This window comes from Lampetra fluviatilis, chromosome 31 (assembly GCF_964198595.1).
Source record: "Lampetra fluviatilis chromosome 31, kcLamFluv1.1, whole genome shotgun sequence".
NCBI classification, from domain to species: Eukaryota; Metazoa; Chordata; class Hyperoartia; order Petromyzontiformes; family Petromyzontidae; genus Lampetra; species Lampetra fluviatilis.
The window spans coordinates 9,257,383-9,401,561 of NC_136305.1; the positions used below are offsets into that span (position 1 = coordinate 9,257,383).

The 144,179-nt window shown below is 48.7% G+C and overlaps 2 protein-coding genes across 3 annotated transcripts; both read left to right on the forward strand.

Moving 5' to 3' along the window:
• Nucleotides 1–14,892: 14,892 nt before the first annotated feature.
• LOC144943524 (carboxypeptidase inhibitor SmCI-like) lies at nt 14,893–25,834 on the forward strand. Its single transcript, XM_078871053.1, has 5 exons — nt 14,893–15,048; nt 18,576–18,767; nt 20,155–20,334; nt 22,568–22,741; nt 23,766–25,834. Exons 1-5 carry the CDS (start codon nt 14,970–14,972, stop codon nt 23,873–23,875), a joined length of 735 nt encoding a protein of 244 aa, XP_078727179.1. The 5' UTR covers nt 14,893–14,969; the 3' UTR covers nt 23,876–25,834.
• Nucleotides 25,835–32,910: 7,076 nt separating this feature from the next.
• LOC144943525 (calcitonin gene-related peptide type 1 receptor-like) lies at nt 32,911–83,650 on the forward strand. 2 transcript variants are annotated; one of them, XM_078871054.1, is made up of 13 exons: nt 32,911–33,356; nt 43,741–43,852; nt 50,748–50,910; nt 55,307–55,417; nt 62,425–62,537; nt 67,040–67,131; nt 69,698–69,824; nt 70,172–70,325; nt 72,086–72,146; nt 72,401–72,467; nt 74,343–74,558; nt 76,402–76,443; nt 78,194–83,649. In XM_078871054.1, the coding sequence occupies exons 2-13, from the start codon at nt 43,805–43,807 to the stop codon at nt 78,395–78,397; spliced, it is 1,398 nt and encodes a 465-aa protein (XP_078727180.1). In that variant the 5' UTR covers nt 32,911–33,356; nt 43,741–43,804; the 3' UTR covers nt 78,398–83,649. The 2 variants fall into 2 exon arrangements, with proteins under 2 accessions (XP_078727180.1, XP_078727181.1); XM_078871055.1 differs by lacking the exon at nt 76,402–76,443 and having other exon boundaries at nt 78,194–83,650.
• Nucleotides 83,651–144,179: the final 60,529 nt, after the last annotated feature.

The following is a 144,179-nucleotide window of genomic DNA, read 5'->3' on the forward strand; positions in this document are numbered from 1 at the left end:
ATATTGTGTTGCACTGTAATCAGAGTGGAATTATGAAAGCGCCTAAGTCAAGCGCAGAGGAAATAGGAGTGAGCGGCAGAGAATATTAAATCGGAGAGGTCAGTGGGAGCGAAAATCGCATTCGAGTTTGAAAACAATTCGACAAAATGCTTTGTGGATTGAAGTTGGTTGGAGGAGAGATGTTAGTGGAGGCATCTCAAATTCTTCCAGTCACGAGAATGATCTTTTTCAGACATGGAAGATTAAGAGGCATTCTGCAGTGGATATGCTTCCAGACAAAGGATGCTCGTCTTGCCATATCACAGATCGCTGGAAGACGTTCTCTACCACTCAACCATTGATTTCCTTGCGTTAATTACATTGTCATTACGTGTCATCGATTGTCACTCGTCATCAATATTTTTTGCTTGCTCAATCTTCAGCTTGATAACCAATTAAAGCTTTTACATTTTAGAACAAAAAAATATGTAGTTTGTGTTTTTTATGATCCATGATATCTTCCAACAGCCTCACAGAAAAGTCACAAACCTCACCATGCAGCGTTTCCTCCCAGGTGGTCTTAAGCGACAGCGGTGCAATCAAAAGGCAATTTCTCTCCTGTCTCTTGGTACTTTCCACCCCTGACAAAAGAAAACAACAAGGTATTTCAGAAGCCCGTGCTCACACCTCGAGATAGGAAATGCCTTTACAGACGTTAACAGGCGCTGGTACGGCAGCGACGCTTTAAACGACGGACGTGGCACGAACGGGGGCAGAGGTCACAGCGCAAAGCTAGGCCCTACCCTTCGAGAGCGGCCGAGCCAATGCCCTGGCCCTAACGATAGCCTCTTTGTAGAAGAGCTACTCGAGGCGTACTCGATTTTCAAAACGACAGGTTAAACACAACACGTGTGCTGGGTCGCCCAGAAGATCCTGGAGGCCACGGGCAGGACGACACCCGGGACCCCTGATTCGTTACCGACAAGATCCTCTTGTGTGCGAGAGGAAGATTGTCCCTTTACAATCCCTCAGTCCCCCCTCCCTTCGCTGGGTGGCCGTGCAGACAATCATGGCCACTCACTCATCTGTACAAACCCGTTTATCTCGCACGCCGCGTGCAATGCATTACTTGGAGTGGCATTCAGCTAGCAGCGTAAATTCATATTGTTTGCCTAAACTGATGGAAACGTTTTATATGGGGAGGTTTTTTGTTTAAACATTTTTCACGGTTGCTGAGCAAAAGGCCCTTAAAGGCCAACATTGCCAAGCAGCTAGCAATGAACAGAACTGTTCAGAATGTAATGGACAAAAAAGTTTACATGTTTCTTCAATTAAGCAAGGTTGTGAGAACCTAGGAGAAGCGAATATTGGAAGGGATTCCAAAGTTGAGCAGAACGAGGAAAGACGCAGAGAGGAGGAAAGTTTTGACCGTCATTGCCGTGATTGAACGAAGTTTGAATTTACCTCTTGTAATTGCTGGCATCATTAAGCACTGCACATACGTCAAATTAGCAAGCATTGTTGCAAGATGGTGAGTTAAACCCACAAAGATAAGACGTTGCCTCGTGTAATTCTCATTATTTTTTACTTCAAGCAACTCTACACAAGGTCCTTGTGAAACTTTAATTGCGCTATCTGAATGTTCAAATCAGACGCACGGTTTTTCATTATTTTCACGGTTATTTCTCTCCTGTGCCAGTTTCCTCTTTAACTCGTCGCACGCCATTCCCACGTGAATCGTGGCCAGCAATGTGCACTTGCACCGTGTTCATCCAGGTAACCGCTGAAGAGTTCACAGTTGGTTTATTTAGGATATCTGAGAACGTGCAAAGATTGTGCATTAATCGTGGACAACATCTATGCACTATTGCACTTTTGCACAATAGTACGGCCCCATCAGATATATTAAATGTGAGCACCCACGTAGGTTGAGAACATTTTCTCCTAAATCAGAAATATACCACAACTCCACATGTGTATGTATTAATTCTAGATTTGAAGTTTTCGTGACTGCAATGACCCTTACTCTTTGGTTCTTTCGGTAAAGTCACGTAGGTGAAAATAATAAAATTAAATACAAATGAAAGTGATTTAATTTAGTTGTTTTTATTTTATTATGACTTTACCGAAAGAACCAAAGAGTATATGTATGTATGTGTGTTGAACTTCTTTTGCACCGCACGTAGTCAACTGTGCTAATCCGAGGTGCGTGGAAGGACAACAAACTAAACACAAGTAGTCTGCACGAGACACGAGAATGTGATCTTTTGTTCATCCGTTTTATTGGCAAAAAAAAAAATTCCAGCAGCAATTGTTCAAGCATGCACATTCTAAATGACATCAGCTGTCAGTTCTGTTTAACACTGCCGCTGGGTTTGTTTAACTGACCTGGATGGACTCTCGTATGTTTACAGTTATCCATGAACTTCTATACAACTAAACTAAACTATATTTTTTATTTTACGAAGCTGGGCCCACTGAGCCATACACCTCTTTTTCTGAAGCGACTTGGCCACAAATGATAGCTCAACGACGTGGCTTATCACGTGGAAATTTATAGCAGCAAACTACGATACCAGCAAGTGGCTTTTATAGTAATTATACGACTGCGCACTATAGGCTACTCTCGTAAGCAAGCATTACTCAAAGCTTCACGATTGCCCTTCGTGCACTTGCGTGCACAACACATTACGCTCACGCGTTCTGGGAGCTACAGCCACAGACGGGAGTAGTGCGGGGAAGAGCAACAGCAGCAGAATACCCGAGAAATCGGCTCAATCCCCTGGCCACACCCAGTGCCCCGTAGTCCCTGTGCTCCTACACAGAGTCTGGCTCTATCGGGCTGAGCTATGCACGTTAAGCGACAACGTTAAACTGCAGCACACTCACTTTATTTAAGAATAATAATAATAGTAATTATGAAAAAAGTTACACATTTGTCAGTGCATTGCTGGATGATGGTCTCCCCACGCCATGTCGGTCAGGGGGATCGGTGAAGGTGTGAAGGGAGCAGGAGGCAGGACCCGTTTAGATTTCAACTCGCCCCTGTTGTGAGCCGTGGCCAAGAATCAAACTCAGGTCGGCAATTTTTTTTAGCACGGTGTGCTAAGGCACTGCACCACTTCTTCCCCATTTACTTATTCGGAATAACTAAATACAACAAGAAAAAATGACATTATTTTAAAAACTTAACCCAAAAGTGAGTTTAAATTCATGTGTTAAAAAAGAAAATGAGCGGCCCTCGTCAAATGCACATCTCTTCCTTTGTGCCTTGACGGGCGCTGCCCTGAAACGAAGACCCACGGTCACAGTGCAGGTCCGACTAGGGCTGAGCAGCAGCAGCAAGCGCACAATAAGCACTCGTTCAGCCAACATTCTCGAGCAAATTAATAATGCGCCGCATTCCAGCGGCCCCTCTTCCCCTGGAAATCAAGCAGGGCCTCGTCAATAAATACCGCCCCTGCAAACGATTTAGTGCCGTGAATGAAAATGTCAAACTTTTGAGCAAGCTTTGAAATATAAATGTATCGATTGTAAAAAAAAAAACGTTTAAATCTTTTTATTGTTCTGCGGTGATGGTCGGGATTTTTTTCCCACCATCTAAGCTTTGAAAATGTATATTTTTAAGAAATTGGATTGTCTTACATTTTCCATATTGTTCAAGTGTTTTATTTCTTTTTGGAAAAAAGTGTCCCATAAAACAGAAAGGTTTAACCGTTTCCTAAATTACACATGCAGTAAAAGTGTATACAAAAAGATAAGTTGACATACATTGCGAATAAGGGATAGTTCATCAATTGCAGGATTTGTGGAAAGTGAGATTACAGTATGTTAATATGAGCTTTAAAAAAACAAGCATTTTTTATATTTTGCTCATTAATCGTTGCGTTAAGGCGTGCTTAAGTACAGCCATTAGCAAATGTGCACCGGCTGTAATTATAATGACACGAGATTTGAAGTTATACGGGCAGCCATGCAAGGAATTCCACAGAATAAAGCAGGCCTGTGTTTTAAAAGTAGCGAGTCAGCACCACCTAGTGATGATTATGAGCATTACAGTAAGGGCCCTGATCTCAAGAGCCTTTGTAGAAATTTTCATATTTCTACAGAGCATGAAAAATAAGAATGTTTGACACTTTCTGCCAATAAAATAGGTGTTAAGATGTTCAAACACCAAATAGATAGCTTTTGCAAGGAATCACGTCTGCATTATCCACACGTACTTGTAGTAAAACATGCAAACAGACGTGCTCTGGTAATAGAGCAGTTATGTTCTTTGCACTGAGATGTTGCTATGTTGTTTATGTTAGCTGAACCAGAGCCCAAATCGTGACAGCATCAATCACAGCCACCGGTATTCACCGTGCAATGGGCATGATAAACAAACCAACAAATTAGAAGCCACAACAACGAAGATACAATTAGTGCACAGCCAATGTTTAAATTACTGTATAGCGCTTGATAGAGAAATCAAACGATTAAATAATGATGACGAAACAATTTTGACACCGTAATTAAAATAGCATTGCACAACCAGACGCATCAACAAAAATCTGAAAATGTAAACATGTGCGTCATTTTTTGTTTCATTTAAAGTTTTTGGTTTTTAGTTTATACCTCTGAAACATGAAACTATTAACATTATATTTTCCACCATGCATCCAATTTGTCACACGCTGGTGGCTGTATGCAAATAGCTTCACCTCGTTATCCCAAGCCTTCACGACGAGTCGGCGATTAATCAACCAATTCGAGAATTCAAGTAATTAATTCGGAAAATCTAATTACTCACCCCAGGGGTGACCCAAGTCTATCTCCATAGCAATTCAAATTCTCGCGCTAATGGTCCCAGACTGAATAAACAGTAACACCGATTGCTTTGTTCTACTCCCGAAGCTGTCATTTGCAGAATTCGTGAACCCTAGTCTGTGTCTATTATGAGACTCGCGGCATGACGGTTTAGCACTGGGTTACATGGTTAACAAAAGGTGCTTTATAAGCATAAAATGTGCCCTGAACATGCACTCCCCTTTCTCATTCGCAACAATTCTCCAGCAAAAATGAAATCTGTTCCATAAAATAAAAATAAAATACCTTCACAATAAATGGCAGAATTTCTAATATTCGTTAATTGTGTTTGTATTATTTTCAAACCTTCACAGATAAAATTCCCACCCAAGCAACATTTCTGCAAGGAATTGAAATTCAATTGAAAACAACATTTTCAGAAGGTCATTTGAGCGTTCGTTTCAAATTTTACGCGCAGGTTACCATAAAAATGTGTTTTGTATGCAATATGTTTGAAGGTTGTATCATTATTATTCTCTGTGTGATTAGCTTTACATAAATAACGGCTTAAAATGATATTTGGCTTCAATGTAATTTCCTGCTTTGGTGAGAAGGGATATGCAGGAAATTGTACAGTGTGACTTATGCACCTTGCTATGTATGTATGTTTAACTTATTTGGCAGTGTGTATTGCGGGACATACACTTACATTCAGCCTATACATTAATAAGACATTTATAAATGATTTACAGCCCTTTGTTTTAGCTCTCCTATGTTGCTTTCAGCTTGGTCCCATGTGCTGCTCCCCACGATGGCGACCGTTTCGCTCCACATATTAGCAAGCCAACGAAGCTGTGCACTTTTAAATTTAGACTGAAAACTCGTATTTCTATAGAACTGCTTTTTGTGTGTATTTGTGGTCGTTCACCTGCACCTCCGATTAGCACGGTTGGCTACGTACGGTGTGAAAGAACTTCAACATACATACACATGAATATGAGCTTCTTAGAAACTAAACATAATTCCCGAAGAATCACTTCCTGAAGAAGCTGCCGGCATTCGGAGGGAAACGACGGACATCATTTACACCATTGGAACCTCATTTGCCAGTAAAAAATATGATAATTGTTTTTTTACCCTTCTATCTGGCAACAAAACTGACACCTTTTTTACAAGGAGTCATGTTTGCATAGACCACAATACCTGCAGTCATAATGCAAACAAAAAACATGGTGCGCCTTTTGGCGTCATCTGGTCCAACCCATGTGAGACTAGGCTCTAAGGAAAGCTGTCTCGGGTGTGGACCAATCAACTTCAAGGACAGTGCACATTATCAGAGTTATGTTTTTTGTTTGCATTATGACTGCAGGTATTGTGGTCTATGCAAACATGACTCCTTGTAAAAAAGGTGTCAGTTTTGTTGCCAGATAGGGTAAAAAACCAATTATGACGGACATCGTGTTGCACAACACGCGGTATGGTGAGTGCGTACGAGGGTGGGCACCCAATGGTGGCTCACACCTGTCATTCATGATCCAGCAGGCGAGGATTGGCAGATCATGGAGTATAACTCTCAAACTCACTGGGCTGCAATGTGACGAGGAGGTGGCAGTACAGCAGGTAGATTGAATCCGTATGTGCAGAGTGCTGAGTTAGAGCGCGTCTATATAAATGTGTCGTTAAACCTGCCATCACCCGACACAGCTAATTAGTAAGGTTTGTCACGTAAACAAAACATGCCAATTTGGTACTAGTCCAGCACACCGGTGTGTTGGAGAGTAAACCCACAACATTCACAAGTGTACTCGATTTATACTCGACTATAGAATCAAGATCTCGAGCATCATCTCTTAGATACTCAACTAGAAGGTGAGTCAGATGATGGTGAAAGGAGGCTTCCGCTCTCGTTAAAAATAAAGGCTGGCGAACACGCGGCTTTTCCGCCCCGTTTGCTCATCCGTCTTCGTGCCGTGACGACTCTGAAAGGGAAAACACAAAGCTCGAGTGGGAGCGGAACTTGGAATAAGTTCAAGTTCATTTATTAGGTATATCCCTGTGAGCCATTCGGCTCTTGAATCGGGTGCAACCGCAACAAACACAAAACAAAAACATGAACAAAAAAACATCTTAAAGTGAATATGTGACTAAGTGCAAACAGAAAATCCAAGAAAAGACAGCAAAATATTGCAGAAAAAAACACCGTACACCAACGCTGTGTGCAAAAATCCCAGTGGGATGCAAGTCAAACAACCAACAACAACCACAAGACAACTTAGATTAAGGCCATCAGTCTAAATAACAGAGAACATTGCCAACATGGTGCAAGTGGTAAGGATCCCATCCGTCTTGCAGCGGCGGAGGTGTTACTCTGCAGGCCCTTGAAGTGATTGCAGCAGAGGAAAAGGTGGCATCCAGCGTATGACGCGAGGATGAGGAGGAGGAGGAGGAGGAAAGAGAAGGGAGAAAAAACAAAGGGTAATGAGAGAAGCTGTGGGACAGCGTGGCCTGCAATTGCAACACAATTATGTAAATATGTATTTCCCCCCCCAAAAAAATATGACCCTTGGCAGTCCACGTACGCGTGCAGACATTGTTTTGGATGAACGCTCAGTAAACAAACCCCTTGAAGTCTGCGTGTGACAGCTGTGGTAAGAACACGGGGGTAGAAAACACACACGCCGAAAACATTTCTCTCGTTTAATTCCGGCCAAAGATTCACAGGATTGTATAATTTCCGATATTCGAGGTTGTTGTGCAAACTCAAGCCTCCCGCACGGCTGTCAGTTTTGCGTCTCGCGCACGCACGCACACACTCATTACCCCAACCACAACAAGATCCGCATCCCGATAAGGCATTAATTACGCGTCACAGGCTCCAACGTGGAGGCACGTCATCTCCCAAGCGGTTCATAATCACTGTCCACAGAGTGCTACGACTAATTAATTGCAAATGCTCGACGGAATTCTCAAAGCGAACGAAGAATGCAAATGTCTCTGAAAATACGACTGCCGACTTACAAACACCCCCCCCCCTCACTTTGCGCAAGAGCGCAGAATCGTGGTCACCACATCTACGCCTCTATGTAAGGAACGAAACAGGTGGACTTCTCCACAAATCTGTCTGTCGCCTGATGAAGCTAGTTGTAATCGTACTCAGATTGTAAATGTTGTGGCTTGGCTCTCCAACACACCGGTTAGTGCTGTACTAGTGACGAATTGGCCACGTTCTGTTTACGTGACAACCCTTACTGGTTGGCTGTGTCGGGTGGTGGCGGGTTTTAACGACACATTTATATATTTACGCGATCTAACCCAAAACAAACTCTATTGGTCGCAAAGTCTACCACGTGTTAAACTTATGCACACCCTGCCGCAGCGTATTCCGAATGCCACAGTGCCCCCACGTGTTCACTGCGATGAGTTATGTTTCGCTTTGCATCGAATATTTATTATTAACGTAAAAATAGATAGTGACATAATAATTATATTATAATTAACATTTGTATTTTTTTTTATAATAATTATCAATCATTGTATTAGTATCCATTGTTATAATAATTATTATCCATTAATAATACATATGATATAGTAATTATATTTTGATTTAAAGCTTTCGTGACTGCAGGGATTCATCTTCTTGGTTCTTTCGGTAAAGTCACGTAGAAGGAAAATACTAAAATAATAAAAATAAAACATAATAAAATTGGTTTATTTTTGTTTCATTTTTATTATTTTATTATTTTCCTTCTACGTGACTTTACCGAAAGAACCAAGAAAATTATCATTATCTCATTATATTTTGATTTAAAGCTTTCGTGACTGCAGGGATTCATCTTCTTGGTTCTTTCGGTAAAGTCACGTAGAAGGGAAATAATAAAATGATAAAAATAAAACATAATAAAATAATTCTCACGACGTTTCGGCCACAACGCAAGCAGCCGTCCTCAGGTGAAGAACAGGTCTGTCGGAAAGACAGTGTCTTATTTTATTATGTTTTATTTTTATTATTTTATTATTTCCCTTCTACGTGACTTTACCGAAAGAACTCAGAAGATATCTCATTATAATAACATCAAAAATATCATTTCTAAATATTATATCATTCTAATTATTATTAATTATATTATACTGTAGTTATTATTCGTAATTCGTTTGTCTACCAAGGAAGGCAAAAGGGTCCTGCCAAGTCTTTGCAGCAGGGGGCGACGTCACTCTGTGCAATCCCAATTGAGTCATTTGCAAAATAAAAAATTCTTCCGACGGGATGTTTGGTCAATACCACATTTTTTTTACGGAAGAAAAGCCAGAGAACCCTCCCATGGGGCATGGGAGGGTTACAGTTCTGGAAGCCACTGCTGTTCTGAGTCAATGACATTCCCTTGTTGCGTCTTCAACAAAAAGAGCAAACAAAGACGAACGTTTGCTGCGTAACGCAGAGAGCACGGCTGAGTCGGCAGCACTCATAACCTCGGTTCGAATCCACGTTTCGGTTCGAGGCTGGAGGGGGATTGGTAACCATATTTCTTATAGCTAGTTCAGATACACGTCTGTCCTTCTGAAGGCTGAAATGGGCACACGAAGGATGTCAATCGGCCTGTGAAAAATAGCCATTCCCTAACACGAGGGGCGATGCACCGACCTTGCGATATTTCAGACTGGACAGTACCAACATAGTACAATCTGTAATGAATTGGGGGGAAATATTTTCTTAAAATTAAAAATATATATTTGTTATCCACTTCGAATAAGAGATATGTGGATTGTAGCACTCACTGGTCGTGGAAAAAACGTTCCATCACAGGAGGCACACCACACGGTGTCCCCTACGCTGTAAGAGAAACACGGATAAATGAAATATGTTACCCCATCAGCGCCCTGAAAGATCAAACTGGGGCAGCCACTTCCTCTGTTGACTGCGGGAGTTCATGTAAAGAAAAACAAAACAAATGTTTGACAGCACCTCTGACAATAAGAAAGAGAGAAAATTACATTAACACATCACGCACTCACAAGACACGCACGGCTTTCAAGGGACAGGGGCATTAACGACGGACTGCATGTCTATTCCCAATGGCAATGCCTGCTGGAAGAAGGCTTACCTACAAATATGCGAGTCGTGGGGGTTGTTTGACCATTTTTCACCACGTTGGTCGATGCATGTTGGGGAAGGTGGTATGCATGAACGTTGGAGCAACGTCGAGTCTAACAACGAATCTTTGCTGCACTCTGCTGCCCACAACATAACCCACCAGTAAATTAGTGTAAAGTACGTTGCTAGTTTCCACATCACCGCAGAACATTAATAACCATGACGCCACCGCCTCCGCTCGTCAGAGGCCCTGTATGGTGGGCTACACGCTGCAACTGCCGACGGGCATGCTGGGACACCGACCTCTGGCTGGTGAGTTTGACCTCTGTGGGAGCACGACCTGGCGGTGGAGGCATCAGAAGAGCCCTGGAGGAGTCGCCCAACTCCCCACGCGTGCGTGTGGTGAGCACGCGGCACAGCTCCCTCGACTTTTAATCTCGTGACTTGCCACCGGTGGGAATCTTTGTTCGTGAAATCAGCGGCAAAAATATTCCGCAATGGAGCGCTTTCAAAAATAATCTTAGTCAACAATGACCGCGGGTGCATGAAAATCGCACCTCCGATTAGCACGGTTGGCTATGTACGAATTAGGCGTGCGGTAAGTACAAACGCGAATTTTGCTTGCAAAGCCCTCTATTTCCCACTGCACAGCCACGCAGCCGAAGTCAAAAGCCAACACCAGCCTGCTTTAATGCACGGTGGCCGCCCACGCAAGCCCTGTCCAGGCTCGAACCTGCTTGGACGTCCCAGATCGGATGAGATCGGGCACATGCCGGGTGATTAGGTTTACAGTCGAGATAGATTACGTTACCAAAAGCCATCGTTTTTTGGAACAAGGACGTCGAGTGACGCATTTCCACCATCGCCGGTAAACACGACCAAAGTCTGCTGCTGGGACGGAGACAGAGAAACCGGGGCAGGCGACTATCCAAACAAGGCGGCGCCGGCAGAGAAACACGGCCGTGTCGAGTGCCGTCTGGCAGAAGTGGGCTCCTGACTCTTCGCGCAAGGCTGTCGCTGAGCTTTTTGGGCAGCGAGTGAGTAATTTTTGCGGAAGAGACACTCACGCCTGGGTTTCCTGCCCTCTCACTTTCTCCAACTGTCGACACACACCGCTCGTGCTGCAAGCCCGGGGTTCTGATGAGCCACTGGGGGTCCTTTCTGACTGAAGCGTGACCGGCCTGTGGCTCCCATAGCAACGTCATTTGTTCCGTCTGAGTCAAGCCAAGCTTGCCCCCACTGTGAACGGGGACATTTTGTTACATAAAATTTTCACCGTCTCAATTGAATTGGATTTTGTTATTTCTTTGTTATTTTCTTTGAACCTATCTATGTGATTGTACCGAAAGACCCAAAGAATATGAAATGGATACCGTTGCAGAGAATTACACCACAATAATATTTCCTTTCACACAGCAAAAAAGTCTCACCCAGTCCTAAGGCATTCCCTTCCTACTGCAGACATGATTTAGGCCACACGTCCCTCGTTAACCAGGATTTACAACCCAGGGGAAGGAGGGGCGAGGTTGAATCCTTCTCAACTTGCAACCGCGAGCTGCCGCTGAGTGTGAGACCTGGTGAAGGAGCAGCGTTGCACTGAGATGTAGCATCTGGCTCACACTCACAGCGGTGTCGTGTTCTAACAGCCGCTCTAGCTGGGCTCATTTTCCACATTGTGAGGGCTGATAGCATTACTGGAGTAAAAATCATAATATTTATGCCCTTTCATCCAGAAAAATCTGTCTGAGCCTCAAGATTGTTTTTTTCAGGAGGGTCCTGCATTGATATGTTTCGGCCAATTTCATGAATGCGCGTTTGGTTCAATGTGGGGGCAAGCCGGAGTACACGGAGATAACCCATGATATGAGGTGTAACAACCAAACCTCTGCACAGATAGATTCAAGAATTCATAACTTATTTTGAACTGGTGGGCTCCATGCACACGCTGTATTACACACCCCATGTAAAGTAAAAATACATTCCAGAACTGTGCTGAAAGCGGTGTGTTCCACAGGCAGTCATAATGGGTTTAAAGTGTACGCGTGCACCATACAATCATCGTGAAAAAAATATCACGTTTCAAGAACGTGCAAGTGCATGCTACGATATATTTAAAATGCGCTTTAAAACGATACCTGGATATGTGGCGCAGCGGTAGAACGTGCGGCGAGCAGTACGAGGAAGGCACTTAAGTTACATTTCCGATTAGAGGGTTGACTTTGGCCCATCATCCCTTTGGGACTGGCAAAGTGAGGACCACTCCATGGAGAATTTCAACAGCAACAGTGGTTGTCGTATAGAAACATACTCAGCCCTGTCGGAGGAATGTATCATTGCCACCAACTGGCTCAGGGCTCGAAACGGGAGATGAACGACAGCCCCACCGCAACCTCAATTGAGCGCTGCAACCACTCTTACCGTTTTCAAATTGTTAAATCGCGACCACCGTCGTCGTTGTTAAAGACGATACCCAGAGTGCGTGTTAACAAATCACCCTGAAGAAACGGATGTCCACGGAGTTCGTGGCGTGGGTTAAACATCCAAAGCATGGGAAGATAACACACAGCTTCCCCCGTCTCACTCGTGCCGGATGCCCAGGCCGCCCACACGTCCCGGAGTTTAATTTGACTGTGATTCAGGCAAGCGAATCACCGCCTCCGCTATTTTTCTAAACATTTCTTCACTTTGCTCGCAAAAAAAACCCACAATACATCACAGTTTTTTTAATGCATTTAATGAAGTCTTATCGCCCGGGAACAGAAGGTGCATGTTTGATTTAGACTGTAAAACTCTACAAGTTTGTTTTCTTGGGACGTAAATATGTCTGCAAAATTCATGCCTGACCTGTCGTGTTGACCTCCTCAGTAGTGGCGTGCAGTTTGTTGAAGTTTAATTACACAGTTACTTCCTGCAGGAAACGAAGCGACGTAACATTCCGCGTAAATAAGTTTTCAGATTTTTAATAAACCTGCTGGGTTACGGATGAGTTACTACTCACTCGTCGTAGGAATACAGCAAAAAATGCGAACCTCTTACCCAGTGCAAAATAAACGATGACACCCCCAGATATTAACTCAGGGGGCATAAGACGAACGAAAAAACACGTTTTTTAAAGATTCGGCATCACCTGCACTCACGCTAAGTAAGGTGCACGGGATGAAACTTTCAACAACATATGAAAAATAAGAATAGGTGTTACCCTTTCTGGCAATAAAACAGGTTTAAAGCATTCGTGACTGCAGGGATTCATATTATTGGTTCTTTCGGTAAAGTCACGTAGAAGGGAAAAAATAAAACAATACAAATATAAAACAATACAATTCTCACGACGTTTCGATTGCAACACAAGCAATCATCATCAGGTGTGAAAACCACAGCAAGAAAATTGAAGAAAATTCAAATTTTCTTGCTGTTGTGTTGCAATCGAAATGTCGTGATAATTTTATTGTTTTATATTTTTATTATTGTATTGCTTCCCTTCTACGTGACTTTACCGAAAGAACGAAGAACAATAAAAGAGGTGTTAAGATGTTCAAACACCAGATAGATAGCCTTTTCAAGGAATCAAGTGCTGCATCAACCACACGTACTTGTGGTGAACATACAAACAAACACGCTCTGATAATATATGCATTGTCTTTGAAACTGATATTCCTACACCAACCAGAGACAGCCTTCTCTATGGCCTTATCTCACCAGTGTTAGACCAGATAACCAGAGGTGTGGACTCGAGTCATGTGACTTGGACTCGAGTCAGACTCGAGTCATGAATTTGATGACTTGCGACTCGACTTGGACTTGCATAACAATGACTTTGTCCCACCTATGAGATGTGGACTCGAGTCATGTGACTTGGACTCGAGTCAGACTCGAGTCATGAATTTGATGACTTGCGACTCGACTTGGACTTGCATAACAATGACTTTGTCCCACCTATGAGATGTGGACTCGAGTCATGTGACTTGGACTCGAGTCAGACTCGAGTCATGAATTTGATGACTTGCGACTCGACTTGGACTTGCATAACAATGACTTTGTCCCACCTCTGCAGATAACAACGTCAAAAGGCGAACGGTACAACGACAATGCACGTATCAGAGCATGTGTAGACAGTAGCTCGGGCAGTGCCGGATTAAGCTACTGCGGGGCCTGTAGCATATGTTATAAAGGAGTCCTAAATAAAAAACAATTTACTAAAATAAAAGCACAAATGTTTTACTTGTATAGTAAAGCAATCGAATTCTTTTCATTTGTTATACAGTCAGATAACATGACAAATCGCTAACCTTAAACACCCAGTCGTTCATAAAAGTTGAAGGCGGTATAGTACTAGAGTAATAGAGCAAGTGCAGAAGCACTGAACCGGAATTGATAGCTTGAAAGCATTTAGCGCGGGGCCCTTGAAAGTGCGGGGCCCGTAGCTACTGAGATCATAAGGCACTCAGCTCGGGTAAGAAGCTATATCATGGGACCTTTTTGGCAATAAAATAATTCGCTCCCTGCTTTGCCCCTCGCTACACACAGCTGCGCGACAGACAGGTCGCATATAAACATTTTACTGTGTATGCAAACGCGTCAGTGGCTCTGCTCAGACGAGCACAGAGAAAATGCATATGAAGAAAAAGTCAAAAATATTTCACTGCGTCAGACAGCTCTTTATGAAGATCTGTCTCGGAGATGATATGTTTAATCAACCGCAGAATATTTCACATTCGCCTGCCACCCAAACTCCAAGACATTTGTCCAAACCCATAATGACATACGCCACAAAAGTTGAACTCTCTAAGGCTTCAACAACAACAAAAAGTCGAATCAACGGTTCAACGTTTGAGTCCGATGACTCAAATATACATTTCCCACACACCCCGCATGTCATCGCAACCCCCCCCCAACACCTTCAGAAAGTTATCATCACAAAGTAAATAATGGAAAGGAAAACAGAAGCCCCGTGCCAGGGCCTCTGAGAGCCGCCGTCCGTTCTCCTCCCCTTCCGAGGCCGCGAGGTCGCGGGGTGGGGTGTGGGATATAAGCAGTCGCCACCGCGTCCCCAACCCAACCACGCAGCCCCCGTCATCCCTCGTGAAGACACCCCGCTCGCGACTCGCATCTCGCCATGGCCGCTCCGCTGCTCCGCGCCGCCGTCGCCACCCTCGCCACGCTGATGCTCGCGCGGCCCGGCCTCGGCCAGACAGGTGAACGACGGCCCCCCGCCAGCCTCGCTCTCCCCACGTGAAAGGCTCCTCGATCATTACGGGGCACCCCACCCGCTCTTTGTCACTGCGCTGCACCTTCTTTTTTCTTCTTCCTAGCGCTGTTCCCGCTGTGGCGCAGGGTCCGCTTTTCTGCATTGTCTTCTCCATTTGGCTCGGTCCAAGGCATCTTCAGGGGATGCGTTGACCGTCTTCACGTCTTCCTTTATTCGATCCATCCATCGCTTCTTCGGACGTCCGCGTGGACGGCGGCCCTCTGGCTCAATACGCATGGCAGTCTTGGCCACTGATGACTCTTCACTTCGCATCACATGGCCGTACCACCGAAGCCTTGCCTCTAGCATCTTGTCCGCAATGGGGGCCACACCAAGTCGCTTCCGAAAAGTTTCCAGTCGTGGCAGGGCGCTCGTTTGACCGCGCCTCGCCACTGTCTCTCTTTCTCTCTCTTGGCCGTTGCAATGTTTTGGTCACGGTTGGAGGCATTGAGATGCTGGCAGATGTTGTTTTGTTCGTGGATATTTTTTGGTGAGCAATTGTATATTTGTGTGTGTGTGTGTGCGTACTATTAACAGACACGTAAAAATAAACATTCTGAAGTTGTATCTGTTTGAGGTCTCCGATGGCATAACAAGCCTTTTGAAGCCATCTCTTCGTATACACAGTTGTGACCCTTAGCCTGCCTGTGAACATACAAACACTTTTGTTGATTTATTTTTTTAAATAAGTAATTGTGTATATTTTTTAACATTTGAAATTTAACAAATACATTAAACATGAAAATCTCTGATCATTTTCTGAGGTCTTCTTTAGCTTAAAAGCCCTCTCAACGCTTCTCGTCATACAAACCACATGCTTTTGATACTGCCCTGCAGTTTAGGCGATGAATGCACACAGTGTATCATCGTAATCATAAGTTCATCTTAATTAGGACGTCAGGTGAACTACAGTATCACGTATAAGTTTACACCGATATTCTATTGCAGTATATTTAAAGTATATTTACTGGTGGGTTTCATGGCTGTAAGGGCCCATGAAAAACTGCTGCGATATCGGATGAAACGCCAAATTTGAAGTGTGGTCTTGAAAATGACTTCTGGCAAGACACCTTAGAGACGAAGCGGGTGTTATGACGCTCTCTTTTGGTGTACACACTTCATTATTGGCGTTTCATCCGATATCGTAGCAGTTTTCCTAAGGACCCCTTCCAAATTGCTACTCTCTGGCAGCAGAAAAAAAACATCTATCAACATTGATGCGAATGGTGTATTTGTTTTTGCCCAGTGGAACGGGGCCAAAACTCGCATGTGGTTCAGACTGCGATATTTAAATGTTTATTTAATATCAACAGACAACGTTTTGTAAAATACCTGTTCGTACACACCAGGCGTGCAACGGTCTCAGTCCAAGTTTGAGAAATCCATCAAGAGAACCGCCGAATCCATGGCGATTATCTAAACCCCCTTACAATCCCACACGTGTGAATATAATGCGCTCGGCTGCCCACCACATACACAGAATACCAACTATAGATCATTGAGAGGGTATCGTGAGGGAGGGGGGAGGACTTTAGGAGAGTGACTGGAAATCTGGAATGTATTTTGCATGTCAGAGCTAAATCAACTTCTTCGCAACACAAGTTATATTGTTGCATACTTTTTTAACGTGAATAACAAGAGACAATGTTTGGATACACTATCCCAGCAGCTCCCTGCAAAATTGCACGCATGCATTCTATTCATGCCTACTGATACAAGCATTGCAACAAAATATCTCCTCTGCCACTTTAATTGAACTAGCAGGGCCATTATTCATTCATTTTGCCCGAACATCATTTGTGTTGGGTCTCACTAACTCGCGCAGTCTCACGAAGCCCCTACAGAGCCCCATTCAGTTATTCTACAAAAAGCTACGCTAAGTGTTTCAAATGTGTAATTGGTGAAAAAGCCTTTTGCAAAAGAAAAATATTCCTGTGGGCTGAAAACAAATATATTCAACAACATGCAAAGGGTGCGCAGCATTTCATGTACAAATGCTCTGAGCCTTATCCAACCCACCAGCTCAAAAATACTGAAAGCATGAACATGTTTGTTATTAATGCCACCAACTCAAACGGGAAAGAAAAAGCGGCCATCTCAGCAGGCAGCTGGGATGGCCTCATCTGGGATGACAGCTGGGAGGACACATCCCAGCTGCCTGCTTGGATGGAAGTTCGATACGTAGGCTTTCGCGACCAATATTATTCACAATAAAGGTTTTTTTTTTTTGCCTTTTTTAAAGGAGCGCTGAGTTAGATCGTGTAAATATAAATGTGTTGTTAACCCACCTCCACCCGACAAGTCCATTAGTAAGGTTAATCACGTAAACAAAACGTGCAAATTAGTTACTACTTCAGCACACTGGTGTGTGGGTGAATAGACCCACTACATGTAGACGTTTCGCTGGTGATTACAACCAGCTTCATCAAGAAATGTTCACCTTCGATTAGCACGGTTGGTTTACGTACGGCGCAAAAGAAGTTCCAAATACATACATGTAAAAAACAGTACGTTTGCTTCACTGCTGCCCGTGTGTTGTGGTCTATGCAGCATGAATGGAAGGACAGCTTGGTTTTCCTTCTTAGAAAGACTCAGTTTTTTTTACGACGTCTGCCACGTCTGTTTTGCAACGGCGAGGTCAACTCGCTCAGCGGCGCAGAAGATCCGTAGCACCGTACACGGTGTCCCTACCCCTCCATCAACCCCCTGCCTCGATCGAGCCTTAGTCGTCCTCACCCAACCGGGATTTCTGTGCGAGATTTTACTCGTCACTCTCGCACACTCCCGGCACGCTGTCTGGGAATCGGAAAAAAGCCTTTGGGTTTTTAAGATCGATGTCTTTTGCGTAAATCCATGGACGCTTTAACGGTTTCAATTATATTTTGCCAATTGCGGCCATGCGTCATGTGTTTATTTATTTTTAAATATGTATGATATTTTATGTACTTTTCATGTATATGTTATTTTCGCTGAGGATATTCAACATAAAATAAAAACGATGAACAGTAGGACGCATGTAAAGTATAGAATTGTTCATTGTGGATTAATTGAACTGCATACTTCAGGAAAACTACAGTTCACAAAAAAATGAGTTCCTTGGATAACTCTATTATGCACTAAACATATCAGGGGTGGGAGCGGTGGTGCAGTGGTGAGCACATTGCTCAATGAACATGGCAACCCGAGTTCGATTTCGGGCGATGGCGAACAAAAGTGGTGAGCGATATTTGAACCAGATAAACCAACCTCGCTTCCTAGACAGGCGATATCTGGGTGATGCGACCACGAGCCAAGTCCTGGAGCCCTCTTTCCATACCACCTCTCTCTCTATTCATCAACATTTTGCTCTCACCTCCTTGCCACATTATCCACAACTCCGTCCACACTCCCTCACGCTCACCTTCACACCCCTTCTCCCGTTGCCCCCTCCACCCTCTCCGCTGCACCGTTGGCCTCGCGGGGTGCGGTGTGCAGGGGTGGGTGCAGAGTCTCGCTCGAGCTGCATGATGGATTTGGACCCGGGGCCGTGCCGCGCCTATCTGCCGCGCGTCTTCTACAACCGCTACACGCAGCGCTGCGAGCCCTTCCACTACGGCGGCTGCTTCGGCAATGGCAACAACTTCGAGAGCCTGGCCGAGTGCAACGCCCAGTGCGCCTGGATCCCCGGTGAGAGCCCTCGGCACTGGCGCACCGGCGATCCAGTGGCTCGGCTGGGGCAGAGCGAGCGGCTCGCGAGCGGAAGGTTGCAAGTTCAAGTCCCAATTTTGGGCGTTGAGAGTCAAACTCCATCGTCTGATCAAAATACTGAAAGCGTGGTAATTGTTTTGTGGCGAGATGTTAACTACCTCACCTGGTATACAGGAGGTCGTGGGTTCGATCCCGACCCTCACGTCTCTATATTTGGAGTTTGCATGTTCTCCCCGTGGTCGCGTGGATTTTTCTCCAATTTTTCCCTCCACATTTATAATGACACAATTAGAGTATTTGGCTGCTATAAATTCCCATATGATAAACCACTTAATTAGGCTAGCATTTGTGATGGCCAGGCCGCTTCTGAAAAAGAGCTACATAGCTCAGTTGGGCCTTACCTGGCAAAATAAACAATAGGCTTGAAGTAGGTTAAATTTGGGCCACCGACTCAAACGGTTGAGGAAATGTGGCCATCCCAGGGGGCAGCAGTGAAAGAGCATGTTTGCTTCACTGCTGCACGTTTGTTGTGGTCTAGGAAGCACGAATGGAAGGAGACCTTGGTCTTCCTTTTTTGAAAACTCGTTTTTTCATGATGTCCCTGCCACATCTATTTCGGAATGCCGAGTTCAACTCGCTCAGCGGCGCAGAAGATCCATAGCATTTTGGGGTTGAGTCAACCTCACCAACCCCCTCTGGGGGTCGATAAAATTAGTACCACTTGCAGGGAATTCAAAAGTGTTTGTCCTCTGGGCAGACTCGCCCCTGCAATAGGAATGTTGTATTTCCACCAATGGCCAAGAGCTATGAGTACTGCCTCAGTGCTCATTTGAGCAGGACATCACTTTGTCTTTGACCACAGATTACAATTGAGGAGGAAACAAACTGATACCAACTCTCCCATGGCTTTTCCAGATTCGGATAATGACGTTAAGGATCCCGTGAAGTTGTTTGCAAGAGTAGGTCCAGAATGTGCCGGCGTCAAGGTCCGAATTTACCAAATAAGAAAACAATTACCCGCAAATGACCTAATTGCGATTATACATAGCAACCATCACCGCCAACTGCAAACAACTTGGCAAGACCCTCTTGATAGAGAGTCATGAGACTCGGTGAGGCTTTCCTGGCTAAACACGCAAATAAAATAATCAAAGTAATAACTCTGACATTCCACAGCCTGCACCGCACGGACCCACACAGCAGCGCCGCACGCAATCCTTTGTTGTCCTTCCACCCTGCAGAGTTGGCTTTGTACGGTGCCAAAGATACCATCGCTCACGGCGCTTAGCACGACCACGGTGACAGCATTGGGCATAAACACGCGCGTGGCGTACGAGCTCGTGACTCGCGTCTTTCTGCCCCCTAGTTGCGCCGAAGGCGTGCCGCCTGGAGATGGAGGTGGGCGTGTGCCGAGCCCTCCTCCGCCGCTACTTCTTCAACATGACCTCGGGCTCCTGCGAGGAGTTTGGCTACGGAGGTTGCCAGGGCAACCTCAACAATTTCAAGGACGCAGCATCTTGCTACCAGCACTGCGTCCATCGCCCAGGTCGGTGCCGTCCTCGCGCCAATTGCGTTCGTCGTCGGCGTCCGCGTCATCACTTGCTTTTACAGTTGTAGGCAGCCTGTGCCAGAGGTCGCAAACGGGTTTTGATTCCTTACCCCTACCCGGCCGCCTACCAGGGTCGCAAATGGGTACCCGTACCCGTACCCGGCCGGGTACGGGTAGCCGGGTATCGGGTAGGGTACGGGTATCGGGTACCCGGTTGCGACCTCTGGCCTGTGCACGCCCACGGTTGACTATGTACGGTGCGAAAGAAGTTCAACATGCAATGCATGCAGAGGTCAGAGCGTTGAGATGGCAGCACTGAGATTCTGGGTTCGAATCCAGGTTCTCAAGTGCAGTGAGTTGATGATCTTAACCCCTGGTCAGAGATCACTTGAAGGGATCTCAGAAGTAGCTCTTTCATACGCGCTTCCACGGGCAGTTCTCTGAAACAGAAAGGTGAACTGCTCTGCGAGAGTTCATCATCTGAAATGGGTGATACCAATCGAAGAATGGAGATAAAATCTGAGAAGACTGTCTTGGATTAATACACGGCCTCCACGGAGGGTTGGGGGGGGGTGCGTGACGTCAGCAGGCACACTGCGTGACGCTGCCGCATGCGGGTGACATCACAGATGTGACGTCACCGCTCACTTGCCGTGCAAAATATATCCAATATTGCGCCACCCCCCCCCCCCCCAAATACAAAAGTCTATTTTTATACTTTTTGCATTGTGTACAGTCTGGAAGCTACCCACATGCCAAATTTCAAGTTTGTTGCATGTTGGGAAGTATGCTACACATTTCGAACAGACACACATATTCACAAATTTCCCTCATATATATAAGAGACATTTCCTTGTTTGTATCCAGAAAAGCCTCACAGATGCCCAATATTGTTTCAGAAGGGTCTTCCATAGGTGTCGGCAAATCCCTTTGTTTTGAGTATTTTCACTTGGGGGGAAACCACAGTGCTTTGAGAAAACCTATCAAGGCCGTAGCCATGGAGTCAACATTGGGGGGACCAAATCTTCCAGGGGGTCTGGGGGTCCCCCCCCCCCCAGAAAAAAACTCTAAATTTGAAAACGAATTTCCTGCCTAAAATATAAAAAAATCACTAACACATGGGATTGACTTTTTATTTTTTTGAATAATGTCTAATAGTGTATTGTATTACATTGCTCTATTTTTTCTTTTTTACCTTTTCGTGTTTCATTGCATGTAATGGCAGAGATTAGGGATTAATAAAGTACAACCATAACCGCATTCATATGAACAGAAATCTATTTTATAGCAATATTTTGGGGGGGACATTTTTAGCATATTTTAATATTGTGGGCAATGTGTCCTCCCCAATATATATTATAATTACGACCTTGAAACCTAGACACACAAGGCAACAGCGCTCGATGGTGTGTAGAGACCGATTGGGAATATATTTCCTGTACTGCCGTCTCATGGCCACCTCACAGCTCGGCGGAAGCGTCACAACACATTGTGAAATCTGCTGCATCCACCAACTCTGCCTCCAAAGAGCCGGTTTGCAGGTGCGCGTTACCGCGTCTCTCATACAGCGGCATCATGTTATGAAACGCACCAGATGTGTGATGGTGATGATGCTGATAATAATAAACCAGGCCTGCTCTTCTGGGAACATCTGTGCCGTTCAGTGTTTCCATCTGGTAGATGAGGCTCTAAATGGAGCCACTGCCAAACCACCTGAGCACGTGACCTGACACCAAGAATAGATCTCATGTGTGCAGGTGTGTTGCCTCCCAACCGAGAGTCGCTTTGCATACACACCTGCACGCAAGTCAGCGTTAGAGGACACGAGAGCAGCACCGGGAACTCCAGAAACTAAGAAAACGGCCCAAAACAAGCAACAGCAACAACAACAAGGCCGCGTGGTGCAATGGGGAGAGCAAGAGCGAGCAGTTTGGGTTACGAGCACGCCAGTCGATCGAAGGCGATAGCCGTAATCTCCAGCCTCGAACCATAACCGACCAGTCAACCAGCCACGAGTAGCACCAGTCCTCACACTGACCGCTAAACCAACTAGCCAACCAATCACAAGTACCAGGTCCTTCTACTCTGCTAACCCCACCTCTCACGCTTCAATATGCCCACTGTTTCGTTCACTTTTCAGTTTTGGCGTTCGCTCGCACCGCCCGCCGCCCTGACGTGCTTCGAATGCTGTCTCCCCCTGTCCTCTCTACCTCCCTTCCTGCGTGTGCAGTGCTCCCCCGGATCTGCCTGATGAAAGCCGACCCTGGCGAGTGCAGCGGCGTCATCCCGCGCTTCCGCTACAACCCGCAGACGAGTAGCTGCGAGAGCTTCACCTATGGTGGCTGCGGCGGCAACGACAACAACTTCGGCAGCGAGCGCAGTTGCATGAGCGTCTGCGGCCAGGGTCAGTGCTGCTCGGTTGCCGCCCTCTCTCTCTCTCGCTCTCATTTTTCCCAGCAGAAGCCTCCTTTGTTTTGTAGCTGTCCTGGGAGATCTGCAAAGTCTTCCTGGGACATTACGAGTCTATACACCCCAGTGTTTAAATCAGCCGGAACAGTCAAGAACGCTGACCCTGGGAATTGTTTCAGCAAGAGCGTCCATCTCGCCTTATTTTTTACCATAAAACCAGGTAATATTGTCACAGGAATACAAGGTACAGTAATGTATGATTATTACGGATAGACGTACCTTATACTCTAGTGGTAATGCCTTACACCGATAATCCCTACTCCAAGCCAATTTCGCAGCATTCTGGAAAATAGAGTGGGGAAATGAATAATAATGCTTTCATTTTCTAAAGCATTATTCATGCCAAAAGCATCCCACAACGCTGTACATTTATTACATATATAAGGATTAAATCCCATGTAATCGGTTGGTTACGTACAGCGCTAAGAAGCCCAACACACACACACGTACAAACCAAGCAAATGAAAACCTTACTTCTGAGAAAAAATTATAATAAACTAATTAAGAAATAGCACCAAAACCAAAAGCACAGAATTCACCAACGCAGTTACACGTAGCTTATCCCCTCTCACAGACACCTTGTGAGATATTACTTTTTCCCCTTCTAAGTCCCATTACTTTGTGCCTTAGAAGTGGCAGCCCTAGACATGGAGTCTTGGCTCAGGAGGGTGGGGCGGTCGGGGGGGGGGGCATTTTTCTTCATCTGTACGCGTCACCGCGTTCCGCGAGGGAGTTCGCTTGTTGTGTATTTATAGGCTGAACATTATTTTGTTCGCGAGGGGTCACGGGATCAACAAAAAAACATAATTTTTTACAGTAGGTGCTGCCCCTGATAGTTCAAGGCAGATGAGGCGGTGTTGCAATTCCCAAAATGCCAGAATTTTTTTACATCAAATCATGTGGCGTTGCGGGTCAATGGAAATCAACTTTAATTAAAAAAAACACGTGTTGTTTTTCAGCTGTCATTCCGGCGTCTACAAGTGATCAGTACCTGAGCCCGTCTCGTCGTGTCTTCGTGGCCAGGAGGAGGCAAGGAAAGACCTTCAAGCACAAAATTATTCGCCAATGAACGATGCACACGACACAACCAAATGAGGCCACAGGTCTCTGATGTGTTTCCGTGTCATACCGTGTTTTTTTTGGCATTATGTCCGACGTTTGGCTCCACGTGCTGGAAGCTTCATCAGGAACTCAATGAAAAGCTTCCGGTATGTAGAGAAAAACGCCGGACATTGTGCCGAACGACTCCCAAAAACATCGGTGAGCCATGTAGTACAACCGTGAAAACCTACGCAGTGGTAATGCCAGGGTTGCTGTCAGAAGGGGTAAGGATTTGCCGTGGCTTCAATGCAGCATTTCAACTTTAGTTTATTACTGGATTGGTTTATAACTTTTTTAGAATTGTAAATAGTTTGTTAAAGATGGTTAAATTATTGCCTTTTAGAAAACACCTCAAAAGTGAAAAGGAAAGGCAGTATTATCTGGACCAAAATATTTAGTATCTAATTCTGAATCATTAAATTCTGAAGTCACTGTCCAATTTAAATTCAACGCCAGATGTATAAAGTCAATGATTTATACAGATCATGTTTCACTGCATCGTCAGTTTGTGATCTCTCTGGGTGGTGTTGGGTGGATGCTATGAGCCCCTGGCAACCGAAATGTGGTGAGATCTGTCCGTCGTAAGTGATAATTTCGTCGGAATCATCACGAGCCATGGAAACGGGCGTGGTCATCAGACACAGTGCCAACCTCCACACGGCACCACGAAGACGCGCTCCACTGCTCAAATCACGAGGCATGCTTCAAGAAATTTAAATCATAGTCGTTCGTATTCATTCACAGTCCTTTGTCAATGGACTACTGGATGTAGTCCCCCGCCCAATGCCGTGCTGGTCGTGTATGTTGAACTTCTTTCGCACCGTACGTAGCCAACCGTTCTATACTTCACTCTCGTAAGTGCAGATTCGTTAAGGGGGGGGGGGGGCAGAACCGATTTGGCTACAATCGCCACTGACTTTTGCCGTGGCAATAAATTGAACTCGGTCGCATTGCCCCACCCGTTTTCGGCAATGTGCTTATAAAAACGATTAATAACAGCCATCAGTACATCTCTCCACATGAAAACAAAAATACGATTTACTCCACCAGCGTATGGGCTTTCCAGATAAATATTATTTCGTGCCATTTGTTTCAACAAGAAAGCTCTGGACTGGTTTTGACCTTTTTGGGTCTCATCAGTCGGGTCAGGCTTGTTAAACAAATACTGCTGGGTAGCCAGCTGATACTCTCACAGGGTACTCCATGTACACAACAAGACCCTGTTCAACTCCTAAAGGAGTTTTCTATATATAACTAAAAGTAACCTTCTTGGTTCTTTCGGTAAAGACACGTAGAAGGGAAATAATAAAGTAATAAAAATAAAACATAATACAATAATTCTCACGACGTTTCGGCCACAACGCAAGCAGCCGTCCTCAAGTGAAGAACAGGTCTGTCGGGGAGACGCTGTCTTGCGTTGTGGCCGAAACGTCGTGAGAATTATTTTATTATGTTTTATTTTTATTTTTTTATTATTTCCCTTCTACGTGACTTTACCGAAAGAACCAATAAGATGAATCCCTGCAGTCACGAAAGCTTTAAATCGAAAAACTAAAAGTAACTCGTGTTATTCATTAGAATTGTGGATGCCAGTGCATTACCCATAATGCACCACATTAGATGGGTCTTGAGACATTTCCAAGTCCACCGCTGTGCAAACCTCCAGAAGTGCTGCAATTGTGAGGTGTGCTGACTAAACCAGAGACAGTCTCCCTTGCATATGGCTGGGTGAATGGCAACCCATACGTTTATGTCCACATTAGATGACCCAAACGGCAGTGCATGTGCCGATAGCGTAGACGTCAGTCATCCCACACAAGGAGGCACGTTGTGAAACTCGCCAAACAGCCGAATCGACGTGAACGTGCCTAATCTCAGATATTAAAAGATAATCAACCTTGAGGCCGGTTAGTAAATGCGTGGGAGACTGCCTCTTGTCGGCTTGGGCTGCGAGGTAGCCAAGAGAAGGCAGGAGAGCAATGGAGTCTTCGCATCTATCTGCGGAACTTTAAGTGTACCTCATCGTGTGCGTGGGGTTTATCCAAGCAACTCTGAATTCGTCCCACACGCAATCTGTTCATTAATGAAATTGGCTTTGAACTGCAATCGCAGTAACCCCGTGAGTCAAAAACTCCTGAGGCTCAGTGAGGCAGTCCCCTGCGAAAATATAGAACATGACTTTTATGAATCAAGAACCCGAGGGTTGTCACATAACAGATTATAGTACATTGTCATCTCGATGCCGTTAAACATATTTTTACGCGTCCTCCATCTTTATATAGAATTTTTCGTTTTCCAAAAATAACAAAATTGCACAGAAAAAATAAATATATGTATTGTTGTATACAGTAGTGTGACCTAGTATTTTTTTATGAACAAAAGATGTGTTCTGTTGGAATTTTGATTACAGCTTCTCAATATGCTAATGGAAATTCAGTCTTTGTTTGAATTTGTCGAAAAGAAAAGCAACTCATTCACAAGTGACACAAAGAATTGCGGGATTCTCTTTCACGGGAAGCTTTTTTTCTACATTTTACTTTGGCAGACAGTGCAGCTGTTAACATTCATATAACGCCGTAGATAGTTAATTAGTTTTGTTTTCATTTCATGACAAACCGAGGTTTCAAGCGTGTTTTGTTCGCGCCAATGTTATTAAGCTGGATAAGCCTCTCCTCGGGCTCCCGGCCGCACCGAGGCTCAACTGTGGTGCAGTCGTGCCACCTGCTGTACACAGCCAATTCGCGTCGCTGTGGAGCGGGCAGGCGATGCAACTGCTCAGAGACCCCACGAGCCAGAGTGGTGGTGGTGGGGGGGTCAGGCGCTTCACTGCACCAGGGGCCCACATCCACCCACCACAACCCACTAATTATCTCGCCCCCATAACAAATGCATTACTTCACCATATCCTGTGTTGCTTGAAAGCTACAGCACTTCATCACATGGAGGCTCAGGATGTAAGGACGATTCATGAATTACTACCGATTCTCAATTTACGATTTTTTTTTATATATTCAGTGAAACGACTGTAATGGGTTTCACGTCAGCTCGCGTTGACGGCTGCAGCCACTGGTGGACCGCTTACGTTCACTGCAGTACTAAAACGAAAAAGTATTCCATTCACATCGTAACCAACTGAATTGTAAGAATTAATCGGACCGCCGGGGAGGTGAATCGTGACAGCTCAATGGAGACCGGGGGAAAATTCCGGGAGCCGGTCCGATTGTTCGTCAAATTAGCGCCGATAACCCAACAATTCGCGGCCACCCTCAATTGTGCATGACCCACTGCCGGGGGCTCACTGACTCGCTCCCACCGCGCCCTCGTCTCAGGAGCAACGTGCAGCGCGTTTCAATGAACGGGTTGTTGATCGCCGATCGCTTCAGAGCCGCCGGCGGGTGGTTGCGGGCCGCGTCCGACCCGAGGCTCGTGACCACGTGGGGCTGCCCACCCCGACAAACGGCCGCACAGCAGCGATTATCGGTCACCGCCAAAGCATCGTACAGCAACACTGAGTGAGTGCGATAGGGGAATGTGTGGTCACCTGGGGAGCGGCGGTGCAGCGGTTATCGCGCCGCGCTCACGGCCACCAACACTAGTGACGATTATTTTAACCGCTCCTGGGCCTCCCCTAGGTCGACTCAGCCTCAAATGAGTAGCGGGTGAATTGTGTAAAAAAACATCGCCACTGGGGAGACAAAGGCGGCCGGGCGTGGTGCTGGCCACTCACCTCATCGAGTGCCGTGCCGGCCTTCATCGGTGATCGCTTACAGCACTTGCTCCAAATCTGTTAAGGCTATACAGGGGATCTTTGTATTTGCCTCTATTTGCCTGCCAAAGGTATTTAAAAGTCCTATTCAGCCCTCAGCATGGAAAAGGTGGTATGCATCCGTCAGGTCATCCTGGTTATTACTGCAGGTGTTTTAACCATTAAATACGCGCCGCCTGCTTCACAGCAGACGCTAAAGATCCTGTGATGTCCATTGATGTCATTGTGCGCTGGCGTAATGGTCCAAATTTACCTAATTATAAAATGTAATTGCTGAAAATTATTCAATTGGCATTACACGTGACAACATCCTGCGAAACTACTGCAGACTGCGTGAAACATAGCACATTGGGCTACAGCAACAGCGCAAATGCTAAATGTACTAAATAAAAAAACATTGATGTTTGCACCTTTCCCATAAAAAAATAAAACACCTGACACACACACACCGGTCAAACATCAAATCACTCACAAGATCCATTCGTTTAACACGTAGGCGGTCAAACATCAAATCACTCACAAGATCCATTCGTTTAACACGTAGGCTTCCGCGACCAATTTCCATCATAGTGCAGTGACGAATTGGCACGTTCTGTTTACGTGACAACCCTTACTAGTTGGCTGTGTCGGGTGGTGGCGGGTTTTACGCGATCTAAACCCCCCCTCCCCCCAAAACGTCTTATGAAAGATCCATTCGCTTGTGATTCTGATACGAGCGGAGGGGATTGATCCATATTCTTAGGTTTTTTCGGTAAAGTCATATAGGTAAAAAAATAAAATTAAAATTATTAAAAGTAAAATAAAATTAAAATTAAATAAAAATCACGACATTTCGGAGGCAACACAAGCTTCCGTCTTCAGGTGGAACCGTCACAGCACTTGATACAGCAAGCGTGATACAGCAAGCGTGCTGTGACGGTTCCACCTGAAGACGGAAGCTTGTGTTGCCTCCGAAACGTCGTGATTTTTATTTTATTTTACTTTTATTAATTTTAATTTTTTACCTACGTGACTTTACCGAAAAAACCTAAGAATATGAATCATTGCAGTAACGAAAGCTTCAAATCTGGGATTGATCCAGTTTAAGGAGTCGGAGCATGCTCGCGTGGAGCCCGGTGCCAAGTTCACGGACCTCACACTCGTGACCCTCTGGCCGGGCTGTGAACTCACCGCAGAGTTGGGCGCAATTCGTTGCGTCAACCCACATCAAGACTCTGTGTAGCGAGAGACGCCGCTAGCCCCGACGTTTGCTCGTGGTGTGTCTCTCTCGGCGTCAACAACGTACGCGTCCACTTCTTCCTGAGGCTTTGCGAAAGTTATGTAACTCTCGACCATCCCGATTGCAGCCGCGGCAAATGGCACGACATTTTCTTTTTTTAAACGACCGTACTCGAAGTCTATTCCGAAGCTTCCGTTACTTCTCGTGCCACAAAACAGCCTTCAAAACTCCGTCACTTGAGCCCGCAGCACCGGGGCTCCCAGTGGCTGTTCCTGACCTTCGCTTGAACCCGGGTCCGGAGGCATTCCGCGGGCTTTACTGCAGCGATCTAAACACAGCATCGCCACGCTGGGCCATGGACATACACCCAGACGCGAGTTTACTGTAAGTGAGGCGGAGGGCCATGGGATCCCCCTTAACACGCCCCCCACCTCCTCCCCCTAATCCGAAAGGGACTCAACTTTTCAAGTTATCGAGGCAGCCAAGATACATCACAACCATTGCCATTGATGCCATCGTACCTTCCTCCTGCCAGATCCCACCCATGGAGTTTATAACAAGGGTGTGGATATTGGTGGACGTGTGTGTCTCCCGCCATCACACTACCAGATGCACCCATCTCTCGTGCTCCCTGTTCTCAAAATGAATTGATACATTTTTAGACTGTCTCTGTGTGTGTGTGTGGTGTCCAGTGGTGGTGTAAGCGGTGAGTGCGATTCCCGCTCACGACCAATACCATCGACGATTATCTGAACCGGTCCTGGGCCTCCCCTAGGTCGACTCATCCTCAAAGGAGTACCTAGTGCGACGTGTAAAAACATTGCCACTTGGGAGACAAAGACGGCCGGGCGTGGTGCTGGACACCCACCCCCTCGTGTGCCGTGCCGGCTTTCATAGGTGATCGCTTACAGCACTTGCCCCAACAGTCTGTTAATGCTTTACGGAGGATCTTTGTCTTTGATGTCCAGTGAAAGTAGCGTTAATAGCGTGGTATGCAGGTCTCGTTGGTGTGATGTGGCCGCATATGATGCGCACATTAATGTGGACCAAAACAACACGAGCGTCAATGTTACGTTGCCACGAACGTTTCTACCCCTGCCTTCCAAGATCTGTTCTGAACAGTCTCACCCCACTGGTGGAGTTGTTCACTGTGACTGTGGATATGGGGGGGGTGCCTCCCTACATACGATTTGGTGCCGCAGACCAACGGGACGCGTCCTGGAATCACCTCTGCCTCAACCGCACGTGCAGCCCAAGTAGCTGCATCGCTGCCAGAGCCATGATTTATCAAACGCAGTGAATGCAATATTACTCAAAAATCGCATGGCTCTTTTGATTCTTCTTCCAGTTCTCACGTTGACATAAAACGGCGGCGAGAGAAGATTTCTGTCTCTTTGTGGACTATGTCCACACCCAGCGCTGGCCGGCAGCGCGGACATGCACAGGACGCACGACTGCATCCCTGTCACTGCCGCCACACACAAACACATAGAGCCCTCAACAGACTGCTTCATGGGGGCAAGTGCTGTCAGCAAGCACCCGGAGAACGACAGCACGGCACACGAGTGGGTGGTGTGTTCAGCCACACTTCGGAAAATCACCACTTGTGTGTTCCATCGCCCTCCCTGAGTCTTTGAAGATCAACGTGTGCTCCATTAAGATCGATCTTGGCGGGGCCATCGGATTATTTGTCAGTGATTACCTTACCAATTATCCGACATATTAAATGACATAAAAATAATAGATACGGGGGGACCTCCCACCGCTGTTCCCACGTGCGCCGCAGGACGGGAGGTGATGGGCCGGGCTTATAGAGGGGGTTTGCCCCCCCCCCACTTCGGGAGACAGGATATGAGGACGGCCACCGTTTTCAAATGTGTCTGCGTTATCGATTACAAGAAAAGCAACCAATTACACGTTTTTTTTAATCAATTAATCGACTTAATTGTCGTAATTTGGCTCTCCAGTGCTTCATTGTGGAGGTTGGGGTGGGGGGGGGGAAGGAGGACAGGGGGGGGGGGGCAATGAACGAACGCTCGACGAGGACTCACGGCGACCCGTGCCGACTTGGTCTGCCAGCGCGCGCTGCCTGTGGAGCCGTGGAGCTGTGGAGCCGTGGAGCTGTGGAGCCGTGGAGCCGTGGAGCCGTGGAGCCGTGGAGCCGTGGAGCCGTGGAGCCGTGGAACTGTGGAGCCGTGGAGCTGGCAGCGCGCGCTGGGCAAAGAGAGAGCGCCGCTGGCTTCCCCCGGCAGCATCGCTCGACGCGCGGCCGCCACCACCCCCACACCACCACCACCACCACTCCAACACCACCACCACCCACCACCACCACTACTCCACCACCGCCATCACCCGCACAACCACCACCATCACCCGCACAACCACCACCACCACCACCCCCCACCACCACCACCACCACCCCACCACCACCACCCCCCCACCACCACCCCCCACCACCACCACCCCACCACCACCACCCCCCACCACCACCACCACCACTCCACCACCACCACCACCCCCCACCACCACCACCACCAACACCCGCACAACCACCACCCCCCCACCACCACCCCCACCACCACCACCCCCCACCACCACCACCCCACCACCACCACCACCCAACCACCACCCCACCACCACCACCCCCCACCACTACCACCACCCCACCATCACCACCACCACCCCACCACCACCACCACCACCACCACCCCACCACCACCATCACCCGCACAACCACCACCCCCCCACCACCACCCCCACCACCACCACCCCCCCCCACCACCACCCCACCACCACCACCACTCCACCACCACCACCACCCCCCACCACCACCACCAACACCCGCACAACCACCACCCCCCCACCACCACCCCCACCACCACCACCCCCCACCACCACCACCCCACCACCACCCCACCACCACCACCCCCCCCACCACCACCACCACCACCCCACCATCACCACCACCCCCCACCACCACCACCCCCCACCACCACCACCACCACCCCACACCATTCCCCCACCACCATCACCAAAGCCCCACCCCCCCACCACCACCACTCCACTAAAACCACCACCACCACCCCACCACTACCACCAAAGCCCCACCACCACCCCACCACCACCACCGTCGAGCACTGGCAGCGCCTGTCCGTGCCAATCACACCATCGCTGTGGCGTAATGCGACAGCGAAGTTGACCTTTCATGAAGGCGCCTTGATTGCTTTGAAAATTGCGGCCACAGTCAAGGGCAATCCCGTCTGAAGTGTCACCAGCATCGTTAACAACTTGCCGCATCTCCTCTTTGTGTGCGCGCAGGCTAAATAATACGTATTGTTGTTGCCTGTCTTCAGATATAAATGTACATCCTTGCTGCCACTATGCTGAACTTCTTTCGCACCATACGTAACCAACCACGCTACTCGTAGGTGCGGGGGACGGACACCAAACTAAACACAAAAAGGCAGTTTTAAATAAATGAGTTTTCTATCTAGATTTTCAAATGCGTGGCTCCAATGGCTTCCCAATAATCGGGGGGGGGGGGGGGAGGGGGACACGAGTGTACATTGTGGACCCCAGCTCTCATTGCTCTGCGTAAGACGTCGGAGGCAGGCACTGGGAGACAGCGGCACGGCGCCGATCCTACACAGGACCACGTCTCCTGACGAGTCACCTGGCGTGCGCGTCTCTGATGAACATTCATTTGAATTGTGCGCATGCGTGGGGCTGGAAAGTTGGCTCAACCTTCAATGTCACCGAAGCGTGGCGGTCTCGATGTTTGTATATGACTTCTCATCCGTCCCCACGGAGCCTCGGCGTCACTCACTTGTCAATGTGCCACCTCGCAGCCTCCCAAAAATAGCCGGCTAACGTTAATGACCCGATCCCCCCCCCCTCCACCACTGCCGCCCCGCACCGCCCACCCCTCCTCCTCCTCCCGTCTCTCGTGGCGCTGCTACGTCAAGTATAAAGAAAGGAGGGCGCTCACTCGCTCTACAAGTCGCTTGGGAGGGAGGGAGGCAGGGAGGAAACGGGAAGGAGGGTGGAAAGGAGGGAGCAAGCTTGGCCCAACAGACACAGGCGCACGCGCGCGCACACACAGGCAGGCGCATCCGCTCCAAGTCGGCGTGGGTTGCTGCACCCGGGCAGAAGCAACGAGGCCGCGGACAAGTGCGAAGTGAGGGCAGTTTCGCTGGACAGCGTCGTGGAGAGAGCGGGGGGGGGGAAAGAGTGCGCGCTGTACTCGCGAGCGGCACGGACTCCCGCGGCAAATGTCCAATTTACACGCGAGAGTTTCACCATAGACACTGAGCGGAACATTTGTCGCGAGCTAATGAAGACAGCGGTCCCGTTACACGGAGCCAAGGACGAGGACAGCGTCGGTGACGGAGGAGTGACGAGACGCCCCAGCCACAGATGGGGAACTTTAGAATCAACAGCATCGCGTTACATCGGCTCTCAAAGGTGACTCCCGTTGACCCTGCTCATCGCTCATCTTCTCGTTTTATTCATCCTCATCACCATCATCTTCCGCTTCAGTATCATCATCGTCAGGAAGGCAAGTGGCATCATAGAAGTGCAAGTATTGTTGTTGTTTTGTGCATGTGTATCATTCCCGTGGCATGTGTGTCTCACGCAGCACAAGTCAACACGGTTCCCGTGATAATTGTAATGTTTGGAAAATGCATCGGGCTAATACTGCGATTGTATAAACAGCTAAAGAACAAAAACATGCGAATATGTTCTCTGAAACACCCCGTTACGTAGAGCGATGAACAGGGCGATGTTTTCACTCGTAGTACCCATTAACTCCCGCTGCCCATCAACTCATTCTGCCCATGAACCCCCTCTGCTCGTTCAGCCTCCCGCTCCACGCGCCTCATTCATCAGTTGATGCGTCAACGAGGTTTTTTTTTGCCGGCATGTTACCCGGTCCTACCTCTCCTCCATCATCTACAAAAACTGGGATCGGAGCACCAGAAGGGAGGGAGTTGCACAGCTGATTTACTTCAAGCACAAATGTTTTCATGAGCGTACATCATTATCACACAACTCTGCCATACAACCCGCGTCTCATAGTCGAGTTGTCCCAATGAATTTTCTTGAACTTTCTCCCTTAAATTGAACATTTACAAATACCCGCCCGCTCCCTTGTGTGTCGCGTGCTTTGTGTGAATCGTTTCCAAGCGGCGAGCGGTAATTTACTAAGCGGTCTTTTAAAATAGGGAAAACAATTACAGTTTGCTATTTCATGTGTCGCCAGTGCCATGTATGCCCTCCATAGTGCTACAAAAAACTTAAATTAATCAAGCGGATTATAATTACGCTTCCCAAGCACTGTACCGCGTTTACTTATCCCATTAGTCCTCGGTTCATATTCGACGTCGTGTTTAAAGGTCACATCCATTCATCATCGGGGGTTTAATGCGGCACGGTAGCCCTTTCCCGCCGCACAAAGTCAAGTGACAGCGCGCAAGCGTACGGCAATAGCGAGCAGCCGACAAAAGGAAGGAAATTACTAGGAAGGGGAAGCAATTCCAGGCATATTGTTTTTTGCCTGCGTGTCCCATGTTAGCGTTTAGTCAGGGCGGCGTGCCAAAGCCGACCGCTCGCATCGCGGGGTCACGCGGATCGCGTTCGCCCGATTGCGCCAATTTTCTTCTCGTGCCTCGCTCTGCTCTGGAATGCTCTTTCGTTTCGCCCAGCGGCGATTGTATGATGGGCCCCGGGAGGCCGCGAGTTCAATGTCAAGAGGCGTCACGGTCGCTCTATGCTACTGATGTCACCACCACCATCACCACCATCACCACTAGTCGTCATCACTTCCTTCCGCCTGCCACCACATGCAGCCGCTGCGCACACGTGATACTTCACCTCCACGGTCTCGCGGCTTTTGCAGCGACATTCCACCCGAGGGGTTTCACACCTGTGGCTGTGGATATGGGTACCACCCCCCCCCCCCCCCCCCCAATGATGTGGTGCCCCGCTCAATACTCGCTGTTCCAAAATCGATCTAACAGATTTAGGCTGTATGCGTGTGTGTATTTGTATATAAATACTGTTTAAAGACACGGTGTTATTTCCGTTCTCATTAACACAATCTTTAACATCCGCACGTTGTAACGTGGTGTATGGCATATGAGTAGCAAGTTAATATGGATCGACAAAATAAGAGTTAATGTTCGATTGCGACGTTTCGTTTTCCCATCAAAGCACATGTGGGCCACATCATATACACCGAAAGACAAAGACACACACATACATAGGTTGCCTTCTGGAAGTCACTGCCAAACAGCTCTTTAATTGACCACCAGATTGCCGTCAGTGTGCGTTCTACGTTCCCGCACACTAATGGACATCCAATGAGTACAAAGTCCTCGGGACGTGATGTGTTTCTGCGGCGCCGTCCATGAGTTGATTCCCTCTCGAAACGCTGTCTAATGAAACGTGGCAACTCTGCCACCGTCTCGGTCACCCCCCCCCCACCCAACACAATGTGACCGCGCGGGGTACGAGCGAGATGCCTCGGCAAGTGCAGCAAAAGGCGACGTTTTCAAAAATCGCGTTTCTCTTCCCCCCTCCCCCACCCCTCCCCCACCCCTCCCCAGCGGACGTGGGATAAATGGCATCTGTCCCATTAGCAGAGCGTGCGACGACTTCTCACCCCCCGCCCTCCCCCTTCCACTCGCTCTGTCACGCCGCCGCCACTGGCCCCGTTCGCGTGACTTTGTCCAGGCGCACACAATTTATTTTCCGTCCGGACAACGCCGTCCATATAAATGCACACGCGCGCGCCTTGGGGGCCCACTCGCAATTCGCGCTCGGTTGTTTGGGGTGCGAGTAACGGGGTGGGCTCCACCGCCTTCTGCTTGACCCCCTTGCGTGTTCACAGGCTGCGGGTTTCGAGCTGCGGTGCCGGTGAGGACCCCCCCCCCCCCCCACCGAATAGGGTCCAGCGTGTCTGCAGTGCAGAATTTCATTTCTGGAACGAAACGGCGGCAGCGCGCAGGCCTCGGACTCGCGAAATAACCTGCCCATGTGCCTTGTCCAGACCGTCGCCACATCTTTTTTTGTTGTTTTTGCACAACATTTTATTTAAACAACTTTGTTGAATTACGAGGGGTTGGTAAACTTACCGGCAAACTGGCGCGCGTGTGCTCACGTTTACAGTTTGTATGTTTTGCGTGTGACACGTGCACATGAGCACAAGCTTATTGCGTGCACGTGGTCGTGTGCATGAGGGTGCGCCTATAGCAGTGTAGCATGTGACATGGTGGAGTGTTTATTTACAATGGGGTGTTTATATCAGTATGCCTATATATGTATCGCATGGCGTACTTATGTACAGACATGTTAATATGTGCATAGCATGAAGGTGTATGTGGTATGTGTGTATATATACATGTGCTGCTGCTGCGCCACGGTAGTGAAATGTTAACTTCCTCTCCTGGTATACAGCAGGTCGGTGGTTCGATCCCGATCCCGATCCTGACGTCTGTATATTGGAGTTTGCGTGTACTCCCCATGGTCGCGTGGATTTTTCTCTGGGTCCTCCGGTTTCCCCCCTCTACATTTATAATCAACATCACGCGTTTAGAGGGTTTGGTTGCTAAAAACAAAATACACGCGATAAACCACCTCGTTGAGCCATCATTCGTGGCCAGGTCTCATCTGAAAGAGAGCTGCATAGTTCAGTGGGCCTTACTTGGTAAAATAATAACAAACAAAAAAACGTTTACGTTTGAATCTGCATCGCACTTAATAATGAACTGCGTGCGTACTCGTCCTCTCACACTATTCGTCAACATTGTGGAGTTTTAGAGGATGTTGGCCCGACGCCGTCTCGAGTCTCTGTGATCATCACGACTCCGCATGGAGCGGACTTGTCACGGGGCCCGATTGCTCTGTGCGACAGCCGCTCAAACAACGCGCGCCAGCGCTCTGCACCGAGCAGCGAGCGTCACGTCAACACACAGTGATGGAAAGAGGCAGGTTCAACCAACGCGCCCACCTCAGCGCCACGATACCGGTATTGTAATGAGCACAGGCGTCTTGGTTTACATTCCCAATCTGCCGCTTGCTTAAAAAAAAAGAGCATCGGGGAGCTCGTCAAACAAAATAATTCCACCTGACAATCTCGATAGCAAATGAAGCTCCACGTGAAATTCTCATTGTTCATTTCCACGCAGCGAGAATGTTTTATCGGCCTTGCCTGGAGAAAGCCTTTCGCTCGTCCGCAGTCCCAAAAGAGCCCCGCAAGTGAAGATTTTCCCCTCCGCTCATGCCTCGACCTCATCGTTACGCCACGGTGGCGAGATGTTTATTACCTCGCCAGGTATGCAGGAGGTCGTGGGTTCGACCCCGACCCTAACGCTTGTATATTTGGAGTTTGCATTTTCTCCCCGTGGTCGTGTGGATTTTTCTCCGCGTCCTCCGGTTTAGAGTATTTGGCTGCTATAGATTTCCACAAAATACACGCGATAAACCACCTCGTTGAGCTATCATTTGTGGCCAGGTCGCTTCTGGAAAAGAGCTGTATAGCTCAGTGGGCCTTAACTAGGAAAAATAAAAAATAAATTGTTTAGTTTATAGAACAACACCGCCGCCACGATGTCACCAGCATGAAACTCAGGAATTCCATCGGCCCATTCCCACCGCTCGTTCTTTAAAAAAAAAAAGTCATAATAATGTACACCATGTTAATCTATTCTGACGCTTCATTTATTTATCTTTCCCAAATAACTTTTCGAGACGTGTAGCTGTGTCACGTCCTGTGCCGTGCTAGTCCTGTGCCGTGCTATACTTTTGGCATGGGGACATTTCCCACCAGAGGTATATATATGTAGGCCGGGCGCCAGTGATTGCTCGGGCCGGAGACACCCACGTGAGACAATTGGCATCGCTCGAAACACAGGCAGGTGCAGCCACCAACAACTTGGCTGCATTTGCGATCAGCGAAACACATCCATTGTCGATCAAGAGCGACATAAAAAAATCTACTTTGACTTATTCCTGAACTGCGATGGTAAAACGGATTGGGGCAGATACACCGTTCAGACCCAGCGCTAGCTTTTTGCTGAAGCCTCGTCGTTTATGCGCGACGCATGTAACTGAATACATTCGCCTATGTCCAGAATTATCATGCTATCGTTAGCATCGTCTTAAAAGTCTCATATGCACAGCCTTCATATTCTAGGTGTATTAATGCATCAATTGATTCATACATTTACATATTTTTTATAAGCTACATTCGTTGAATGATGTGTGTAAGAATCGATGTATTGTTATTTGTTTATGTTGTATGTGATGGGTTCACAAGATCTCTGCACAGCCACCAGTAGCTGCTACATTCACTGTCAAAGGGCGCCACGATAACGAGTTGTTAACTCCCTCGGCTGGTACACATGAGGTTGTGGGTTGGATCCCGACCCTGTAAATTTGTTTGTTTTCCCCGTGGTCGCGTTTTTCCCTCCACATTTAGAAAGACGCGTTTCGATTGTTGGGCTGCTGTAAATTTCCACGTGATAAGCCACTTCGTTGAGCCATCATTTGTGATCAGGTCATTTCTGGAAAAAAAACTAATTAAATAAAAATAGAAGAATTTACATTAAAAAAATTGAATCGATCCTTTGAATTGTGGCAATTCACCAAATCACGATGCTGTACCACCTCGAATTAACGTTTATATTCTCACACGTACTCCCTGCCGCTTGTGCCATAAAACGGCCCAGCACCCATTCATCACAGAAGAAATAATTCAGTTGTCCTAAGTGAAGAATTGGGGATATATTTCAGACTTTCCACTGGATTGTCAAGTTAGCGGTTACCAAATCCCTGGCTTCTCTCCGCCCAGTTCTCCATCGCCTGATATGCGCAGTTATAACCCCACAGTTTAGTATCATAACAATATTTGTAAATGCCTGTAATATTTATTTACAGACCTCTGTCATCCTATTGCGAGATGAAGGGCCTACGCCATGGGGGGTTGGTTTGACCATACTTCACCGCACTGGTTTAGTGTGAGTTTGTGCAGGGAACGAACCATGGACCAGTTTGGATATCATTCACTACTGACGCTAGTCGTGGCCAGGAATCGAACTCAGGTATCCGAGTTCATAGCCCCACTCTGACAAATATCCTGTGGATTTAACGAGCGTGTGGTGTGTGTGGGGGGGGGCTGGTATTTGTGCTCAAATTTCCTTTCCGTGACAAGCGACCTCCCGCGATTGCCCTGCGATTGTTATCGAGCCGCGATAAAGCCGAGAGGGCCTCACAAACTCTCCCACAGGGGCCCCTCGCAAAACTCCATTCAATCCCACGCACAATCCCGCGCCCCGTGATGAAAACCAACACTACAATGTGCCGAGAGATGCTGCGCGAGATTAAAAACCACAACTTGAATCCTCCTCCTCCCGTTCTGCATAATGGGATCCATCAAAACCCCTGCAGGAATCATGAGGGCAATGTTTTATTGTCGTCATGATTTGTTGAAAAGAGAGACTAGATGCGTCCTCCTGTTGTGGGAGCAGATACATGGGTTTTATTGGCATACAAAGATGTTATTGGCCACAGTGAATGGCTAAGTGGTTTATATAAGTGCTCTTGTTTACATCTTGCGGGAGCCTGGCCAAAGATAAAATGTACAGCACGTCAGCACAATGACCAGCTTCACAAATTGTCTCATTCATATTTAACCTTGACTTCCTCAATTAGCTGTACAGACATTCAGCACCGGTCCAATTACCATAATGCCCTCGGAGTAAAATTTCAACGACGTGAGAGAACGGAGGGTATTGAACACTCGCGGAGTGGGCGCTTTGAGGATTCTGAGCGATGGGTGAGCCGCAGAAACCGACTGGACCGACAGATCTTCCCCGTCTGAGACAATCATTCAGGGTTCCCGCAGCGTGGCCGACTCGATGAAGGCACATAACTCTTTACTGTCAGATCCTTTGAAAAATGTTGAATTCTGCCAGGGGGCATCGCCACTTGTTCGACTCCAAGGTTAAGTCACAGTAGTAAAGGGTGGCTATGCTGAGGCAATCTGTTGGTTTGCCTCTACTAAACATTAAAAATGTACTTTATCAGTGTACGATTTCAAATGTTTTTATTTACAAATGAATTTGGATGATGTAACATACTCAAGCAATACTGTGTAAGAGTAGACCAAATACCCTGTGGAGTGGCTCTCTAGAGCTCCGTCTAGTGGACGCCTCTCCTCCAGCAGAGACTTGAGTGAGAAATTGCGGGGCTGCACCTTTAAAAGAAACAAGGCACTGCAAGTTTATAGCCGTCACAAACGTTCGTTTTTGTAAGTGCCCAAGGCTCAATTTAATGAAAGCCACAAGTCATATCCACGCTACAAAGCGACGACTTTACAAAGCAGGGATACAATGTGAAGAGAAGCTCACAGATGCATCAGATTTCTTAAAATCGTTCTCCTCCCCCCACCCCCGAGCCGTGCCCTCGAGGGCGCCTGGTGATTCGCACTCGCAAGACGACGAGGAGGAGGTGGTGATGACGAAGCCACTCGTGGCATACCGAGATCCGTATTCTCCACGGTGAACAGATTTACATCGGATATTACTTTCGAGGGCGATCGTCGTGGATTGTTTCAACTTGAAATAAAAAACAATTTCTGTTGCATTGTACATTACAGAGCCTCTTGCATTGTGACATGTGCTGTTACGATGTTTAACTGTGTGTTCATTTGTTGCACTCGAGAATACGTTTTTGGCTTTTGTGATGTTTGTCGTTTATGATGTTTAAATGGGAGTTTTAATTGTTGCACTGAAAACTGTTTGCTGTTACGATCTCCTTATTTGATCGGTTCTCTTTTGAAAAAAAAGAGGCATTTACAGTCGATTCAAGCAAAATCTATTTTCATGCGTTTGTGGAATTCTAGAGTGAGCTAGAATTTTGCGGCTTAGAAAATGTATGGCTTAGTAAAATATGGCTTAGCATTACTTAATATTGATGTCGATGATGATGAAGACAAAGTTGAAGCTGAACAAGAAAATTAAGATAACGATGATGATCACGACTATTGTCAACAATGGAAGTGATCCTAATGACGATCGTGATGAATGAACGTGATGTTTATGATTACATATCATTGTGATGGAAATGATACATGACGATGGATGGAAAATGGAGGTGATGATAACGATGATTCTCCTGCTGCAATTACTGATGATGCATGAACTTACAATCCACCAACCCACAATACAATGTGAACCCCAATAGCATATAAATGCACCCACATCTCAAAATGTTGTCGATAGACAGTGCACATTATTTTATAGAGGCAGACAGGCCAGGGTTCAATTGAGGTATTCAACCAGGACCTGAATAGAGGCAGAGAGTCGATAATCTGTATGACTGGGAGGAGCGAGTTCCACACTCTGGAGAAAGCAAAGGAGAATGAGCGACCATGCTCACTGGTTAACGGTTGACTCGGAGCTTCCACAAAAAAATAACTTTAGTTGCCGGAGTGGAGAGTGTTTGTAGGGGAGCAGAGTAAGATGAGAGGTCGTAGAGTGCGTGCAGAGTTAGGCAGAGGCAAGTCCGCGGAGGATCATCTGTAGTTTGGAAATGAGGAAGCCGGAGTAGTTCGTGGAGGAGAATGTTGCAATAGTCGTGTGAAAATACAATGAAGGCGTGGGCGATGGTCTCAGTAGCACATCTGGGTCGGGAAATGGCAGACCCGGGGTATGTTGCGCAGTTGGAGATATGAGGCCATGCAGAGTTGACATGTGGGAAGAGATCAAGAGCTTGGCGCCACTGACAACTACAATGTTTCGCTTGCTCTTTGCCAGTTGTCAAAGTTTGGGAGGTGTACTCTCAAACTGGAGTCTACTTAGAGTGAATCTTTTTGCCGATGAGGGGCTTCGGTTTTGACAAAAGTTTAGCGAGAGGAAAAACATCGAACAAAGCCGAGACGAGACCGTGGTAAGACAGGACGTGGGGCTGGAGAGTGATTTTGGGTTCATGGAGTCAATGGGAACGGCACCAGCGCAAAAGTGATGGCGAAAATAAAAACACATCTTGGCAAGTGGGAGAAGAGGGGTAGACCTTTGCAGGACACCCAAGTGGGCCCCGAAAAGCGGCGACGTGAGTTACGTAAGGAATTGGACAAACGTCAATTTAGACATTGCTCGATCGCACGAAACAGACGTGATACAGAACAGGGGCAGAAGGACAGCCAGAATAGCTCGAAAAAATCAGCTCCCTCGTCTTAACTGGCTCTGACCTGGTGTTTGATATACGAGTTTAGATTAATAGAAAATTCCTGTGTGACCAGCGTTGTTTGATGATGTTTGTTTTTAATTTAACGACCGCGCCCCCCCCCCGCCGCCACCCCCTCATTATTTATTTACATACTTCCTGTTATTTTCTCATCAGCATTACAATTGCGTACGTCTATTAATGCAGTTAAATCGGGCTGTTCTAATATCTCTACTCCGGCGCGTGCAAGTTGAAACCACAAAACGATGCCTCCGAAAGGAGCCCAAAGTTCATCCGTTGTTGTTGGCCCCCTCTCCCCGTGGAGCACGGACCGTAACAAGCACTCAAAATAATGATCCTCAAAATGTGGGCTTCCTTGTGGGTATTATTTATCAAGTTTTAGATCTAATCTAGCCGCTATGGCGTAAAGTACAACCGTAATTATACAGATTAAATCTCGGAGGCGGGATCCTGGCATCGACGAGCGGAGCCACAGCAACAGTCTGCGGCCCCGTTTGGGTTTCGCCCCCCGACTCCTATGAGCACCCACATCCCCCCCCCCCTTCATCTCCCAAGCTGCTGTGATTTAAGACAAAAAGCGAAAAAACGAGGAAGATTAATTATATCAGATTAGAGCAAATCGGCACGGACCTTAAAAGATGCAAGCCCCCCCCCCAAACCCCTGGGACCTTCCAATATGCTGCACCCCCTACCACCCACTCACCCCCACACATACAACGCAGTTATCCAATTAAAATTCTCGGCTCCTGTAATTCGGTTTCAAAGCCATAGGCGAGTATGTATTATTTACTTTTGGAGCGGTCTGTTTCGCGTGTCCTTTGTTTTGCTGCGGCCTTGCGTGGTCGTCGTCGTAAAGAAAACACACACTCGGCAAACAGAGCAGCAGAGAGTTTACGGTACACTAGAGACCTCCATCCCTTCAATGACCCCCCCCACCACCACCCCCGACTCTCACCCGCTCCCCCCCTTCAAGGCGGCAAGAATCTCACTTTCTAGACCCTGCCACCCACCACATCCGTTCGCTCGGTGCAGAAGTGAAAAGGCGGTGGCAAGGGGGTTGCCCGCAGCCTCAGAAATTCCCACGTGGCAGAAAAAACGGCGTCGTTCACTACAGACGCCACGGCGAGCACTCAAAGCCCCGAGCGTGCCAGGCACGAAACCCGCTGCGTCCATTAACGTCGGGTTAAAAACAGACGCCACAAGATTGCATAACAAGGCTTGTTTTCCCCCACTTAACATCGCGGACACCGGCACATGTGTGTGCCCTCACGAGTTCTGGCCAGCAGGCAGAATGTGTCGGGTCTCTTCCGTTTATTTCAGCGAAGCACTTGTGTTAAACGTCTGCTGTGGCCGGAAGGAACTTGCATCAGCGCCGTTGTAGTTTTTCGCTTCCTAAATTCTAAAGGTTTCAATCCACACACCAAACGAACCCCCCGTTATTTGATCGTAAAAAAAAGATACCCGCACGAGTCTCACGTTGCGAACTTCTGAGGCTTCATCGCTGCTCTCATCTCTTAAATCAAGGAGGCAGCCGCTCTGATCTCGGCATTTTGACGCATAATTATTATCATCATCACTATCATTCGTTTCTTTCCCGCAGACTTCGTCTCGTGAAGCCGGATCATTTTAATTGAAGCTGCAGGCGCAACATCTGGCACGAAGCTATGGCGAGCGCGCCGTGGATATTCTTCCTCCTGCTCGTCGGCTTCCAGGTTGGTGCCGCGTTCACCAAACCCCGGGGGCTCCCAGCGACGCGTTGGGCCTCTGGGCCAGCGCCATGCGGGCAACGACAGCGCGCAGCGGCTTCGAAATATCTCGCTCGGCGCCCCGTGCCGAAGGCAGGAAAAGGGCTCACTGAGATTCCAGCGTCTGGCACCTGCCCTTGCCTCGTGCCCACAAGGCAGACGTCGCAAACGGGTTTTGATTCCTTACCCGTAGCCGGCCGCACCAGGGTCGCAAATGGGTACCCGTACCCGGCCGGGTACGGGTACCCGTACCCCTACCCTACCCGAAATGAGTGACAAACGGTTACTCACCAGTGACTCACGGCCTACCCGTACCCGGCCACACCAGGGTCGCAAACGGGTACCCGTAGCTGGCCGGGTACGGGTAGCCGGGTATCGGGTAGGGTACGGGTATCGGGTACCCGGTTGCGACTTCTGCCACAAGGCAACTCTGGGCTGGCACTCGCGGCGGAGAGCGAGAGGGTGACAAGCGCCGTGCGTGCGAGATTGTGAGGTGAAGGCGCAGCCCTGCAATTACCTGCTCGCGGAGATTTGCTGCCGTAAGGATAGCAGCAGCTACGGCAGCTCGCTCGAGAGATCCACATCGAGCAGGGGTCAGCGACCTGCGGCTCCGACGCCGCATGCGGCTCTTTAAGGAAGTGCTTCCGAATGTTATCTTTTAAGGACCATTTCGCATTCATACGCATTGCGGCTCTTGAAATGTTGAGTTTTTTTGTTGTTACCGAATTCGAAAAAATACAATTATTTTTATTTTGGTTTGCCGGCCCCTGCTCGAGAAGGCATGTTTGGCCTACTCTTCCACGCTGACCAGACGTCTTAGAAGAAGCGGCAGTTCCCACGCGAACCTCACCACGCGGGACCTGACGAATATCTAACTGTGGGTGTAACACATTCATACCGTTGTATTGACGGAAGCGGGGGAAGAAACGCGCCCCATTGTTTCAACTGCTGTGCTGAGCAGAGGTCGCAAACGGGTTTTGATTCCTTACCCGTACCCGGCCGCACCAGGGTCGCAAACGGGTACCCGTACACGTACCCGGCCGTACCCGTACCCTACCCGTACCCGGCCGGGTACGGGTAGGGTACGGGTATCGGGTACCTGATTGCGACCTCTGGGATGAAGCCATGTTGCAGGCGCGGGTGGGTTGATTCTAGGAACTTGAATTGTGAGAAGAGACAAGACGTTGGGAAATGAGTGACAAACGGTGACTCACCAGTGACTCACGGTCTACCCGTACCCGTACCCGGCCGCACCAGGGTCGCAAACGGTATCGGGTAGGGTACGGGTATCGGGTACCCGGTTGCGACCTCTGGTATTGAGACAGCGCCTAGAACCGGCGGATGGTGCGGTGTGATGACCGTTAACACCACGGCGCCCGCCTGGGTGACACAAGCTTCGCCTGAATGACAGAGGTTGCCGATTTGTAATGCCTCTCTTTAATGATCCCCGCGTTCTGAGCACTGGACAATTACCACTCGATTTGTCGAGCTTCATAATAAGGTTTTAATGGGATAAATCGCGTGAATATATAAATGTGTCGTTAACTCACGACCACCCGACACAGCCAATTAGTAAGGTTCGTTCTCTTCTCAGAGAACGTGGCCCATTCGTTACTAGTACACCACACTGGTGTGTTGGAGAGTAAGCCCACGACAGTTACAATTTGAGTTCGACGTTTCGCTGGTGATTACAAGCATCTTCATTCCAATGAGCTTGTTACCACGACAAATTGTAGAAACGATGGTGGGAAATGTGGGATTTCATTTAGTCATCATTGCTTCTCGAATAAGTAATAGCATCACACTTGTTTCAAGAGAAGCCTCTCTTCGTGAAGTTTAAATATTTATTTAAAAGTAGATATTGCAGAACGAATCCAAGTACTAAAGTACAGCACAGGTCATACACAATCTTGTGACGAATCTTTTGGCTAGCCATCGTACACATACGGTCACTTCATCGCACTCTCAGATGCGCTTCTGCGGCCGTCTGGAACGCTCTTCTTTCCGATATTAGGAAGTTGCTGGAGATATGCACTTTTAAATCATCTAGATTGAAAACTCATTTCTTTAGAACTGCTTTTTGAGTTTAGCTTGTTGTGCTTACCCCGGACCTTCGATTAGCCCATTTGGCTATGTGCAAAAATCAAGTTGAAAATACTATTGTTTCAGCTGCAATATTTAAGTGGTCGACATGATTAATAACGTGATTATATATTTGCATGTAATGATAATTACTGATTCTTTGGGTCTTTCGGTAAAGTCACGTAGATAGTTTCAAATTAATAAAAATTTACTGAACAAAAAACTCATGACGTTTCGATCGCATTTTACTTTCATTCATTTGAACCTATCTACGTGACTTTACCGAAAGACCCAAAGAATATTAATTCCTGCAGTCACGAAAGCTTCAAGTCAAGATAATTACTAAATTACTAAAGCATCAATGGGGGAACTTGTTCCGCAGTCGCCACGGCAAAGCGTGGGGCAGTAGACCTCAGTCCAGCTGCGGGTTGACAAAGGTCTGCAAAAGGAGCATCACCATCGAGACATATTCAGGAGGATCCTACATTGGGATGTTTGGCCAAACTCTTAGGTTTTTTCGATAAAGTCACGTAGGTAAAAAATAAAAGAAAAATTAATAAAAGTCAAATAAAAATCACGACGTTTCGGAGGCAACACAAGCTTCCGTCTTCAGGTGGAACCGTCACAGCACGATTGCTGTATCAAGTAAAGAGAAATTCTAAGAGACCCGTCCTTGTATATATTCTGGTTGAGGGGGGGAGGAGCCATGCAAGGTAGGCACCTGGATCGGAGTTTTGTATTATTATTGTGAGGTTGGTGCGGCTGAGGTTGCTGCTAGGAATGAGCCTTTGTTGTGTGGACTGGTTGAATTGGGAGGTGCTAGAGTTGTTAAGGTACGGCTGCTGTAAATGGCACTGAGCCTTTGTTATGTAGATGAAACAGCCCTTTGCTCTGTTGCTGGGTGGGTACAACTTAAAGCAGATTTGAAAGCTTCAACTCCACTCGAGGAGTAAACACGACAAATGATGTGCATGATAATAACAGTTTTGGGATAGTCACCATCCATCAGTGGATTGATCGTGGCTGACGACGGGCGTACTGTGATTGTAGTCAATATGCTGGGTTTTTTTTCTCACATTGCTTGTCCAAACCCTCCCCTTGAAAATATATCACTTAGGTAGTGACTGCATCACTTTCATCGATCCGTGAATTCATACGAGTGAGGTGTCGACACACGCATTGAATTGCGCGTGCAAATATCTCATGCCCTTCAGGGCGCCTACGTTTTGAGTTGGTGGGGTTCACGTAACCCCCCTGCAGACACACTATAGGCACTGACGTTCGCTACAATAAAAAAAAATTATTCTGAAATCGTGACCATGACACGTGACAATTCATAAGATTGCCACAGGATAGATCGTCCATTACATTCCTACCTCGAATCTTATCGTTTTAGATGGGATAAAGATGTACATAACACAACCAGTACATTCCCTTTGATTGTTATTGCAAACCAAGCTACAGGACATGTACATTGGTGTATCTATTAATTAATTCACTTCCAGGGAGTAGCATGCCTGTTCCCATTCACTTGTTCCCAATCACATGTTCCCAATTACATATTCCCATTCGCCTGGACACCCAAATCGCACGTTCCGAAACACCCCATGGAACAAATGAGTCAACGGCGTGCTTCTGCATCGATGTGCGCATTTACTAATTTGAACGCTCGCAAATGAAGACGAGTGGCAGCGCTCCTTCGCGACGTTCTCGGGGTACATGCCACGTGGACTCACCGATGTCCTTCGTACGCACGTGGGAGAGAGAGAGAGAGGCCTGCGTGCCGCCTTTGAGATGCAATCCTCCCGAAGCCGATTATGTAATGAAAAGCGATTTGCGTATTTATTTGGACAACGGAATTTGGGAGGGCTTCTAACACAAACGTTCTCATACCCCAATCCAACGTTGTGTCTTACTTTAAATAGTAAGCTCTACTTCTCAGCATCACAATGCGATTTTAATGTGTACAACATACGAATGTAAAATTGTAGCTTTTTGCCAGTGTCAACGTATGAAAAAGAATAGATTTTACCCTTTCTGGCAATAAAACAGGTGTTAACATATTAAAACACCAAATAAATGCCTATTGTAAGGAATCAAGTCTGCATTAACCACACGCACTTGTGGTGAACATGCAAACAAACACGCTCCGATAAGTATATATGCATCGTCTTTGAAAGTGAGTGGCCTACACCAGAGACAGCCTTGATCTTCAGGGCCTGGCAGAGTTCGCAACCGGGTACCCGATACCCGTACCCTTCCCGATACCTGGCTACCCGTACCCGGCCGGGTACGGGTACGGGTACCCGTTTGCGACCCTGGTGCGGCCGGGTACGGGTACGGGTAGACCGTGAGTCACTGGTGAGTCACCGTTTGTCACTCATTTCCCAACGTCTTGTCTCTTCTCACAATTCAAGTTCCTAGAATCAACCCACCCGCGACTGCAACATGGCTTCATCCCAGAGGTCGCAATCAGGTGCCCGATACCCGTACCCTACCCGTACCCGGCCGGGTACGGGTAGGGTACGGGTACGGCCTGGTACGGGTACAAGTACCCGTTTGCGACCCTGGTGCGGCCGGGTACGGGTAAGGGTGAGGAATCAAAACCCGTTTGCGACCTCTGGGGCCTGGTCTCACCAGTGTCACACCAGAGAACGTACAACCGCATCAACGACACTGGACATAATCATTAGTGGCAGGCGTTATACTCCGTTGCTGAAGTTGGCATATCTGCCTTTCAAAAGAGACTCTCTCGCCTGGCTCTCTTCGGGGCTCTAAATAAAGATGTATTTTTCCTCGTGATGATGCATAAGCACTCATCGCAAAGCTCAAAATCCGTCAAGAACAGTTCCCATTAAGGAAATACTGTTTATGTGTACATGCAATCGGAAGCGTTTCTGGGAAATGGCTGTTCGTCACAGGGATATGAAGAAGGGCGGTTGTTATTGGCGTGGGTTTTGGTTCTCGACAAACGTCGATGTATAATGTCATGGGCACACACCACCAACATGCATCACTCAGCCACACAGTGCCTTCTTTCTCTTATCTGTGATCACACGATTCAGCAGACTGCACCCGTTGCCGGGCGGTTCGATGTGCATTATGTAAACAAGATGCTACGGTGAATCACGTTTTAGGATGAATGGGTTCATATGCATGCTGGGCTCTTAGGCTCTCACGAAGACAAAAGACAAAGACACCCGTATAGCCTTAACAGACTGTTGGGGCAAGTGTTGTTAACGAGCATACATGAAGGCCGGCACGGCACACGAGGGGGTGGGTGTCTCCCTAGAGGCGATGTTTAAACACCACACCAGTCAATCAGTTGAGGCTGAATCGACCTAGGGGGGGCCCGGACCGGTTCAAATATTCGCCACCGTTATTGGTCGTGAGCAGGAATCGAACTCGGGTCGCCGGGTCCGTAGCGCACCACCGCTCTCCCCCCACAAACCCACGAACACGCGGAGAATCATTGAGTTGCGTGTTGGAACACGTGAGGGCCAAGAGGGTAGCAGTTATATTTCCTGTACCACATGCTGCGTGGCCTGGGGTCGCGTCGAGGCAGCGTGGAAGTGGCCTGCGGAGCGCCATTTGGCTCCTGAGTGCTTGCAGCTACGGTTGCCACCTGTCCTGGTTTTTCAAGGGTTGTCCTAATGTTTCTTTGCGGCCGCTGCATTGGGAAATATGTCAGCTTTTCCGGGACATTTGACCCAGTTTATGTCACTTATGCAAAACTAAACCACTCAAGACAACGCGTGATACTATACTGTACTCTTCTTCCCATGATATTTCATGGTGTTCGTACCTCAGAGGTCGTAACCGTAGCTTGCGATGGGGCTGATGCGTGGGGACGCTGCATTCGGTCTTATTTTGCTTTGTCACCGTTATGTAGTTACACGCTTTAACCGTTTCTATTTATTTCTATTTCCTGTTTGTGCAAAATGTTCTGTCCAGCATCTTGAGATCCGTTGTATTTAGATGCTGCACAAAATGTAAATCGTGAAATCGTTACAACGAGAGTGGAGCGAACCCCAGTCAGAATCTGGATTCGGCTACAGCCACGGTCAGGATCCCAGATCCAGGGCCAGTATCTCAGCATCAGAGGTCAGAGTTCAATGTTGAGCTGGCCCCTAGATGGACCCCACCAAATCCCAGACCATCATAGACAGGACCTACAGTCCTCAGAGTCTAGCCGTGTTAGTGACTTCATCCAACAATTTATTGGGCGAGCAGCTCGGATAATTGGCAATTAGTAATGAGAGGTTCCAGTGGGTGCACAGTTATAGAGACGTCTGTGGTGGAGCTAGGCATAAGAAAACCAAGCCAAAGTGTATGGCCCCAAGTAGTCCAAGACACTCCAGATTCATGAAATAATGGGGTGCATGAAATACCATCTGAAATCAGCTCCTCGTAAATAAAATGCGAATTAACTTAGAAAAGTCAATATTTTCTCACCTCACCACACCTATATTTTTGTATACATTTCTCTTATCTCACCACATCTATACGTCTTGCATTTTTACGAGGTTTTAATACATTGATAAGGAGGGGGGGGAGGGTCTAAAAATATTTCTAGCCCCCAATGGGCTATTACCACGACTAGGAGAAGCCCTGTAAGGGCCCAGAGGCAACGGTGACATGTGCAGGTCAGCCATCCCCACGCCAGCGACTAAAATTAAATATGCTGGGTTTAGCTATGCTGCTTCGTCCCTCTCTGTCTGTGAGGAATAACCGTGTTCGGGATGCCGAGCTGAGCTGTGTAATTCCGTAACACCGACAGCCGATGGAGATTTTGGCGAGCGGCACGGCTGGGGAGGTCATAAAGACGCCGCCCTCACCGACGCCGCGGCCCCCTGCCAAGCACCTCAACACGCATCGGATTTCCAAGATGCAGTACGAGTGCAACAAAAGGATGCTGCTGGAGCCGCCCTACACTGGCATGGGTCAGTCTCCCACTCACACGTGCCACCCGTATGTACGCACGTATATTGAACTTCTGTCGCAACGTACACAGCCAACCGCGCTAATCGGAGGTGCGGGGAAGGATAACAAAGTCAAAAGAAGAAGAAGTTTTAGAAAAATATCTACATTTAAAAATGGCTTCCTAATATCGGAAGGAAGAGCGTTCCAGACGGCCGCAGAGGCACATCCGAAAGTGCGCGATGTAGTGACCGTCTTTGTTCGATGGCCAGACAACTCTTATGGGCGGTGATGCGGCCGAGCGGTAGTGCATTAACCGCTTGTTGCAGATCTTAACGGCTAGAATCCAGTGGCCGCCCTGATTATTCCTGCAGGGATAATAACCATAATCATACTAACTCACCGTCTGCTTCACAGTGGACGTTAAAAGATCCCCTCATGTCATTCAGAAAGAGTATTTTCATTGTGTCCAGGTGTCTGGGTCTAAATGTGGCACATTCGAAAATTACACTGCAAATTACTACATTTGTATTATACTTCTCAAACATCGCCTCGGACCGGCAAAGTAAGGCCCCAGGTCCCTCTTGAAAATGGGACTATCTTGATTACTTGAGTTCTCACCTGGTTCATCAAAATTAACTTGAACCAGCCACACCACAAAACACCACGGCTACCCAAGTAACACAGCCACACCACAGACACACAGCCAGTGACCCGCAAGTTTGCATAGCTACATCTAGAAACACAGCTATCCCCATCAAACATAGCTAGCTACCGGCTAACACAGCTGGCCCTAGTAAACACCTTCCACCTGTCCTGATTTTCCAAGGATTGTTATTTTGTTGTGATTGATGCTGTGCTGGGAAATCTGCAAGTCATCTCGGGGCATTGAAAGTCTCAATGATTGTGAGTTGGGGAAAAATACACCCAGTGCTTAAATCAACTGGAACATTACAGAACGTTGTTCCAGGAATAATTTTAGCACGCACATCCATCTCACCGTATTTGTCATTAAAAACTTTTTAACTGAGTTATGAGAAAGCAGGCTACAATAATGTAGTGCTAGTGCCTAACTCCAATAATCCCATCTCTGCAATAATACACCACTCAAGACGTGAAGTTCTCCCCCCTTTGGACATATTAATCTCTCCATGATCGGTCCTGGTTTGTTTCGAACCTTATAGGAAGAAAGGAAACCCGTGATAGTGGCAGTTGGAGATGGGGAGAGGCACAGCCAACGCACAGTCCAAACACAACACACGGGATTTAGTTTGTAAGCGGTGTCAGGTACCTTTAACAAGGATAAAGTTCCAACCTGACTTTTCGCTACACTCTGTCACCGAAAATCGGGTTCACTGCCAGATTAACCACCAGCTATGACGCATACATAACCTACTAAACAAACAGCGCCGTCTTTATGAAGCGCTCGCGTAAACGCAGCTTAAATCAGCGCTGAGGAGCGATGCGAGCTGGCCTGCTGCAGAACTCCGTGGTGCCCAGGCCTCACGGCTTATATGGCCAAAGGCACTTTCGCACTTTCGGTAGAAATGCCTCCACTGTTTAGCCACATTATTACCCGGGCCCGTCCGGCACTACGGAGCCTTCACACGCAATCAAGAACGGCACCGTCGTGGATTTGAAGCCACCAAACGCCCTGGTTTGACCGGGACAGTCCTCGTTTCCACCGAAGTATTTGCGACAAAGAAATGAACAGATTTTGTCTGCTGCGGAAAAAAACCGCTCTGGCCTGGTGCTCGACTAGTGGTGCGGGCAAAGGGTAGGGGCTACCCAATTAGTTGGCGGGGCTACCTGAGCAGTGGATGGGGTCAATGTCAGGACGAGGTCACTCGCTGTGTAGGTGGGGCTCGTGGCTCGGTGGGCGTGGCACCCAGGATGACGCACATCGCGATGTTGGTGAAGCCACACCTCGAGGCAACATCATTGCAATCGTCAGCCATGATCGTTCCGCTGCTGCTGGATCAGGGCCTCCTGAAACGGTCATCTCTTACAGTCTCGCAATGTAGCAATCTATTTAGCACCCTACGCGAGCCGAATTCGCCACTGTCTCTGCAGTGGACATTCTCTCGGGCGCTTTACCTGCAAATGGCTGCCATTTTGACATGAGTTTTGACCACCGGTCAATCATCCCTTCCTCACACTGGACCCAAGCCCACTTAATTTTCTTCACGGTCAGGATATCAGATCAGCAGGATGTGGGGAGGGGAATCGGACAATAAACCCTGCTGCACAGCCAGAATCCATCGCCAACGACCATCGTGTTTCTGGGCACGGGCGCTCTTCGCTCTCGCTTGTGGGTTTTTTTTCTCGGAGCGTGGATGCGAGGGAAGTTGTTTGAGTCGCCTTTGGGGGGCCTTTAACAGGCACTGCTCGAGCCCCTCAGGCCAGGGTTCTTATTGCTCCAGGGTCTACAGTCTGCACTAAAAATACTGGAGGCACACTGACCAAGGCAGGGGCGACGTGGAGCTCTTGTTACGTTGCAATAAATATAAATAGCAAAAAAAAAATCACACGACTATTGAACATAATCTGTGCCTCTATTGTTCGTGGCTGTGGGCTAAAACTAGCCGGGTAACTGGCTAAACGGGATTTTCCATGCAACAAATGAACATTTAATTGAATTGAAATGGTGAAAAGAAGAAGTTGGGAAGACATACAATAGTGACACAGAAGAGGTGGGCGTAACAAATACAGAAAACTGACCACGGTTCAATCTCTGTAACCTTTTCAAATTTGTGCTCCTATTAATGACATTATTTAACCAGAATATTCTTAAATCCTAGAAAATGAAAAAAACACTCGCAATATAGTATCTCGGCATTTTATTACATAAAAATGGCAGATTACTTTGAGTGCTCCGAGTACAGGAGGATTGTGAGCAGAGTGTGGCAATGACATTTGTCTCTTATTTTCCGTTGGAGTGCAATTGGGATCCCTCTGCTCGTTATTATAAGAATGCGAATCAAATTATGTTTGGCATAGACCGCACTGTATTCAAGTTGTGCTTGTAAGACATCAAAACTGCAATCACGGGGCTATTGTTACATAATGCTCATTGTGGCAAATTCCCAATCCTTTTCCTTTCATGGCCCAAGATGCATTTGTCGCATTTCAGAGCACCACAGCAACAGATGTGCGTGCTTTTTAAATCCTTTATATTAAGTTCACTTGCTTGCGCGCTTACGACCGTGCAAATCTTTCGGTCGTTTTTTAACCCACTTCCCGTGATCCAATCGAGCTGATATTTTGCACACAGACTCGTTGTGCATGACAATTTATTTTCGTGAATTTTTTTTTCCAAAATGTTCCACTTTTTAGGAAAATTGTTTTTTCATATTTTATTTAAAATACCAATGTGATAAAAATGAAACTCTTACTCAAGAAAAACAGGAATGAATAATAAAATAAAACCGATGCCACGCATATAAAGGATTTATAGTGAAAAACTTTGTTTTTACGGGTTAATTTTTTACGCAGATGCCATAGGAATTCTTCAGCGAAAGACGACTCTCGTTTCTTTTTGTTACTGCGTCTCTACAAAGCGCGGCCGCTCTCCCGTGAGCACAGGGCCACCCACAGCGAAATGGGCTCAAGTGGCTTGGGCCAACCCCGTGACACGCGTTGGCATACCCGAATGCGGGCCGTGGGCAAGCGGCGTAGCTATCGTGTGTGCAGGCAGTCCAACTGCGCGGGTGACCGCGGGTTTTAGGGGGCCCAGGCTCTGGGCTACAAAGAACGGGGTTGATATCGGGCGGGGAGGCCCCATTTCATGTCTTGTCACCAGGGCTCATGCCAATCTCGCTCAACCTCCTCTGCTGCAGGATATGGTAGTGTCCTCTTAATTGAGGACATTGAATGAAAAACAACACGAGCCAAAAACAAAAACGCGTGCCTTGACTGTGCGTCCATCGGCCACGCTCTGGGCATGCAGTTTCCTTTGGAAAAATAAAAGGTAGGGGCGCAGCCCTGCAATTGCTTGCTATTTTCACTACTGATGGAAGAGCCTCCATTGGAGCGAACTCTCAAGGATATTTGGTCTATGCTTCCACGCTGACCGGACGTGTTGTAAGAGGTGGGCATAGCCACACTTTACTCCCACCGCACCCGACCTGCCTATCAACTTAACTGTGGCGAGCCCATTCAGACGGCTGGGTTGGAGAAACTTGCTGCATTGTTTCTAGATTTGAAGCTGCATTGTATCAACTGTTGCGCCGGAAGATGGAATCAAACTGGTAACATCTGGATTTCAAATCCAGTGCGCAGCTAATCATTTCCCCCACGGCAGCTCCGGTTTTCTTGGAAGCCACGCAAAAACGCAACACCATGCCAACTGGCAATTGCGTTGCGTTGGGGGAGTCACTCTATGCGGTAGGAGTGGAGTGTCCTTGCGTCTGCCCACAGGGAAACACTGCAACCGCACGTGGGACGGATGGCTCTGCTGGGGAGACACCATGGCAGGGGATGTCGCCATGCAGCACTGTCCCGACTACTTCCCCGACTTCGATCTGCAAGGTCCATTAGTGCACGCACGCACACGCGCTATCCCACTGGTGCCAACTCCTCGAAGCGTGAAAGTCTCCAAACGAATCTCGCAAAGTAGTTAGATGTCACTCGACAGACCTTCTAGAGCCGTCATGAATGTCACGAGGCAATTTGTTGAGTGTTAAACATAGTAAACTAACAATGGCCAACTGATGAAGGATCCTCAGTGCACACGTGGGATCACTCTCAAATCTGCATAATTTCCTCGACCCAGAAATTCGCTAGATTTGTCACAAGATCAAGAGAAAATATTGCTAAGTTGACAACACTGCTCCAACCCGGACCCTATTGGTTCAACGTATTCTCAGGGATTCTTCTTCTTCTTTAGTGCTGCCTAACGGCGTGTGCGACTTCACGATGATATTGGTCCCGGTCTAGCACGGCGTGTAGAGTTTGTGCTGCTGTTGTTAATTGTAGCCATGTTTTGATGTTACTGAGCCATGTCGTTTTTGGCCGTCCTGGTCGTTTTTTCCCTTCGATTTTTCCTTCCAGGATTTGCTTTAATAGCTGGTATTTGTGGTCGTTTCGGGCAATGTGGCCTAGGTAGTAACACTTCCTGCTAATGATGGTCTTCAACAGTTGCCTGTCAGTGCCCATATCTTGCAGAACTTGTGTATTGGTGGTTTTGGCTGTCCATGGGATTTTCAGCATTCTTCGATACAGCCACATCTCGAAAGCTTCGAGCCTTTTTGTTGCTGTTATTGTCAGTGTCCACGTCTCAACTCCGTACAGCAAAATTGACCAGATGTAGCATTTCAGTGTACGCAGTTTCAGTGATGTACTCAAGTTGCGGTCTGCAAGGAGTGTTTTCCATTTAATAAATGCTTGCCTTGCTTGTTCAATTCTGCTCTTGATTTCGACTTCATGGTTCAACTGATCGTCAATGATTACACCAAGGTATTTAAATCGGTGTACTTGTTCCAATTTTTCGCTGCCAAGCTTGATTGTTATTTCGCTTGTAGTTCGGCTGACCATCATAACCTTTGTTTTCTTTTTATTAATTCGTAAGCCCCATATTTGACTCTCTGTGGCAACCTCGTCCAAGATTTGTTGTAGGTCTTGTTCCGAATCGGCCAGCAGTGCAGTGTCGTCAGCATACCTGATGTTGTTGATGTATTGTCCATTGACTTTAATACCAATGTTTTTATCTGCTAGTGTTCGATCAAAAATCTGCTCCGAGTAGATGTTGAAAAGACTGGGTGAAAGTGGGCAGCCTTGTCGTACACCTTTTTGTATTGGTGTTGGATCTGTCAATTCGTTGTCATATCGGAGTTGGGCTGTTTGCTTCCAATAAAGAGCAATGATGAAGTTGATGCCGTTTTTATCTAGTCCCAGTTGTTTTAATAGAGCAGCTAGTCGGTCGTGGTCGACTGAGTCAAAGGCTTTCTCGTAATCTATGAAGCAGATGTACACTTCTTTCTGATGTTCGTAGCATCGCTGTAGTAGTATCTGTAGACAGAAGATTGCTTCTCTTGTGCCTAGTCCTTTGCAGAAGCCAAACTGTGTGTTCTTCAATGCATTTTCGCATGTGGAGCGTATGCGCTGTTGGATCACCTTCAGGAAGACTTTCAGCACGTGGCTCATCAAGCTTATCAGTCTGTAGTCCTCGCATTTCCGGCGTGTTGCTTTCTTTGGTATGGCCACAAAGATGGATTGTAGCCAGTCGGATGGAATTTTATTGCCATTGTATATTTGATTGTACCAATTAGTCAGTTGTCGTATGTTGTTACTGTCTAATAGTTTGAGCAATTCTACATGGATTGTGTCGGGCCCGCACGCTTTGCCTGACTTAGCTGTTTTGATTGCATGTTCTACTTCTGATGTTAAAATGTGTAGAGCGTCTTTCGACATCTGTTGGTCTTTTTCTGCAGATGATCTCGCGGCGCCATAGAGCTTATGTATATAGTTTGTCCAGGTGTCCATTTTTTCCTGTTTATTTAGGATTGGTTGGTTGTTGTCCGCATACAATGTAGCTGTTGAGGCTGGTCTGTAGATGTTACCAGCTTCTTTGAGCTTCTTGTGCAGAGTAAAATTGTCATGTTTTTTAATTAGTTCTTCAATCTCGGCGCATTGTTCTTCCATCCACTTTTCTTTTGCCTGTCGGATTACTTCTCTGATCTTCTGTTGCATTTGTTTGTACTTCTCCAAGTTGTTATTTTTGTACATTCTTCGTTTGCTCATTAGATCGAGAATACAATGTGTCATCCATCGTTGTTTCTTTTTCGGTGGCTGATGTCCCAGCATGACTTCTGTTGTTTCTGTGATGCATTGTTTGAACGAGCGCCAGTACTCCTGAACATCTGCTGTTTCTGTTGTTATTGAGCGGATGCTATCGTTGAGATGTTGCTGTACTTGTCTTTTATCGGCGCTGTTCTTCAGTTTCTCCAGATCTGCTCGTCTCGTCTTTGTACATTGTATTGATCGCAATTTGAGTCTTATTGTAGCTGTTACTGGGTTATGATCTGACGATATATCGGCTCCAGGGTAGGTTTTTGCTGTAATCACACTGGACTTAAACCTGATGTTAATTATGATATAATCGATTTGGTTCCTGACGATGTTGTTGTCGGAGTCTTGCGGCGAGGTCCACGTGTACAGTCGTCGAGGTGGTAATTGGAACCACGTGTTAGCAATACTGAAACGTTCTTCTTGGCAGAATTGAACCAGTCTGTCGCCTCGTTCATTCCGTGTTCCGAGTCCGTGTTCTCCGACAATGTTCTGCATTCGACCGTGGCCAACCTTGGCGTTGAAGTCGCCGAGGATTATAGTGATGTCTTGCTTCTTCAGCGGCTTCAGCGTGTTGGTTAGTTGCTCATAGAACGATTCGATTTCATGATCTTTTTTATCTGCTGTTGGAGCATAAACCTGTAGAATGTTCACGTTGACTTTGTTGCCTGCTAATTGTAGTAGTGCTATTCGTTCTGATACTGGGGTAAAGTTGTTGACTTTATTCGCTAATTTCTTGTGTACTATATAGGCGACACCGTATGTTTGTTTGGTGTTTTCTTCTCCTCCGGAGCAGAAGATGTGGTGTTCGCTCGATATAAACTTTTTTGTTCCAGGCCATTTAGTTTCGCTTAGACCGATTATGTTGATTTTAAGTCGATCCATTTCTTGTATGACATTGGCTAGTTTTCCTGCTTTAAGTAAACTTCTAACGTTCCAAGTTGCTACTTTGAAAGGGTTCTTTGACACAAGCTCGGAGATTCTTAGCACCCCTGTCCTATTTAAAGGACGCCGATACTCAGGGCCTTTGTTGATTTTGCTTGTCATCATTGAAGTTTTCAAGGGAAAAATAATCCAAGTAGTTTCCCGTTGCTTTCTTGGATCACAATTTATTTGAAAAGGTCATGTGGGGACCTTTCGAAACGGGTTTTGTCTGACGTCTCCACTGAAGTCTTCCCGCCTTGGGTGACCCTTCTGAGAGCACTAGGCTCTCGACGGTATAGCGATCAGCTTCTCAGACGTACACAAACTCTCTCGCCGCATTAAGGCACCGTTTCTCGAGAGAGCTCAGGGATTCAATTAATTATAATGATTCAGAGTCACAAGTCACATCACTAATGGATACTTTTTGTCCGATATACCATTTCATTGATATTCTCATTTAATCTGTCTCATTCGTGTAGTTCTGTTTACTCCATTAGTCCAGGCGTAGAATTAGCATAAACGCAATGTTAGCGCGAGTCCCGTGCATAATCACAGTTAACATCAGTGGCGAGTGACATTTGAACTGGTCCATTCACCATCCCACATTGAACAGCATGGGACAGTAAGGTCAAACAACCACCATTACTGACATTGCGCGGGGAGGCTTTCATACAAAAATGTATTGAAAAATTGGCTGCACATTACATGTAACATAGCAGCATTAGTAGCGTCCTTTATTTAAACCAGGAGATGAATACAGGCGTATTGTGACACACGATTTTTGCATGAGCGACTTGGTTTAAAACACTTTACATTTAAAAAATTTCTAGACAATATTGAGCCCGAAAATCGATTCAAAATGCATGAATCATCACAAGCCCAGTGCACCCAGCCAGCCTCCTGTCAGATTGGGGTGGAGGGGGGCAGTAAAACCGCTGTGTGTGGGGGGGGCACTACAACAGTCATTCACCGCTAAAGATTTTGTACTTGGGTGGTGCCAAAGGGGTGGTGTAGGGCCCACCCAGGACCCACCCATGGCATACTCCAGATGCCCTCTAGCACCGACCGTGCTCACCCGTGCCAAGTCCCAGCAGCTGGTGGTTTCGCACAGCCCTGTAAAAAGGGAAGCTGTAATTTTTTACGCAGCGCGGGACATGTTTTATTAATATAATTATTGCCCAACTCCATAAACTGAACGTTAGAACGAGGGTGGGAAAATCTTGCAGAGTTGAGTTATGATAGGGGATGAGTAAACACGGTCCTCATAAATGCAGTTGGCGATATGGCTGCGGATGGGAGCAGGGATATGCGAGTTCAGGGGTCGACGTTTTAACGGCGAAGCCCATTCCGTGAGAAGTCTCACCCCAAACAGCCGCCTATCTGCCCGAGATTATGACCCAATCTCATTGATTTCCCCAATCGTGTTGAGGACGTGGTCCAACAGACTGGCTGTTTCATCCCATCCACTCTGTGTTCAACCACCACACTGCTGGCCACAACGCTTCTCTTCATGGTTATTTCCCCACAATGCTTTAACTTTGGAATTCCCTCCCATCGTCTCTATTCTCACGTTCGTACAACTTTACTCAATTAAAAAAATGTATGAACACTTACCTATGACACCTTCAATAGTTTCAAACAACACGCAGAAAAATGCGTATTAAGCACACTGCTTCTGGGCATATGCAAAGGCCATCAGTATTTCCTGAACAAGTGCATTGTGGTCTTCTCGTCTTAGATCACCATCAAATGTGACCCACTGACAGCAGCAATGCAGTGATAGACAACAGTGGACTGGCTTCATCCTTACCAGGACTCATCAGCACAGTTTAGTCACCGATGTTCACAGCTGTAAGGTCTGTCTCTGAAAACCTTTCGTGTGGAGTCTCCTACATTCACACCACGCGGCTCATTATCTTGGCTAATGCCAAAAAACAATCAAATCTGTTAATGACCAGATAAAAAAAAAACAACCCTAAAACAGAACAACAGAGCAGGCCAGAAACCCATGTTTTAAACAACACACAAAGCCCTCCACAGTGCTGTCTCCTGCTGGCCACTTGGGCACTTATGGGCCTGTGCTCAGCAATTGTGATTTAAAAACAGACAAACAAAAAAATCACCCAGTCCAGTCAAATCTCAAAAAGCTAAGAAAAGTTGAGCCCGGTTCATGCTTGCATGGGGTGACCATCGGGCAGAGGTCGCAACCGGGTACCCGATACCCGTACCCTACCCGATACCCGGCTACCCATACCCGACCGGGTACGGGTACGGGTACCCGTTTGCGACCCTGGTGCGGCCGGGTACGGGTACGGGTAGGCCGTGAGTCACTGGTGAGTAACTGTTTGTCACTCATTTCCCAACGTCTTGTCTCTTCTCACAATTCAAGTTCCTAGAATCAACCCACCCGCGCCTGCAACATGGCTTCATCCCAGAGGTCGCAATCAGGTACCCGATACCCGTACCCTACCCGTACCCGGCCGGGTACGGGTAGGGTACGGGTACGGCCGGGTCCGGGTACCCGTTTGCGACCCTGGTGCGGCCGGGTACGGGTAAGGAATCAAAACCCGTTTGCGACCTCTGCCATCGGGGCTTGCCAGGTGTTGTGGGTGTGGGGCTGCGAGGTGGCCACGAGACGGCGGTGTTGAGCACTTCCCACCTTGCACGCATGAGGACCCCCCCCCCCCCCCGCTTACTCAGATTGCCTCCCCCATGAAACCACTCGTGAGTAGGAAATGTTCAAACATCGCTTTCTTGGTGAAATAATTGACATTATTATAATGTACAACAGGTTGACATTTAATGGAGAGAAGTCGCGTCTCTGTCAACATTGGGCCTGCTCTTGGTCATCCCCATAGTTACGATGCCCCCCTCCCCCATCACCACAAATCATATTGTCCAGGCACGGTTGGAGTGACACAGGGGCTAAAGGTGTGTACGTGAGAGAGAGAGAGCCAATCATCAACGTGGGAAGTGCTCTGCTCACTGGAATTATCGTAGCAATTTAGCATTGACACGACCCACGGGACCACAGTTGAACTATTTTAATGATCGTTAATAAGGCAGGGAATTGCATCCCTTGCGCCTGTGGCAGCGTTCTCGATACACGACCTCCTGCTCCTGTCGAATGCTGAACATGTCCTCCGAGAGGGTGTTTTGAATATTTAGAAAGTCATATTTCACCACATTTCTGCGCAGTAATGCATTCTGTGTTGAGTGCCGTTCTTCCATTAAATAAGACACAGAGGGCCTACTTCATCACACACACACGGGTCCTTACCGATGTGAGAGTGTTAGAGTGTGCTGGGTACAGAAGATAAAAAAAAATCACTCCTTCATTCTAATTTAAATAATTCACAGCCCTTGTTCAAACCACTGCTGGACGATTGACTCCCTATGCCGTGTCGGTCATGGGAATTCTGTGATCATACTTCACCAAACCGGTCAGTGAGGGCTTGTGAAGTGAGGGGTGGGGGGCGGAGGATGTGCCACTGATGCCAGCCGTGGCCAGGAATCACACTCGGGTTGATAGCGCCTGCACCACTGCTCTGTAGACCCCCATTGCCGATAACCGAACCGTTTAATTCACAGACGTTTATCATCGCCCTGGCCTGGCGAATATAATGAATGCGAGCCACATGCGCAGACGTGTTTTCATGAAGAATCAACACAATATAGACCGGCTTTCGAGCCTTCTGCCCACGCGCGTAAAGGTCGCGCCGCAGAACGCTCGGCACGTCCCAAAGGGCGCGATCGCACGCATACAGATCCAGGGGGCCCTGATTAACACACGGCGCTTGATTTTTTTTTCTTCTTCTTCTTTGCAGAGAAAGTCACAAAGATTTGCAACACGGACGGACAATGGTTCCGTCACCCCGACAGCAACAGGACTTGGTCCAACTACACGCTGTGCAATGCATTCACCGCTGACAAGCTGAAGGTAACAGCACGGCTTATCGCGCGCAAGCCGAGTTCGCCCAAGCTAGTAATTCTCTCACGACTGCCAATGGAACTGTCTTGCGAGAGGTGGAATTCATGCTTTAAAAAATAGTGTATTTGGGAGCTCTAAATGTACGAAGGTGCCGCTGATTTGTTCGATGGGGCTGAACTTCCAACACATGTCAAGGATTCATTTTTAGGTAGGAGGTCCTAGATAACCTGAGAAAGGCGCCCCTTGCACAAGTGTGATTTCAATCGTTCGCGCAAACATATGGGGAAACGTTTCTAAAAGCATGGCACGCTAAAATCTAGATGTGAAGTTTTCGTGACTGCAGGGATCCATACTCTTTGGTAAAGTCACGTCGGTATAAAATAAAATAAATTAAATCACGACCTTTCGATTGCAACACAAGCAATCGTCATCAGGTGGGAAACCCACAGCAAGAAAAGAAAAGCAAGAAAATGTTCTTGCTGTGTTTTTCCCACCTGATGACGATTGCTTGTGTTGCAATCGAAACGTCGTGATTTAATTTATTTTATTTTATACACGCGTGACTTTACCGAAAGCACCAAAGAGCATGGCACATTTGATGGTTTATCACACGTGCTGCATCGGAGGAGAGGGATTATCCAGCATCTCTTTGTTGGTTTAACAATTCAGGAAATACGTCCATCAACGTCCAAGTAGAGATTGATGAGGGTTTCCAAGTATTTCCGAGTGCGGTTCTCTCCGGGGTCATTTTGGTTGATGCCAGAATTTTCCTCGGATTTGGAAATGTCACACGATCGTCACTCACTCTGCCCATGAGTCCTCAAGCATTGGGGCACACTGGCTCTCATATGTTCACTATTCACGCTGTCCATCCTTTAGTAACGGGGGAGGTGGGAGTGGGAGGGCAGTGCACCGTAACTCCCGTAAAGATGGTCCAGTGTCAACAAAGGTTTAGTGTCAAGTTGTATTTCTATTAGAGACTTGAAAAGTGTCGAAATCTATCAAAGGGTTTTGCTGGATTTGGAGGCACAAGCCGGCGCTACAAATGCCAATTTGCAAATGTGACTACGTGCTTTGGCCAGACATTGAAAAAGATGAAATAATCAATGCGTATAAGTGATTGTTCTTACTTTTGTGTTGGCTTTTCATTGTAATTTTCATCACCAGCCTATTTCGAAAAAAGATAATTCGCCGGCCTTGAGACGGTGGCGTTAAACTGCGCCGTCGAATTTGCGCCACCGTGCAGACAAGTTTCAAGTTTTCAAGTTTCATTTATTTGGTATAGCCCTGTGAGCCATTCGGCTCTTGAATCGGGTGCAACCGCAACAAACGAAAAAACAAAAACATGAACAAGAAAACATCTTAAACTGACAATGTGCAAACAGAAAATCCAAGAAAAGACAGCAAAATATTGCAGAAAAAGCACCGTACACCAACACTGTGTGCAAAAATCCCAGTGGGATGCAAGTCAAACAACAACAACCACAAGAAAACTTAGATTTAGGCCATCAGTCTAACTCTGTACTACAACAAACAAACATGGCCAAACCGAAAAACTTTTCAAAAATCACCAAATAAAAAGCGAAGGCTCGCGATGATGGCCCTAAGGGTGACGACGCCGAGGCGGCGCCATTCCTTACGGGGACCACAGCGGGAAGCTCCACACGGGGCCGGTGGGTCAGGGTTAGGCACGGGCAGTTTGTGTCGCCTGGGGGGGCGGGGGACGGGGGTCTCATCGCACAGACCCCCGGCTTCATTAGCGCCACGGGCCACGCAGTAGGTTAACCGCTTCACCCGAAGGAGAAGCCATTACATTTTGACTTAAAACTTTCCTGCCTGCAGGAATTCATATTCTTGGTTCTTTCGGTAAAGTCACGTAGATAGAAAATTAAAAATAAATGAAAATATTTTTTTATTTATTACAATTAATTTTTAATCTATTAACATTCATTTTCATTTTTTATTTTTGCTTCTATTTTTAATTTAAATTTATTTTCATTTTTATTTTCATTTTATTTTCTATCTACATGACTTTACCGAAAGAACCAAGAATATGAGAAGCCATTAATTAAACTCTGTCTGCTCGACTCAGCCCCGTGACCTTTTTTTCTGGGGTAAAACAATAGCTGTCATGCTACCGAAATGAAGCAACAGAAAAACAACAAGCAACAAAAATTGGAAGTGGAGATTTTTGTTGCGTCCAAATGCATTCCGAGCTTGTGTCGTGCGCAACAAGGGATGTGCCACGGGCACTGAACCGCGTGCACATCACCCTCGCAGATAATTAGCAGATTAATTGTGCTCCGAGTATCCTCGTGGCCGGTTATAAATGGCTCCGGCTGCCGTGTAACGCGATCCGAGGTTTGCCAGCGCGGCTAAGGGAAAACGTTCATCCTGGAAAACACAACAATCGCGGAGGCGACGGCCCCCGTTGCCGTCACTCGTCTCGCGCGTCACAAATTTGCGATGTAGCACACGCACCGGTAGACTTGTCAGCAAGATCTCTTTTATAGTGGTGGGTTTCTTTTCATTATATATTATCACAGTGTCAACGTGTTGGAGCAATAAGACGAGGATTTATGCAGGTATACGTTATTAGATTTGTTTTTCACGGGGATGTTTTACACATCCCTTGAAATGCAAAAATTCACCAAGTGTACCGATCATCGGGGGGAAATGAGCATATTCGTTCTTGTTTCACCGAGCAAATACGTACACGTTAACTGGAAGATGCTAAGCAAGGGCTCATTAGCAACGCACGAGCCTTGACGGTAAGTTATCAATTACTTTGATTTACGCCGTATTTGCCGCGCTGCTGCCCGTGTAACTGCCGCAGAATATTAAATGCAGGCGGCGCGTGTGCGATGACTGTGGGATGATGCGGTGGAGAAAGCGCGCTACCGAAACCCCGTTCAGAGAACGATTTGCAACCCAAACCTCACTCCTTTTTTGGGTATCGATTCTCGAGGCAAAGCCTCAGGGAAGCAGCTGGTGAAGGTGCAAACATCTCGGCGGCGAGGGAGAGGGGCGTGGGATGAATTCCAAAGTCACGCTGCACCAATTACGGCTGCGTCACGCATTCGCACAAGGGGTCACTCTGGTAGCAGGGTCCACCGCACTGAACCCCCACAAGGTGCAGGCCACCAAGGTTCGACTCCCAGTAAAGGGCACGAAAACATGTATCAGGAGGACGTCCTCCATCCACTACATTTATCTGCATATCCAGTGGTGAAATTGGGCCGTTGCACTCCAACAAGTGTGACAGTTAGCAGCAGTACCTTCACGTGGTCAGCATGAGCCCTGCTCGTCATCATCATCATCTCTCCCTTTACTGTGACGGTCGTTGGGCCACTGATGCTTCGGCCGTCAACTCTCTCCGTGTTTCCGTTTCATTCACAGTCCTGGTCAGATGCTGTGCCGACTCATCAGTCCCTGTTATCGCTTTTGCATGTACAATATGTTGAATTCTTTCGCAACCGCACGTAGCCAATCGCGTTAATCAAAGGTGCGGGCAAAGGACAATAAACTAAACACAAAACACACAGTTGCAAAGAAATTGTTCTTTTTCAATCTAGATTTACAAGTGGACAGCTCCAGTGGCTTCCTGATATCGGAAGGAAAGAACGTTCCAGACGGCCACAGAAGCGCATTTGAAAGCGCGCGATGCGGTGACCGCCTTTGGTCGATGGCTAGACAAAAGCCGCTGCTGCGAGGAGTTCACATGATGGGTTATGCTTCTTGACGAGATCAGCATGGTGTTGTGGTTCATTCGTGGCAAGCACTTTGTGTAATTAGTGCGACCTTATATTTAGTATATTCGTTCGGCATCCAAATGATCTTGGGTCGGCCTCTCCTTCTGTATTCTTCCTTCCCTTGGTGCAAGTAATGAAAACAACAGGGTTCAGATAATCCAACTACCGCGTGTGACAAAGTTGTGATGTAACACACGCATCGATAAACTTATCAAGAAGATCACTTTCATAGTGGTGTGGGGTTTTTCCATAAAGATTTTCGCTCGAAGATGCACAGTGTATATATTGTTATCAGCGTCAACGTGTTTGGAGCAATATGGCGATGATTTATGCAGGCGTCATATTTTAGATTTGTTTTTCAAGGGGGGATAAGATCATTTTACACATCGATGAAATGGGAAAAAATTCACCAAGTCTACAGATAATCAGAGCGAAAATCAGCATATTCATTCTTGTTTCACCGCGCGATTCAATACAAGTTACCTGGAAGATGCTCATTAGCAGCGCACAAACCTTTACTTTCCGCGCTGCTATCAAGCTCTGTAGCCTGGCGGTGAAGGCCCCCTCCTAAGCCAGATTGGGCCCTCCCCTCCCCGGTGCAGTTGCACCGCCTGCACACTCGATAGCTTACGCCACCGATTGACAGATCGCTTGTGGGTTTAAATCCTCGGCACCTTTCTCCACCTCTTCCGGCACGCGGGCTACTTGTCGACCGTGCCAGCAGAATGTTGAGTATCGCTCGCTTGGTGTGTGCGGCAGATGGCGGTGAACCTGTTCTACCTGGCGGTGACCGGCCACGGAATCTCCATCCTCGTGCTCCTCGTCTCCCTCGTCATATTCTTCTACTTCAAGTGAGTCTCCCGTGCTCGCCGCAACGCTTAAGAGCCACGGCGGGACGGGTTAGTGGTTGCTGCGGCCTGGAGGGAGTTGACCCTCTCCGCCCCCAACGCTGTTCAAGAAGACCCAAGTGCCCTTAGGTCAATGTTCTTCATGGCAAGGCCCCGCGAGGGGCCACTCACGGCCCCCCCGACAATACACAAATGTGCGTCGTGGTGTGGCCATCAATATACGAGTGGGGGGCGGTGGCGCAGCGGTTAGCGTTACGAACCCGGCGACCCGGGTTTCCGATTCCGGCTCACGGCCATCACCAGCGACGATTATCTGAACCGAGCCTGGGCCTCTCCTAGGTCGACTCAGCCTCAAATGTGTACCTCGTGCGGTGTGTAAACATCGACCACTCGGGAGACAAAGGCTATGCCGTCCTGGCCTTCGTAAGTGCTGCTCGCTAAGAGCACTTGCCCCTCCAGTCTGTTAAGGCTATTCGGGGGATCTTTGTTTGTTTTTGTTCCTTACGAGAGTTGAGCACAGAAACAAGCTCGCACACAGCATGCGGGTCTCGAATCTCGAGTGCATTCGCCGACTTGTAAAGCACAGGAGGGGAGCGTTCCCCCGCCTCTCCCACCCCAAGTCATGAGAATCTTTATTGATAGTGGAGGAATCCGATGAGCTATAAAGCTCTTTGAGAGGCAAAAACAAGCGCTTCGGTGTTTCTGTCCAGCGAACTGTGCAACTGGTGTTGTACAAATGTTCACAAAATCCGAACCCGTTCCGTCGGACCTGTAGCGTTGTGGCGTGCTAAACACTCACGATTAACGGGACTTTGAATTAAACTGATTCATTGATTGTTTGTGCTGCACGACCCCGACTCGCCCGCGCAATAATCCCATGTATGGTCACTACCGCCGGCGCTATCAAACACAATGCATTTTTTGTGTGCGTTTCTGGTATATTACATCATTGGTGCGTGAGCGTGCACTGCGCACAAGCGAATGTGGGTTTTTTTCCCCCCATAAAGTATTTGTTGGGTTCGATCTCTCGAATATAAATGTGCCGTTACACCCGCCACCCCCAATCGGCAAGGGTTTGTCACGTGAACAAAACGTGCAAGTTGGTTTACTTCTTCGGTACACCGGTGTGTCGGGGAGTTATCTCGTCTGCCACTGGTGAGACTCGGCCATAAAGGATGTCTCTGGTGCAGGCGAATCAGTGTCTAAGACAATGCCTTACATTATGTGTGTTTGCATGTTCAACCACAAGTACGTGTGGTTAATGCAAACTTGATTCCTTACAACAGGCATCTATTTGCTGCTTGAGCATCTTAACACCTGCTGTTTTATTGCCAGAAAGGGCGCAGCCCATTATAACATTTTCAAACTTTGGCACTGGCAGGAAAGTCCCATGATAAACCCACAACATTTACAATTCGAGTAATCTGCAGCATCTCGCTGCTGATTACCACCTAGCTTCATCAGGCAATTAGCCAGCATTTTGAAGAACTTTTTCCTACCGTTTCGGTCTTAAAGTAGAGTGAAGGGTGACGTCATGACTCTGAGGCTATCAGGTGCGAGTTTGGTTTTTGGTTGGTTTCGCGTTCAGAGTTTCCTTATTTAAATCGCTTGCGCACTCAATCCTCTAGCCTTGTGACTAAATCACCCAGTGCCCCCGGTCTCGTCAGATGTCAGAAGCTAAGCAGCGGTTGAGCCTGGATAGTGCTTGGATGGATGACGATCCGCGCAATACTGGTTACTATTTTGGCCGAGGTGCTCACGTGGCAGACAGGAGAGGGCAACGCAGCAACAGCCATTGTTGTATTGCACTTCCATGCTGCCCGCGCCTATGCTCCTTACTGACCAGTATGTATAACTAAGGTTCAATAACCGGATGTTAGCCATAGCCAAGAATTGAATTTCGGTGGCTGGATTCGTAGCGCCAGTGCGCCAAGCGCCGCACAAACGCTCCCCACGTGGCTGTAAACGGTGAATAAGAATTCCGGCGAGACTTCCACTTGAGCGTTCGGTTGTGCGGCATGTTTCCTGAAACGAGTTTCCTTCGCACATTCTGCGTGTGGGGGTGCGGGGTGCGGGGGGGGGGCAACTTGGGTGCCCGGCGCGCCCTCTCGCACAACCCCTGTGGTACGAGCTCGTTCCAATGTGTGGCAGGAAGCAGTCGATGTCAATAAAACTTCAAACGCACGTCGAACGGAATGAGTCAACGACGCGCGATCCGCTTGCGTCTCGTCGCGCTGGGCTCTCGGCCCCTGTGTGCTCAAGGAAACGCTTTGTCGTTGGTTCCATCCGTGCGTTGGGTCCAAGTTGACTCCGACTCTCTGCAGACATTTTGCCCACCGTCACACACGACGCTGGAAAAGCGCAATCATTCCTGCGGCAGGTCGCGCGCAATCGGTGCGAACTTAAAATACATCCATCGCCGCTGGTAATTATTGCACCGATATATTTAATTGTAATATTAGCATGTAAGAAGAGGGACCGATCCTTCAAAGGCGGGTGGATTCAGCCGCCCCAGCCCCTCTGATGCCATGTGGGGGCTTGTCTCGCACTTCCTGTTTTCTGTCCACAGAAGTCTCAGCTGCCAGAGGATCACGCTTCACAAGAACCTCTTCATGTCCTACATCCTCAACTCCATCATCACCATCATTCAGCTCACGGCAGTGGCAAACAATCAGGAGCTGGTGGCCAGCAAGCCGGTAGATGCCGTACGAATGTTCGCGCGTCGCGGCCCGCGGACAGAAATCCCTCTCGCGACCCCGCAATTTTCGCTGTGGGGCACATCTCAGATTCCTGCATGGGCGGGCTCCTTCGTATTGATACAAAGTCCTGCCGGGTTTACTTAGGAGCGCGGAACAACTTCGCAGTAATTACTTGTTGCATTCAACGAGAGGTCAAAGAGAGTTTATTTTGATAGGAAATGTGTTTCATATCAACGAGGTTGCGTGCGCGCACTGCGCCCAACTCCGTGGTAGCTCCTCTCACGCCCCCCCTACCCTCCACGATCCTCTTCATCCCCTGTCGCCATCCTCCCACTGCTCTTCAGGTCTGGTGCAAAGTGCTGCAGTTCTTCCACCAGTACATGATGGGCTGCAACTACTTCTGGATGCTATGCGAGGGCATTTACCTGCACACGCTCATCGTGGTGGCCGTCTTTGCCGAGAAGCAGCACCTGTTCTGGTACTACCTGCTCGGCTGGGGTGAGTCAGCTCGCGTCGATTCGCCTCCATCGCCTCGGCACCACGCCAGTGGCGTGACTCGCGTGGGGGGCCACGGGGGGGCCTTGGCCGCCCCTGGTCGCCAAAGCCACGAGCTGGGGGCCGCCTTGACAGCTACGACGGGAGCTGTAGTGGCTGCATTTTGTGAAGACGGAGCGCCCCTACAGCGTGAAATGTGTGAGACCGTGAGCGTGATGATGTGATGATGGCAAGAGGAGCCGCGATATAGAATAGCCTAGGTGTGGCCTGGGCGACACAAATCAAATAATGGGGCCCCACCTGACCGATTGCCACACCCCCCGAGTTGACAATGTAGTCACTACGCCACTGCACCACGTACTATAGGGCTCCATGACTAGGGAGCGATTTTGATTTGAAGCTTTCGTGACTGCAGGGATTCATATTCTTGGTTCTTTCGGTAAAGTCACGTAGAAGGGAAACAAGCGGCTTCATCGAGAACATTTTCTTGCTGTGGATTTCACACCTGATGATTGCATGTGTTGCAGTCGAAACGTCGTGAGAATTGCATTGTTTTATATTTTTATTATTTTATTGTTTCCCTTCTACGTGACTTTACTGAAAGAACCAAGAATAGGGAGAGATTGCCAAGGTGGCCTACTCCTATTCTTTCTCAGGAGTATTTAACGGGATTCCAGTTCAATTTCATACCCAGGAAACAAAGCAGCAAAGAGCTTCCTGGGTATGAGCCAAATAAGCTATAAACTAAACGATTGAACTATTTTTCATTTCACAAGGTAAGGCCCACTGAGCTATACAGCTCTTTTTCAGAAGCGACCTGGCTCGATGAAGCCGCTTATGACGTGGACATTTACAGCAGCCAAATCTTCTAAACGCAAGTTTCTAAATGTGGAGGGAAAACCCGGAGGACGCGGAGAATAATCCACGCAACCACGGGGAGAACGTGCGAACTCCAAATATACAGACGTCAGGGTCGAGATCAAACCTTCGATTCTAGATTTGAAGCTTTCGTGACTGCAAGGATTCATATTCTTAGGTTTCTTTCGGTAAAGTCACGTAGGTAAAAAATGTTAATTAATAAAAGTAAAATAAATATAAAATTATTTTTTTCTTTTACTTTTATTAATTTTAAGTAAAATAAAAATAAAAATATTTTTTTTCTTTTACTTTTATTAATTTAAATTTAAGTGTTTTACCTACGTAACTTTACCGAAAAAACCTAAGAATATCAAACTTACGACCTCCTGTATACTAGGCGAGGTAGTTAACATCTCCTAGCCACTGTGGCTCTTGAGGTCGAGTCTCGTTGCTGTCCTCAACAGTGTTTTTCATGTGACACCATCGTCCACTGTTATATCAAACCCAGGAAGAAAAGAGCTTCACCTTTTAATTTAAAAATGTCAAACAGTAATCTCTCAATTATCTTGGGTAATGGCAGGCAGTGCCTGCGTAGGATGCATCACCTGTTTTTATATCTTCCTAAAGTCATCGGTTTACTCGCCGACAAGAGAAATACGTATAAGATGGCCCGATCTTGTCATCACGGATGCCAAATTATTAAAACCCAAGATCGTTGATCAAATCATAATTAAATTCAATTTTTCAGAAAACAAAACTCTTGTCGGTGATGTCACAAGTGCCACAAGCGGGGATTGCCACGTTTGATCACACGCCCTTTTAATCAGTGCTCGCTATTAGCACTTGCCCCTGCAGCCTGTGTGGGCTACACGGAGATGTTTGTCGTTGTCTTTGTCCGCCCGCAGGTTTCCCCATCGTCCCCGCTCTGATGCACGCCGTCGCACGCACCATCTACTACGATGACAAGTGCGTGCCGCATTACGCGGGCGCCCACATTTGTCCAAAACGATCACCGCGCAGGGGCCACGCCACAACTGTGCATTGTTAAACTCCTACGGTCAGATGCTCGCTCCGTTAAAAAAAAAACCTCTCACGCCCAAAACCGCACCGGAATACGTCGCCCCAAGAACGCGCGCCGCGGAATCGCGTCACCAAGTTTTTTCCTGCAACAAAACAAAAAAACGTGCTAAGAAAAATGTGCTTTTACATCCTCGTTGCAGCTGCTGGATCAGCTCTGCCACTCACCTCCTCTACATCATCCACGGGCCCGTCGTGGCCGCACTGCTGGTGAGGACAACCGTGCCGTGAGGCTGTAGGCCACCACGTGCTGTGCGTGGGTTGACAACCATCCTGGTTTTCCCAGGATTGTCCTCTTTTTGTTTTCCCCGGGGAGCTGTCCTGTGAAATGTGTCATGTTTCCCCGGGACAGAATTTTTAAGTTTTTTTTGCCAGTTGTGTAATAATTACACAATGATAATAATGCACGCAGGGCCTCATCTATTCTGGTTTTGTGAGATATTCTTCTTATTCTTCTCATGATACGTCCTGGTTTGTTTTGTATCGCGGAGCTGGTGACCCAACCTCCACGCCCACAGGCACCATTCCTCATCGTCGAGTGGAGGCGTTCTCCACAGCATCAGCAACGTGGCCTCTGTCTTCACGCGTCTTATGAACAGACACACGTTCTGTGCGCTGCTATCCCCGTGCCTCAAAATGAGAATAATAAGAGTCATCTTAGTGTGTCCACACTCAGTTCAATATTTGTCCATTGTAACATCTTTACACGAGGACACAATTCCAATTATCTGTCGATCCCGAAATCAATGGCTCTTACTCTGCTTTAGAAAAAAAAATGAAACGGATGAAGGCTGCTTAAGGATAGTGGCTCATGTTGTTGAAAACAATCAAAACATGTGAACTCAGTAAATTCGCGCGCCTGTGACTCATGCTCGCGGGGGCTCGGAGTCAACAGGCAGCGCAAGGAATTCGACAATCCATAGGAGAGTTATTCACTGAATTTGGATTCTTTTCTCCCACCAACACCGGCCTCTCTCGATCGGCTCCCCCACCATCCCCGCTTTGCAATGCAATGCAATTTAATGTTCATACGGCGTCTAAACGCAGCTCTGAGACACAGTGCGTACATCATGGAGAACCACCACAAATCTTCGTGGATAGGAGACGATCATAGGATGAACGGATAATTCTTGAACCCAGCCTTGAAGAGTGGAGGGAAGTGCAGATCAGATGGCCATGAGGCAGGAGTTCCAGACCCCAGGGACAGCAGCTGAGAGGGAGCGACCTCCCATTGAGTAGAGGTTAACAGAGGGCCTTCAGTGAAGGCCTTGGTTACTGGAGGGGAGAGCGCATGGAGGTGAGTAGAGCAAGATGAGAGGGGAGAAGTCGGCAGAAACGACTCCATGGAAGACGCTAATTCTCGACTGAATTGGGAGCCAGTGAAGGAATCTAACTGCTGGGGTGATCTCGTGTCATTACATCACATGCTAGGGGAGTCTCGCATTCTAAATTCGTCGGGGGGCAGAAGTGATGGATCTGTGGAGGCCACAGAGAGTTGCGATAGCCGAGTTATGTCTGCAGCGATAGCTGGGGTAATGGCAGTGACAGATATTCGGGTTATTGCGGAGTTGTAGGCATGAGGTCCTGCTGAATGGAGATATGTGGGAAGAGAATCACGGCTTGGGGATCAATGCCAACTTCAGGGCTTCGCACGCTCTTCTCCAGCCTGTTGTCAGAGTTTTGGATGTGCACGCTCAACCTGGAGTGCGTATCGAGAGTGGACTTTTCTCGAATGAGGAATGCTTCAGCTTTGGGAACATTTAGCTGGTGGAAGGTAGAACGATGTAAAAGATTGAGACCGTGTTAGGGCAGGATGCGAGAGTGGACAGGGATGTTGGTTGGGTTCATGGAGTCAATGGGGACGTAGAACCAATGTCACCGGCATAGAGATGATGGCAGGAGAAATATTGAGAGGAGCAGGGGACCGGGGGATGGAAGCTCGTGGGGACACGACAGCACAGGAAACGCGATTTAAGAGGTGAGAACAAAACCAGGCGAAAGACTTGCCAGAAATGAAGGGATGATCCAACCCTGTGGCCGCTTACACAGATCTCCCCCCCCCCCACACAACGTCACATGACGCAGGTGAACCTATTCTTCCTGCTGAACATCGTGCGCGTGCTGGTGACCAAGCTGAAGGTGACGCACCGCGCCGAGACGAGCATGTACATGAAGGCGGTGCGCGCCACCCTCATCCTCGTGCCGCTGCTCGGCATCCAGTTCGTGCTCGTGCCCTGGAAGCCGGAGCGGTTCGTGGGAGAAATCTACGACTACATCATGCACGTGCTCATGCACTACCAGGTGCTCATTCACCACCACCTGCTCATTCACCACCACGTGCTCATTCACCACCACGTGCTCATTCACCACCACGTGCTCATTCACCACCACGTGCTCATTCACCACCGCGTGCTCATTCACCACCACGTGCTCATGCACCACCACGTGCTCATTCACCACCACGTGCTCATTCACCACCACGTGCTCATTCACCACCACGTGCTCATTCACCACCGCGTGCTCATTCACCACCACGTGCTCATGCACCACCGCGTGCTTATTCACCACCACGTGCTCATGCACCACCACGTGCTCATTCACCACCACGTGCTCATGGACCACCACGTGCTCATTCACCACCACGTGCTCATTCACCACCACGTGCTCATTCACCACCACGTGCTCATGCACCACCGCGTGCTCATTCACCACCACGTGCTCATGCACCACCACGTGCTCATTCACCACCACGTGCTCATGGACCACCACGTGCTCATTCACCACCACGTGCTCATTCACCACCACGTGCTCATGCACCACCACGTGCTCATTCACCACCACGTGCTCATGGACCACCACGTGCTCATTCACCACCACGTGCTCATTCACCACCACGTGCTCATTCACCACCACGTGCTCATGCACCACCACGTGCTCATTCACCACCACGTGCTCATTCACCACCACGTGCTCATTCACCACCACGTGCTCATTCACCACCGCGTGCTCATTCACCACCACGTGCTCATGCACCACCACGTGCTCATTCACCACCACGTGCTCATTCACCACCGCGTGCTCATTCACCACCACGTGCTCATGCACCACCACGTGCTCATTCACCACCACGTGCTCATTCACCACCACGTGCTCATTCACCACCACGTGCTCATTCACCACCGCGTGCTCATTCACCACCACGTGCTCATGCACCACCACGTGCTCATTCACCACCGCGTGCTCATTCACCACCACGTGCTCATTCACCACCACGTGCTCATTCACCACCGCGTGCTCATTCACCACCACGTGCTCATGCACCACCACGTGCTCATGCACCACCACGTGCTCATTCACCACCACGTGCTCATTCACCACCGCGTGCTCATTCACCACCGCTTCGTTAATCGTTCACCGCTCGTTCTCCAAGCACAATTAACAAAAACGCGCGCCCATTCGCACAGTCAAAAGTTGAGTTAACAGCCCCGCTCCCCCATGGTTTGGTTTGTTGTCCCGCCCCCTCACCTCCAATTAGCACGGTTGGTTGCGTATGGTGCGAAAGAAGTTCAACAGATATACACACATACATTGTCAATCCACTGTTTAAATCTTAAAATGCTTCCCCGTGTATATTTGCCGTGGGTGTTTGTCCACACAAAAAAACGACGTAACCTCGACTTGAAAATGTCGTGATAATTTTTCAGTAATTCTCTTTCGTGGACTTCCCCACACATTTAATACAACGCCGCAGCCCTACGACAAGTCTGATTAAGGCACGGTGATCGTCCATCCAAGTGAAATAAACCACACGCTGCTTAGCTTACGAGGTTTTCACAAGATGGGGTGCCTCTCAAGGTTGATTCTGTCGGGGAGGCGATCGGGAAGGTGACGACCCAAGTTGTTTGAACGTCGCTGACGTGCCCTTTGACGTGCACGGTGTACACGTGTCACACGGCGAAACTCAGATTTGCCTTATCGCACCTAAGGCGGTTGTTGGCGCTGGAAGTGACATCACCTGCAGAAGTAGCGCACCCAATAATGGGGTCCCAGCCTTATTCTTTCCCCCCCCCCCCGACAAGGTCGAGTTTCCTCTTCCAATCGCCGCGAGTAATGAACACAATGCCCGCCGCCGCTGTGTTTGCAGGGATTTCTGGTGGCAACGATATTCTGCTTCTGCAACGGCGAGGTAAGGAGTGGCCTTTTCGAACGCCCCGGTTTTGTCACGCATCGCGGCCCGCTTCTAACAATAACTTCCCGAGAATTGTGAACCGGGTCACTGAAAGAGACGGCTGAACATTCAAAACTGTACTCGCATTCGACTACGTGCTGCGCTAAATATGTGAAATGTGGGTGAAATATTCCTGCCCGAATCTTCCGCGTAGATTTTGCGGTTATTCAAAGTAATTTCGAGTCCTATGTCAAACCACTGATGGATGAAGTCCCCCCCCATCCCCCGAGGCTGTGTCGGACAGGAGGGTTGTTTGACCATACTTCACCACGTGGGTTTGTGAATAAAGAGGCTCAGGATCGGTTCAGATGTCGCTCACCACTGGCGTTGACTTTGGCTGGGAATTGAATTCAGGCCGCCGGGTTTATAGCGCAGTGCACAAACCACTGCGCCATCACCCCCCCCCCACCCCCTCGAATTGATTGAAGTGTCATTTGAATTTTGGGGAGCGAAATGTAACCTTGCACGATTATCTAATGTCGTTTATTACCCACAGTCCATCAAGACGACACATCAAACATAATTTTTCACATCGTCGATACGCTCACTGAAAAATATTTCCCTCTCAATTTAATGTCACGGCATTTGTAGCGCAGTGCGCCCAACTGCCCCCTTGTCCCCCCCCCTCCGCGACATCTCACTGCAGTCATTAATTGAGTTGCCTGTTTCATTCGAGTGGGAGATAAACAAAAACACAGCTTCGACGCCTCATCCTCCATTGCCAATTGCTCTCGCGTTGAAAGGGCTTCACTACAGACTGTCTCAGATAATAAAAAAACAGCCTTCCCCCCCCCCCACACACACGTTCGCGCCCACACTCTCGCATTACGTGTGAACCCGACGCAGAATATCCCACACGGCGCCTTCAGATTCTGCACGTGTAGCGCAGGGGCAATGCGTCCTGATTAAGGAGCGGTGCGGCACGTACAAGAAAATAACCGGAGATTTAACCAAAAAAACGTGCGGTAATGCGCTCTGCGGGCGCTGGGGAAGGGCGGTCTGCATTTTACAACCAAACAGGGAGATGTCGCGTTAAGCCTGAGATCACTGCAGCCCCGAGGCCAAACAATCCCCGACCCCCCCAGCTGCCCCCCTATTACCCAACACCGTCGGCCCCCGGCCATCCACGGGGCTGCCGCAGAGTTTCCGCTCGCCGTGCTGGAAAACAAAAGCCACCGCGACTGCGAGCACCAAAAATAACGCAACCGTTGACTCCACCGATTTTACAACAACAACAAAAATATTCCCAAGAATGACTCATATTTCCTCACAAGTTATGAAACGCCAGCAGGCCCACTCTGCACACGAAATAACGCGGCCCAGCTGCCCGTCCGCGTATTACATTGAAAATTACAAATCGTTAACTGCAAGCAGAGGAGAAAGAAAAACTAAAACGGTGGGGAGATTTGCTAACAAAAAAAAACGAGTTGGCAGCAACCTCCCTTGCCGGAAAGTAAGACGCATCACGCAAAGCTTGTGCCCGCTGTCGATGTAGTACCGCATAGAAATCTGGTCCCGCACAAACCAGGCCGACCACATAGCAACGTGGGAACGGCGGCGGCACGCACAGCTGTCGGATTGCCAGACGCACCCCCGACTTTCGCTCATAAAAAAACCGTATCATCCGCAGCGTATGGAAACAGGCAAAGATGGCATGAACAGTTGGGAACGGCTCGGCCCCACGTCTCTCCCCTGTTCCTCCCGCCAGGTGCAAGCAGCGCTGAAGAGGTACTGGATCCTGTACATGCTGCGCATGGGGCACGAGCGCAGGGATCAATACTTCATGGCGTCCACGTCCTACACGGCCTCCGTCACCGAGCTGCCGTGCCCCAACGGCGGCGAGCACCACGGCAGGATGGCCAGCGGCGATGCGGAAGCGAACACTTTCAAATTGGAGGAGATGTACACCTAGCGGACGCGAGCGCGGCGGGGTGGGTGGGGAGGTCGATTCGCCGAGCCGCTGGGCTCCTCTCGTGCGGAAAAGCCGCCGCAGCCGCCGCGCGAGCCGGTGACCTCGCGCGCGTAACCGGACGCGTGGCCTCTCTCTCTGCTCAGGCGACGCGTGGACACGTCCGCTTCGGCGCGGTGGACTGGCCGCTCGGCGAGGAAGGGAGAACAACTCGAGGCGTCGAGCGACTCCCGCAGAGCGTTCCCGCTCGAAATTGGGGGGGGGAGGCGGGGACCGGGTGCGTGACGGTGCACAGATGTTCTCTCTTCACGGGGCGGCACTCCCCCCACACATCCCCGAGGTAGAGGGGGTCAGAACGCTTGCGCTACGGCCGGCTACGTGCGCCGCTTCGTGTCGAGCAGCCCAGAACGGCAGCTCCTGCAGGACCCCCTCGCTGCGAACCAGGCCGGTGGAGGCGACGCAGCAATCGACTCGGCAAACACCGAAATGCGTGCGTGCGTTGCAAGTGCTCAAAAGTGATTGCCGCAAGTCATTACGAAATCAACGCACACGCGTTGGCCGGCTGCAGGTGGCGCGTCCCAAATCTGACCGGGCCGCGCCGCCCATCGCTGCCCGCGAGGAAGCCCCACACGACGCTAGGTGACCGCACCTGAGTGGGCAAGGAGAGAGGAGTGAAGGTGACCGTGCGTGCGTGCGCGCGGTTGCCGGAGATGTGCGACATAAACGGCTGTGGAGGACATTATACGCGCCCCATAAAACTTAAAGCGCAATCCACAACTCTGCTAAGCACCAGCCTAATGATGTATAGTCTCCGCTTGAACAGTCCCAGACATCCCGAACGCCCGTGACGTTATTTTATCCACGTGGGGCCATATTTTTTTTTTTATAGCGCCACGGGTTTTCATTTAAAACGTGTCGGTGTGTGTGTGTGATTTTTTTTTCTTTTATAACACTATGTGTGAACTCGCCAGGTGGAGATATTACATCCATTGCGAAGCGGATAGCCGAGGGTGAACACGAACGAGCGTGACTCCCACGCTCCTTACACCGGCGTCTTTAAGCCCGAGCAGGCTGCAATGTCTGGTGCCGATGAGACACGTGGTCGTGAAGAGACGGGATAATTTACTCAAGCTAAACTATTTTTTTTTATTTAATCAGATAGGGCCCACTGAGCTGTAGAGCTCTTTTTTCAGAAGCGACCTGGCCACAAATGATAGCTCAACGAAGTGGCTTATCGCGTGGAAATCTATAGCAGCCAAATACTCAAAAGCACAAGCTTCAGTGCCACGTCACTTTGCGTTGAGTACAGAGAAGTCGATCATTCATGCTCAGGGGCTGCAAGTTACGCGACATCAACGGCTCTGTCCGTGACAACATCTTGACCGTCGTTGAAGTTAATCGTTTAGATAATGGTTAATGAGACGCTAAAGTAGCCTCTCCGTGCAAATATCCATGGAGCGCTTCCGAGAGGATGTCCTCCCGACACGATGGTGCGATAAGATGAGGTCACGTGCAGGAGCTAGGTGGATTATTACATCACACGACCACATAAAGGATGGCGGTGGCTTGGGGAGGCCTCGTCCAGCAGTGAAATGACCATGGCTGCCGAATTGTGACGGCTTGTTTAAAATATATATATACTTGCAGGCTCATCTAAACACCAAAGGCAGAGCCAACATGGCACCGAATAGATATTTTTAAGAGCAGCAGTGGCTACAAGCGACGTCTATTAAATACCACTTTTCCACTTCCACATTCGAGCCGTGCTGGAGCCGTGCCATGCCAGCGTGGCACAGGTCAGGAAGCACTGGTTGCATTTCCACTGCACGAGCCGAGGCGTACCTCTTGACGTCACACTAATCGCACGCGTCAATAGCCTCGCCCCAGCACGGCTTGGTGCATGATGAGCCATATTCAGACGTTGTATTGTGAGGCCAGCGTAGCACGGTTCAGTTCCAGCTCAGCTCGGTAAAATTCCAGTGGAAAACAACCTGCGACCGTGCTGGGTCCGTGCTGGCTTGGCTCACTTGTGCAAGTGGAAATGGGGTAAAAGTGAATACTGTCTGTATTAAACGCAGCGGGCCAGAATCCAGATACCCGTCTGAAGGCGGGCTCGCCTAGCCGCGGGTTATTTCGAGTGGTCGTGGTTTCAGTGGAAAGTGCAGTTAACAAAGCGTGTTTTTAAGACCCCATGTCATATCACATGCGTCACGTAAGTGACAGCGGCACTTAGGCAACCCGGCATTGACACTCACAACTAGCGTGTGCGGGGTGCATCGGCCGCATTGTTATTTCGTGCCTCTCCGCACGAGTGCTCTGTCAATAGACGTCATTGAGAAACGCTCGTTACCGGTGCAGTGGTTTCGTCCTTCTGTTGTCGTTCTTTAAATTGTAAAAAAAATATATAAATCGCATCTTACGCCTTAAAAATGTTAGAATTATTTTTACAAAAAATATTGTAAGAAAAATATTGAAAGGTTTCGAAGAATTTTTTGGGGGGGGAAAAATATGATATCAAGATTCACACGCGTTGCGGTGTTCCTTTGGATACAAGCATGCCAACAACAGCAAGAGCACACACTCGCGGTCCGTACCGCGCGTTGCACGCAACGCGTTGAACGTGGCACGCCCTCCGAGCAGACACAAAGCAACCGAACGGCGCATTTCCACCTTCAAACTCGTCAGCGAGTCGAAGCGACGCAGCACACAACCTCGTCCGAGGTGCCACGGCACGAATGACTCCCACCCCACCCCTAACCACCTCCTCCACTGCAATCACAAAAGCCGCGTCTCTTCCCCCCCTCCTCCTCCTCCCACTCCAGCCCTGGCACCGCGGCTGACCTGTCCGCAAAAGGGTTGCAGTTCAGCCCGGCACCCGACGATTTAAAAAAAAAAGAACCCTTCCTGCGCTCTGGGTGGATGCATAACAATGCCTGATGGGTGTGTGGGTGGTGGTGGTGGTAGTGGGGTTACTCACCACACTAATGGCCGGTGCTGGTTGGTGAATGGCTCAGCGCAGCAATGGATATTGTTGCGTTTGTGCTCTGCTGCAGCTGCCTCCCAACCCCCGGTGTGTTAGTCTCACGACACACGCATTGCATGGTGCGTGTAAGAGTCCATTTGGTACGATTCGTGCAAATTACATGCTAATGCTGCATTCAGGCTAATGGCGTGAAATAAAAACAAAAACATATACGTATAAAACTGAACAAGAAACAATACAAATGAGCGGGCAAAAAATGTTGACAAAAAATACATTCTTGAATGGAGACCTCAAATCGCTGGGAGGGTGAATGACAGCTGGTAAGCTCTGGCTCGAAGCTTCTTTCCATTTTCGCTTTGAAACCTTTGCCCCACTTTCTAAGTGTACGCGATTTCCAGATTAGGCCCTTTCGCGGCACTTATTTTGTTTTCTTCCCCTTGTGAACGCTCCATAGACTCGCTCACTCAGCAGGGCTCGCAGTGTTGTAATCTCAAGCACATCCGGTAATTTAAAGAGATTTACCGACAACAGCGACGCTAAATGTGCGTGGTGCGAATGCTTGAAAGGGGGGGGGGTTACTCCTTTCAAATGAAGGAGGCTCTTCTGCCGTGCGTACGGAGTGATATATAAACGCGCCGTAAAATCGTGTAAACTGTTTCTCTGAAACGTTACTCCGGATACGGGAGACGACGTTTTTGGGGCGTTTTTGGACCGCGTGGTTGTCTGGGCGAAACGGAGAAGTGACGACGTCACCACATGCCCGCTCACGTTCGATGCGCTCCCACCAACGCGACGTGGGTGGACAACTTGATTTTGAAAGTCTCAACATTGGTACGTCTACCGTATGGACTTGTGGTCGATTTACACAAACGTCTCGATGCGCCGCTAGACAAAAAAACGTATGGCAAGATCTGCTTAGACGTTACGGGAATGAATTAGTAATTCCCACTGTTCCAACATTTCATTGTTTTTATTTTAGTTTTGGTTTTTTTTTACCCTAAATTTCCCTTCCCTGGAAAAACAGAGACGGCTACTCATACGGTGCAGAAACTACTCACGAGACGGGAGCATTCATCACAACTGTCCTCAGAGTGAAAAACGCATTTCGTAGAACTCATTAACTCTGCGAGTAATGGCTTTCTTAAGTGACCATTACGTATTACATTTTAAGCGATAACAGAAAAGCAGAAAAAAAACACAAAAAAGATTGTAACATTGCGCCAAATTAAATAAACGCGTAACTTTTTCAACTTGAGTGGCTGCATGTGCGAGCCAGGTCCTTGTTGTGTACGCAAGTGTTGTTGTCAAGAGCTTCAGGAAGACAATTTCATTCCCCTTTGTGCGAATGTCATATCGCCCAGGGGCTCGGCAGAAGGTTGCGAGTTCAAATCCTGAATGGAGGTTGAGTCAGCTCATCATCCCTGCAGTGTTTGATAATAAGAATTAAAAAACGAGTACAACTTTGCAGGGAGCGAGCCAACAGGGCTAAGTCCTATGGGTAGACCTTCCCCTGCCATAGGAATGTTGAATTTCCACTGTTGACTCCGGACTTGTAAATGGTCATTTGAACAGGAAGTCACTTTGATTTGACCTGGGGTATTTATGAGCAGGACACCGGAAAAAAGCACGCATGGGATGCTTGAAGGCTGCAATACTGAAAATTATCGTTTGCAATCGCTACGGAGGGTTCCTTCCTGGACTCGGAGCGCTTGCTGGACTCAGAGATGTATCTACACTAGACGTGGCCCGGGGTTCATTTTGCCAATGTGTGTGCAGAACCGTACTGTAAAGTATTGACGCAGTAATGTATTTTCCTGATAAACGTCCGTGCAGTGAATTCAAATCACGCGTATTTTTGTTTGCATATCAAGGATAATTATTGCGATGAATATTTTCAATTAAATATCTGTCGGCGATGAAACTCATGAAATATGCATCGCCCGTGTGTGTGTACATTCCTGCTGAACAAATAAAGGCTCTCATCCCCGTGCTCCATTTCTTATTTAATCGCGTACAATTATACTGCATAATTGCATATCGCCGACGCTTAATGACACACCGGGGCAATTCCGTTCACAGCTCAGCGCCACAAGTGCTACTGGGCTGGGTTAACAAGCAATAAGTATAACCCGTAAAAACAAAGTTTTTCACTATAAATCCTTTATATGCGTGGCGGCTAGAGTCCTCTCGTCCTCTGGCTTGAGATGGCTGCCACCTATGGGTCAGATGATTGCATTGCACCATTAAGCAATTGGTAATTAAATATAATATTTTTGTCCTAAAAAGTGTAAAATTTTGGAAAATTTTTTTTACGAACATTAATTGTCACGCACAAGGAGTCTGTGTGGAAAATGTCAGCTCGATTGGATCACGGGAAGTGAGTTAAAAAACGACCAAAAGATTTGCACGGTCCTAAGCAAGCAAGCGAACTTAATATAAAGGATTTTAAAAAACCCGTTTCCCACAGCTTCGCGACGACTTTGGCAATCACTTCGATGCGCATCTTCTTGCCATTGCGACGCCTCGCTCTTTAGGCTGCCGTGGTCGTCTTCGTCGTCGTATCTTCCAGACATCGCGTGCTGCAGTGCCACTCCGGCACAAGCCAGCCTGGGTCCCGTAATTCATTGTACGTAGGCGTTGCGAGATTTAGGGGAAGCGCCTTTTGCCCGTTAAATATCACACGACGAAAAGCCGTGGGCAGAAATAGAGCGTAGGAGACTCAGAGATGCTTGGTCAGTGAGTCATCGTCATTTGGGGCAAAAGCCCTGGGCAATGACTGACTGGCAAGGGACGTGATAGAGGAAGGCGAGAGGGGAGTTCTGTGTCCGGAGTGCTGAAGCGTGGGGCGATGTGGTGGCAAGATGTTAAATACCTCACCTGGTATAAAGGTCGTGGGTTCGATCCCGACCTTGACCCCTGATGTATATTTGGAATTTGATTGATCTCCCCGTTGTCGCGTGGATTTTTCTCCGGGTTTTCCCCTCCGGAATTAAAAACATGCGTTTTTGAGTATTTGGCTGCAAAATATTTCCACGTGATAAGCCACTTCGCTGATATATCATTTGTGATAGCAAGGTCGCTTCTGAAAAAATAGCTTTACAGCTCAGTGGACCTTACCTGGTAAAATTAAAATAGTTATAAAAAAACTGTTGATTTTAGTGTATTGCCTGCTGTAGGGTCGGGGACGTTACCTGTGGGTCATCAATAAAGAGACCTTTGCTCAACAATGGAATGAGCTGAATCCTTTCATACATACACATGTTACACTTTTTTCGTACCGTACGCAGCCAACCGTGCTAATCGGAGGTGAAACAACAGTGTGATGTTTGTAAACACCTTAAAATTATTTTGTGGGATATAAACCGAACCTGAAAGTTGCGTGGGATGTAATCAAAAGTAATCCACTGGATATGCATCTCAACGAGAAAAAGTCTTTCGGCTTAAGTCCACGGTTACTGGCACAATTACTCGGTGCTGCAGGCGAAATGTCGAGCCCCCTTCCCATTTGTATTTTTGCTACTTCATCCTTTACCCAGAAACCAAGCAACCGATCGTCAGCATCGTCGGGGCTACCGAGAGCTGCACGAGACAACGTGATTGATGGCTTACTCTGCAGGCGACGAGGAGAGCGAGCAAAATCGGCCGCAGGGTTTCAACGGAGCTATTTTTACAAACAAAACAACAACAAAAAATCTTCGTGCCACCGAAGTAATGCGGGGCCACACCACTCCGCGCGGAGGCCAGCGAGCTCGCCATCCGACCGTGACGCGCGGCGAGGCGTATCGAGCGGAGCCCCCTGGGACCTGCCTCGTCGCTGCCGCTCTCGCCAGATGCCACGTCCGTCCGCCCGTCCTTCCGTCCGTCCATCGGTCCATCAGTAAATGAGACGTTAACCCCCAAGAGGCCAGGCCGACTGAATAAACTTGAGCGTGCAATGCCTTCCATTACGGTGCTTGTGGAGGAGGCCGTTTGCACGGAGGCATTCAAAACTTGTCAACGTTTCCATTTTCTCCAAATGAGAGCACTGATTGACACCGGTGTGGAGTTTGAGAGCCGAAATTGGACCAGACTTGAGCGGAAAGTCCTTTCCTCTCAATGAGCTCAACATATACGTTAGATCCAGTGCAATACTTTCGAATATACCCTACGCTATTTTTAATTCAGTTAAAATTCCCACATCGTTTCAAGGTATATATTTATAAATAACACACTGGGGTCATGTTAGAAATATTGCGATTGTTATTGTAATCATTAAAAACATGTTGCATTTGTTGTTTGACTTAATTTGGCTATATTAAAGACAAGCCACAGTAGGGTGATTGTCACTATGCAACCCAAACTATGGATCATATAGTACACCACTGTCGTCTGTACTTTTTAATGTAGAAATATCAAAACTGCACAAACTCTCTCCTGAAGTCTTCTCATAACCAGCAGATCAGGGGATTGGCAATTCGTTCCCGAACATATTTCCAGCATATGCAAGAATAGAATCAGCTCTGAGGACTAACATTTGTTTAATTGCCACGTGATGATCACCTCGATAGCAAGGCATGATAGAAGGAGCACCATCTATAGTGGATGAGAGACCAGTGCATGCACCTCATAAGAAGTTTGGTGACATCTTTCAGAGGCCGTTCTCTGAGACTGGGTGTTGAATTTTCAACGTCTTCTTTCATCTCTAGACACGTACGTATGTTGAACTTCTTTTGCACCGTACGTAGCCAACCGTCCTAATCGGAAGTGCGGGGGAAGGACAATACACTAAACACATAAAGCAGTTCTAAACAGAAGTGTACATCTCCAGTGGTTTCCTAATATTTTAAGGAAGAGCGTTCCAGACGGCCGCAGAAGCGCATCTCAAAGCGCGCGATGCAGTGACCGTATTTGTTACTGAAAGAGCAGTTGGAATGTCGTTTACAGATCCAAAAAAAATCTAAACTTGAGATTTATTTTTTAAAGCAACCTTCAATATTCAAAAAGGTTTCACATGAGGCACTGCCAAGCCCTAACAGCACTAAGCTTGGTGCGTCGCCACCTAAACTTGGGTTCCTGTTTGCCTCCACAGCCACAAACGGCCTTGTCACTTATAACGCCGCATGACATTTTCCTTAAACGTCTAGATCTCAAAAACTAAACACGCCTGACATATTTTCCACGATTTGGAAATGTCATACCCCTAGTATGGAGATATAATGGCTCTATTTTCGTTTAAATAACGAGACAACACAAACATGCTTTTGCAGCCACGCCACACACATTTTGAGCGTCAATGGCAGACGGATGTTTAACCGCGGCAGCTGCCACTATGAATTTATGCGGTTATAAAATTGATGAGCCTTTCGCACATCTAATGCCATTTGTAACTCTGTGATATCCCCTGTAGGCAACTCTCAATTATAAATTATGCAGTTTTTATTTGGCTCCAGTGGGGCACCTGCTGTTTTCTTATTTTACACGATTCAGGGAAACCGATCTCTGTCAAGCGCCCGCCTGGAACGCCTCGCTTCATTGTCGCAACACGCTTCCCAACAGCGGCACAAATGATTCCGTCGGGATGCCAAACCTGACTTCTGCGCGACGTGATTTAGTCGTGAAACAGGACCCCGAAAAACATATTTTTAAAACACCGGCGACCAAGAGATGAATGAGAGGACAACAGCGGAGCTGACAAAACCGCAAATGTTGTCAGGGCACGGGAAAGGCGTGAAGCACAACGCAAATTTACTCAAGAAATGATGATTCACACGCCGAGCGTGTCTCAAGGTGATCTGATGCTACCGTTTACGAGCGTCCCAAACACCGCAGGCAAATCACGAGCGATGGGGGCATTTGAGAAGCGCTGTCTGGCCACTCTCGCGATTTTCATTCAGTGGCCCATTAAAGCCATCAGATTTGATGCTCAAGGGACATAGATAATACCGTGTTATCTATGGGTTGTTAGACATCTCTGTGGATCTGTGTATTTCTATGGGTCTCTATGCATCTCCAAGCGAGTATTTGCCGCAATAAATTCCCACGCGGCGATGATATCAGCCACGTGGTTGAGCTGCGATCATTTGTGATTGCCAGGCCGCTTCTGAAAAAGAGCTACGTAGCTCAGTGGGGCCTTACCTTGTAAAATAAAACGTTTGTAGATTTAGAGCTTCGGTTTTTTTTCAGCCACAAAATTCGCTGGATGTCAACCGCTCGCTCGCTCTCAAGTGTCTGCTGTCGTTGAAAAATCCTTTGAATGAATTTTAAAACTAAACAATGTTTTATTTGACCAGGTGTAAAAGTAAGCGACTTGGCTATTACAAATGATACCAGCTCTACGAAGTGGCTGATGTCACCATCATGTGGGGATTTATAGCAGTAGCCAAATTCATAAGTCTAAATGCGTGTTTCTATCGACACCAGAGACCCATAAAGATACACAGAGACCCATAGAGATGCGTATAAAACACAGAGATACACAGAGACCCATACTTATTTAGCGATACTAAAACTAAACTATTTTTTATTTTACCAGGTTAAGGCTCAGAAGCGACATGGCTATCACATATGATAGCTCAACGAAGTAACTGATATCATCACCATCGTGTGAGGGAAAAAAATAGCAGCCAAATACGCTGAACGCATTGAGACCCATAAAGATACATAGAGATACACAGAGATCCATACAGACCTATACTTGTAGATACATATAGAGACCCATACTCAAGAGATCCAGAGAGATCCAGAGAGACCCACAGAGACCCATACTAATCTAATGTTGATAATAAATGTGGTTGAAAAAATCGGAGGACCCGGAGAAAAATGCACGTGACCACTGGGAGAGAGAGAGAGACGCAAACTCCAAATACAGTGATACCTCGGTTCACGAACTTAATTCGTGAACTGACTCTGGTCGTGAACCGAATTGGTCGTGAACCGAGGCACATTTTCCCATAGGGTTCAATGTAAATCCGGTTAATCCGTTCTGACCTGTTTTTTTGGTTTTTGAAGCACAAAAATATGAAACAAATGACAATACACATTACTGTAGTACTGTACAGTATAGTAATGTATAAAGAGAGAACACTAACCTTGCTTGAGATGACTTCTGGCATGGAGGAAGGCAGGTGGGAGGCGGGTGGGAGACAGTAAGCACTCAAACGGGTGAACTGTACAATACAGTAAGTACAGTATTGTACAGTACAGTAGTACAGTACAGTACTGTATGTGCTAAAAAGCACACCAAAAATCAAAAAGTCACTGAAAGTGTCTTCACAGTACTCACAGTACTTCTTTCTGTGTCTCTGCTTCTCTCCACGATCTTCCTACAGGAAGTCACGACCATGTGACAGCCTGGAATTAGCATAAAAATGGGCACGGCTCCTGTTCATGAACCAAAGCGGAGTTCGTGAACTGGAGCATATTTTTATGAAATTTTCTGTTCGTGAACCGAGTTGTTCGTGAACCGAAGCGTTCGTGAACCGAGGTATCATTGTATACAGCAGGCATCGTCAGGGTCCGGAATCGAACTCATACGAGGCGAGAGAGATAACATCACCGAGCCAAAGTGACGCCATTCGATTGGCCGTGGTTGGGTCGTGGAGAAGTCTACGACACAACACACTCAACAGACACCTCCGTCCCCCTCCTCCAGTCAGTCGTTGAAGGCCTCCCTCGCGTCACACGCCACACGAGTCAAAGTTGATTATTGTTGTTAAAGTTTATTGTTGTTATGGTGTATTGTTGCGTATTGGTTTGTTATAGTTTATTGTTGTTCATTGTTTGTTCATTTATCGCGAAAGCTGCCAAGTGAACCGTGCACCGATCTGAATCCGTTGGCTCTCCCCACGCCCTCCCTCCAACGTTTCTCCCAGCCCTCACTCTCCTCTCCTTCATCTCTCTACCCCACCATCTCTCTCGCCCACCTCACGGCTCCTCATTCCACCTCCTCATTCCTCTTTCTCCTCTTCTTCCTCGTCGTCACCACCCTGACCCTCTTCGCCAGACGCCTGCGCCGGGCCTGGTAGCCCCTCCACGCCGCTTGGATCACCGCCGCCGCTCGGTGCCCCCCGTCCTCCGGGGCCCGGGCCGCGTGCCGGGTCGACACGTACGCGGGGCTCAGGCGGTAGACCCCCCCGCCCGCTGCTTCGGGAGCCTCCACGCCGCGCGACGCCAGGCGGCAGCGGAGGAGGAAGCCGCGCGCCACCGCCTGCAAGGACACCGCGGCACGGGAAGCCGAAGCGGCGGCGACCGCGGCGGCGGCGGCGGCGTCAGCGGTGGAGGTTGTGCAGGTGGTGGGGATGGCCCTGGACCTGGCCACCGCAGAGGTAGAGGAGGCGGGGATGGCTCTGGCCCTGGTGGAGGTCGTGGTAGGAGAGTTCCTGGTGGAGGTCGTGGTAGGAGAGTTCCTAGTGGAGGTCGTGGTAGGAGAGTTCCTGGTGGTGGGCGTTGAGGTGGGGACGGCCTTGGACTTGATGGAGGTGGTGGAGGTGGGCACGGCTGTGGTCCTGTCCCTGGCCGTGACGGTGGGCACAGCTCTGGCCCTAGGGGAGGTCGTGGTGGGGACGTTCCTGGTGGTGGACGTTGAGGTGGGGACGGCCTTGGACCTGATGGAGGTGGTGGGCGCAGTAGGCACGGCTGTGGTCCTGGCCCTCCGGGAATTGGAGTTGGAGCGGGTGGAGTGTGCAGGAGGCCGAGGCTGCCCCATCGCGCCATGTGGTGGTGGTGGTAGCAGGCGCTCAGCGCCGCTCTCCCTGCGCGCGCCCCCACGAGCCTGGCCTCCCCCGCTCGCCCTGAGCCCCACGTTCTCTTCCACCTCCTCCTTCCCCTCCTCCTCCTCCTCCTCGCAGAACCCACGGCCATTTTGCCTCCGACTGCGATTCCCATCCTCCTTCTTGCGCCCCTGACCCTCCTCCCTCACCGCCTCGCCTCGTCTCCCCGCCGCGGCTCCCTTCATCAGCCGGGCACCACGCAAGTCCAGCCGAAGGCGGAGCTCACCGCCAGACTTCCCCACGGTCACCGTCACCAGACGATCGGCCTCCGGCGGCAGCCCGGCGGAGCTCCGACGCCGGAGGAGTGCGGCGACGGCCACCTCCGGGACCGACTCCGAATCGTCCTCAGACTCCGACGACGATGGCGGCGACGACGACGAGCACGATGATGATGATGAGCAGGACGAGTGCGGCTCAGTGGAAGAGCTACCTCCACGGTAGCGGCGTCCGCCGTCGCTTGGCAGAGGGGACCGGGCACCGTGAGGACCGCCCCCTCTCTCGCGACGTCTTCCCCTCCCCTCCTCCTCACACTCCTCGACCTCCTCCTCACTTTCCTCCTCCTCCTCCTCGCCCTCTTCCTCCTCCTCCTCGCCCTCTTCCTCCTCACCCTCCTCTTCCTCCTCCTTATCAGCCTTCCACGTCACTGTCTTTCCGTCTCTCCCACAGCTCCCGTCCAGCATCCCCACGCCCCTCTGTGACCCTCCTTCTAGCCGCCGCGGAGAGGTCGGAGGGGTCAACCGGTGGACACCTCCCGCCCGCAGGTCGCAGGGCCTCTGCCCATGCTGCTTGGGAGCTTGAGGAGAACCAAGGTGGTGGTGTTCGTGGTGGTTACCGTGGTGGTGGTGGTGGTTATCATGGTGGTGGTTACCGTGGTTGTGGTTACCATGGTGGTGGTTACCATGGTGGTGGTTACCGTGGTGGAAGTGAGCATCATGTTGGTCAGTTGTTAAAAGGTGGACGTGGAACAGCTGGGCCTGACCGCCACTACCGCCACCACAGCCACCGCCACAACCACCACCACAGCCAGCACCACCACCACTACCACAACCACCAACACCACAACCAGCACCACAACCACCAACACCACAGCCAGCAACACCACCACTACCACCACCACTATGACCGTCAACACTCCGGCGACCAGCACCACACCCACCACCACCGCGACCATCAACACTCCGGGGACCACCACCATCACCACCCTGACCATCAACACTCTGGCAACCACCACCGCCACCACCACCGTGACCATCAATGCTCCAGCGACCAGTACCACCACCGTGACCATCAACACACCGGCCACCACTACCACCACCGCCCCTGTCCCCCTGTCCCGGAGCGCTCCCCCCTCCCACGTGGCGGTGAGGAGCGCCTGTGAGACGCCGGGGGACGCTGCTCAATGCGGAGGGTGGACGTGGGGTGGAGGGGAATGGTGCCATTGAAGAGTCCGCGTCTCTCCGAGTATCCACCTAGGATGAAAGAAAGAGCGTGCAGTGGCTGGATGGGTGAGTGGGTGGGTGGGTGAGTGGGTGGGTGAGTGGGTGGGTGGGTGAATGGGTGAGTGGGTGGGTGAGTGGGTGGATGAGTTAGTGGGTGAGCGAGTGGGTGGGTGGGCGAGTGGGTGGGCGGGCGGGTGGGTGGGCGAGTGGATGGGTGAGCGGGTGGGTGGGTGAGTGGGTGGGTGGGTGGGTGGGTGAGTGGGTGGGTGAGTGGGTGGGGGAATGGGTGGGTGGGTGAATGGGTGAGTGGATGAGTTAGTGGGTGGGCGAGTGGGTGGGTGAGTGAGTGTGAGCTGACAGTAAGGTAACTGATGATGACACAGTTGATGATGATGTAAACGATGATGTAGGTGATGGTGATGTTGGTGACACAGCTGATGATTACGCAGCTGCTGCTGATGATACAGCTGATGATGACAGCTGATGCTGCTGATGGCATAGTTGATTATGACACAGCTGATGATGCTGCTGTTGATTGTGCGGTTGATGATGCTGATGTTGAAGCCTCACCACCTCATCTTCTTGCTTCATTAAGATCAGAATTCTTGTCGCATCTGCTGATGCCCGATGTCTCCGTGCCTCTCGTCGTGAAGTATGGAAGGCGCCATCTTGAGAACACGCAAACACAGTGACCCATAGACTCACTACACAAAGACCCATAGACTCACTACACAGAGACCCATAGACTCACCACACAGAGACCCATAGACTCACTACAAGAGACCCATAGACTCACCACACAGAAACCCATAGACTCACTACACAGAGACCCATAGACTCACCACACAGAGACCCATAGACTCACTACACAGAGACCCATAGACTCACTACAAGAGACCCATAGACTCACCACACAGAAATCCATAGACTTACTACACAGAGACCCATAGACTCACCACACAGAGACCCATATACTCACTACACAGAGACCCATATACTCACTACACAGAGACCCATAGACTCACTACACAGATACCCATAGACTCACCACACAGAGACCCATAGACTCACTACACAGAGACCCATAGACTCGCTACACAGATACCCATAGACTCACCACACAGAGACCCATAGACTCACTACACAGAGACCCATAGACTCAATACACAGAGACCCATAGATTCACTACACAGAGACCCATAGACTCACCACACAGAGATATATAGATGGATCACACAGAGACCCATAGACTCACTACACAGAGACCCATAGACTCACTACACAGAGACCCATAGACTTACCACACAGAGACCCACAGACTCACCACACAGAGACCCACAGACTCACCACACAGAGACCCACAGACTCACCACACAGAGACCCATAGACTCACCACACAGAGACCCATAGACTCACCACACAGAGACCCATAGACTCACCACACAGAGACCCACAGACTCACCACACAGAGACCCATAGAATCACCACACAGAGACCCATAGACTCACTCCACAGAAACCTATAGATGAATCACACAGAGACACATAGACTCACCACACAGAGACCCATATATGAATTACACAGAGAGCCATATAGTCACCACACAGAGACCCATAGGCTCATCACACAGAGACCCATAGGCTCACCACACAGACCCATAGACTCACCATAGAAACCCATAGACTCACCATAGAAACCCATAGACTCATCACGGAGAGCTAGACTCACCACACAGAGACCCATAGACTCACCACACAGAGACCCATAGACTCACCACACAGAGACCCATAAACTCACCACACAGAGACCCATAGACTCACTACACAGAGACCCATAGACTCACCACACAGAGACCCACAGACTCACTACACAGCAGAGGTGGGACAAAGTCATTGTTATGCAAGTCCAAGTCGAGTCGCAAGTCATCAAATTCATGACTCGAGTCTGACTCGAGTCCAAGTCACATGACTCGAGTCCACATCTCATAGGTGGGACAAAGTCATTTTTATGCAAGTCCAAGTCGAGTCGCAAGTCATCAAATTCATGACTCGAGTCTGACTCGAGTCCAAGTCACATGACTCGAGTCCACACCTCTGCTACACAGAGACCATAAACTCACCACACAGAGACCCACAGACTCACCACACAGAGACCCATAGATGAATCACACAGAGACCCATAGACTCACCACATAGAGACCCATAGACTCACCACACAGAGACCCATAGACTCACCACATAGAAACCCATAGACTCACTCCACAGAAACCTATAGATGAATCACACAGATACATAGACTCACCACACAGAGACCCATATATGAATTACACAGAAAGCCATAGGCTCACCACACAGACCAATAGACTCACCATAGAAACCCATGGACTCATCACGGAGAGCCAGACTCACCACACAGAGACCCATAGACTCACCACACAGAGACCCATAGACTCACCACACAGATACCCATAGATGAATCACACAGAGACGCATAGGTTCACCACACAGACCCATAGACTCATCATAGAAACCCATAGACTCATCACGGAGAGCCATAGACTCACCACACAGAGACCCATAGACTCACCACACAGAGACCCATAGACTCACCACACAGAGACCCATAGACTCACCACATAGAGACCCATAGACTCACTACACAGAGACCCATAGATGAATTACAGAGACCCATAGACTCACCACACAAAGACCCATAGGCTCACCACACAAAGACCCATAGACTCACCACACAGAGACACATAGACTCACCACACAGAGACCCATAGACTCACCATAGAAACCCATAAACTCATCACGGAGAGCCATAGACTCACCACACAGAGTGAGTAGGTGATTGGGTGAGTGAGTGGGTGTGAGCGGAGGGGTGTGTGGATTAGTGAGTGGGTGAGCATGTGGGTGGGTGAGTGTGTGTGAGTGTGTGGGTGGGTGAGCGTGTGGGTGGGTGAGTGTGTGTGAGTGTGTGGGTGGGTGAGTGAGGGAGCGTGTGAGTGGGTGGGTGAGCGTGTGGGTGGGTGAGTGTGTGTGTGGGTGAGCGTGTGGGTGGGTGAGAGTGTGTGAGCGTGTTTAGGGGATGGGTGTGTGTGAGTGGGTGTGTGTATATGAGTGTGGGTGGGTGAGCGTGTGAGCGGGTGAGTGTGTGAGTGGGTGAGCGTGTGAGCGGGTGAGTGTGTGTGAGTGTGTGGGTGGGTGAGTGAGGGAGCGTGTGAGTGGGTGGGTGAGCGTGTGAGCGGGTGAGTGTGTGAGTGGGTGAGCGTGTGAGCGGGTGAGTGTGTGGGTGGGTGAGCGGGTGAGTGTGTGTGAGTGTGTGGGTGGGTGAGCGGGTGAGTGTGTGTGAGTGTGTGCGTGGGTGAGCGGGTGAGCGGGTGAGTGTGTGTGAGTGTGTGTGAGTGTGTGTGAGTGGGTGAGCGTGTGAGCGGGTGAGTGTGTGGGTGGGTGAGCGGGTGAGTGTGTGTGAGTGTGTGGGTGGGTGAGCGGGTGAGTGTGTGTGAGTGTGTGGGTGGGTGAGCGGGTGAGTGTGTGTGGGTGTGTGTGAGTGTGTGTGAGTGGGTGAGCGTGTGAGCGGGTGAGTGTGTGTGAGTGTGTGGGTGGGTGAGCGGGTGAGTGTGTGTGTGTGTGTGGGTGGGTGAGCGGGTGAGTGTGTGTGAGTGTGTGGGTGGGTGAGCGGGTGAGTGTGTGAGTGGGTGAGCGTGTGAGCGGGTGAGTGTGTGTGAGTGTGTGGGTGGGTGAGCGGGTGAGTGTGTGTGAGTGTGTGGGTGGGTGAGCGGGTGAGTGTGTGTGAGTGTGTGGGTGGGTGAGCGGGTGAGTGTGCGTGTCTCTGTTGCTATTTGACTCAGAGCGTAATAACACCGAACGGTTTTATTTGTTAACGGTTTTTTTTTGGACCGTTAGTTTCTAAAGTTTTGCGTGCACGTGCCTGTGTGTTTGTGTGTGTCTGTGTGTGTGTGTGTGTCTGTGTGTGTCTGTGTGTGTCTGTGTGTGTGTCTGTGTGTATGTCTGTGTGTGTGTGTCTGTGTGTGTGTCTGTGTGTGTCTGTGTGTATGTCTGTGTGTCCGTGTGTGTCTGTGTGTCTATGTGTGTCTGTGTGTGTGTATGTGTGTATGTCTGTGTGTGTGTCTGTGTGTGTGTCTGTGTGTGTCTGTGTGTGTGTCTGTGTGTATGTCTGTGTGTGTGTGTCTGTGTGTGTGTCTGTGTGTGTCTGTGTGTATGTCTGTGTGTGTGTCTGTGTGTGTCTGTGTGTGTGTTTGTGTGTGTCTGTGTGTGTGTCTGTGTGTGTGTCTGTGTGTGTCTGTGTGTGTGTCTGTGTGTATGTCTGTGTGTGTGTGTCTGTGTGTGTGTCTGTGTGTGTCTGTGTGTATGTCTGTGTGTCCGTGTGTGTCTGTGTGTCTATGTGTGTCTGTGTGTGTGTCTGTGTGTGTCTGTGTGTGTGTGTCTGTGTGTGTGTGTCTGTGTGTGTGTGTCTGTGTGTGTGTGTCTGTGTGTGTGTGTCTGTGTGTGTGTGTCTGTGTGTGTGTGTCTGTGTGTGTGTGTCTGTGTGTGTGTGTCTGTGTGTGTGTGTCTGTGTGTGTGTGTCTGTGTGTGTGTGTGAGGAGCGGTAGTGTAGCGGTTAGCGCGCTGCACTACGAACCTGGCGACCCGGGTTCGATTCCCGCTCACGGCCAACACCAGTGACGATTATCTGAGCCGGTCCTGGGCCTCCCTTAAGTTGACTCAGCCTCAAATGAGTACCTGGTGCGACGCGCAATAAACATCGCAACCAGGGATACAAAGGCGGTCGGGCATGGTGCTGGCCATCCACCCCCTCGTGTTCCGTTCCGGCCTTCATAGGTGCTACTCGCTAACAGCACTTGCCCCAACAGTCTGTTGAGGCTATACGGGGGATCTTTGTCTTTATTATTCCACTCTCCCCACAGCCTCCATCGTTTCCCCCCAGCCCCTCACTCTTCGTCATCTCTCTGTCTCTCTCCACCGTCTCTTTCATCTGCCCCATTAAGAAAACAAATACGTCGTGAGTAGATATTCCCCACAGAGAGCCTCGCTATGTTATAAGCAAAAGTTCTGCGAACATACAGGTTTGTTGTTAGATCGCGTAAACATAAATGTGTTGTTAAACCCGCCAATTAGTAAGGGGTTTTCACATAAACAGAACGTGCCAAATGTGTTACGAGTACAGCACACGGGGTTGTGTGTTGGAGAGCAAATCCACAAGATTTACAATCTGAGTATACGACGTTTCGCCAGTAATTACAACCGGCATCATCAGCCAGATTCGTGCCTGCCGGCTGATGCAAACATCCACATCCATCTCGCTCCGGCAGAAGTGTGCCTTTACGCAACATGCCCAAGAAATTTCAAAAACGCAATAAAGGTACGAGAGAGGTTTTATGCACAAAATCGCAAGAAAATGTAAAAAAAAAATTTGAGCTGTGCGACCCAGGCAAAGGTGTAAAGTGGTGGTTCGCAAAATTATAGGATCAAAGAAAAATGTACGGGATTTGCATCAATCACACCACACGCTCTTCTTACGTTCTAACCAGGTACTTTAACAAACGCAAGGTTATCTCGGGGTAGGGCCGCCCAGTGCGGCCAGCAAGCAACACAGAAGTCCACTTCGCAAAGGCGTGCGGGTGCAGTCCGGCCGACCGAAATGGATGGAACATACCTGGGAGGGGAGGAGGAGGTGGGGGGGGGCAACGCGTCCATTCAACTAAGCCCAGCCACATTCCTCCTGCGCTCCAACTCATTTCTCACACGGTGATTTTTTTTATGGCCATTTAAAAACCGTCGCCATATATATAACTACTGCGGGCCACAAATTTGCTCCCCGGGGGGAGGAGGAGAGATGCGGGGGGAGAAAGGGGCCCGCTCATCAGCAGCCGACGGACACAGAGGGCACGGGAGTTCAGGAAATGTTCCAAACTTGGTGACCACCGCTCCTCGGTTCCTTCCCTTTAGCGGGCGAGTCCGACCCTAAGAGACCTGGTCCATGGTACGACGACGACCACGGCTGCCCAACCCCCTCCCGAGATCGACGACACTACACGTCTGTGTGCACACATCACTTTGTATAACCAAGCGGTGTGATCTTGATTTGAAGCTTTCGTGACTGCAGGAATCCATACTCTTTGGTTCCTTCGGTAAAGTCACGTAGGTAGAAAATAAAATAAATCACGACGTTTCGGGCGCAACACAAGCGTCCGTCATCAGGTGGAAAAGCATGGCCTGCTGCTGATGCAGGCTGTTTTAAAGGTTTGAAATGGGTGTAGCTCAAGGGTCATAAAGAAGTGGCCGGGACTAGTGATGTTAATGTGAGAAATTAGCATGTGACTGTAAGCTAGGAGAGTGGCATGGGTTTGCCAATGCGCCCTGTGGCAAGGGCTCAATGCCACCCGCCCTCTCTCTCACGCCCCAATCTACTTTGTAACGCGGTGTCTGGGCCCAGTGTCGGACTGGCACACAAACAAATTAATCGGTCCAGGCATTTGTAAACACAACCGGCCCCAAATTCTGGATATGATAGTTTACGCTTATTAATTTTGTTTTCAAATGGGTTTGTGCAACTGTGTTAGTACTAAGTGGGGAGAGGTAGTGTAGCGGTTTAGCGCGCTCAACTACGGACCTAGACACCCGAGTTCGATTCCCGCTCGCGGCCAACACCACTGACGATTATCTGAGCCGGTCATGGGCCTTCTCTAGGTCGACTCAGCCTCGAATGAGTACCTGGTGCGATGTGTAACAACATCGCCATTTAGGAGACAAAAGCGGACTGGGGTGGTGATGACCACCCACCCCCCTCGTGTGCCGTGCCGGCCTTCACAGGTGCTACTCGCTAACAGCACTTGCCCCAACAGCCTGTTACAAGGCTACACTGGGGATGTTTGTCTTGTTAGTCAGTAGCTCGAGTGGCGATGTGATGGCGTGTGAGTGAGTGAGTTAGCCGTGCGATCCTACATTGGTCCACTTGGTGCTGGGTCCAACACAACAGGGGGTGGGGGAGGGTGCGGTGGGAACAATCTTTGGGGGTGCTGAATTATGGGGACTAAATGCCACCTGAGAGCCATAGGGCAGCAGTCCATGGCAATGAAGGAGTACTCAGTAGAGGTAATACAAATCTTTAAAAAAAAAATATTCTCATTTGTATGTTTTACTCTGATCACATTTGCAATTTCCCGCACACAGACCGGCCCTCGGAATGGACTGTTTCATTGCTTTCATGGCTTTATTTGGGTGATTTCGAAAAGTGTATTGGTTTAGCCATGTTTGTTTGTTGTAGTACAGAGTTAGACTGATGGCCTTAATCTAAGTTGTCTTGTTGTTGTTGTTTGACTTGCATCCCACTGGGATTTTTGCACACAGCGTTGGTGTACGGTGTTTTTTCTGCAATATTTTGCTGTCTTTTCTTGGATTTTCTGTTTGCACTCAGTCACATATTCACTTTAAGATGTTTTTTTGTTCATGTTTTTGTTTTTTGTTTGTTGCGGTTGCACCCGATTCAAGAGCCGAATGGCTCACAGGGCTATACCTAATAAATTAACTTGAACTTGAACTGGGCATGTATCATGTACTGCCGCCCAATGGCCAGTCCCTGGTCGGCCTAGGGACCCTCGGGCCCATGTGTCCTGGTGCAGCTGCACCGCCTACACACCCGCCAGCTACGCCACTCACGTGGCTGAACAAATCGAGCGGTGCTATTTTCGAAAATAGAACTCACCTTCCCGAATGCAGAGAGCTGCGTTGGCTTCCGGTTGCCGAACAAATACATTGGAAAGTGGCGCTCATTATATACAAAAGTGCTCGCCACAGATGTACCACAATAGCTTGCTGATCTCATCAAGGAGCACAAACCATCCATCACGCGACCTCCAGTCATCCTTCGCAGTGGCTTTTGGCTCGCCGTCGAACAAAGAAGGTCACAGCATCGCGCGCATTCAGATCCGCTTCGGCGGCCGTCTGGAACGCTCTTTCTTCCAACATTAGGAAGCCACTAGAACTATGCACTTTTAAATCGAAATGTGAACACTCGTTTGTTTAGAACTGCTGTTTGCGTTTAGCTGTCTTTCCCCCCACACCTCCCATTAGCAAGGTTGGCTAAATTCGTTGCAACAGAAGTTCAACATACAGCTCGTAATTTCTGAAAACGTCTATTTTAGACTGCGCCTAGCTTGATTGTATCAGGTTAAACGGGTTGGCTGTGACGCCGAGCCAGTCCAGACGGATCCACGTGCTCAACAGATGGCAGCGCGGGATGATGAGATGTCCCACAGTGTCCTGCATAGGTAATTGTTCATTTTCCCCCAAATGCGTTCACTATGTTACACTCCTTAAAAAATAGACGCACACACAAACACAATCATCACTGTATAATAACAATGGTGTCTTGTGCTCCCAGATAATTGGGTGGAAAGGTTCTTCGGATGCTTAGCGATATAACAAGCACTGAACAGTATTACAAACTGTGCACCGAGATCTTGGCGAATGCTGCCGTGTTTTTAATTTCAAAATGTTTTGTGATTTCAAAAGCAATAAATAACAACAAACAAGAATCCCTGCTCACGACACGCAACGTCAAAAAATTACATGATGACGAGCAATACTCAAATGTCGGATTTGAGACTTCGAATTTGTCACGTCACAGCTCCAGCGTGAAAGTGTTTTTGAGTTTCAAGTTTCATGTATTAGGTGTAGCCCTGTGAGCCATTCGGCTCTTGAATCGGGTGCAACCGCAACAAACAAAAAAAACATAAACATGAACAAGAAAACATCTTAAAGTGACTTATGTGCAAACAGAAAATCCAAGAAAAGACAGCAAAATATTGCAGAAAAAGCACCGTTCACCAACACTAGAGAGAACCTCCACTAAAGCCGTGGCGCTGCGGTTTTTGATTCCTCGCCGAGGCTAACAACAGCGACGAGAGATGTCTGAAATAGTCCTGGGCCCTATCCCCCCCCTCCCTTCGTCAAACCCGGGGCACGCGAGGCAGGCGGGGAGTCGATCTCTATCCCAGCGGGAACCACGTGCCACAAAGCGAAGGCTCTCGCGCCCTCTAGTGGCGATGCTGTCGGTCATTTATCGCAGTGGTTCTTGAACCTTGACTGCAGCCTGCACCAGTTTGGTTCTCAATCGTAAAAAAACAACGGTATTTTTAATAAATACATAGGTTCTGTGAAACAAAGTAGTTGTACTTACGTGGCCGTGGTTAATTTGTGTTTTGGATTTTTTATCTTCTAAAACAAATCTGGCCACGTCTCGCACCCCCAGAAAGGGCATCTCGCACCCTCAAGGAGTGCGTGCATCCAAGGCTAAGAAGAAACAATAGCACTGGTCAACACACTTTTTCTGGCATAAGGTATTCCAACGGGGTGCTGATTCCAAATCTGGCATCAGTTTTTGTCTATCACATCAGGTTTTTGAGATATCAAATATTGCATTTTCAATCAAAACTGCATAAGAAAAATATTAAATAAATGTGGATATCTAGATAAAATGATATTATAAACACACTATCCTAAAAATACAGCACCATATTTTAATACTAAAGCAGTCACTGACTCGCAACAACTTGCAATCATAAGTGACAGAGTTAATTTCGGGTAAAATCAATGAAAATGGGGTATGCCGATATATAAAAATGAGAAGTGATAGAGCAAATCTGAGATCAGATTTGGAATCAGCACCCTGAAATTAGTCTAAAACGGCTGCAAAAGTCCAGGCCAGAAAAAAATGTTTTTTTTGTTGACCAGTGTAATTTGTCGAAAACCCCAACGCAGAAAATCCCTGGGTTTGATCTTCCACGAAGCTCATGGTCCACCCTAAACCGCATCCACACACACCATGTCAGATGCGGACACCTGATGCGCAAACGTAAAATTTTAAACTCCCTAGTGTGTGACTGGGGTCATCCAGAAAACAACTTATAACGACGCAATTCCCGATCCACAAATACGAAGGAGACATCACAGCGATACACTTCGCTGCTCCTGATGTGGCTATCTGGCTTGACCACGTGAGTGTGAAATCGTTGTTGTTGCTTTGCATCTACATCAGCCATGCGAAAGGATAAGAGGAAGATATTTATAGAACAGCAAAACAACCGAGGAACAATAGCAATACTATGCTGTTAGTACATACAAGGTTCCAATTTGTTTCAATTCGTTTCATGTGTATGAATAATTTCACACGTAGGATTTCGTGACCAATATTCATAATAAAGGATTTTGAGTGGGATCGCTTAAATACAAATCTGTTGTTAATCCACCACCAGCTGACATGCAATTAGTAAGGTTTGTCAAGTAAACAAAACGCGCCAACTAGTTACTACTTCAGCACATCGGTGTGTTGGAGAGTAAATCCACAACATTTACAATGTGGGTACAACGTGTCGCTGGTGATTACAACCAGCTTCATTAGGCAATTTCTGACAATCGCAAAATAACCCAAAAACCTTTATAATTAATGTTTATGGATTATACACCTGTTGATTAAATGATACACATTACTGCTATATATATTGAACGTAAACATCGCAGCGTAACATTATAGAGCATATTCTTGGTTCTTTCGGTAAAGTCACGTAGAAGGGAGATAATAAAATAATAAAATAATAAATATCTAAAACAATAAAAAAATTCTCACGACGTTTCGACTGCAACACAAGCAATCATTATCAGGTGTGAAATCCACAGCAAAACATTTTTTTCACATTTTCTTGCTGTGGATTTCACACCTGATGATGATTGTTTGTGTTGCAGTCGAAACGTCGTGAGAATTTTTTATTGTTTTATATTTTTATTATTTTATTATTTCCCTTCTACGTGACTTTACCGAAAGAACCAAGAATATGAATCCCTGCAGTCACGAAAGCTTTAAATCAAATTTATAGAGCATGTCGTTGGCTTCGTATGTTGACGGTAAATAGTAAACATGTGCTTATGTGCAATGAAGGGTCATTGCCCGAAACGTCACCGTTTTTTACGTATTATCTTTGAAGACCACAGTCTTGTTGACGAGTATGTTGTTGAGTTTTTGTTTTGAATTCAAAGCATGTACATGTCTCGCAACAATCGCATCACCAGGGCTGGACATTGGAGAGAAAATAATACAGAGCAAACTCATGAATTGACGTCACTGCGTAGTTACGGGTGTCACGGTCCAAATTCGCCACATTTGGAAAATTACGCCCGCAAATCACTCAATTGGGATCACAAAGCAGCAGCAATCATCTACCCCCCCCCCCCCACGAAAATTTAGCAAGATCCTTGTGAAAACAAGTAATTGTACTCGGTGTGGCTTTGATTCTTGGATAAAATAAGGAATAATTAGTTTTTGTAATTACGCGTAAAAAAATATATGTTTGCTTATGTTTTATGCAGAGAAATGGGTATTGGAAGAAGGGCCAGGGTTTGTGCGTTACCCCAACTCTCTTTGATTTTTCTCACAGTACCAAACGTCCCAATGCCAGCCAACCCCCCAGAAAGCCAAGTCACGGTGCTCTCGTTGAAGCCCTACGAAGTGCTTGTGTGCCCTCAGAGAACACCGGGCTGATTCAGGGGGTGGAGTGTTTCATGTAAAATGTCCGTATGTATCCCCCAGCCTACGATACTGAGCTTACCCCACCCCTTCCACTCAGCCCACGCATGCCCTACTCCATAACGACACCTATCCAAGATAAAGCTCCCACCGAGTACCCGAATACCAGAGGTCGCAAACGGGTTTTGATACCTTACCCGGACCCGTACCCGGCCGCACCAGGGTCGCAAACGGATACCCGTACCCTATACCCGTACCCGTCCGGGTACGGGTATCGGGTACCTGATTGCGACCTCTGGGATGAAGCCATGTTGCAGGCGCGGGTGGGTTGATTCTAGGAACTTGAATTGTGAGAAGAGACAAGACGTTGGGAAATGAGTGACAAACAGTTACTCACCAGTGAATCACGGTCTACCCGTACCCGGCCGCACCAGGGTCGCAAACGGGTACCCGTACCCGGCCGGGTAGCCGGGTATCGGGTAGGGTACGGGTATTGGGTACCCGGTTGCGACCTTTGCCGAATACTGTACTTCTCAGGAGGCTCCTGCGTTGGGATGCCTTCGCCACGTTGCCCAATTTAATTCGGGAGTGAACTTGACCCAAGCATGGCACATCCTGGCTTTGACATTCGTCGAAGACACTGGTGTTACGGTGCCATCAACCGCATCAGAACATGAGCGCAATGCGCACATGTCCTTCAACAATGTAAAATTAAAGACACGCCACATGAGTGCGATTGTGGCCACGCAACCCAAACAGGCAACCAGCGTTGTCTCAACTCTTTGAACGGAGGAGGGATATCAAAGCGACACGAGCTCTCTCCTGAAGCCCTCGTCATGGTCAGTAGAGCTCGACATTGGCAATTAACTCGTGAACATATCGCTACCATCGTGCGCAAGAATAATGTAGAAATGAGACGTGTTTTGTACGTGGGAGAAAACTGGAGTAACCCCGAGAAGAAAAAAACCTACGCATATGAGCACACAACACCAAGAGAGCTATGCAGTTGTGTTCCCAAACCCACTTGTAATACCACACGACCACTTCACAGACCAGCGGGTTTGGGAGGTTCACAGACTTCTGCGTGATCCACCAACTTGACTCCGAAATGCTGGATTACAGGTGTGCCTGTAGTCCTCGTATATTACAAATAAACATCACGTGACTGGAATCTTGGCCTTCACAGTTGCTATGAATGTTAATGCTTCACAGTGGTCAATTATAATCAGGCTCTGCATCAAACCGAGATTCCTCGGAAGGCGCTGTCGTCTCACCAAAATCAGATGAGAGACAAATACATCCAATCTTAACAATCAGAACGCGAACCTGATGTTGTTCAGGTCACATTCAATTCCGCCCTAGATTAACCAATCAATTCGATTGCGATTGTCATATCGCTAAGTTTAACGCATGTTCCGGCTCACAAGAGTGAAGGTTTTGTACAATAGTAATCATTTTTTTGGTTCTTTCGGTAAAGTCACGTAGAAGGGAAGTAATAAAATAATAAAAATAAAACTTAATAAAATAAAATAATTCTCACGACGTTTCGGCTACAACGCAAGCAGCCGTCTTCAGGTGAAGAATGAGACACTACCAAGCTAGGAGCTTATATATAAGCTGGGTTGGAGGTGGAAGAGCGCCCCAACCCAGCTTATATATAAGCTCCTAGCTTGGTAGTGTATAATTCTTCACCTGAAGACGGCTGCTTGCGTTGTAGCCGAAACGTCGTGAGAATTATTTTATTTTATTATGTTTTATATTTATTATTTTATTACTTCCCTTCTACGTGACTTTACCGAAAGAACCAAGAAGATGAATCCCTGCAGTCACGAAAGCTTTAAATCGAAATATAGTAATCATTGTTCTGCGTGTTTTTGTAGTTGTGTCATTGTTCTGGTAATCAATGCTCACAATGGCAAGCCTTCAATTCAGATTAGCTGCACGTGTGCATTATGCACACGTAATTACCAGTACGGTACTACCATACCAATCGCGAATGAACCCACGAGGCTTGGAGCTGTGTTGTGGGTGAATGGTTCACTTACGCCACTTATGAGCTTTCATTAATAGCACCTAAACCTCATGGGATAATGATGATGATGAGATAATGGGCGCGAGATAAACACAATGAGAGGGACCAGGTTTTTAATTTGCTTGCAAGCTCCATCAAGGGCTGCTGATATTTGAATTTAGTTAGATTTTTTAAAACATACGTACAATCAATATCAGCCATGATTAATTTACTTAAAACTGAACTAATATTTACAATTCATTATTTTCTGGAACAAATGCATTTATGACGCAGTGACTACGTAAAGTCAACGAACAAGTAACCAAGTCGCCCAGAATCCGCCCCATTTCGTCAAAGTTCGGAGGTTTGTGAGCCTGGACAGCACCAGTAGCCGACAAAGCCTGTGTATGAGAGTACTGTATTGTAGTTCAGTTCAGTTAATTTATTAGGTGTAGCCCTGTGAGCCATTCGGCTCTTGAATCGGGTGCAACCGCAACAAACAAAAACATGAACAAGAAACATCTTAAAGTGACTACGCGCAACAGAAAAATCCAGGAAAAAACAGAAAAGTCTTCCAGAAAAAGCACCGTATATCAATGCTGTGTGCAAGTCAAACAATAACAACCATAAGGCAATTTAGATTAAAATTATCAGTCTAACTCTGTACAACAACAAACAAATATGGCTAAACCAAACCGTTTTCGAAATCACCAAAATAAAGCTATAAAAACAACGTAACAGTGATCATAGGAACTGTGATACAAATTTAACAATAAACGATATACATAACATGTGCGACCAAACTTTGCAGCCATAGCTGGCAGCATGAGTCACTCCATAACAGCAGGAGTATCCGTAGGAGTGGGGAGCGGTGGCGTGGCGGTTAGCGCTACGACACCCAGTGACGATTATCTGAACCGGTCTTGGGCCTCGCCTAGGTCGACTCGGCCTCAAATGAGTACCTGGTGCGGTGTGTAAACATCGCCACTAGGGAGACAAAGGCGGTCGGGCGTGGTGCTTGCCACCCACCCCCTCGTGTGCCGTGCCAGCCTTCACACGTGCTCGCTAACAGCACTTGCCCCAACAGTCTGTTAAGGCTATACGGGGGGGGTCTTTGTCTTTGTGCTGCGGTAGACATGACAATTGCGACTCTCTGACCTGATCTGTGCTTGAATGCGCGCGAGAGAGAGAAAGAGATTGGGGGGGGGGCAGAGAGGGGGGTAGAGAGAAAAAGAAGGGGTAAAGAGAGCAGAGCGAAACAAAATGTTAAATCTTTCATTTAAAAAGGGGGGTTACGTAAAGCAAAGCATTAAAAAAATACGAAATGAACGAAGCAAAGTGCCGAATACACCGAGCATCTTCTTGTTTCCTCTGATCGTAAAAAAAATATAAAAATAAAAGAGAGAGAGAGAGAGAGGAGAGAGAGATGGGTCGGTGTCTCGTCGCCCTTGGCGCCCGCAGAGCAATCTTCCGCGCCAGTCCGGGCAGCGCGCGCGCGCGCGCGAGAGAATAATCGTCGCCCGAGGTGACGCGAGCCGAGAGGAGAGCCAGAGACGGCGGTGGCGGCTCGCCCCTTCGCTCGCTCGTGCTCGACACACGCACGCGGCTTGTTTGCGTGTCGACAATTTACAGCTCGCAATGGTTTTGGCGCGGAGAAAAATTGAAATACCGGGCAAAGCTTTGGGAGGTTTTTTTTTTTCTCGCGCTCTCCCTGTGAATCACGCAGCGTTACGACACGATGGTAATATTTCACGATGATGTGTAACGAATTAGCTCCGATATTTACCAAAGAATTGTCATTTTATTGCATTTTCTCGCGCGTTGTGTACGTGTGTTTTTTTTTTGCTTGTATTTTTTTGACAAATGGAAATCGCTTAAAATATCTTCAACATCAGTTCACTCGACCGTGAGTCTTTTCATCGTTGCGACTTTGCAATCTTCCTTAGGGACCCTTTGAATTCGTTCCCTGCAATATTGAAGACGCCGATTGTGGATTCGCAGCACTCCGTAGTGAAGATGTCCCCTAGACAGCAGCGGTCCCCAACCTCTTTGGCACCAGGTACCGATTTCGTGGTACGACAATTTTTTCACGGACCGGGGGGGGGGGACATCATTGGGTCTTTCCCCCTTTTCAAAGAAGCTCTCCCGCGACGTTTGTTTTTTGACTCATGTTGGCTACTAGGGGTTAGAGCTTGTGGGCTCACCAACACTGTGACTGAGACAAGTGCGCAGTGCGGGAAAGCGGCGCGGACGGGCCACGCGTGGACTAAAACAAGTGTCGGATTCTGACTTTTCATAAGGAGCGCGCAGCCTAGACCCCTCGCATGCGCAGTTGACAGGAGGGTTCGCGCTCCTATGAGAATCTCATGCCGCCGCTGGATCTGACAGGAGGCGGAGCTCAGACGGCAATGCGAGCGATGGGGAGCGGCTGTCAATACAGATGATGAAGCTTCATCATCTGTCAATGCAGATGATGACGCTTCATCATCTGTCAATGCAGATGATGACGCTTCATCTGTCAATACAGATGACGAAGCTTCGCTCGCTCGCCCACCGCTCACCTCCTGCTGCTGTGCGGCCCGGTTCCTAACAGGCCACGGACCAATACCGGTCCGCGGCCCGGGGCTTGGGGACCCCTGCCCTATACAATGTACATCGTCTATAACCAACACCTGTAAGACAAACTCCATGCTATTGTACTTTGTCGTCCCTTCTGCTGTGCCTACGCACCACAGATCCCCATTGTTAAAGAGCCTGGCAGGAAACTGCCTGAACGGGACCACCATCCGCGTTACAAATCAAATCAACTCAATCTACAGGGTGGTCCAGATGCCTTGTGACCCCCCCTCCCCCCTCCATTCAATTCCATAAAACTGAATGTTTGTCTTGAAGTAAGGTTAATTTAAAACAGAAATTAATATCTAGATTGGAAGCTTTCGTGACTGCAGGAATTACTCTTTGGTTCTTTCGGTAAAGTCACGTAGGAAGAAATTAAAACACATTCCTGTGGAGGGAGCTGGAAGGAACGTTGGGTTGCTCGGTCAATATTCAGGGTCAACGGCGGCGTGGTGTATTCCGCAAATATGGCCGACTGTGAGGGCGGGCACAAGCCGGCGTGAGTAGGTTAAACGTTGAGTTTTATAAGGGCACCACGGGGTGACCAGCCCCTCCCCTCCCAGCCCCACCTCTCCCACCCAGCCCCTCCCCACCCTCCCCTCCCCACCCAGCCCCTCCCCACCCTCCCCTCTCCACCCAGCCCCACCCCTCCCAGTTTGTGATGCACGACGGACGGACACAATAATCCCCTGTGGGCTTGGGATTACTGCTCGTGTATAGATGCAGAGCACCGACTGGAATTTCACATTCAGGTGGTCAAGCCCGGATAGCCGCGTCGGGAGCAGCTGAGTGCGTCGCTGCGATGTCTCCAGGGATCGATTAATTGCGGGCCACAAGACATCTGGACCAACCTGTGCAACGCTCTTCACGCACATGCTGTCAGCTACGCTCAACTAATTAAACAATGAATACGACGACGTTCAATGCCCGTGGGGGGTGGTGGGGGAGGGGTGGAAGATTCGGACGTCCACCGCAGAGATGGAGCAATGAAAGTGGCTCGAGTGCAGCTGCTCGGTGTTGGATTATGACAGCGCTGGGACCGTGAGAAACGGCGTCGGCTTGGGGAGTCCATCATCCAGCAGTGGATTGATTATGGTTGATGATGACAACGACAACTGCGTACCTACGTTGTTGAACGCAATGTCGTACCAGCGGCATCGGGAGCAGCTCGCGATCGGAAGGCTGCGACTTCAACTCGACCCATCATCCCTTCCTCTAGGGGTCGATAAAACGAGTACCACTTTGTGGGGAAGTCAATCGTGGCTAATCTCTAATGAAGCGGTTTTCTTCATTGCAAGGCTCGCGGACCACTGGCGGCCCCTAGTGGCCTTCAGTGCGGCTCCCGACAATACACGAATGTGATAACACCACGAGCTCGAATACATCAACTCTGATACGTGCATTGTCTTTGTACTGCTCGCCGTTTGGCTTTCTCTGGTCTGACAATGGTGAGACAAGGCCATAAAGAAGGCTGTCTCTGGTGAAGGCCAATCAGTTTCAAAGACAATGCCATATAATATAGAGCTGATATACTGTAGGGCAATTTGTTCAGCAGAGGGATGTAAGCCTAGATATGATTGCATCATCCATGGTTTTTAGGAATAACAATGCAATTCATATCATGTATGACGCAATACCAGGTTAAGATAGCATCATTCATAGATGTATTCATAGATCCAGTCAAAGATGTATTTTAGTAATTTATGGTTTAAATTGAGATCCCTTCTTTTTATAATAATAATAATAATGCAATTTATAACGCGCGCAAATTTGCGGACGTAACGGCCGCAACTCAGAGGCGCGGAGCCAAGCTCAGAGTCGCTCGAAAGCACGTGGTTATAGAGGTGAGTTTTTACGTGTCTCTTGAAGGAGGCGATTGAGGTGATGCTGCGAATGTGCAGAGGGATAGCGCTCCAGACTGTTGGGGCTGCCACCGAGAAGCGGCGCATAGACGTGATGACCATCCTGGATCTTGGTATCAAGAGGAGGTCGTGAGTCGCGCTGCTCAGGCATCTGCCGTGTGCTGAGCTGCAAGTTGTCAATAATGAAGAAAGGTACGGCGGGCAGGCAGATGTGAAGGCATCGTGGCAGAGGCAGGCGATCTTGTATATGACCCTACAAGTCAAGGGTCGTATATACTGACCCGATTAGCATATCTTGAAAACTAGAGCCAATCAACAATTTTAAGCATCATTTTCATTCTCAGTGATCCAGAATTAGTAAAGTTTGACTACATTTATTTCGGAAGCATTTTGGCTGTACACCAGTGTTATCAGAGCATGTTCGTTTGCATGTTCACCACGAGTTCGTGTGCTTAATGCAGACGTGATTCCTTGCGAAAGGCATCTTTTTGGTGTTTTAATATCTTGACGCCTCCTGTTTTATTGCCAGAAAGGATAAACCCTTTTCTTATTTTTCATATTGGCAAAAAGGTCACATGACACCCCACATCATGCTGTCAAACTCAATGGTTTCCAATGCTTGACTGCTCTCACACTGAAATTAGTGAAGATCGCTGCTAGGAAGAGACTCGCTCCCAGCAAAGGAATGAGGAATGCCCACCACTCGTTCAGAACTGCAAACAGGAGATGAACACCAATGCTTTCATGCTCATGCGAGCAGTAAATCACTGTCACTTTGTAAATACACAACACATGGCCACGGTTTGTTGATGGTAAGAAATGGTCACAAGTGAATGGCAATGCCTCGCACTCCAATGTCGCCGCGTGTTCAATTCCTATCAGTGGATAGCCGCGCGGTGACTGTCAGCGTATGGCGGCCAGATGTTAACCCCCTCGCCTGGTATACAGGAGGTCGTGGGTTCTATCCCGACTCTGACGCCTGTATATTTGGAGTTTGCGTGTCTCTCTCCCCGTGGCCGCGTGGATTTGTCTTCGGGTACTCCGGGGTTTTCCCCTCCACGTTTATATTCAAGGTGCGTTTAGCGTGGTTGGTTTACTATACATTCCCACACGATTGTGATGACCGAAAATTTTACCCCAAGCCATATCCAGCCTAACGGCTACTTAAAAGTAAACAAATATCTCCGATCTGAAGAAAGAGGCCTCCACGGTGATTGGTCGGGAGGCAGAATTTTAAAGGTATTGGAGAATAAGGATTGAACGAGAAAACGGCGAAATAAAAAGGATCAGTTAAGAGAATAGACAGCGATTGACTAAAGGTAAAAAACAAGGACAATAAGTATTCTTTGGGTCTTTCGGTAAAGTCACGTAGGTCGGTTCAAAGAAAATAACAAAACACCTACCTCCGTGTCTTTACCGAAAGACCCAACGAATATAAATTCCTACAGTCACGAAAGCTTTACGTCAAGAAGGACAAAAAGGTTCGAGAAAGGGAGCTGAGGGATCTATAAGGGGAGAGCACGAGGAGTGGGGAGGTTCGGAGGAAGATACAAGCAGGAAGACAAGACCGAAGCCTAGGGTCTCTTGTTGTGGAAGTCTTTAAATGAACGTGGCTCTTCTTATTAAGTTGTCGTCGGAGTCGTTACACGGTGATGGGCCACTTCGTCGAGCTGTCATTTGTGACTGCCGGGTCGCTTCCGAAAAAGAGCAACGCCGCTCGAGTGAGCCTTACCTGGTGAAATCAAGAGCAGTCCGTAGTCGGTGTCGCCGTCGTGTGCGCGACACGGAGAATCATCGCAGGCCACGCGGCGACACGGCGACCAGTTCCACAAGAGTTTATTGTGGACCCCGGAGTGGCGCGCGACAACCGATCACTCGCCAGGCCGCGGCGTCGCGTGGAGCGTCGACAGGCGGACACGGCACTGCCGGGGCCACGGAGCGTTTCAGGCAAATGCGGAGACAACGCGACATCGACTTTGCTGTCGTGAGGCCAGGGGTCGGCAACCTTTCGATGATGAAGATGAAGAAGTTGAGGATGATGAGGATGATAAAGATGATGATAAAGATGATGATGATGAAGAAGGATTTTTTTCTCATTTTGACCAAAATAGTTCGAGAGACGCATCACACGTGGGAGCTACTTGTACAGCACGTACACAAACACAGCAGCGGGTATACAGCAAATGACAACACACACTCTGACCCCCCCACACCCCCTTAGTTATTTTCTAACAACGCAGTTTGGCTGTTGTACATTTTATTGTCACCAAACACATTCCACAGTGACCCCATTCCCTGCCATATTTAAGCTATTATCTTTACGTTTAAGACTCACGCTTTGTTTGTTTTTAAACGACTGCCCGCTAGGGGACCGCCAAATAGCTGCATGCGGCCACTGGAGGCGCTGGTTGTCGACCCCTGCATTGAGCCGCGTGCCATTGTCCGACGCTTCGCGCCACGTGCTTCTGCAAGGCACCGACGTATGTTGCAGCATTCGCGTTGAACTTCTTTCGCGCCGTACGTAGCCAACCGTGCTAATGGGCGGTGCGAAATTCAAGTTAGTGAACAGGCAACGCGCCGTGCAACCAGAAAATACATCAAGGAGATACACGTAACCAGACTTTCGTGGATTCAGAATCATGCCTGCTAACCTCGCCGGCCTTCGATTCAAATGGACAGGGTCCCTCGCCGAATATAATTTTAACGTTAACTTGTAACGCGCTGCCGCACAGTATTATCCACTCTCTCCACAAGAGAGAGGACACAAGGAGCCAAAGGCAAGCAGGAAAGGCAGCAGCAACGCAGCGAGCAAGCGCCAATAACTGCCCCAAGCTCTGCAGTTCTCTCGATATAGTTCAAGGTGTTATCGGCCAATTAATGAGTGTTTACGCGAGGGAGGAATCCGGAGCGTCCGGAGAAAGCCCGCGCGTGCGAGGGGGAAACACTCCATCCCATATAGACGGAAATTCGTTTCTTTCGCACTGCTTTTTTGTGTTCTGCGCGTTGCCCTAACCCCGCACGCTCCGATTTAGCGCGGTTGGCTACGTACGGTGCGAAAGAAGTTCAACGTACAAACATGCGTCGGGTCCACGTTTTGCTGCGCTGCATTTTCCTGGCGAGCCCGGGGTATACGACGCACAATCGACGGGAAGGGAGTTTCGCAACATTTGTGAGATCCGCCAACGGGCGCGGCGATTTGGCGCTGACCATTTATGTGAATCGCGGCGTGGACGATTCGACACCGTGACCCCCCAGACGCGCCACGGATCTACGTGGTGTGCGGCAGGGGGCAGTGCTGCAACATGCCGTGGCGTACGCGCATCAACCCACATTCTGCGCTCCTGGTGCCTTCCACCCCGACGCACCTCCGATGAACAGCGGTTGGCAGTCGTACGGCGCGAAACGAGTTCAACAAAACGAAATCAACGTACTCTTTGGTTCTTTCGGTAAAGTCACGTATAAAGATAAAATAATAAATTAAATAATAGCATACGACGTTTCATTTCGATATTTTGCTAGGTTATTTAATTTAGTGTGTTCTTTCTCCCTCTTTCCTAATGTTCAAGCTTGCGTAATTGACCACGCGTCGCCGCACTCATTGACATGTTAATTTTTTCTCTAACCCCTCCCTCTCTCCACCCCCGCCCCCCTCTGTCTATTTAAGGCCTCGCCACAGAGACGATCTCCCTCTCTGTGCCTGTGTTACTCTCTCTCTATGCATCTTGGTGATATCTGTCTGCTTATGTCTGTCTATAGTTTTCTGGTTAGATTTTTGTTGCTATTTCATTTATACCTGATGATGATTGCTTGTGTTGCAATCGAAACGTCGTATGCTATTATTTAATTTATTATTTTATCTTTATACGTGACTTTACCGAAAGAACCAAAGAGTAATTCCTGCAGTCACGAAAGCTCCAAATTTAAGATCGAGATCAACGTACATGCATTGCAATCGCATTGACGAGCGTGGAGAAGTATGGTCAAAACGATCCGCACGGCGCGGTGAAGGCTTCATCCAGCAGTGGATCGATGAAGGGCTGTTCATTCGCACGATCTGCACGTACAACGTCACGACCGATAGCGATGCAGTTTGTCTTACAGTTGTGGGTTATAGACGATGTACATCGTATACGGGGCATCCTAACTACGGAGTGCTTGCGAAGCCACAATCAATGTCTTCAATTGCGCCAGCACGACAAGACACACGCCACATATTCCCTGCGTTAAAATAGACACCACCATCACCACGCACTAAGTGTTGCATTGCATCGTCACATACAGCTGCGGAGACATTGCGAAAACAATCGTCCGTATTGGTTTTCACACGTACATATATAAAAACTAAAATCCTGAACATTCTTGTTTATGCTGCAGTACAGGATATGAAGCACTGCCTCGTGGTGTATTCAAGTGGCCACGGAGTCAGACTAAGGCACATTGACAAGGCAGATATGTTAAAACGTGACAGGTAAAACGAACGAAACTAACGATGGTAAATTTCATCAGCACCATCGAGCATGTGTACAGCCCTGAGCCACTTGGGGAAGGGGATTCCACATTCCTATCACGGGCGATTTTATCCACAGAACAACCACCAAGACAACATCGAGTATTGATATTATGTTATTGCCAGATATGACGTGAATTACAGACATGATAGGCACCGCTGAGAATTTTACGACGGCTGAAAAGTTCCCAATGAAGTGCGGACAGACGGTATGAAATTAACATTTGAGGGACAAAGTGGAGGACGTGGATCAGGGAACAAAACAGTAATTTATGGGACGTACACGACGGGTTAAAGGGGGGCAAAGTGGGACTGAGCAAGGCACGGTGTCGGCTATAAAGGATGATGGTGGCCGGTGGATGGGGCTGGTGATCGAATGACAGCCAAGAGAGATCGACCACCGCGGACATGAAGCAGAGTGGCAAGAAATGGATGTCGATGGTGTTTTATTTATTAAATATAAACTCAGCGTTTCGTGCTGCTCTCAAGCGAGGTATGCACTTTTCACTTTGTCGGTGGCGAGGTGTTAACTCCCTCTCCTGGTATGCAGGACGTCGTAGGTTCGATCCCAACCCTGACGCCTGCTGTATATTTAGTTTGCATGTCTCTCTCTCTCTCTCTCCTCGTGGTCCAATGCATTTTTCACTGCGTCCTCCTGTTTTTCCCTCCACATTTAGAAACACGAGTTTAAGAGTATTCAGCTGCTATACATTTCCACACGATAAGCCACTTCGTTGAGCCAGGTCTCGTTCTAAAAAAGAGCCATATAGCTCAGTGGGCCTTACCTGGCAAAATAAAAAGTTCAGTTTAAAAGGTGTGTCTGTCCTCGTTGTCTCTAAATGTATATCTTCATTTCTCAGTGTCTCTCTTTCTCTCTCTCCACGTGTCTCCGCCTCGAGCACTTGTTTTCCCTCGTTCACACGAGACCCACCTCAGTGTTGCGACATCGCTGCTCCGAATCGTCAGACTTCGCACGGAGATATCCCGGTTACTCCCACGTCCCTTTAATTCGGCGCCTCATCATCATCCCGAGGGCGTTGCCTCCTGGGTAGTAGTGAGGTCTCTGCCCCCCCCCCCAACACCCCCAATAGGAAGTTCATCTCTCACACGAGGTGGTGGTTGTGATGGTGGGCGTGGGACGCGGGTCGGCTGTTGTTCCAGGGTGGAGGATACACGGCCGAGAGGTAGGGGCCCGAGGGAGACCCCTCTTTGTCCGGGGTCTGTGGGGCCATGAAAGGCGAGTCCCAGGCGCCGGGGCCTGGGTAATCGATCGTTCCTGGGTGTGAACTCAGCCACGGAACGGGTGTTTCTCCGCCGCAGCCTCCCGACTGCTTGAGGAGCTTCTTATACTTGGAGCGTTTGTTCTGGAACCAGATCTTGACCTGTGTCTCACGTGGGGGCGAGACCGCAGGCAATGGAAACATATCAGTGCTTTGTTTCAGCCGGAACAGTCCGGAACGCTGTTCCGGGATTTATCTGCACGACACATCCATCTCGCCACATGTTGTGAGATATGTGTATATACACTATGTTAACCCGATTATAGGAACGCGGGGTACAATAATGCATAGTTATGTTGAAAAGTCGTCCCTTTTACTCTAGTGGTGGTGCCTTACGCCAATGGGACCTACTCCATGGCAGCCTAGCAGCGTTCCAAAATATGGAGTGAGAGATTAAGCCCTTGAAACCATCACAGGACTCTGTTAGCAGTACCATGAGCGACATACGTTCCGACATGATTAACTCACCGCGTTTGTCACGTCCAGAGTAACGAGCGTAAGTAAGACGACTTCGTTTTATATACAGCATCATTCACGCAAGGCCTCACAGTGCTTTGCAACACAATCCCAATAAAACACAAAAACCCCTTAACATTAAAACTAAGAGGGAAAACAACTCTGCACAGACGGATACGCAAGAGAAAATAAACGTGCTTTCAGACGAGCCATAAAAACCTCCACTGACGGAGCGTCCCAAACGGCCTGGGGCAAGACTTTCCCCAGGGTGATAGAGAAAGCCCCAGCACCCATTGAACACAGAGGGCAACCCATCCTATAGGCAGGGCGACTCTTCCCTGTCGAACCCGACCTCGGGCAAATGCATAAGTAGAGTATCAGTAATGCTACTATTATCGGCAGTTATTAGGTTGACGACAAATCTGGAAGGAAAACTGAGAAGTGCTCAACGTCAGCATGGGGAGACGCGTGCTAGAAGTTGCATTGGTGCAGAAAGAGGAGCACGTGGATTTGAGAACTTACGCAGAGTTAATGACATCACCCAAAACTAGGCGGAGATGGAGCGATGAAATCAGTTCATGCGCAGGATGGAATGCTACATCGCAATATCGTGACAGGTGGCGATTGTTTGAGGAGGCCATCATCCAGCAGAGAATGTATCACGGCTGAGCATGATGATAATGAATGACGATCGTGGTCAATTAATATATTTACATACACGGGGCATTGCCAAAGTTCATCATCTTATTGTGGCGTGCAAATGTAAAGCCTTGTTGTCAATCCACTGCTGGATGAGGGCCTCCGCACACAGTATGACTGTACCATACTTCACCACGCTGGTCTGTGCGGGTTAATGAAGGCGAGGCGCATACACGTTGCAGCATAATACAGTACAACAATGGATTTTTCACGGAGTGCACTCTGCTGCCCACTACGCAGCCCTGCCGCAGCCTATGGCACCTGTTTTATGCGTGGCGGTGGTCACCCATCCAATCAATATCCAGGCTCGAACCCTGCTTGGCTTCCGAGATGTGACCAGACCAGGTGCTACCCTGGTCATCCTCGTAGTGGTATTTAACTGGCCATCGAACAAAGATGGTCACCGCATGGCGCGCTTTCATATGCGCGTCTGCGGCCGTCTGGAACGCTCTTCCGTCCCATATTAGGACGCCACTGGGAGCTATGCACTTTTAAATCATCAACATGAACAAATATTTTTTTAGAACTGCTTTTTGTGTTTAGATTGCTTTCCTTCCTCCGCACCTCCTGCAGGGTTTTGGTAGTAAATGTTGTTTATGTCGTTTATTGCGAAAATTCCATCACAGTTCCTATGATCACTGTTTCATTGCTTTCATGGCTTTATTTGGGTAATTTCGAAAGGTTTTTTGGTTTGGCCATGTTTGTTTGTTGTAGTACGGAGTTTTGTGGTTGTTGTTGTTGTTTGACTTGCATCCCACTGGGATTTTTGCACACAGCGTTGGTGTACGGTGCTTTTTCTGCAATATGTTGCTGTCTTTTCTTGGATGTTCTGTTTGCACTTAGTCACAAATTCACTTAAAGATGTTTTCTTGTTCATGTATTTGTTTTTTGTTTGTTGCGGTTGCACCCGATTCAAGAGCCGAATGACTCACAGGGCTATACCCAATAAATGAAATTGAACCTCCGATTAGGGTGGTTGGCTACGTACGATGCGAAAGAAGTTCAACATACGTGCATACTATCTGGGCGAAGGATGTTGGCTGCGCGTGTGAGCCCTTATCCAGAGCAGCAGGGGGCGGCATCACGCTCTGCAAGCAACCCCCCACTCCCACGCTGGCTGAGTGAGACTTCAGCGTGCGCGTGGCAACGATGGGGGGCAAGATGGGAGAGGTGCCCCCCCCCCCCCGCCGAGCCCCCCTGCCTACCCACAACTTTTTGCACAAGGAGCAAAATGTGCCAAGATGCCGCCACACGCCTCACCTCCTCCTTTAATGTATAGCCTGACAACATTGAAGCCACCTCCAGAGCATTGAATTAATAAATCACCTTCAACGACCCAGGAATTAATTTCAAGCTAAGGATCTGCCCCCCCCCCCACCCAGGTGCCCCCCACTAAACGTGTCAAGCTAAGCATCTGTCTCCCTCATTAAAAAGCTGCCGACATTGAATGAAAACTCCGCCAGCACAAAGTAAATACGACACGTGGATTTGTCACTGTGATCACAGCCTCGTGGTTGGCTCGTTAGCAGACAGCCGGTAAACTTTAAACCCATGCGGAGGAACAAACTGATGATTGTGATTGAGAGAGGACGATGATGACGAGGAGGATTATGGCGATTTTGTTGATGCTGGTGATGATGGCGATGGTGATAATCATGACGACGAAGATTACGCGTAAAATGAGGGGTAGGAAGGAAAATATTTAAGATGATGATGATAACGAGCATAAAGCGAAGGGCACATTGATGATAACGAGGACCATTGTGACGATAACCAGGAGGATGTTGATCACGACGCCGATGATGATGATGTCGACGATGAGAAACATGACGAGCAAGCCAGGGGGGAGGCAGAGTGGGCAGGGGTTCAAGTTCATTTATTAGGTATCGCCCTGTGAGCCATTCGGCTCTTGAATCAGGTGCAACCGCAACAAACAAAAAACAAAAACATGAACAAGAAAACATCTTCAAGTGACTATGTGACTGTGGAAACTGAAAATCCAGGGGGAAAAAACTGCAAACATTCCAGAAAAAAGCACCGTACACCAACGCTGCGTGCAAAAATCCCAGTGGGATGCAAGTCAAACAACAACAACAACAACCACAAGACAACTTAGATAAAGGCCATCAGTCTAACTACAACAAACAAACAAACATGGGTTGTAGGGCGTGGGGGAAGAGGTCATCACCTGGGTCTGCGTGAGTCCCAGAGATGCGGCGAGCTCGGCGCGCTCGGGGAGTGCCAGGTACTGCGTCTGCTGGAAGCGGCGGTTGAGCGCGTGCAGCTGTAGGCTCGAGTAGATGCTGCGCGCCTTACGCACCTTCTTGCCGACCCGGCGTTCCGTGCATCCGGGGCCCTGCAGCAAGGACGGCCGCTTCTCACCGCCTGCAGCCACCGAAATTGCATCATCATCATCGCCGCCGTCGCCGTCGTCATCATCAAATCATCATCGTCTTAATCATCAGCAATATTCATTCAGCGCAATGGTTCTGAACCTTTATTGCAGCCCTGCACCCCTTTGATTTACTTCTTAATCGTAGAAAAAGTATAATGTTAATACATACATGAAGTAAAGTAAGTTGTGTTTCATTACTTAAATTCTCGTACCCCCGTGGGGTGCGTGCACCCCAGATTAAGAACCACTGGTCCAGCGAGTATTTCGTTTTGTTCGAATCCAGCGGCCGCCATGGTTAATCGTGCGCGTGTATTAACCGCGCCGTCCGCTTCACAGGTGGACATTCAACACCCCCGTGAAGCCATTCGTAAGCATCGGCCATTGTGTTCCGGCGTCACGTTCCAAATTTGCAACATTTAAAAGAAAAACAACAACCCACAATGTTACTTAATTGGAATCACACATTGCAATCACAGTACATCTACTGTAAAACAAAAAAACTTGGCAGGACCCTCTTGAAAACGAGTCTTGAGACTCGGCGAGGCTTTCCTGGGTGTACACGTGAATCGTACTAATAATTGTAATCGTCATCGATACATCGTCGCTAATGTTGTGAAATGTTTTCCAACTTACTACAACAATAATAGGCAGGTTATTAACGCCTGTACAGGTGACATTTAATTTGTGTGGCCGTGTCGGGTGGTGGAGGGTTCCTAATGACACAGATTTGGTCGGATCATTGTGGCCCATCTCAAAATAAAAAAAAGAATCATCAACACATCAATACACAGTTCCGAATTTCAAGTTTATTTCGTACGGAATCATAACCATGACCACCACCATCGTCACTGGTATTACCATTATCATCATCATCACTATCATCATCACAGCACTGGAAATTAGTTATGAATTAATGGTCAAGTTTGTCATTGGCATGGCTATGAATATGACCTAAAAACTTCAGTGGCACAGTGTTGATAATATTACTATGCTCGCCAGGGCGTGTGATAAACTATAGACATATAGGGTAGCATAATAAAAAGCACTATTGTTGTTTCACTTTACGGATATTCCTGTACGTACTAAGATTGCATTGACAATGAATACGTTGCCGTCAACTCGCTGCCTCTCTTAAAACCTTGGATCAAGGCCACGTCCTCTTTCCCAGCTTTCTACGACTATCTCTTTTCTACATAAAATAAATAACACATTCCTGCGGAGGGAGCTGGTAGGAACGTTGGGTTGCTCGGTCAATGGCCAAGGGTCAACGGCGGCGTGGTGTATTCCGCAAATATGCCCGACTGTGAGGGCGGGCACAAGCCGGCGAGAGTAGGTTAAACGTTGAGTTTTATAAGGGCACCACGGGGTGACCAGCCCCTCCCCACCCAGCCCCACCCCTCCCACCCCCCACCCAGCCCCTCCCCACCCTCCCCAGCCCCTCCCCACCCTCCCCACCCAGCCCCTCCCCATCCTCCCCACCCAGCCTCTCCCCACCCTCCCCTCCCCAACCAGCCCCACGCTTCCCACCCAGCCCCTCCCCACCCAGCCCCTCCCCACCCTCCCCTCCCCACCCAACCCCTCCCCACCCTCCCCTCCCCACCCAGCCCCACCCAGCCCCACCCTCCCCACCCAGCCCCTCTCCACCCTCCTCACCCAGCCCCTCCCCACCCTCCTCACCCAGCCCCTCCCTGCACGACGGACGGACGGACACAATAATCCCCTGTGAGCTGGTGGAACCAGTGGGTTCCTACCAGTAAAATTCCCACCGTCTCTGCACCTCCGATGAGCACGCTTGGCGAAACAAGTGCGACGGGCAGCGTCTTGGGCTGCGATCGCATTTCGCCGCTGCTGCACGAATCCACATTGTGATAAACTTACATAGGTACACCTTGATTTGAAGCTTTCGTGACTGCAGGAATCCATACTCTTTGGTTCTTTCGGTAAAGTCACGTAGGTAGAAAAAATAATACATCACGACGTTTGATCGATTATTTTTTTTCTACCCACGTGACTTTACCGAAAGAACCAAAGAGTATGGATTTGACACAGTTCAAAATTGGCCGAGTTCGTATCATTATTACGTGTCCGGCTTGTTCACGGAAAAATAAATAAAAAAACGTCGTGATATTTTATTCATTTATTTTTACCTACGTGACTTTACAGAACGAACCAAAGAGTATTGACGTAGGTAACACAATGGCTCAGAGGTCCACAGACTCACATAGGAACATCACTGATTGCTGCTCTCTCCATACAAATCGTATGCTCGCTGTTTCCGTACTGCGTGTTGGGATGCCGTCACATGCAGACGATATATATATAAAACACGCACATTCACATTGCATACTCTCGTATACATTGTATTACTTCGTATTATTATGTTATTAGTAGCCATGTAGATCCAATTATAACGCTGTGTAACAAAAACTAAATTTGTTCCTGGGAGTTAAGTGTTATGTAGGTGTTATTTTCCAATTGCTTATGCCTCAAAAGTACAGAAAATGGCTATTAATCCCCACAAACTTTGCTTTTGTGACCAGGACAGTGATATTTAGAAATTTACCTATTTTCAATGAGACAACGTGGTGTGCATGTGTCATTCCTTCACGTAAAGTCCTGGTCACAAAAGCAAAGTTTGTGGGAAATAATAGCCATTTTTTATACTTTTAAAGCATAAGCAATTAGAAAATAACACTTACTACCCGGGAACAAAAATCATGTTACATAGTGAATTATCAACGATGGCATCATAAATTAGACCGATCGAGAAAGCTGAATCCAACACGTTTCACACTCGTGCGGACAGAAGACACACGCACGACACGACACGAGTCGCGGGCCTGTCTTACCGTATCTCACGCAACCTTTCCCACGTATGCCGTATTGGTGCGAATTCGTGTGTCGTGTGTCGCATGACAATGCACTAACTTAGATCCACGGGCCGTGCTGTGTGCATGAATGTGCAGCACTACCGAGGGCTTAGAGCTACAGCATCATTCGGCATCGTATGCCACCGTGTAGGTGCATACGGCCATAACTAACGCACCGACTAGATTCTAGACTTTTGATTTAAAGCTGACGGCATTGTGCTGCTGCTACACGTGTGTGTGTGTGCGTGTGTTTTGCACAGCGCTATTACTGGTGAGTTTAGGTGTGTTAAATTTCGATTGAAAGCTTTCGTGACTGCAGGGTTCTTTCGGTAAAGTCACGTAGAAGGGAAATAATGAAAATAATGAAATAAAAAAAATATAAAACAATACAAATTCTCACGACGTTTCGACTGCAACACAAGCAATCATCATTTTTCAAATGTTCTTGCTGTGGATTTCACACCTGATGATGATTGCTTGTGTTGCAGTCGAAACGTCGTGAGAATTTACATTGTTTTATATTTATATTATTTTATTATTTCCCTTCGGCGTGACTTTACCGAAATAACCAAGAATATAGATTCTAGACCATGAAGAGCAACTCGTGACTAGTCGATCACGTGACGAGACGATCACGTGACGAGACGATCACGTGACTGGCGCGTGCGGCTCTTCTTGAGGACAGTTTTCGTGACATTCTTCACGTGGCATTGCGGCTCTTCAAATATCGAGTCGATGTTTTTGTTGTTATCGTATTCCAAACAAATCTTCTCGTTAATTTCGGTTGCCGACCACTGTGCTAGAGAGTTGAAAAGTCGGAATTTTGTTGTTTTTTTGCACACTTTCTAGTCACGCGTAGGCTTATAAGCATGGCAATCTGATACCAGGTATATCTTTTTTGTTCATCTGGCCTCCCAAGAATGATTTCGCGGAGATTAATAATTATAGTTACACTCATAGGGCAGCTCCGCATTGCTCCGAGTCCCACGCTAAACTCTCACGCACTCACGACCCGCTCGGATCAGTGAACCGAGTAATTCGCCTGCTTAGAGTTAGACGCTAAAGCCGATAAAAAGCGGTCACTTGGCACGCACCGATCGATATACAGGACGCGATTAACTGTAATTACAAGCAACCGTGAACGACTTAAAGCTGTGCATATACGACAACCAAAACCATCAAAATGTAATACGAACGATTTTACCGCCGCATTTAGATTACAATATTCACGCAGTCACCAACACGGGTATAACGTAACGCGAACCGAGACGGAACCGTGACATTTCACAAGTTCGCCCTGCCACGAAAACAACATTTGCGAGATGTGTACGTATGTTGGACTTCTTTCGCACCGTACGTAGCCAACCGTGCTAATCGGAGGTGCGGGGGGAACGACAACAAATGCCCGCTGACGGTGGTAAACATGTCCAAGAGATACATGTATGACAAAACATAAACAAATGCACCTTTATATTTGTATTTCAAGCTTTCGTGACTGCAGGGATTCATATTCTTGGTTCTTTCGGTAAAGTCACGTAGAAGGAAAAAAAATGTTTTTTAAAAAAGAAAATTGTTTTATATTTTTATTATTTTATTGTTTCCCTTCTACGTGACTTTACCGAAGGAACCAAGAAAATGCACCTTTACTTTCCGTGAATAGCGTACTCATGATGTGTACAGGTTAGGTTATTCGTAATTACACAATACGAGAGCAGACATGTTTCCACATAGAAACATACAAGAATGTTTTGCACAACCCATTGACCAAACGGTACTTCTGGGTGCGCATGACTTGCAGCAGCATTGATCCAGCACACGCAAACTCTGGACCGGGTTCAACATACAGCGTCTCATCAGCGGCGACAACACAGCTAAGCTCACTAGTAGAGAACACTTGTAGAGAAGACAGGTATGTGTGTACACAGTGACACGTACGGGGGCCACATGTAAGAGCATAGCAGCACAAGAAACAATCACGCATTGAACGCAGGTAACATCACAGGTAACATCACAGGTAACATCACAGGTAACATCACAGGTAACATCACAGGTAAGAGTCGAGATAACTCTGCAACTGACAGCTCAGTTAACTGCTACAGGTGAGAGCCACGGGTGAGCGCTACATGTGAGAGCGCTGCGCGTGTAATATATAACATTGGTAAAAGTATGGTCCACAAGTCTTGTAATAGCACAGGTAAAAGAGCAGGTAATAGCCCGGGTAACAACACACCTACATATTCTTGGATATTTCGGTAAAGTCACGTAGAAGGGAAATAATAAAATAATAATAATAAAACATAATTAAATTCTTACGACGTTTCGGCCACAACACAAGCAGCCGTCCTCAGGTGAAAAACAGAGCTGTCGGAAAGACAGCGTCCTAATGAACACCGCTAAGCTTGGCAGCGTATTTTCAGCTGGGTGGGAGAAGCAGAGCGCCTTGACAAAGGAGTTTACATATCAACAAAGGAATTTACCATATTGACGCTAAAGAACTGCTTCTACCCTACTACCATACAATAAACCGATGTGAAAAAACTAGGTATAAACTACATCAATATAATCAATGTACTGAATATACTCTACAATAAGCTGAGCTTTCCGACAGCTCTGTTCTTCACCTGAGGACGGCTGCTTGTGTTGTGGCCGAAACGTCGTCAGAATTTAATTATGTTTAAAATCTATTATTTTATTATTTCCCTTCTACGTGACTTTACCGAAAGAAACAAGAATATGAATCCCTGCAGTCACGAAAGCTTTAAATCGAAATTTAACACACCTAAACTCACCGGTAAGAGCGCTGCATAAAACACACACACACGTGTAACAGCAGCACATTAACATCAGTAACACCGCGCATTGCAGGTATACAAAACAGTTCACACCGCAGATAATGACACGTATACTTTAACTTGTAACACAATAGGTAAGAGCACAGATAACTTTACAAGTAACATCGCTTGTACGAGCGAAGGTCAGCATACGTCTGAGGACCCAGGAAAGAGGGCAATGAACGCCACAGTAATATTACGCCCAGGTAGCAACAGGTAAGAGCCCATGTGACATCACAGGTATGGATACAACAGTTTGAAGGGACAGGTTTGGTTAGAGGCCCAATAATATCCTATGTAAGAGACACATGTGGCACGACACGCAACCAGATAAACCCATAGGTAAGAGTCCAGGTAACCCCGCAGTTAAGAACGACAGCTAAGAGTTCAGGCAACACTGCGGGAAATAGCACATCTATGAGCAACAGGCAACCGCACAGGTGAGAGTCACGGGCGAGAGAGTCACGGGCGAGAGAGACACGGGTGAGAGAGACACGGATGAGAGAGTCACGGGTGAGAGAGTCACGGGTGAGAGAGTCACGGGTGAGAGAGTCACGGGTGAGAGAGTCACGGGTGAGAGAGTCACGGGTAAGAGAGTCACGAGTGAGAGAGTCACGGGTGAGAGAGTCACGGGTGAGAGAGTCACGGGTGAGAGAGTCACGGGTGAGAGAGAGTCACGGGTGAGAGAGTCACGGATGAGAGAGTCACGGGTGAGAGAGTCACGGGTGAGAGAGAGTCACGGGTGAGAGAGTCACGGATGAGAGAGTCACGGGTGAGAGAGTCACGGGTGAGAGAGTCACGGGTGAGAGAGAGTCACGGGTAAGAGAGTCACGAGTGAGAGAGACACGAGTGAGAGAGACACGGGTGAGAGAGAGTCACGGGTGAGAGAACCACGGGCGAGAGAGAGTCACGGATGAGAGAGACACGGGTGAGAGAGTCACGGATGAGAGAGTCACGGGTGAGAGAGTCACGAGTGAGAGAGTCACGGGTGAGAGAGACACGAGTGAGAGAGTCACGGGTGAGAGAGTCACGAGTGAGAGAGACACGGGTGAGAGAGTCACGGGTGAGAGAGTCACGGGTGAGAGAGTCATGAGTGAGAGAGTCACGGGTGAGAGAGTCACGGGTGAGAGAGTCACGGGTGAGAGAGACACGGGTGAGAGAGACACGGGTGAGAGAGTCACGGGTGAGAGAGTCACGGATGAGAGAGTCACGGGTGAGAGAGTCACGGGTGAGAGAGTCACGAGTGAGAGAGACACGAGTGAGAGAGACACGGGTGAGAGAGTCACGGGTGAGAGAGACACGAGTGAGAGAGAGTCACGGGTGAGAGAGTCACGAGTGAGAGAGACACGAGTGAGAGAGACATGGGTGAGAGAGTCACGGGTGAGAGAGTCACGAGTGAGAGAGTCACGAGTGAGAGAGAGTCACGGGTGAGAGAGAGTCACGGGTGAGAGAGTCACGAGTGAGAGAGTCACGGGTGAGAGAGAGTCACGGGTGAGAGAGTCACGAGTGAGAGAGACACGAGTGAGAGAGTCACGGGTGAGAGAGTCACGAGTGAGAGAGAGTCACGGGTGAGAGAGTCACGAGTGAGAGAGACACGAGTGAGAGAGTCACGGGTGAGAGAGTCACGAGTGAGAGAGTCACGAGTGAGAGAGTCACGAGTGAGAGAGAGTCACGGGTGAGAGAGTCACGAGTGAGAGAGTCACGGGTGAGAGAGTCACGAGTGAGAGAGAGTCACGGGTGAGAGAGTCACGAGTGAGAGAGACACGAGTGAGAGAGTCACGGGTGAGAGAGTCACGAGTGAGAGAGTCACGAGTGAGAGAGACACGATGAGAGAGTCACGGATGAGAGAGTCACGAGTGAGAGAGAGTCACGGATGAGAGAGTCACGAGTGAGAGAGACACGAGTGAGAGAGAGTCACGGGTGAGAGAGTCACGAGTGAGAGAGACACGAGTGAGAGAGACACGAGTGAGAGAGAGTCACGGGTGAGAGAGTCACGGGTGAGAGAGTCACGAGTGAGAGAGAGTCACGGGTGAGAGAGTCACGGGTGAGAGAGTCACGGGTGAGAGTCACGAGTGAGAGAGTCACGAGTGAGAGAGAGTCACGGGTGAGAGAGTCACGAGTGAGAGAGACACGAGTGAGAGAGACACGAGTGAGAGAGTCACGAGTGAGAGAGTCACGGGTGAGAGAGTAACGAGTGAGAGAGTCACGAGTGAGAGAGAGTCACGGGTGAGAGAGTCACGAGTGAGAGAGACACGAGTGAGAGAGTCACGGGTGAGAGAGTCACGAGTGAGAGAGACACGAGTGAGAGAGACACGAGTGAGAGAGACACGGGTGAGAGAGTCACGGGTGAGAGAGTCACGAGTGAGAGAGAGTCACGGGTGAGAGAGTCACGAGTGAGAGAGACACGAGTGAGAGAGACACGAGTGAGAGAGACACGGGTGAGAGAGACACGAGTGAGAGAGTCACGGGTGAGAGAGTCACGGGTGAGAGAGTCACGAGTGAGAGAGACACGAGTGAGAGAGACACGAGTGAGAGAGAGTCACGGGTGAGAGAGTCACGGGTGAGAGAGTCACGAGTGAGAGAGACACGAGTGAGAGAGACACGGGTGAGAGAGTCACGAGTGAGAGAGACACGAGTGAGAGAGTCACGAGTGAGAGAGTCACGAGTGAGAGAGACACGAGTGAGAGAGACACGAGTGAGAGAGTCACGGGTGAGAGAGTCACGGGTGAGAGAGTCACAAGTGAGAGAGAGAGTCACGGGTGAGAGAGTCACGAGTGAGAGAGACACGAGTGAGAGAGACACGAGTGAGAGAGACACGGGTGAGAGAGTCACGGGTGAGAGAGTCACGAGTGAGAGAGTCACGAGTGAGAGAGACACGGGTGAGAGAGTCACGGATGAGAGAGACACGAGTGAGAGAGAGTCACGGGTGAGAGAGTCACGAGTGAGAGAGACACGGGTGAGAGAGTCACGGATGAGAGAGACACGGGTGAGAGAGTCACGGATGAGAGAGTCACGGGTGAGAGAGAGACACGAGTGAGAGAGAGAGACACGAGTGAGAGAGAGACACGGGTGAGAGAGAGAGACACGGGTGAGAGAGACACGGGTGAGAGAGTCACGGATGAGAGAGTCACGGGTGAGAGAGAGACACGAGTGAGAGAGAGAGACACGAGTGAGAGAGAGACACGAGTGAGAGAGAGACACGGGTGAGAGAGAGACACGGGTGAGAGAGACACGGGTGAGAGAGTCACGGGTGAGAGAGTCACGGGTGAGAGAGTCACGGGTGAGAGAGACACGGGTGAGAGAGTCACGGATGAGAGAGACACGAGTGAGAGAGAGTCACGGGTGAGAGAGTCACGAGTGAGAGAGACACGGGTGAGAGAGTCACGGGTGAGAGAGTCACGGATGAGAGAGACACGAGTGAGAGAGAGTCACGGGTGAGAGAGTCACGAGTGAGAGAGACACGGGTGAGAGAGTCACGGATGAGAGAGACACGGGTGAGAGAGTCACGGATGAGAGACACACGAGTGAGAGAGACACGAGTGAGAGAGACACGAGTGAGAGAGACACGAGTGAGAGAGACACGGGTGAGAGAGTCACGGGTGAGAGAGACACGAGTGAGAGAGACACGGGTGAGAGAGTCACGGGTGAGAGAGACACGAGTGAGAGAGACACGAGTGAGAGAGACACGGGTGAGAGAGAGACACGGGTGAGAGAGAGACACGGGTGAGAGAGAGACACGGGTGAGAGAGAGACACGGATGAGAGAGACACGGGTGAGAGAGTCACGGGTGAGAGAGTCACGGGTGAGAGAGAGAGTCACGGGTGAGAGAGAGAGTCACGGGTGAGAGAGACACGGGTGAGAGAGACACGGGTGAGAGAGAGACACGGGTGAGAGAGAGACACGGGTGAGAGAGTGAGTCACGGGTGAGAGAGAGAGTCACGGTGAGAGAGACACGGGTGAGAGAGAGACACGGGTGAGAGAGAGACACGGGTGAGAGAGACACGAGTGAGAGAGTCACGGGTGAGAGAGTCACGGGTGAGAGAGTCACGAGTGCGAGAGAGTAACGGGTGAGAGAGTCACGAGTGAGAGAGACACGAGTGAGAGAGACACGGGTGAGAGTCACGGGTGAGAGAGACACGAGTGAGAGAGACACGGGTGAGAGAGTCACGAGTGAGAGAGACACGAGTGAGAGAGTCACGGGTGAGAGAGTCACGGGTGAGAGAGTCACGAGTGAAAGAGACACGAGTGAGAGAGACGAGTGAGAGAGTCACGAGTGAGAGAGTCACAAGTGAGAGAGACACGAGTGAGAGAGACACGAGTGAGAGAGTCACGGGTGAGAGAGTCACGGGTGAGAGAGTCACGAATGAGATAGAGTCACGGATGAGAGAGTCACGAGTGAGAGAGTCACGAGTGAGAGAGACACGAGTGAGAGAGTCACGGGTGAGAGAGTCACGGGTGAGAGAGTCACGAGTGAGAGAGACACGGGTGAGAGAGTCACGGGTGAGAGAGTCACGAGTGAGAGAGTCACGGGTGAGAAGGACACGAGTGAGAGAGACACGGGTGAGAGAGTCACGAGTGAGAGAGACACGAGTGAGAGAGTCACGAGTGAGAGAGTCACGAGTGAGAGAGACACGAGTGAGAGAGTCACGAGTGAGAGAGACACGAGTGAGAGAGACACGAGTGAGAGAGACACGGGTGAGAGAGTCACGGGTGAGAGAGTCACGAGTGAGAGAGTCACGAGTGAGAGAGACACGGATGAGAGAGTCACGGGTGAGAGAGTCACGGGTGAGAGAGAGACACGAGTGAGAGAGAGAGACACGAGTGAGAGAGAGTCACGGGTGAGAGAGTCACGAGTGAGAGAGACACGGGTGAGAGAGTCACGGATGAGAGAGACACGGGTGAGAGAGTCACGGATGAGAGAGTCACGGGTGAGAGAGAGACACGAGTGAGAGAGAGAGACACGAGTGAGAGAGAGACACGGGTGAGAGAGAGAGACACGGGTGAGAGAGACACGGGTGAGAGAGTCACGGATGAGAGAGTCACGGGTGAGAGAGAGACACGAGTGAGAGAGAGAGACACGAGTGAGAGAGAGAGACACGAGTGAGAGAGAGACACGGGTGAGAGAGAGACACGGGTGAGAGAGACACGGGTGAGAGAGTCACGGGTGAGAGAGTCACGGGTGAGAGAGTCACGGGTGAGAGAGTCACGGATGAGAGAGACACGAGTGAGAGAGAGTCACGGGTGAGAGAGTCACGAGTGAGAGAGACACGGGTGAGAGAGTCACGGGTGAGAGAGTCACGGATGAGAGAGACACGAGTGAGAGAGAGTCACGGGTGAGAGAGTCACGAGTGAGAGAGACACGGGTGAGAGAGTCACGGATGAGAGAGACACGGGTGAGAGAGTCACGGATGAGAGACACACGAGTGAGAGAGACACGAGTGAGAGAGACACGAGTGAGAGAGACACGGGTGAGAGAGTCACGGGTGAGAGAGACACGAGTGAGAGAGACACGGGTGAGAGAGTCACGGGTGAGAGAGACACGAGTGAGAGAGACACGAGTGAGAGAGACACGGGTGAGAGAGAGACACGGGTGAGAGAGAGACACGGGTGAGAGAGAGACACGGGTGAGAGAGAGACACGGGTGAGAGAGAGACACGGGTGAGAGAGAGACACGGATGAGAGAGACACGGGTGAGAGAGTCACGGGTGAGAGAGTCACGAGTGAGAGAGTCACGGGTGAGAGAGTCACGGGTGAGAGAGTCACGGGTGAGAGAGTCACGGGTGAGAGAGAGTCACGGGTGAGAGAGTCACGGATGAGAGAGTCACGGGTGAGAGAGTCACGGGTGAGAGAGTCACGGGTGAGAGAGAGTCACGGGTAAGAGAGTCACGAGTGAGAGAGACACGAGTGAGAGAGACACGGGTGAGAGAGAGTCACGGGTGAGAGAACCACGGGCGAGAGAGAGTCACGGATGAGAGAGACACGGGTGAGAGAGTCACGGATGAGAGAGTCACGGGTGAGAGAGTCACGAGTGAGAGAGTCACGGGTGAGAGAGACACGAGTGAGAGAGTCACGGGTGAGAGAGTCACGAGTGAGAGAGACACGGGTGAGAGAGTCACGGGTGAGAGAGTCACGGGTGAGAGAGTCATGAGTGAGAGAGTCACGGGTGAGAGAGTCACGGGTGAGAGAGTCACGGGTGAGAGAGACACGGGTGAGAGAGACACGGGTGAGAGAGTCACGGGTGAGAGAGTCACGGATGAGAGAGTCACGGGTGAGAGAGTCACGGGTGAGAGAGTCACGAGTGAGAGAGACACGAGTGAGAGAGACACGGGTGAGAGAGTCACGGGTGAGAGAGACACGAGTGAGAGAGAGTCACGGGTGAGAGAGTCACGAGTGAGAGAGACACGAGTGAGAGAGACATGGGTGAGAGAGTCACGGGTGAGAGAGTCACGAGTGAGAGAGTCACGAGTGAGAGAGAGTCACGGGTGAGAGAGTCACGAGTGAGAGAGTCACGGGTGAGAGAGTCACGAGTGAGAGAGAGTCACGGGTGAGAGAGTCACGAGTGAGAGAGACACGAGTGAGAGAGTCACGGGTGAGAGAGTCACGAGTGAGAGAGAGTCACGGGTGAGAGAGTCACGAGTGAGAGAGACACGAGTGAGAGAGTCACGGGTGAGAGAGTCACGAGTGAGAGAGTCACGAGTGAGAGAGTCACGGGTGAGAGAGTCACGAGTGAGAGAGAGTCACGGGTGAGAGAGTCACGAGTGAGAGAGTCACGGGTGAGAGAGTCACGAGTGAGAGAGAGTCACGGGTGAGAGAGTCACGAGTGAGAGAGACACGAGTGAGAGAGTCACGGGTGAGAGAGTCACGAGTGAGAGAGTCACGAGTGAGAGAGACACGGATGAGAGAGTCACGGATGAGAGAGTCACGAGTGAGAGAGAGTCACGGATGAGAGAGTCACGAGTGAGAGAGACACGAGTGAGAGAGAGTCACGGGTGAGAGAGTCACGAGTGAGAGAGACACGAGTGAGAGAGACACGAGTGAGAGAGAGTCACGGGTGAGAGAGTCACGGGTGAGAGAGTCACGAGTGAGAGAGAGTCACGGGTGAGAGAGTCACGGGTGAGAGAGTCACGGGTGAGAGTCACGAGTGAGAGAGTCACGAGTGAGAGAGAGTCACGGGTGAGAGAGTCACGAGTGAGAGAGACACGAGTGAGAGAGACACGAGTGAGAGAGTCACGAGTGAGAGAGTCACGGGTGAGAGAGTAACGAGTGAGAGAGTCACGAGTGAGAGAGAGTCACGGGTGAGAGAGTCACGAGTGAGAGAGACACGAGTGAGAGAGTCACGGGTGAGAGAGTCACGAGTGAGAGAGACACGAGTGAGAGAGACACGAGTGAGAGAGACACGGGTGAGAGAGTCACGGGTGAGAGAGTCACGAGTGAGAGAGAGTCACGGGTGAGAGAGTCACGAGTGAGAGAGACACGAGTGAGAGAGACACGAGTGAGAGAGACACGAGTGAGAGAGACACGGGTGAGAGAGACACGAGTGAGAGAGTCACGGGTGAGAGAGTCACGGGTGAGAGAGTCACGAGTGAGAGAGACACGAGTGAGAGAGACACGAGTGAGAGAGAGTCACGGGTGAGAGAGTCACGGGTGAGAGAGTCACGAGTGAGAGAGACACGAGTGAGAGAGACACGGGTGAGAGTCACGGGTGAGAGAGACACGAGTGAGAGAGACACGGGTGAGAGAGTCACGAGTGAGAGAGACACGAGTGAGAGAGTCACGGGTGAGAGAGTCACGGGTGAGAGAGTCACGAGTGAAAGAGACACGAGTGAAAGAGACACGAGTGAGAGAGTCACGAGTGAGAGAGTCACGAGTGAGAGAGACACGAGTGAGAGAGACACGAGTGAGAGAGACACGAGTGAGAGAGTCACGGGTGAGAGAGTCACGAATGAGATAGAGTCACGGATGAGAGAGTCACGAGTGAGAGAGTCACGAGTGAGAGAGACACGAGTGAGAGAGTCACGGATGAGAGAGTCACGGATGAGAGAGTCACGAGTGAGAGAGACACGGGTGAGAGAGTCACGGGTGAGAGAGTCACGAGTGAGAGAGTCACGGGTGAGAAGGACACGAGTGAGAGAGACACGGGTGAGAGAGTCACGAGTGAGAGAGACACGAGTGAGAGAGTCACGAGTGAGAGAGTCACGAGTGAGAGAGACACGAGTGAGAGAGACACGAGTGAGAGAGTCACGGGTGAGAGAGTCACGGGTGAGAGAGTCACAAGTGAGAGAGAGAGTCACGGGTGAGAGAGTCACGAGTGAGAGAGACACGAGTGAGAGAGACACGAGTGAGAGAGACACGGGTGAGAGAGTCACGGGTGAGAGAGTCACGAGTGAGAGAGTCACGAGTGAGAGAGACACGGGTGAGAGAGTCACGGATGAGAGAGACACGAGTGAGAGAGAGTCACGGGTGAGAGAGTCACGAGTGAGAGAGACACGGGTGAGAGAGTCACGGATGAGAGAGACACGGGTGAGAGAGTCACGGATGAGAGAGTCACGGGTGAGAGAGAGACACGAGTGAGAGAGAGAGACACGAGTGAGAGAGAGACACGGGTGAGAGAGAGAGACACGGGTGAGAGAGACACGGGTGAGAGAGTCACGGATGAGAGAGTCACGGGTGAGAGAGAGACACGAGTGAGAGAGAGAGACACGAGTGAGAGAGAGACACGAGTGAGAGAGAGACACGGGTGAGAGAGAGACACGGGTGAGAGAGACACGGGTGAGAGAGTCACGGGTGAGAGAGTCACGGGTGAGAGAGTCACGGGTGAGAGAGACACGGGTGAGAGAGTCACGGATGAGAGAGACACGAGTGAGAGAGAGTCACGGGTGAGAGAGTCACGAGTGAGAGAGACACGGGTGAGAGAGTCACGGGTGAGAGAGTCACGGATGAGAGAGACACGAGTGAGAGAGAGTCACGGGTGAGAGAGTCACGAGTGAGAGAGACACGGGTGAGAGAGTCACGGATGAGAGAGACACGGGTGAGAGAGTCACGGATGAGAGACACACGAGTGAGAGAGACACGAGTGAGAGAGACACGAGTGAGAGAGACACGAGTGAGAGAGACACGGGTGAGAGAGTCACGGGTGAGAGAGACACGAGTGAGAGAGACACGGGTGAGAGAGTCACGGGTGAGAGAGACACGAGTGAGAGAGACACGAGTGAGAGAGACACGGGTGAGAGAGAGACACGGGTGAGAGAGAGACACGGGTGAGAGAGAGACACGGGTGAGAGAGAGACACGGATGAGAGAGACACGGGTGAGAGAGTCACGGGTGAGAGAGTCACGGGTGAGAGAGAGAGTCACGGGTGAGAGAGAGAGTCACGGGTGAGAGAGACACGGGTGAGAGAGACACGGGTGAGAGAGAGACACGGGTGAGAGAGAGACACGGGTGAGAGAGTGAGTCACGGGTGAGAGAGAGAGTCACGGTGAGAGAGACACGGGTGAGAGAGAGACACGGGTGAGAGAGAGACACGGGTGAGAGAGACACGAGTGAGAGAGTCACGGGTGAGAGAGTCACGGGTGAGAGAGTCACGAGTGAGAGAGAGTAACGGGTGAGAGAGTCACGAGTGAGAGAGACACGAGTGAGAGAGACACGGGTGAGAGTCACGGGTGAGAGAGACACGAGTGAGAGAGACACGGGTGAGAGAGTCACGAGTGAGAGAGACACGAGTGAGAGAGTCACGGGTGAGAGAGTCACGGGTGAGAGAGTCACGAGTGAAAGAGACACGAGTGAGAGAGACGAGTGAGAGAGTCACGAGTGAGAGAGTCACAAGTGAGAGAGACACGAGTGAGAGAGACACGAGTGAGAGAGTCACGGGTGAGAGAGTCACGGGTGAGAGAGTCACGAATGAGATAGAGTCACGGATGAGAGAGTCACGAGTGAGAGAGTCACGAGTGAGAGAGACACGAGTGAGAGAGTCACGGGTGAGAGAGTCACGGGTGAGAGAGTCACGAGTGAGAGAGACACGGGTGAGAGAGTCACGGGTGAGAGAGTCACGAGTGAGAGAGTCACGGGTGAGAAGGACACGAGTGAGAGAGACACGGGTGAGAGAGTCACGAGTGAGAGAGACACGAGTGAGAGAGTCACGAGTGAGAGAGTCACGAGTGAGAGAGACACGAGTGAGAGAGTCACGAGTGAGAGAGACACGAGTGAGAGAGACACGAGTGAGAGAGACACGGGTGAGAGAGTCACGGGTGAGAGAGTCACGAGTGAGAGAGTCACGAGTGAGAGAGACACGGATGAGAGAGTCACGGGTGAGAGAGTCACGGGTGAGAGAGAGACACGAGTGAGAGAGAGAGACACGAGTGAGAGAGAGTCACGGGTGAGAGAGTCACGAGTGAGAGAGACACGGGTGAGAGAGTCACGGATGAGAGAGACACGGGTGAGAGAGTCACGGATGAGAGAGTCACGGGTGAGAGAGAGACACGAGTGAGAGAGAGACACGAGTGAGAGAGAGACACGGGTGAGAGAGAGAGACACGGGTGAGAGAGACACGGGTGAGAGAGTCACGGATGAGAGAGTCACGGGTGAGAGAGAGACACGAGTGAGAGAGAGAGACACGAGTGAGAGAGAGACACGAGTGAGAGAGAGACACGGGTGAGAGAGAGACACGGGTGAGAGAGACACGGGTGAGAGAGTCACGGGTGAGAGAGTCACGGGTGAGAGAGTCACGGGTGAGAGAGTCACGGATGAGAGAGACACGAGTGAGAGAGACACGAGTGAGAGAGAGTCACGGGTGAGAGAGTCACGAGTGAGAGAGACACGGGTGAGAGAGTCACGGATGAGAGAGACACGGGTGAGAGAGTCACGGATGAGAGACACACGAGTGAGAGAGACACGAGTGAGAGAGACACGAGTGAGAGAGACACGGGTGAGAGAGTCACGGGTGAGAGAGACACGAGTGAGAGAGACACGGGTGAGAGAGTCACGGGTGAGAGAGACACGAGTGAGAGAGACACGAGTGAGAGAGACACGGGTGAGAGAGAGACACGGGTGAGAGAGAGACACGGGTGAGAGAGAGACACGGGTGAGAGAGAGACACGGATGAGAGAGACACGGGTGAGAGAGTCACGGGTGAGAGAGTCACGGGTGAGAGAGAGAGTCACGGGTGAGAGAGACACGGGTGAGAGAGACACGGGTGAGAGAGAGACACGGGTGAGAGAGAGACACGGGTGAGAGAGTGAGTCACGGGTGAGAGAGAGAGTCACGGTGAGAGAGACACGGGTGAGAGAGAGACACGGGTGAGAGAGAGACACGGGTGAGAGAGAGACACGGGTGAGAGAGAGACACGGGTGAGAGAGAGACACGGGTGAGAGAGAGACACGGGTGAGAGAGAGACACGGGTGAGAGAGAGACACGGGTGAGCTCCCAGGGTAATCCGCTCTGACGCACCTTCCCCGGGCCGCGGCTCGGCCCCTCGTCCGCTCAGCTGGTAGGGCGGCAGGGGCTGTGAAAAGTTCCCCGCTCCCGACTCGGCGCGGAGTCTCCCCGGGTACCCCGAGGCGCCGAGGGTCCCCCCGTGCGGAGCCCCGTGGCGGGGGTCTTGCTCCGCGAACCCGGGGGGGCCGGTCTTGAGGAGGCGCGGGGGGAGCGGGGGCGCCTCGTAGTGGTGCGGCGTCTGCATGGCACACGGGGGCCATGCGTGCCCCCACCGGGCAGCAGCAGCAGCAGCGGCAGCAGCAGCGGCAAGCAAAAGAAGAAGGAAAATAGCAGCGGGATCAACAGGAGAGAAATGAAAAGTAATAACAACGGGTAGCAAAGCAACAGGAGCTAAATCAGAACAGTGGCCGCTGCAGCAGCAACAGCAGAATTAGAAGCAGCAGCAGCAACGACTGGATCGGAATCAAAAGAGCAGCGGCAGCAGCAGCAGCAGCTGCAGCATCGGGCAGCAGGGACCCGGATAAAGCGGCCCTGGACGACGCCGTCGCAAGAGCAGCAGCAGCAGCAGGAGGAGGAGGAGGAGCGGGAGGCACCGAGGAGGATCCGAGGAGGCGGATTTACGCGGCTCCGTGAGCTCGTGCGGCATCAGCGCCTCCTATATGCGGGGCACGAGAGCGGGGATCCAACCTCGACCCCCTCTACTCCTCTGCTCCTCTTCCTCCTCCCACCGAGGAGGCCCCCTTCACCCGCCCACCACGATCATCATCATCATCACACCCCTCCGCCCGTAAGCCCCCCCTCTCTCTCTCTCTTTCTCCCCATCACCTCGTTCGTCACCCATCACTTGGCTCCACCATCATCTTCACATTTGTGTCTTTCGGCGAATGTGTACATCACACTCAATGAATGCGTGATCAAACAAAGCGCACCTCGGGTTAGCACGGTTAGCTATGTAGCGTGCGAAAGAAGTTCAACTTACATACAAGACAGTTATTATTTCCATTCTACGTGACTTTACCGAAAGAACCAAGAAGATGAATCCCTGCAGTCACGAAAGCTTTAAATCGAAAAATACAAGACAGTGTTTCGTTACCAGAACATACCGTTACAGTACCCGCATGTGCTTACGGACTCGTGTCTCTCGAGCGGCTCGTGTGGACTCTCTCAGATCCCGTGTTTTGGTTGGCTACGTACGGCGCGAAAAAAGTTTCAACCATACATGCAGTGCGCACGCTGTAGCCACGAGCACTCAAATGACCCAGCAGAATGCGTCTATCGGGCAGCGCTCTGCTGATGAGTCTCGAAAAGAGTAAACCGGCCCGCAGTTTGCTGCTCGAAAGCAGAGGTCAAAAATTAACCCGTAAAAACAAAGTGTTTCACTATAAATCCTTTATATGCGTGTTCAATGGGCCACAACCCAACCCACATTGGTCTTTGAAACGGGCGGCTAGAGTCCTCTCGTCCTCTGGCTTGAGATGTCTGCCACCTATGGGTCAGATGATTGCCTGCCACCATTAAGCAATTGGTAAATAAATATAATTTTTTTTTACCTAAAAAGTGTAAAATTTTGGAAACAATTTTTCACGAAAATAAATTGTCACGCACAACGAGTCTGTGTGCAAAATGTCAGCTCGATTGGATCACGGGAAGTGGGTTAAAAAACGACCGAAAGATTTGCACGGTCGTAAGCGCGCAAGCAAGCAAGCGAACTTAATATAAAGGATTTTAAAAATACGCCGTGGGGTGACGAATCTCAATGTGATTTAAATATTAAGATTTGTAGTTCAACACAATGTAATCCGATTATTGATTATTGTCCCCACGTGGCATAGGCCATACGCACAATTGTGCATATGGTAGGTGTCTTGACGAATGTAAGAGATTGCCTCTCGATTTGAGAAAATCTGCTGTATGCACTGTCGGTAATAACCAGGCACGCACATGCACGCATAGAACACGACTGTTCAACGTTTTGTGTCACGGTGTGTGTGTGTGTGTTTTTATTGCAGTATCTTGATGGTGGCAAATAGAGTGCAAACGCTGTGCCGGTTTAAATGCGGAATAAGAGTGGAGTATATCGCGTGCGGTGTTTGTGCATAAGCGACGAATATTTGAACCGGTCCTGGGCCTCCCCTAGGTCGACTCAGCCTCAAATGAGTACCTGGTGCGGTGTGTAAACATCGACTACTAGGGATACAAAGGCGGCCGGGTGTGGTGCTGGCCACCGACTCTCCCGTGTGCCGTGCTCGTTAACAGCACTTGCCCCAACAGTCTGTTGCAGGCTATACGGGGGGCCTTTGTCTGTGCGCTATACCACTGTGGCAGTACAGGCGACACGATCAATAGCAAGTCATTCCGCATAAACAATTACGCAACGAGAAGACGTATTTTCAACATCGGCCATGTTCGATCCACTGCTAGATGAAGCCCCCTCTCCCCGAAACGTCGCCGTGGTTCACGAATCGTGCGATGCGACATTCCACCCAGGACCTGCACACGAGCTGATTTCATCGCTCCATCTCCTCGGTGGACATTCACTCGGACGCCTTTCATCCCTTGGGGGTGGCGCTCCGTCATTATTCTTGACCGTCGGTCATTTGTTGTTATTGGTAGTTGTAAAGTGAAGTTTTAAAGGTGGTTGTAAGGTGATTGAAAGTAAGAATATTGGTGGTTGTCAAATGAGTGATGCTTGGCTACGTTCTGTAGATGGCTGTTCCGTCTTCATGTGGCTTGGCCCCGAACACCATTCACGCTTAAACCGCTCAGCTGGAGATCTGTGAAAAAGAACTTTACAGTTCATCTGATTCTTCCAGCGTAAATACAGATTCTGATTCTGAGCTGCATCCAATGACGCGTGAGTGAGCGGCTCACCCATGGCTTGGCTCAGTGCTCGGCTCGGGGAAATCCTCGGCGTGGCTGGAGCCACACGCTCAGAGCTCAAGTTCAGTGCGTGGTTTTGAGCCGGTTCCCTTGAGCCTGAGCCGAGCCTGAACCGAACCATCACTGAGAATTCGGGCCTCTGTGCAGCTGTGGGACAAACGATCCGTGGACCATAATTTTAACTTTATACTTTTTTTATTTAAGGGGCGTCACGGTGGCGAGATGTTAACTACCTCGCATGGTTTGCGGTATTTGGAGTTTTCATGTCTCTCTCACCCCGTGGTCGCGTGGTTTCTTTCTCCGGGTCCTCCGGTTTTTCCCTCCACATTTAGAAACATGCCTTTAGATTATTTGGCTGCGAAACATTTCCACGTCATTCGCCACTGTGTTGAGCCATCATTTGTGGCCAGGTCGGTTCTGATGAAAAAGAAGCTAATAGCTTTAGTGGGCTTTACCTGGTAAAATAAAAAACGTGTTTTTTACGTAATTTCTTTATCTTTCCTATACGTTGCCATCTTGTCGTGTTTTTGTGTTGTTTGTTGTTGTAACGTCGTGACCCGTCCCTAGTGACCCGTCCCTACTGGACAGCTGTGAAACAAGAGCTTTATAGCTCATCGGATTCCTCCAGTATAAATACAAATTTTGATTCTCATCTGATGTGGTGCATCTGACGCGGCATATATAAATCGCACAACTTGTCTGAGACATCCCACAACTTCGACAACACATAACCACAATTCAAAGAGTGAAAGTCACTAAGCGAGCTATTGTGTTCCAGTGTTTATCTCTCAGCCTGTGTTGTGTGTATATATACGTGTCTGTAAAGTGAATCTGCGTCTATTATGTGGGGAGTGGTAGTGTAGCGTGTAGCGCTACGCTGCGCTATGAACCCGGCGACCCGAGTTCGATTCCCACTCACGGCCACCATCAGCCAGTGACGATGATTTAAACCGATACTGGGCTTCCGCTATGTCGACTCAGCCTGAAATTAGTGTCTGGTGCGGTGTACAGTAAATATCGCCACTAGGGAGACAAAGGTTGTCGGGCGTGGTGCTCACCACCCACCCCCTCGTCTACCGTTCCGGCCTTCATAGACCCCAAGAGTCTGTTCGAAGTATCTTTGTCTTTGTGTCTACTGTATATGAATTTGTTTTTAACAACGAGATATTTCATGTGCACACACATGCACTTGACGTGCATTTGTGTATTATTATTATTTTGTCAGTAGCATCACCTCGATAACAAACACACCTTTACATTAATCAGAGTACATTACCGATGAAATGTTGATACTTATTTTCCCGCTCTCCATTGCATTGTCAAAATACTCGATCCATTTTCACGTATTAATATGTGTATTCACAACGCGAGGAGATGAGAGAAATCACGACCTTGTAGAATATACAATGTGCCGTGCAACGTTTCGGGCAATGGCTCTTCTGCTGCATCCTCCATGTGCCGCATCCTTTCTTAAAGATGTCGGTGAACATGGCCTTCTCTATGATAACGGGTCTTTTTTGGGTTAGATCGTGTAAATATGAATGTGTCGTCATTCAGACTCTGTCTTCACCTGAGGACGGCTGCTTGCGTTGTGGCCGAAACGTCGTGAGAATTATTTTATAATGTTTTATTTTATTATTTTATTATTTCCATTCTACGTGACTTTACCGAAAGAACCAAGAAGAGTATGAATCCTTGCAGTCACGAAAACTTAAAATCTAAAATTATGAACAATATTGGCCGCGAAAGCCTACGTGCTAATCTGGGTCGTGTGTATGTAGGACTTCTTTCGCGTCGTACGTAGCCAACCGTAGTAATGTTCGCCACGATTAAGGCAGTTCCGTCCGTGTGTGGTGGGGTGAAGTGTGGGCACAGCCACATCTGCCGACTCAATTCCACTGGAAACGGTTACCGGTTCCAGACTTTCGGATCCGAGAACCGGATCTCAAAACGGTTACCGGTTACCGTTTACCGGCAGAGTGAGTACACAGCCTCACTAACTCGCTTTGACTCACTCCTGTCCTCGCTTTTGAGGCCCAGATTCGAAAGTTTTCATTTTCAGTTTTTTTTTATCGTGACAATTATTTTCGTTTTAATTTTAAGCTTTCGTGACTGCAGGGATTCATTTTCTTGGTTCTTTCGGTAGAGTCACGTAAAATAAATTGTTTTATATTTTTATTATTTTATTATTTCCCTTCTACGTGACTTTACCGAAAGAACCAATAATATAATTATATTCGTGTTCAATGTCAGGATCAGAATATGTTTTTATACTGGAGGAATCCGATGAGCTATAAAGGCTCTTTTTCAAATGCCCGGTAGGGGCGGGTAAGAATGCTACAAAAATAGTACAACACATGATAGTCGTGCAAAGTCCAAGAAAGGTAAACAAAATAGTAATGTATTTACATCATTAAAATGGACATAACTCATCCGGTCACGATCATCTCTACATTATATCGCCATGTAAATAAATACTTGCCAATTTACATTTGAAATATAATTAGAGTTTGTGATTTTCGTGACTGTGGATGATGATGCTGATGATAACGACATTATTTTAAAATATAGAGCAGTATATTGTTTATCATGAGTTAAATGTTTACTAATTGTATCTGTCTATGAACATTATATACTTTTCATATATGTAGCAGATTGCGTTGTGTATTAAGAATAAAGCTTACTCGTCTTCAAGCAGACAGTGTGTGTGACACGTGCACATTGAGAGGCTGGCGTTTCACGGGAAGGACTGTGTTTCTCATAAAACCTGTGCAATATCATGAAGCTATTTAGTAAATTTCAGGGAGACGCGTACATTAACATCGGCTACCGTTCGGTTACGGTACTGTTCACTGATACATAAAATGCATGCTATCTTCGAGGTTAAAGAAACAGGATTGAAATCATGACAGTTACGACGTCTCTGATGATGTAATTAAACTTACCTGTTGGGATCTTCATAACTTAGACTCAGACATAGCCGGAGACCACAGCGATCAGAACATCATCATCACGTGGTTTCATAAATATTTTTGTTAAATATATAGTTTAGGGAGATTTGGAAATGTTATGAATAAGAGGCGATAACGTGAAATGTGTCTTTGAATTAGTTTTACAGATGACAACGTGGTATCATTACCCGCGTCAAATTGAAATGGCTTGCCATGTCACGGCTGCGATGTATTTATTATCATTCTGATCTCATTGAAATGCACACATTTTGAGTGATTTATGCAAATGTAATTGGGGAAGCGAAGTCTTACACACAAATGGCGGGCGGGCGGGTGGGGTGGGGACAATATAAACCATCTCAGATTTTGCTGATGACACAGTCGTTATCAGTTCCAGTGGGAATGCACCACAGGGAACGAGTGCAGAACTTAACAAAGAGGGGCTGCAAAGTGGAGCTCAAGATAAATATTAGCAAACACAAAGGTCGCGTTCAACAAGTTGACTAAACAAATGAGTAATATTTATAAGGCTGCCACAGCGGTGTGTGGGCAATGGTTAACACGCTTAAAGGGAGCGGTTGTGCAGTGGTTAGCGTGCTGCGCTCCGAACCTGGAAGAGACCCAGTTCGATTAGCCATATTTGTTTGTTGTAGTACAGTGTTAGACTGATAACTTTAATCAAAATTGTCTTATGGTTGTTATTGTTTTACTTGCGTCCCACTGGGATTTTTGCACACAGCATTGATATACGGTGCTTTTTCTGGAAGACTTTGCAGTTTTTTCCTGGATTTTTCTGTTGCACGTAGTCACTTTAAGATGTTTCTTGTTCATGTTGTTTTGTTTGTTGCGGTTGCACCCGATTCAAGAGCCGAATGGCTCACAGGGCTATACCTAATACATGAACTGAACTGATTCCCGATCACTGTCACCACCAGTGACGATTATCTGAACCGGTCCTGGGCCTCGCCTAGGTCGAATAAGCCTTAAATGAGTACCTGGTTCGGTTTGTAAAAACATCGCCACTGGGAGAAAACGGTGGTGGTGCTGACCACCCACCCCCTCGTGTGGCGTGCCGGCCTTCATAGGTGCTCACCTACAGCACTTGCCCCAACAGTCTGTTACAGGCCATACGGGTGATCTTTGTCCTTGTTAACACACTACACTTGCAATCCAGAGGTCGCCGGTTTAATTCCATCTCCCCGGATGGCAATTGAAACAACGTGACAAGTTTCAATCAGTGCATTAGTTAGTAATCTTCGACTGGAATAATTCACCTGTTTCTGAATTTCGGACCCGATTAATAATGATCGATCTTGACAACGGGCGTCCGAGCCGTGCCGACCTTCATAGGTGCTCGCTAACAGCACTTGCCCCAACAGTCTGTTAAGGCTATAAGGGGGATCTTTGTCTTTGGTCGTATGAGCGCGCATGCCATTCATGTGTTCACGCCTGCGCGTGTGCATACGAACGCGTGTGTGTCTGTGTGCGAGTGTGTGTTCACAAACGGCTGTGTGTGCACGCGTACACGCGTTTATTGCGCAGCAGGGTGGCGGAGTTGCACGTATGCCTCGCAGCGAGAAGCACCTGGGCTCGATTCGTAACACGGGACGCCTATCTGTGCGGAGTTTTGTCCGTTCTCCCCGCTGTTCTGCATGGGGTTTCTTCCGGATTCTCCAGTTTCCTCCCATAGATTAAAAATGAACATCCCAATGCTGATGAATAATTAGCAAATTACCTTGTCCACTGCTGCGAATAACTTGGCTGGACCCTCCTGGAGAAGAGTGTTGAGACTCACTTCGGCTTTCCTGGGGTAAGCAAGCGAAACAATGATGATGGTACAGTGTGCGCACGCATGTAATACAAAGATAAAGATCCCGCCCTATAGCCTGGACAGACTGCTGGGGCAATGCATTTGTTTTTTTTATGAATGGGGCAGATGAAAGAGTTGATGGTGGAAAGAGAGAGAGATGGCGGAGACGAGAGTGAGGGCTTGGAGAAACGTTGGAGGGTGTGGGGAGAGTGGAATGATACAAATACACACAGACACATACAGACACATAGACACACACAAGACAAAGGTCACCTGTATCGTTTTAACAGACTGTTGGGACAGGTGCTGTTAGCGAGTAGCACCTTTGAAGGCCGGCACGGCACACGAGGAGTGTGGCCAGCACCACGCCTGACCGCCTTTGTCTCCCCAGTGTCAATGTTTACACACCGCACCAGCTACTCAATTGATGCTGAGTCGACCTAGGGGAGGCCCAGGGCCATGTTAACATAATCG

Excerpts from the sequence above, each read along its gene's own strand:
- LOC144943524 (XM_078871053.1), top strand. The coding sequence starts at position 14,970 with ATGGCCGCTCCGCTGCTCCGCGCCGCCGTCGCCACCCTCGCCACGCTG. Across the intron at positions 18,768-20,154 it reads CCAGTGCGCCTGGATCCCCG|TTGCGCCGAAGGCGTGCCGC; the intron begins GTGAGAGCCCTC and ends TCTGCCCCCTAG. Across the intron at positions 20,335-22,567 it reads GCACTGCGTCCATCGCCCAG|TGCTCCCCCGGATCTGCCTG; the intron begins GTCGGTGCCGTC and ends CTGCGTGTGCAG.
- LOC144943525 (XM_078871054.1), top strand. The coding sequence starts at position 43,805 with ATGGCGAGCGCGCCGTGGATATTCTTCCTCCTGCTCGTCGGCTTCCAG. Across the intron at positions 72,147-72,400 it reads ACCATCTACTACGATGACAA|CTGCTGGATCAGCTCTGCCA; the intron begins GTGCGTGCCGCA and ends TCCTCGTTGCAG. Across the intron at positions 72,468-74,342 it reads CCGTCGTGGCCGCACTGCTG|GTGAACCTATTCTTCCTGCT; the intron begins GTGAGGACAACC and ends CACATGACGCAG.